The sequence below is a fragment of the Herpailurus yagouaroundi genome, unplaced genomic scaffold (assembly GCF_014898765.1).
Source record: "Herpailurus yagouaroundi ecotype Mexico unplaced genomic scaffold, PumYag 160, whole genome shotgun sequence".
Taxonomy (NCBI): domain Eukaryota; kingdom Metazoa; phylum Chordata; class Mammalia; order Carnivora; family Felidae; genus Herpailurus; species Herpailurus yagouaroundi.
Window position 1 is genome coordinate 44844381 of NW_024412401.1, and position 121367 is coordinate 44965747.

The following is a 121367-nucleotide window of genomic DNA, read 5'->3' on the forward strand; positions in this document are numbered from 1 at the left end:
AATAAATAAACGTTGAAAAAAAAAATTAAAAAAAAAAAAAAATAGATCAGGGGCACCTGGGTGGCTCAGTTGGTTAAGCATCCAACTTCGGCTCAGGTCATGATCTCGCTGTCCCTGAGTTCAAGCCCCGCATCAGGCTCTGTGCTGACAGCTCAGAGCCTGGAGCCTGCTTCAGATTCTTTGTCCCCCTCTCTTTCTGCCCCTCCCCCACTCAGACTCTGTCTCTCTCCATCTCTCAAAAATGAATAAACATTTTTAAAAAAATTTTTTAAGTAGATCAAATAACCCACATCTGCAATTGCTCAAAGGATGAAAAATATAAAATAACATTTACTCAATATTGACAAGTGTGTCAAACATTGGGTTAAGGCAATTTACATGCATTCCCTTATTTAATGTCACAAAAATTCTGCACGGTAAGTATCACTTGCCCGTTGTTACAGTTCAAGAGATTGAGGCTCAGATTCTATATTTAGTACATGGTTGGTCACACAAGTCATTAGTAGCGAGGATTTTCACTTAACTGTCTGAATCCAAAGTCCATGCTAGCTAGCTCCAGGACACACCACTTCCCTTCTAGAGAAAAAGGCACTTAAAGAGCAGGCAGTTACTATTACAATATGTCCTTGTCAAAGAATAGATTTAAAAGAGAAAGAGAATTATTGGATTTTTGCATTCAACTTCCGCTGGCTCAAAACCAGAACCCAGAATGCTACCAAAACTGAGGCTATCTACAATAGAGGGTATGCTTACATAACCTGGGAAACGGTTCTGACAATTATTGACCACAAAAACCAAAATTTTAATTTGTACTAGCTATAGAACTTGAATGTGAGCCCCTGGAATTTGTTGTCTTTTAAAGGACTATTGAAGGTGTTCGTGTGGCTTCATGAAGCTATTACATATACCATGTTGTTCAAACAACAGTGGTAGTGAATTGTGATTTTTATGGAAGGACAAGTTCAACTGGCAAAGGGAAAATTCTGGTGGACTAGGCGTTATAATGACATGTCTGTTGAAAGGAGAGCATTTGATGAAAGAGGATATAAACCGTTCTTAAATACCATGCTGTTTTTAAAAAATGGAACATAAATTGCAAGGACTATCATTGAAACAGGAAAGGGAGGTAGGATTAAACTATATAATTTTTCATTTTACACCGCACCTTCCAGAAGGAATGAGATACAGCAATTCATACAGCAGGATCACATTCCATAGAGGAGCAAGGCAACTCAGCTAGTCAAATGGCACCCAAATAGCTTCTTCTCTGTGGGCAGCAGCAAGATAGGATTTGGAAGGTACAGGCACCAAATGTTCCCCCTGCCAGGTAGGATATATTTCAGTGTGTTTTATTTTAAGTCCTATTTGCAATAGCACTCTCCTGGTTCTGAGCAACTCCGCTGTCATTTGAGAGTTATGAGTCAGACAAATGGGAGCGTTAAGAAGTGGAGAATTATAAAACACATCGGCAAGTGTGCTTTGGAAGAAGACAGACTACTATATGAACCCTGGCTCTCCCTCTTACTTACTGTGCCCGCCTCAATTTCTTCACTCAGTATCTGGGACTACCAATAATAGAATAACTACTAGTGGGGTGTATTTTAGCAAATGATTAGCAAAGAAGACAGTATAGGATTGCACACTGGCTATGAGCACAGGCCCTGGATGGCTTTGCCACTTGTTACCCGTGTGGCCTTGGGCTAGCCCTATATGAAACTCTCCCCGAGCCTCAGTTTCCTCATCTGTAATTTGGGAATGATAATAGGATCTACTTCGGAGGGTTGCTGTGAAGACTAAATAAAATAATCCATAGTAAATGTCTAATTTTTAATGAACATAAAGTGCATAGTATGATGCCTAGCATATAACAGATATTTAATAAACAGTAACTGATATTATACCTTATAAACAGGACAACATAATAAGTATACACATGCTGCAGAAAGGCTGGATAAATTTCAGAAAATAACACATGACTTGGAGTCTCTGAAACAAAGAACTCACACTGTAATAGATCTTGGGACAGGGGCTTATGCAAGGTGTTATCAACAAAGGTCCTTCCATCAAATCTCTGAGCGCCCTCGCGCACGTCAGCTAGCTGGTGTCCATGGCACCACTGTGCACGTATACACAACCTGCAGCTCCGGGGAGGGCAGCTATTCTCCTTGGTGTCTTTTCCCTAGGGTTTCTTTAATGATGGTGTCAAAACTACAAAAGAATACACAGGAGGATGGGGAGAGAGGCTCACACAATTGAAAGAGGACCATACAATTCCATAAATATTTATTGAGCACTACTGTGAGCCAGGAAAAATCCCTCTCTTTCATGTGGGCAACTTCAATAGCGACTCCATAAACCTGGTTTTGCTATTCTAAGATAAACTTTCGCCTTATCTGTAAGTTAACAGGGCCAACATTTGTGAACTTTCCTTTGAGAGGCAAATTCAACATTGTGGACATGGTTGGATTAGACCCGACCAGAGTAGATACAACTGAAAACAGAATCACCAGAGAGTTGGCGTGGTTCACCTGGGGCTGAGAGAGTGGGCAAGAGGAGCTGAGCTTATATGTGGCAAGATTCTGTGATCACATTCAGGCAGGAGCTCAAGCTTCCTGGCCTGGCCTCCGACGTCCTCCATGATCTGGCTTCTTCATCTCTCCCGCTTTCCCACGTGCTCCCTAAGCATCGTGCACACAGAATCCCACCCTGCACACAAAATCTGATCCATCCTCCCTGCCTTGTGCCTATTCTGTATGGAATGGCCATTACCCATTCAACTCCCAGACTGGACCCGCCATTGTGTGCATGTCTTTCTCTCAAGCCAGAAGCTGCTGGAGGACAAGGAGGGAATCCCACTCACATCCGTACGTGTAACTCCAACCCAGGGACTGCAGATAGAGACCCAGTAGGAAACAGTGAGAAGAGTCCAGAATGAAGGCTGGTTTCAAACGGCATCTCTGTTTCAAATGCTAGCTTACTAGCCACTAGCAAATGCCACTTACTAGCCATATGACCTTGGATAAGTTCACCTCTGTGTACTTCAATTTCCTCTTCTGTAAGATGGAGACAATGAGGCACTTAATTGGGTTGTTGGGAAAATCAAATCGCTGTAGATACATAAAGCACTTGGAAGAGTGCTTGGCACAGGGTTAAGAGTTATGTAAGGCTTCATTATAGCTGTTGACGTTCGCTATCCTGGTTGTTAAATGTGTGTGTGATTAAAAAAAAAAAAAAAAAATGAAGGGGGAAGGGAGACTGTGTCCTGTAGCCAAGCAAACGTTGAATTCACATGCTGGCTCAGTGCTGCCCTGCTAAATGGACTGTCCGGTGCCGCCCCTCACTGTGCACTTTCAAAGGAAACACTGAGCTTTCACCCTGGCTGGTGTTCATGACCTCACTTCTTACCTGGGCTCCCCGTCCACCCCAGCCAGTCGGGTACTCTCAAATCCTGCGGCAACAGCACTGCACGAAATACAAAGGACACCAAGCCTTGTGTCCCAGCCCTGGTCCTCAGACACCAATGCTGAGCATTACAGATGATCTTGTCCAACATCACTCCTGAAACATATGGGGAAACTGAGGCCTGGAGAGGTTGTGTCTGTCTACGCTTTGTTAGTGACTGCTTTTCATGCAGTCAACTTTATGGTAGGTACTAACAATACTAAAATCATAATTAAGGCTGGAAGGGACTTAAAGTTTACCTACTCCAGTACTTTTTTCAAACTCCACATTCTAGAGTGTCAAGATGAAACGTGAGCTCTGTGGCAAGTATTTCATTCATTCATCTGGTAAATATTTATGGAATACCTATGATGTACCACAAGTCAAACACCACTCCTGTCCTCAGCACCTCACAAACTCATAGGGAAGAGTGACATTAATAATCACACATCTAATAGGAAAGTCCTGTTGTGACTGAGTTTGTTTTAAAATATACCAGAAGGGGTATCTCCACTTATATGCCAATATACTTTCTGGGCGAGAGGAAGAAGGCGAGGTTGGGGCGGTGGGGGGAGTTACAGGTAATGCCTGGCAACTGCCCACTCCACTGGGTTTACCAGCACCAGGGTCTCATGTAGACTAACATGACGTGATGTCACCAGAGAGCCTGGGAACCACTGAACTAGCCCAACTCACCCCCATTGAAAGACAGGCAAACTAAGAGGCTTCAAGAGTTTAACGCACTGGTCAAACCAGCATAGTCGATAAATGGAAGAACCTTAAAATCTTGTAGTGGCTCACACAGCCTTCCAAAAAACAAGTCCACATCCCACAGCATGGCCTGTGGTCTGTCCCCCGCTCCTTTCTCCAGCCTCACCTCACCACCATCCTGCCGCCCACTCACCTCCAGCCATACTGAGCTACATGCAAAGCCCCAAATGTGCCTCTGCTGTGCCCATACTATGCCCTCTACCAGAGATTCGAACTCAATGGCCCTGAATAACTCCTACTCCCTTTCAGCACTCAGAACTCAGCTCACATCTCTCTCCTCCAGGAAGCCCTTCGTGAGATGGCCCTCTTCTTCTCCCACAGCACGTACACCTTTACATAGGGACAGGGAAACACTCATCACACAGCGTATCCATCCATTCAACAAGTATTTATTGAACACCTTCTGTGTGCCAAGCACCTGAGGATATGGCAATGAATAAAACAAAGCCCCTGCCCTCATGGGGCTTACACTCTAATGAGGGAAAAGGTAACAGAGTGTCAGGTAGAGTTTTGTGCTATTTGATAAAAGAAAGAAGAGGAACGGTTGGTGGAGGGACAGATCGTGGGGGAAGGCTTCTCTGAGGAGGAAGCATTTGCTCAGAGATGGAAAGTGACAATAAGACATGCAAGTACCTGGGGAAAGAGCATTTCAGGAAGCAGCAGCAAAGACCTTCTCATCACTGCAATGATTTCTTTGTGTTTTTTCCCTACTGAACGGTAAGGTCCTTGAGGGCAAGGGTTACATCTTAAGCATCTTTGATTTCCAGAGTCAGCACCCACAGCAAACACCCGTGGACCGAGTACCTGAACCTGGCATGCATGCCTGCTGGTTTCTGAGTCCATCTGGTTCCATCTCGCAAGATCTAGCCAGCTTCATGTCTCTCCCTCCCACAGCGCTAAGCCGAGCACAGCTCTCCTTGCCTGATTCTCAGCCTTGCCTGACTCTGTGGCCTGGTTTCAGTCCCTGGATTCTCTCTTTATTAGGACCATGGCACTGACAAGTTCTCCGATTTTATCTTGTTCTGGCCCAGACCTGGGACCCTGTCCAGAGCTGGGAGCCTCCCTCCAGGTTTCCTAGGCATGGAAGTCCTCCTCTGAATCCCAAGCCCCAAGCCTGGGGACCCTGACACCTGGAGTCAGACTTCCCCAATGGCTAACCCCTCCCTACCTGGACGTCTGCCCTGCCTGATTCTTGTCTTCCCTCCAAACCACACGTCTCCTTCCTGTTGGGACATCAACCCTCTGACCTCATCAATCCTTTCTGCGGCCATCTCTCCATATGTTCCAGCTTCATAAAACCATTCCTGAATGTCTGCCATAGCCAAAGCACAGAGCTAAGCACCTGAGTCTTTCACGTCACCTGCTGCGGATTCCTGTTACACCAGCAGACCATCTGGATCTAAGTCTCTAGACTTGACTGCCCTAATCACAATCCCAATATTCCCGAAACCCTGTTTAAAAAGCCTTAGAAGCTGAAAATAAAGTCAAATGGCTTTATCCACTCAGCCAACTGCGACAGACACTCCTGGGTGTCTTTGGTGCTTCATTCCAGCCCCCACTAGGTCTAAAATGGGCTCAGGGAGGAATAACCCATTCCTTCATCCACCCTTTCAGCCACCGCTCATTGACACATGCTATAGCCACATGCCAAGGCCTAGAATGTAAAATACGGTTCCTGCACTGATGATAATGGTGGTGGTGGTGATGGTGACGGTGATGGAGGAAGAGAGAGGAGACGGTGCTAAGATTAGTTACCATTTATTGCACACTTGTGCTATGCTACAATAAGCAATGAGTCTTCTAATACTAACAAAACTATGAGACACTTACTAGCTTCGCTTTACAGAGAAGGAAATAGGCTTAAGAGGTGAAGCGACTTGCTCAAAGTCACACAGCTAAGTGGCAGGGTGTGGTGAGAACCTAAGTCTGTCTGCCTCCAAAGTACAAACTGTTCACTGCTATACAGTTAAGTGCTGAGCAAACAGAACTTAAATGAAGAAGTGAAAGAAAGAGTCCCGGGCCCCGAGGACTCAAAGCTGGTGGAGGAGACAGACACATAAATAGGCTAAGATCTACAATGCAGGGGAGTGCTGATAGGTAGAAACCAGAGCTGTAGGGGAGCCAGGGGAAGAAGCTGTGGCTAACTTGACCTGGAGCGGGCTGAAAGCCTTCTGGAGGAAGCGACTTTGGGGCGAGGCTTTGAAGGATGAGCACTTGGAGCCTGGCGCTCGGCAGGAGCTCAGCCCTCAGCCCTGGCCTGGGCCGCGCCGGGTCCTCCGAGGTCGAACTGTCCACCCTCCCGCCGTGCCCACGCGGCCGGGCCAGGCCTCACCTCCTTCCACTTGAGCTGGCGGATGCTGATCTTCAAGGCGTCCAGGGAGGTCCTGGCCTTGGAGCTGTCCACAGTGACGGGCCGCTGGGAGTGGTACTCGTCCGCCGCGCGGCCTGAGCTCCGTCGGCCGCCCCGGCCCTTGCTCCGGGGCTTCCCGTGCGGGCAGAGGCCCGGCGCCCGCGCCGCCTGCGGCTTGGCCGGGGGCAGCGTGGGCGGCGGCCGCGGGACAACGCGGGCGTCCCCCTCCTCGGCCGCGCGGGGCTGCGCTGGGGCCGGGTCCTTGGGCTGCTCCTCTGGCGTCTTGCCTTCCGGCTCCCCGGCCGCGCCCGAGTCCACGCGGACCTGCTTCGCCGCCGCCTGCGCTTTGGTCACGGCCACCGCCTCCGCCTCCCACCGGGCCGCCAGCTCCCTCTCGGAGCTGCCCCGCTGCATGGCGCTCAGGGCCGGTGCCAGCGCCAGTGCCACCGCCGCCGCCGCCGCCGCTCCGCCGCCCCGGCCCGCGACCAAACTGCCGCCGCTGCCGCCGCTGCCACGCGCTCCCCGCCCGAGCCCGTTGCCATGATCGCTCAGGCTTAGGTTGACAAGGGCAGTCGCCGCCTCGGGACGGGGCCCGGGAAGGGACAATCGCCGCTCGAGCTCCCGCGACCTCATAGGCGGCGGCGCCCACGTGATCGGGCCTGTCACAGAAACCGCGGCGGCCATCTTGGAAGAGGGCGGAAAGCCGCCTGAGCCCGGCCGGAGGGAGGGCGCTGGCTTTCTGACGGAGCACACAACTTGGAGAAGCAGAAGGTGAGAAGGGGTGTGCTAAGGTGTTGGGCACTTGTGGGACTCCTGAGCCTGGGAGCTGCGGAAGAGAGACGAGAATCTCAAACTAAGGGCCCACTTGACCCTCCCCCCTACCCCGTACACAGTCGCTGGGATAACTCCCAGTCGGAAGGGGCAGGCAGAACCTCACCTGCTGGAGGGAACTGCACTGTCGGGAATCATCTCTATCTGATGATGGACGGGACGAGTCCAGGCCCTGGGGGATTAGCTGTCCGCTTAAAGAAACACCTGGCTGGCCCTGGGAGAGCCCCAGACTGAGAAGGGAGACACCTTTCCCTGTTCTCAGAGAGCGCCCTATGGGATGGAGAAGCCCTACTCATTCCCAGTCAACTGGAGGGCAATAACACTGCTTTTCTTATTATGTCACTTTTCTTTTTATTGTGGTAAAATAAACATAACATAAAATTTACCGTTTTTACCTTTTTAGGTGTGCAGTTCAATGGCATTAAGTGCGTTCACATTGCTGCGTGAGAACTATCACCAACAACCATTCCTGGAACTTTTTCATCTCAGACTGAAACTCTGTACTCATTTAAACCATAACTCCCCGTTCTCCCTCCCCCCAGCTCCTGGCAACCAGCATTCTGCTTTTTTCTCTATGAATTTGACTGCTCTAGGGACCTCATTACATATGAGTGGAATCATACAATATTTGTCCCTGTGTGTCTTGCTTATTTCACTCAGCGTAATGCCTTCACGGTTCACCCGTGTTGTCGCATATCTCAGAATGTCATTTCTTTTTAGGACGGAATAATGTTTTTGCTGCCTGTATCTACCACATTGTCTTTACCCATTCATCTGTCAATGGACATTTGGATTGCTTCCACCTGTCGGCTATTGAGAATAATGCTGCTATGAGCACGGGTGCACAAATCCCTTTTCAAGTCCCTGCTTTCATTTCTTTTGGGTTGCAACATATCTTTAAAGCCAATGCAAGGAGAGGATTCTCCCTTCTCACCTTAGGGAGTCACATTTATTGTTTTTTGTTTGTTTTGTTTTTTAGGGAATGCAGTTGGGAAGGTTTAACAGCATCCCAGAATCCCAGACTAAAGACCGTATCATAACTACTCACAGGTGGCCGCTCTTCCTTATTCATCTGCCCAGTCTCTTGGTTGGTTGGTTGGTTAGTTGGTTGGTTGGTTGTTTTGGCCCAGAGATTCCCCACGTAAATAAACTGCCTTGAAATACACCAGCAATAAATTCAAGAGATCAAAACGTCATTTTAGCAGCAGAGGGCGCTCTCATCTCTTTCTCTGGAGGCCATCATAGCTTTATTTCAGTGTTGTAGTTATGTGACTGCCTGTGCCTGAGTTATCTGGGGTGCTTATTTAGAATGCAGGCTCCTGAACCCCAACCCCAGAGACTTTGATGCAGAACATTTGGGTGGGACTGGGAGTATGTATGTTAAGTTAGCTCCTCTGCTGATTCTAAGGCAGCCAGGGGCAAGCACCATTGATCTGGCCTACTCAAGTCTTCTGGAGATCCTTGGAGCTGTCCGTGGTGCCAAGGAGAATGCCTCACCACTCCCCAATCTCTCTCCACCAACCTACTCCCTCTACCAAATCCAGGGGTACTGCCTTTATTCAGTCATTCATGCATGAAAGTTGGAGAGACTTAACTTATTCCTCTCCCCAGCCTCCTAAAACCATTCCATTTCCAAGTCTTATACGTTTTACACTGAAATGTCTCTCTCATCTTTCCTCTTTTATCTATCCTTATTGTCATTGTCCCAATTCAGGCCTTTAGCCTTGACCATTGCACCAGCCTCCTCATGGGTCACCCTTCATCAGACCCCACTCAGATGTCTCCATCTTGGATAAGCTTTCTTCAGTGCCCACAAGCAAGAAATAGTTACCCTCTCCACTCTTCTACTGACATACATGATAACCCTCTACCCTGGTCTGTCTGTCACACTGTAGAGAAATCTTAGCCTCCTCCGTTAGTCTGGGAAGGAACATGTCTGGTCTGATTCATCTCTGTATGCCATTTGCAGGGGCTAGAACAAAGAGGTCCTCAGAAAGTAGTGTGAATGAATATTTTTTTATTTTATTTACTTTTGAGATGGGGGTGTGTGGAAGAGAGAGAGAGGGAGAGAGAATCCCAGGCAGGCTCCATGAGATCATAACCTGAGCCAAAATCAAGAGGCAGATGCTTAACTGAGTGAGCCACCCAGGCGCCCTGGAATGCATAATTTAATAGTTGTTTTCCACTTCATTTGCCAAATCTGGAAAGGCCATTCCATGCAGAGATATTCATGTGCATTTGGCTTTGAATCTCAAAGATCTTCTGCCTAAGGGACTTTGCACATGCCCTCCCTTCTGCCTAGAACACTCTCTAGAACTCTGCCTATCTCTCCTTCAAGATTTAGTGTAAATGATACATCTACAGAGATACCTGTGATTTCTCTATCTAAATCAGATCTCTTCAGATGAAAGAACAATACAGGAGAGAAAAACAAGAAGAATCACAAGGCAGTATACAATTGAGTGCCAAATAAGGCAAGGAGTGAAAAAATTGTTTAGGAGTTCAAGGAATGGAGAAGTTACTGTGAATTAGAAGGCTAGACAAGACTTCCTATAAGAGATGGAATATAAACTTTGAGTCTTCAAGATGGTGTAAGAATGAGATAGATAGAAAGTAGGTGGGGTGGGGTGCCTGGGTGGCTCAGTCAGTTAAGCATCCAACTCTTGATTTCAGCTCAGGTTGTGATCTCACTGTTTGTGGGCTTGAGCCCCACACTTAGTCAGTTAGGTATCCAACTCAATTTTGGCTCACGTTGTGATCTCATGGTTCATGAGCTTGAGCCTCATGTCAGGTTCTGCACTGCGTGGAGCCTGCTTGGATTCTGTCTCTCTCCCTCTCTCTCTGCTCCTCCCCCGCTCACGTGAGCATGTACTCTCTCCCTCTTTCAAAATAAATAAACTGTTTTTAACAAATTAAAAAAAAAGAAAAGAAAGTAGGTAGGGTGGTCATTCCAGAGGCTGCGGGCAGGACTGCCATGTGCAGTCACGCAGGTGGCCCAGGAGGCCTCAAAAGGGCTGGAATCCAACTTGTACTCTGCCCACCAAGCTCCAGCCATTGAGGCTTTGTCCACTAGAAGGGGACACCTTCCCCAATTGGCTCAAAGGCTCCCAGGGCTAGTGGAGGTCCCGTACTGAGAGGACAGTGAGGAAAAGGCACTGTACAAGTAGACTTAAGAAGGGAATAATCATGTCTCTTTGGGGGGCAGGGAGCAGACCACACTGGTTGAAACACAAGCCTTAGAGGAAGGGAGGACAGACAATGAGGCCCATTTGAGCTCATTGTCAGGCCTTTGACCACCTTGGTAAACTCTGACTCCTCCAGAAACTGTGTTAGTGGACAGTCCAACCCCAAATGGGACTCCTCAAAGAGAAGCTTCAGTTACAGCTGCTGAGGAGCAAACAGCAGGTTAGAATTAGAGACTAGGACAACTTCCAGAAAATATAAAAATGTGTTAAGAAATAGATCCCCTCCCACCCCCCCATAGTTCTCTCCTTTTCCTTCACAGCACTCAGCACGCTTACCGTGGGGATCTTGCTTGTTTGTTTATTTGACGTGGTCTGTCTTGCTGGCCAGAGTCCAAGTGCCTGAAGTGTAAGGTGCTCACTGTTCTTGTTGACCACTATATCCCAATGCCTAGTTCAGTGCCTGGCAGAACTATTTCTTGAATGAATGAATGAATGAATGAGTGAGTGAGTGAATGAATGAATGAATGAATGAAAAAGTAAATCCAGATATTCAATAATAAGGAAATCGTTAAGCAAACCATGGCAAATGCTGTCAATGACAGCTTTAGCCGCTGAGGAAAATGTTGATGATGTAACTAACACTAAGCAAACTGGTGCAAGCATTGCAATTAGAATGCTGAAAAACCCTTCTGCGTACACAGGGCCTGGAAGAATACGGAGACAAATGAGGACAGCTGTGGTGCGGGAGGCACGAGATCTTGGTTGAAATTTGCCTCTCCATTTGGACCAACTGTATCAACCTTGGGGTCTTCATATCCTTAGACCCAGAAGTCCATCCCACTTCCAGAGGTTTCCACTGTGAATCAGAAAGGCAGACTAAACTTTCCATGGTGATATGTTACCAAGAAAAACCCTCTCTGCCCCCGGCACTGTGCTGCGTATTTTATATATGCCTTGCCATCTACATACAGCAGCCCTGGGATAGGTCCCATCAGAAATCCCATTTTACAGATCAAGAAAGAAATTGTTACTCAGAGAAGGCACTTGCCCACGTCACGCAGCTAGTAAGGGGTTCTAGCTCAGCATGGTCTGACACTGGCACCCGGCTCCCAACACCCACGCTAACTCCCACACCAGGACTTTGTGCACAAAAATATTCAACATATGGAAAGGAAGAGAAAAAAAATAGAGAAACCAAAAACCAAACCCTTAACTATAGAGAACAAGCAGATGGTTACCAGAGGGGTAGTGGGTGGGGGGTGGAGGAAAGAGGTGAAAGGGATTAAAAAGTACAATGATGATGCGCACTGAGTCATGTAGAGAATTATTGAATCACTATATTATACACCTGGAACTAATATAATGCTGTATGTTCATGATACTGGAATTAAAATTTTTTTTTAATTAATAAAAGCTAAAAAAAATACTCAACAAATGTTTACACATAACTGAACCCATATGTATGTCTATGTATTTGTATATAAATATATATACACGCTAATCCTCAGCCATGTGAAAATTGTATGCAGAGAAAAACACGAAGCAAATATGCCAATATAGTAATAGTGTTTATCCTGGGTGGCGGAATTAGGAGGACTTCGTTTCTTCTTTATTTTTTTCTATATTTTCCAAATTTTCTGCAATGAACATGCATTGTTCTGATAACTGGAAAACATATAATTTTTAAATAAAATAAACATTCTTTGATTGTTCTATCACTTTTGCAGCAAGTCCATTTCTGGGGAGACAGGAAGGAACAGTTCAGGGGAGAGGGATGCAGGCAGCTTGTCCTCCAGGTGTTAGTTTCTGTCCTGTTAGTATCAAAGACCACCGCCAGGGGGCACCTGAGGCCTGGTTTTTGCAGAGGCTGAAGCGGGATGAGGTACAGGAAAGGCCCACAGCAAGGAGCTTCTGAGTAAAACTCAAGAGTTCCTGCCTGACTCTATTTGCAGACACACTTTTGCCCCACTTGGCTTTTGCAAGTGTTGCTGTCTCTGCCTGGTGCACCCCCTCCACACCCACTGACCCCTTGTATGGTCAGCGAGCTGTTTGTCCTTAAGCCTCAGATCCCAAATCTCCTCTCCTTTTAGAAACGTGGTGATAGGGCACCCAGGAGCACCAGGGTTCACTGGAACAGGGAGTGATCAATCTCAATGAATGAGTAGGGGCACCTGGGTGGCTCAGGTGATTGAGCGTCTGACATCCGCTCAGGTCATGATCTCACGGTTCTGAGTTCAAACCCTGCATTGGGCTCTGTGCTGACAGCTCAGAGCCAGGAGCCTGCTTTGGATTCTGTGTCTCCCTGTCTCTCTCTCTGCCCTTCCCCTGCTTGTGCACACGCTCTCTCTCTCTTGCACTCTCTCAAAAATAAGTAAACCTTAATTTAAAAAAAAATGAATGCGCAGAAGGCTTCATGTGCAGTTTGGGGTTAACTATTTCTCAAATAGGTGGTTTCTTCTTGAATAACAATACTAGCCATTGTTCACTGTGCACACATGTATGAGCAGGGACATCAGTCTTCTCCTGCTCTTGGACTAGGACTTATGCCTTCAGCTCTCTTGGGGCTCCAGTTTGCCAACTGTAGCTCTTAGGACTTGTCAGCCTCCATAATCACATGAGCCAGTTCCTTAAAATCCATTGGTTCTTTTTCTCTGCATGTAAACAGTAATATGTATACAGAAAGTTCTATGGATTTTCATGAACTGACCACACGCATGTAGCAACAACCAAATCAAGAATCAGAACATCCCCAGCACCCTGGAATCTCCCTTATGTTTCCTTCAGTCATCCTCCCCCAACCCCAGGGGAGCCACTTTCCTGACCTCTAATGATATAGATGGATTTGTTTAAAATATAACAAATTTTAACTGACTTCAAGTTTTTAATGAATCCAAGCCATACATGCACTTGGTGCAGAGAGGATCAGAATGGGGAATTGTCTTCAAATACAAGGGACAGTGGGGTCCACAGTGGGCAAAGTCCACAGAGACTGGGGCTCTGCTTCATGGCAGGGCCTCGAAAACTTCACGTGATGTCTATCAGATGAGCATGTCTTCCCCCCCCCCCACCCCCCGACCACCTCATGTCCAATGCTGTGAGCAGGAGTGGGGTGGGGGTGGGGGTCCTGGAGGACAAGAGGAGGGAGCCTGGCAGAGAGCATAGCTGGAGGAAAGGCCCCTGAGTGGTGACCTCAGAATTCAGGAGAGGGATAGGGTGCTGATGGGTGTGGTAAACACATGGGGAGGTTGGCAGATCATGTTAAAACAAGCTTCTTCCCATAATCATGGGGATCCCTGGGAGGCTTTTAAGCAGAGGAAAGACACAGATCTGTGTTTCAGAATGAAGACTCTGAGCAGTGAGAAGTAGAAGTAACTAGCATAGACTGAGCTAGACACTGCTCTAAGCCCTTGACATGGGTTGTCTATTTCATGCTCACAGCAACCTAGTAAGCAGATAGTGTTGGTATCCCCCATTTACATAGCAGCAATCAGCCCAAGAAGAGCGAGCTAGTGCCTGACCTCATACAGCTGGAAGGGGCAGAGCCAACTGTGGCCCAGAGCCTGACCCTTAACCTCACTTAGAAGACGGGTGGTCGGCAGGAACGGAAGTAGAGAGACCAGTGAGGTGTCTGTTGCAGTTGAGCGGCCAAGGTGACAAGATGGGGGTGGGGGGTGGTCCATGGGAAGACAGCAAGGCGTGAGGGGACTGGGGAGATTCCTGCTGTTCATACCATCGCAGGGTCCCTTTCTCTGGGCCCCAAACGCTGGGCCTGGGCTCCCTCTCACCAGCTTGATTCTGGGGGTCCTGGAGACCCCTAGCCACCTCCTCCTTAACCATCCCCAAAGACTCATCCTTTTTATGCTTTCAGTCATCCAAGGAAGATGCTGGGGAGAGGGCAGGGAGTCTGGGGTCTCACAACCCGGGTCTCTGCACTGAGGATCCTGACCCTCTGTGGGAGGATCTCCGGAAGCCCTGGGGTTCCTGCCTCCCTCTAGTTATCCTCCCAAGGATGCACAGGGCTGATCCCAGCTGTCTCCAGCCTCTTCCCCTTCTAGGTCTCTTTCTCCAAGCATCCCTCTTCTCTGCCTTCCATCCCAAGGCCAGCATCCCCTCACTTCAGGTGGGGGAGTGGCCACTAGGAGACCTCTAGAATAGCAGCACCCTCCCATGGAGCCCCTGTCCTGGGAAACCGCCTAGAAAAGCCTAGGTAAGGCAGGTGCCAGGAGGGTAGCTGCCCCTGGGGGACAAGGGGAGGGGGAGAAAATGGCTCCAGGGAGAAAATTAAGCGCAGAAGGAGGCCTGATCTTGTCTGCCCCAAGAAAAAGGAAAGGAGGGGCACCTGGATGGCTCAGTTGGGCGTCCGACTTCGGCTCAGGTCATGATCTCACAGTCCATGAGTTTGAGGCCCGCGTTGGGCTCTGTGCTGACAGCTCAGAGCCTGGAGCCTGCTTCGGATTCTGTGTCTCCCTCTCTCTCTGCTCCTCCCCTGCTCATGTTCTGTCTCTTTGTCTCAAAAATAAATAAAAACATTAAAAAAATTTTTTAAAGAAAAAGGGAAGGAGGGAGGGGACAGCGGGAGGCAGGAAGGAAACTAAAATTTGCTCAGCAGTTCCAATATTGGGACAAACCTTCATGTAAAGGTGACAATGTTCTATAGTCTAGAGCAAGGGTCAGCAAACTTCTACTGCAAAGGGCCATATGGTAAATAGTCTAGGCTTTGCAGGCCTCCATCGCTGCTCTGCCCTTCTAAGGAGAAGACCGCCCTAGACAATATGTAAATGAGAGGGCTAGCATGACTGTGCTCCAATAAAACTTTATTCACAAAAACAGGCAGAAAAGATGCTCAACAGTATTCGCCATCAGGGAAATGCAAACCAAAGTCACAATTAGATACTATTTCAGACCCACTAGGATGGCTATAATAAAAAAGACAAGTAAATATTAGTGAGGATGTGGAGAAACTAGGAGCCTCATGTATACATGGTCTCATATATATGTGGCCTCATATATACGTGGTCTCATATATACGTGGTCCAATATAAACCGGTGTGGCTGCTTTGGAAAACAGTAGGGCAGGTCCTCAAATGGTGACAAACACAGAGGTACCATGTGACCCAGCAATTCCACTTCCAGGTACATTCCCGAGAGAATTGAAAGCACATGTCCACATGAAAACATGTACATGACTGTGCACAGCAGCAGAATAGTCCTATGCAGAAAATTTCCCGATGGAAACAACCCAAGCATCCCCCGACCAATAAATGGATAAATAAAATGTGGTATCTTCCATTCAATGGAATGCCATTTGGCAATTTAAAAAAAAAGAGTGGAGAAATAAATAACACAAGAAATTTCTCAGTGTATAATGACATGACTCTCCAGGAATTACTGAGAGCATGCTTTGCCAAAATGAGGGGGTAAAGCAAAACAGAGGAAGACATGAGATTCACAGAGATTTGTAGCAAACAGAAAAATTTTAAAGGAAGTTCAGATCCATGAACCTTGAAAACATTATGCTAAGTGAGAGAATCCAGATGCATGCTGTATGTTCTCATTCACACAAAATGTCCAGAACAGACAAATCTACGAAGAGAAATCATGGCGTCTGAGGGCTGGGAAATTTGGGACACATGGCGACTGGGGGCCAAAAGATGCAGGTTTTTTTTTTTTTTTTTTCTGGTTTGTTTGTTTGTTTGTTTGTTTTAGGATGATGGAAATGGACAGTGGTGATGAATACACACATCTGAATGAAATAAAAATCAGTGAAATATACACTTTAAAAAATATGAATTGTGTGGTACATGTCACATTGCAATAAAACTTAAAAAAAAAAAAAATAGTGAGCCGGATTCTTCCCACCAGCCATAGTTTGCTGACTTCCGATGTAAAACAGAGTGGCCAGACTGGGATGGAATTTTCGCTCTTTTTTGTGACCTCAGGCACATTTTATACGTTGCCTGTCCTCTGCTGTCCTCATCTGGAAAGTGGATCAATAATAGTGCCTATATCAGAATGTTGTTGTAGAAATTAAGCGAGGTGAAATCTGTAAGGTGTCTACACATAAGTGATCTATCAATGCTGGGGATTATTCTGGATCCCGTTTAGAAGTAGAGACCAAGCCTGAGACAGAAGGAGGCTCTTATCCAATGTCACACGGTGAGTAAGTAAGAGTTCAAGTTTCAGTGTGTCCAGTGCTGAGTCTGTGATCTTTCCATTCGAAGGTTCGCTCACGCTGTCTCCTGCTGGTAAGTCTAAGCTCACTGGGGTCCCTGGCCTGGCCCTGTGCCCTCTGGCCTTCCGTTTGCCCTATGCCAAGTAGGGAGGTCGGCCCGGATGCTCCCGAAGAACTTCAAAGAGCTGAACGCATGACCTCTATTTCTGACTCCAGTCCTGCCAGGGTGGCCAAGGCTGAGCTCAGGGAGCCAGGCAGTGCCCAGGAGCCCCGCCCTCACTCTGCACCCTGCTTCTGCCCTGTCACGTTCTGCCCCGCCATATCCCACCCTCCCTTCTATGACACTTTACAGACTGGTAAAGATGGCATGGAGATGCTGGGTCTCGGTGTCCCGGTTCCGCACACCGTGCATCTCTGCACCGCCAGCATGAAGCCCAGAGACTGGATTTCCCACTGCCCTTGCTGGACTGTCATGCCAACCCCCAGAAGTGGGGACACGTGATATTCTAGCTGCAGGTGACAGATTAACAGCCAGGGGAAATCAGCTGGAAGTAATGCTAACGGCAAAGCGACACCGCCCTGAATTCCCCGAGGGCCCTGCGGAGGCAGAGAATAAACACCAAACTTCAAATGAGTTTTCCTAAAAGGTCAAGGGAAATTGAAAGTCACACACTCTTCCAAAAGCAGGTTTCTCTCTTGGAGAGCTATCAGGGTTTAAAAATATTTTGAAAGCAGTCATCTGAATGCAATCAAGAGAGATGCCTCACCCAGGTCAAGAAGTGGGGGCTGCTGGAGTGTCTCGGTGGAGTTCTCCTAGGGGAAAAAACCAACACTACTGAGAGTTCAAGTGTAGCCCAACTTTGGAAAGCAGTGTTAAAGAAAGTTGAGGGGAGGGAGGGATGAAGGGAGGGGGAGAGAGGGAATAAGAGAGAAAAGAAAGAAGGGATGGAGGAAAGGAGAGGAGAGGAGAGGGGAGGGGAGGGGAGGGGAGGGAAGGGAAGGGAAGGGAAGGGAAGGGAAGGGAAGGGAAGGGAAAGGAAAGGAAAGGAAAGGAAAGGAAAGGAAAGGAAAGGAAAGGAAAGGGGAAGGAAGGGAGGGAGGGTGGAAGGAGGGAGAAAAGGAAGGAAGAAAGAAAGAGAAAGAGAGAAAGAAAGAAAATCTCGAATGCTCCCAGGTGGCCCTATTGGAGAAGAAATCCTTTTCCTGGTTGATTTACAGGTGAATTGAGGGAGGGGATTTCCTTCCAGTTTTGGACCTCTAGCTCCTCCATTTCCCCCAACCCCTCCACAACCAATTAGCCACTGAGCCCCACATTGACTTCTCTTGGAAACTACCAAATGGGTTTTGAGACAGCTTGAAGGTTGTCTTGCCATTTCCCAGAGAAGCTGGTTGTGAGGACAAGACAGGTGACTCCAACAGCCCTGTAGCCTCTTCTGTTGAACTCAAATGTGTGCATCCATCACAATGGGCTATGTTATACTATGGTGACAAACGTCCCCAAAGTCTCAGCAATTTAACACAAAAATCTATTTCTCGCTCACACTATGTATACAGGACAGGGACTCTGCACATAGTACTCATTCAAGGTCATAAGACTAACAGACAACACATGTGTCTATGACCACCATGGGTGGGAAGAAAGGAAACAAGGTGAGATACATACTAGCCTTTAAATCTTCACTCAGGGGGCACCAGGGTGGCTCAGTCGGTTGAGCGTCTGACTTCAGCTCAGGTCATGGTCTTACGGTCTGTGGGTTCCAGCCCTGTGTCAGGCTCTGTGCTGGCAGCTCAGAGCCTGGAGCCTGCTTCTGATGCTGTGTCTCCCTCTCTCTCTGCCCCTCCCCTGCTTGCTCTCTGTCTCTGTCTGTCTGTCTGTCTCTCTCAAATAATAAACATTAAAAAAAATTTTGTTTTAAAAAGCTGCACTCAGATGCAGTGCTTGCCAGTTGTGTTTAGATAGCATTGACCAGAGCAAGTGTAACTTCAGAGTTTGAGAAGATCGCAGTCCTCCCATGTGATAGGGGGGAACCAGAAATGTTTAGTGAACTCTCTAGACAAGCACAGTGCACCCTAGAGAGGGACAGGTCAATGGGACCCAGGCCCAAGAATCAAACTTCAAAGGGCAGCAGCATGGCACCCAGGGAGCTTAGTGGCCCCCGGACCTTCTAGGGTGAGGGCAGGAGAAGTGCCCAGTGTGTGCCCAGGCACTTGGTAGGCACCCAATAAATACAGCATTGCCTGGCCCCAAAAGGATGACAACAGAAGAATTGAACTGGGATGTTAAAGGTCAGTTGGCCCAAGTTCCTGAAATGGGAAAAGAGAGGGAAACAAGGAAGGGGCAGATGGGGAGTGGGGAGATGGGAAAAATGATCTTTCTCACCTGCCCCATCCAAGCAACAAAGCCCGAGCACTCAGCAGAACCTTGCTGTTCTCTAGCTTGGTAGAAAGCAGAGGGTCACTCTCTGTTCTACCACCTGTAGTGACAGGTGTCCCATGGGAGGGGGCTGTCCTCAAAGACCCAGCTTCCGAGGGGTAAGGTTGATGCTTGACACAGGGACTATGGCTGGGTGACTCCCTGGTGGTCCCACCTGTAGACCCAGCCTCAGTTCATGGAATAGACCCCAGCTTTGGCTGGGCCTTATGCTCAATGCAAGGGGATCAGAGGCCACTTCAAACTGCCTTTGACAAACTCAGTTTGCCTTGGCATGACAGGTGGAAAGTATTCTCAGTTGTATTTGGACCCATGTCTAAAGAAGGAAACATAACTATGGCAGACAGTTACACTGATAAACCCAGTGAACCACAGTCCAGCCCCAGTCAGGGCCATGTGACTTGCTTTGGCCAATGGAACGTTAGCAAGTATGACACAAGCAAAGGTCTAAGGTCTTCTGCACTAGGACTTGCTGTCCTGGAATGTTGCCTGATGGAAGCTAGTGCCATGCTTAAAGATGCTCAGGCAGGACTGCAGGAGATAAGAGGCCCATGGGGAGACCCTCCCCCGCCCAGGATGAGGAACTCTCCAGCCCCAGCTGAGCTCCCAGCTAAGAGCAGCCACAGCGTGACCTCAGCTATAGTGCATGGAGCACAACTTCCCTGCAGATCCCAGTCAACCCTCAGAACCAGGGGAAAAAATGCATTGCCACTATTTTAAGCAACTCCATCTCAGGGTCATTTATTAAGCATCGATAAGTAGATGAAAGAGTGACTTTCTTTGGGTCAAATAAATGGGCAAGATGCACGCTCGATACCGGACATGGCTGCCTTCGTGCTTCCGATTTAAGTGACACTGAGAAACCTCCTTCACTCCTTTCCGCACGGAGATGACTATGACCAAGCCCCTGGGCCTGGGGATGCTTCCTGCCCACTGAGAGGACAGACACACCCATAAATGGCAGCAGAACTTGAAATGCTATAAGAAGGCACGCAAAGGAGTCAGGTGGGCCCTCTTGGCCAGGATGACCTTTCAACTGGCTCCTGGAGCAGACAGTTCACCGGGCAGATGGGGTGACAGGGGGGCGGACTGCTAGCCAGAGGGACCAGCGTGCACAAAGACAGAGTGCGAACAGCCTGGTGCAGTTGGCCGCCTACAAGCGCTGTGTTATGGCTGGAACATCTCTATATATAGCAGAGTGTGGGGAGAGGAGGCTGGGGAGGCGGACGGGGCCAAGTTATTCAGGGTCTTGCAAGGAGAGGGAGCGTGAACGCCATCCTGAGCTCACTGAGGGTTTGCAACCAGAGCAGGACGGGTTAGACTGACATTTCCCAACATAGTCACTCTGTCTACTGAGGAGAGAAAGGGCTGGAGGGAGGGAGTCTGGAGACAGCTGGTGAGAGGCTGACCTATTCATTCCTTCATTCAAGAAACTTTCACTCAACACCTACTATGTGGCAGGCACAGTTAGAAGGGGGAGAGACCTAGTGATGTTGGGGAGGGAACCTGAAGGCAAGTGAGACAGCAAGTCTGGTGACGTCAGGCTGTCCCCAGGCTGCCTGGCTGAGAGATGAAGGGGTCGTTCCCTAAATGGTACCAGAAAGAGAATCAGGTTTGGGGGACAACAGTGAGTTTGGTGTTAGACACATTGGGTTTGAGATATCCATGGGCTAGGGGGGACAACTCCAGCCTGAATCCTCCATTTATGCCATGGGGGCAATAAGCCTGGTCCTTGGGCTTCTCCTGGTCCGCATTTCTCCTCCCAGTGGAGCCCTTTGGTGGTGGGTGTAAGAAAGAGGATGTCAGAGGGTCCCAGGGGTGCTGGGGTGCTGGGAAAACCCATGGGAATTTGTCCAGAGGAGACAGGATGGGAGGAGAGGGGAAACTGAGGAATCTGGAGAGACGTGGGGGAACTTTAGTACCATCTGCCAACCTCCAGAAAGATGCCTGCTGAGGGGCAGGGGAACAGATGCCTCAGTTTTCTCTCTGGAAAATGGGACTGAGAAAATAGGTGAGGATTAAACCAGACAATCCAGGTAGAATTCTCATCAAGAGGCCAGCACCGTAACAACCACTCACTAAGTGACTGATACATTTGCTTTCACTAGCTTGTGAGACCCCGAAAGCAGAGTTCAGGCCCAAAGACTGAGGCTTTCGGAGGCCCCTCCGGCCCCAGGCTGGGAGGGACGAGAGAGGGAGCCAGGGTCAGGGAGAAGGCGAAGAAGCGAGGAGAAAAACCCCTTCCCCTCCCCACCCTAATCCCAGACAATGGCTGCCAGGGGCACAGCCCGATCAGTTCTGCACCACCCTACCTAGTTGGCATCCACAGTCGGGGGCTTTGCTGTCACCCCACCCCCACCCCCGAGTGGCCCCCTGCACCTGGCCGAGCCTCCTTTCTTTCCTCTCAGGAGGGACTCCCTGCTGGGCCACTCAGGACCCAGACCCAGGACCCAAATCCTCTCACTCACACTGGCCCCCAAAGATCACAGTTCAGGTCTCCTGGGCTGCCTCCACGGACGTCTGCCTGTGGGAATCCCACCTGTTTGTCAAGGCTGGGCTCAAAGGCTGCTACCTCCAGAAAGCCTACCCTGACTGCACCTCCCCTTCTCTCCCCACATCCACCTAAGTCAAAATGATGCTCCCTCCTCTGAGCTCTGTCTCTTCTCCTGTCCCTATTCTCAGGCTTCTTCATGGCAGAGCAGCCTGTTCCCGAGAGGCCAAGACCGCGAGCTCCAGACCGCAGACCCGCATCAGAGTCCTGGCAACAGGTGACATGCTGTGAGCACCTCCCACACGCCAGGTGCTGTGCTGAGAGCACGGTGTGCTCTCTCTCCCCGAATATTCGCTCAGGCCCTGCTCAGGCGGCTGGTGCCCAGGCCTCCACGGATAAACTGAGCTACGTACTTGACGACGTCTCAGGGCCAGTCACAGGAGCAGCTGAGACCTGAATGCAGGCCTGTGCGACACCACGGCAGGGACCTCACCCGCCCCCCCATCCAAAAATAAGAAGGCCGGCTGTTCCAGCTCAGCCCAGTGCCATCTGCCCGCAGCCCTGGGCGCTGACGCCAGCTCTGCCCCACCTGCTATTCCAAGCTTCGGGCTCCGTTTTCACAAGGGCCCTGGCCAGCTGTGGGCCTCCCTCCCAGGAGCAGGACACGAACGGGGCTGCCTCTGAGCCAGGGCCCTCGATGGCTGGGTTCGGGGGTCTCATCCAGGACCCAGTGGTGGCCAAGGTGGCTGGGCCAGGCTGCACTCCCACCCACGTTCATGCCCAGCTGCCCCTGCCCTGGAGCCACCACCCGCTTTTCGCCTCCAAGTGGCTTCTGAGCAAGGACCAGGCTTTGAGCCCTCCCCCTCCAACTCAACTGGCCACATCTCTGGTCCCCAGGAGCACCTCGGGGTGGTCCGCGGGCCATGAGTGATGTGGCCACCCCACTCTCTGGCCATCCTAACTCTCTGTTTCCACCCTTGCTCCAGGCCCCAGCTCCTCCCCCATGCTGGGCTCGCTCTCTCTCTCTCTCTCTCTCTCTCTCTCTCTCACCTCAAGGCCATGACACACGCAGAGAACACACAGTGTGCCTGTGGGGCTCACAGGCTGGTGGAGGAGACGGAGAGCACTGGCAGAGGGCTGGGCTATGACAGGGAGGCACTGGGTGCTCAACCAGTGTGGCCAGGCCCCGATCCAGCCTTTTCCCTGGCCCGGTGGGGACCGGATCCAGCACTCGCCAAGTGTCCTTCTGCCCTTTTCTTGTTTCCTCAGCAGCTGTAACTTGGGGCTCAGTCTGGAGTTTTGGAGTGTGGGGGGACAGATGTCACAGGCCACCAAGTCTGGCGTTGGGGGTTGTGCCTCCAGCCCGAATCTACTGGCCCTTGAGCCCCTCCACATCCTACCCCACCCCCATTCGCAAGCGGCCTGCTCCTCTGAGGAGCCCTGCAGGTGCTCTGCCAGCAGGAATCCCGTGAGAACAGTCCTGGGGGGATTGGGTTCCCTTCAGTAAACATTTACAGTCGTAGTGAGAGCACCAGTACTGAGAGTCGGCAAAGAGCCCACATGGGTCTTAGCCAATGCTCAGAGTGGCCCTGGGAGGGCAGAACTACTACTGTCCCCATTTGACAGACTAGAAACCCAAGGTGCTCTTCGTTCATTCATCCATTCATTCATTCATCACTCCCTGAGTGCCGGGGTTGCAGTGGTGGCCATGCAGCTGGGACTGCTGCCCTGTAGGAACCCATTCCTAGTGGGACCAGGGGAGGAAAGGGAGCCTCCCCGCCCACCTGGATGGGGGAAGGGGTCAGAGAAGGCTAGCCAAGGAAGGACGGAGAAGCTGAGACCTGGAGGAGGAGGGTGGGAGGCAGCCAGAGAAAGGCAGGTCAGCCTGACCACAAGTCAGAGCCATGACTGGACCCACTGGACTCCGTGTCCAGTGCCCTTCCCACCACACTATGCCGCCACACTGACTGCCTGTCCCAAGCACTAGATAGAGAGGGGCTGTGCCCTGAATACCACAGCGTGGGCACTGCTATGGGATCCCAGAGGGGTGGAGAGGTCTAGGTGGGCTTCACAGAGGGGGTGGCAGGTAAGCTGGGCCTTAGAAGATGCATAGGAGTCTGCCAGCTGGGGTAGGGCCGGCCCATGGGGAAGGACGAGGCTGTGCAAAGGCTCAGAGATAAAATACGCTTCGCATTATGGAGGTGTCGCACGGGAGGTGAGTGAAGGGGGTGTTTCAGGGAAAGGGTCTCTCAACGCCTGTGGCTTGATCAGGTCGAGGAAGAAACCTGAAGAGGCCCGAGAAAATAGGGCAGAGGGAGGAAAAGCTGGAATTGAGAAGGGAGCTAGGAGCCAGCCAGAGCTGGGGCTGGCACTTGGGGAGGGGACCAGCTGCCAGCAATCGGGCGAGTTGTTGGCTTCTCCATTCATTCCCAGACTCTCTCGGAAGCTGATTAGCTATTGTTCCTCCAGCTTCTTAAGAGGCCAGGGGATTGCAGGGAGGGAGGGAGGTGTGCCTGGAGAAGCTGCCAGGCTTCCGTGGAAGGATCCAGACGCAATTTGGGAGGCAGAGGAGTCCCCTCTGACACCCACCTCTGCCCTCTCCAGGTTCCCTCCTCTTCCAATCAGACTCGGGAGATGGGGGGGGGGGGGGGCGGGGTTGCAGAGAAAAGTCCTAAAAATACTGAGACAAACTCAAACACATTCTGAGATGGAGGCATTTAAAACCATGGAGTTGGAGCCTGGATGGCTCCACCTGGGTGGCTCAGTCGAGTAAATGACACTTGATTTTGGCTCAGGTCACGATCTTGTGGTTCATGGGTTCGAGTCCCAAGTCAGGCTCTGCCCCGACAGTGTGGAGCCTGCTTGGGATGTTCCCTTGCTCCCTCCCTGTCCCTCTCCCACTCCCATATACACACACACCCTCTCTCTCAAAACAAATAAACTAAAAAAAAAAAAAAAAAAAAAAAAAAATGCATGGAGTTGGAGGGTGAACAGGGCAACGGAAAAACAATCCTTGACTCATCAGACTGACTGGAGCTTGAATTTTATCTCAGGGCATACTTACTGTGTGACCTTGGGCCAGCAGCCTAACCTCTCTGAGCCTCGGGCTCTCAGTAATTTGCTGAGAGGGTTGTAGGAGGCAATGAAGGCACAGTGGTGGCAAACAGTAGATGCCCAGTGGACGTGCAGTGCAGGAGGCTGGGAGAACTGGATGGCTAGCTCCATGTTCAGCTCTCAGAGGGGCTATCCCGGAGCAGAGTCCCAAAGGGGAGGTCGGGCCGAGGGGCTCAGCACCACCCAGGGAGGAGAGGGCAGCCAGCGTGGGTGAGCACCCACAACGCAGCTGGGTGGGACCCAAGAGCGGCCAGCTCCCCTGGGCCTCTCCTTGGGGGCTCCGCTTCCCTCCTCGGGTCCGCCTCTGTCCCTCCCTGTTGCCTCCTGTCCCTCTACAGTCACTCCGTGCCTTTGTGTGTCTCGTGCTGTCTCCGTGTGCTTTGCGGCGCTTCTTTCTACTCCTACCGCGTGTCTGTGTGTCTGTACCTGTCCTATCACTGCCTCGGACTCTGTTTCTCTCTCCTTCTTTCCTTTTCATTTCCATCACCTCCTGCTCCTCTGAAAACAGAGAGCGCCTGAGTCTAAGAATGGGGCAATCACGCCTTTCTCCATAATGCCCACCCCCCAACACCCTGTTCTGGCCCCGGTGGTGCCTCTGAGGACCCTCTGCCCCGGAGATCTGGCTTTGGTAAGAACAGAGAGCATGCCCTTCTCGAAGGGGTCATTTCCTGCGTGCTGCCATGTGCCTGACAGGGAGGCGTCCTCCCTCACAGTGGCACTGGGTTAGGAAGTCCTGTGAACACGAGTTCAGTTCCTGCCCTTGCCCTGCGTCTCGCCTCATCCTCCAGCCTGATGCGTGACGTCAACCTTCTCACTGCCCTGCCAGCCTGAGGCTGGTGCCCCCCACCCAGCCACCCTCCCCTCCCCCCGTGGCAGAGTGACCTCCCGACCTGCTTCTCCCTGCTCAAGGACCTCCTGCGGCCCCCACCCCCCTCGAAGACAAGCCCAGACCTGCTCACGAGAACCAGGTGGCCTCTGCAGGGTCTGCCTCCCCAGCTGCCTCCCCAGCTCTTTGCAGCCATAGCATAAGGCTTCCTCCTTGCCCCAGACACGCTTTCCCCTCTCCTGACTCTTGCCGGCATTTTCTGTTTCTCCCAGTTGACATTCCTGCTTTACCGGCACTTCTAGCCCCTCAAAGCCCCTCACCAATGGCTTCCACTCAGCAAAACGTGGGTGACTCTCACCTCCCCAAACCCGGCCATCCTTCCACAGAACCCTCGGCCCTCTGGCTTATTTCTTGGCCTGTCTCCCTTGAGCAACTCGTTTCTCGGGCTGCCTGGGCAGATGGGCCCCCGGACCCTGCAGGGGCCAGCGAGCCCAGGATGAAGGCTTCAGGCCAGCTCCCGCAGGGACGAAGACATCTTCTTCCTGGCGCCACGCAGCCAGTGCCCCGGGGTTGCTCCTCGGCCAGAGCAATCCCAGCCTCTTCAGAGCCACCCCTGAGCCCCTGCAGAGGCCCCTGGGTCAGTGAGCCTGGAGGAGGAGCACCACTCTTGCTGTGCAAAGCATATCCCTCTAAATGATTGGGTTTGTGGTGCAGGGTGGAGTGAGTGGGTTTACTGAGGGGGGTGGTGTACACGTGAGCCTCTGCTCCTTGGTAGGGCGCCTGGATGCTGGCCATCGCAGAGGAGGGGAAAGGCTGGGGTGGGGACGCCCCAAAGCTGGGAACCACTCCGGGCTCTGCTCCCAGCCTTCGGCTGTGTGACCTTCTTTCAGAACCCCTTTTCTCCATTGTCCTAGGAGGGCTAGGTACAATGTCCTCTCTGACCCTCACAGCTCTGAGATACAGGGCTGCTGAAATAAGGGCCCCCCCAAAATCTGTCCTGTGGTTAACATCAACCCTAAATGCCCACCTTCCACTTCACCAAAGTTCCTACAATGCGTAGGAGCAAGGTGTGGGCGAGGAGCTTCTGCTGTGGATATGTAACTTTACTCCACTCCTGGCTTTCCAGAAGCTAGCGCTCAGTGTGGGCAGTAGTGTTCTCACTCGAGGCTCACCTTGAGGACACCCAAAGAGGCAAGAGAGCACAGTAGTGGTGGTCACTGCCTTGGAGTCCCCAGCTTGGGCTTAGACCCCGATTCTGTCACTTTACAGCTGAGTTACCTTCGACAAGATTTCTCAGCCTTAACACCACTGGCATCCTGGGTTGGCTAATTCTGCGTTTATAAGGGACTGTCCCACGTGTCACAGGGTGTTTATGGGCAACCCTCCGGCACCCCCCCCCCCAAGAGGCGACAACCACTAATGCGTCCAAACATTGGCAAATATCTCCTGGGAATAAGATGACCCCTAGTTGAGAACCACTGCCTTAGACAAGTCACTTGGGTTTTTTTTGTCCTCAGTTTTCCCATCAGTAAAATGACAATTAATAGTGATAAGGGGGAAAGCTCATGTGTGGTAAATGCTTAGTGAATGGGAAGCCATATTCTAAGCACTTTGCACGTTTCAGGATTTAATCCGTTGAAACCTCACCGCAGACCTATGGATGGGCACTATTCTCCCCATCTTACAGGGAAGGAAACAGAGACCTCCAGAAGTTGAGTTACTCCGCAAGGCCACACCACTAGGAAGGGGCCGATTCAAGCAAGGCTGCCTGGCTCGAAACCCCAGGCCCGTAGCCAACAAGGTGATGTCAGGATTGAATGCGGCGATGCGTGTAAAGTGTGTCTGGAATTGTCCGAGTGCTCCATAAATGCTATGATGGCCTCGATGAGCCTCTCCAACCCAAATGCTGGTCTGTCGTCTCTCCCATCGATTCGGAGTCAGCCAACAGTGATTCAGCCGCTACTCCGTGCCACAGTTACTGCACTTAATCCTGCGAGAAAGTTCTCCCCCCTGGTTGCAGAGAAAGAGAAAAGGCCTGACCCATAGTCACTCTGCCAGGCGCTGGGACCCACGTGGGTCCCCAGGTGGTAACAGGTTCTGCCAGAACTTTCAGGAGGCAGGACGTGGACCGAGTGGCGTTGATGCTGACGAAGAAACTAAAGGTGGGTGTCCCCTCCCTTTGTGTTGGACCAAACATTTCAGGCTTGGAGCCCGCAGCCTGAAGAGTGTTGCAAGCAATTGTGATTAGTTGCCAACGTTTAGAAACATTTTAAATTATGATATTTCGTGTTAAATTCTGTATTACTGCCTTCCCCTGAAATTTTGGAAGAGGTAGAACACTTGTAGAGGTGGATAAGAGCAGGGAGTCCAAAGTCAGACCATGTGGGTTCCAGTCCCAGCTCTGCCACTACCTTGCTGGGTGTCATTGGCTGTGTGACTCAACCTCTCTGTGCTCTGGTGTCTTCATCTGTAAAATGGGGATAATATCAGTACTTGCCTCAGGTTTGTCTTGAAGATTAAATGAGAAAGCGCCTTCAGAACACTTCTTTAGCATAGCACTGAACACAAAAGAAGCAGCCAAAATGTTAGCTATTATTATTTTTGCCATTATTTACCAGTATCAGCATCAGGCAATGCCGACCCTACATTCTCCCTCACCCATGGCAAACACCAGTCGGAGCTGAGAATGGCCGTCCACCTGAGTGGCCACCAAGAGCGGCGTGGCCGCCAAGAGTGGCCACCAAGAGCTCTTCTGTTGTCCACAGGTCCCCACCAGCACAGACCCCAAGCTGAGGCCCCTAGAAGGGCAGCCCCAGGGGCCTGACTCCTGGTTGCCGTGTGACTTTGGACTGGTGTCACTCCATCTATCTGGCCCAGTGTCACCATTTACAAAATGGAAGCACAGAATTTTAAAAGCTGAAAGAGAAGCCAGACCCAGGAGGCCACATATGATACGGTTCCATTTGTATAAACCATCCCGACTAGACAAATCTATAGAGACAGTTAGATCGGTGATTGCCAAGGGCTGGGGGATGGGAAGCGACTGCTAACAGGATTTCTTTCAGAGTGATGAAAGTGTTCTGGAACTAGACAGTCGTGATGGTTGCACAACCTTGTGAATCTACGAAAAGCCACTGAATCCTGCACTGTGAAATGGTGAATTGTATGGTAAGCGAATTATGTCTCAGTTTTTTAAATTCTGAAATGGAAGGGTCAGCGCCTACCTGGCAGGGTGTTTGATGAGGATCGAATGAGAAATGGGTTACAAAGCACCAGGCCCAACACGAGTACCGGGAGAAGGTGAATTCCAAGCACCCTGGCCGTAGCTAGCTCAGCCCCCTCCTTAGAATTGGAGGGGCTTCCCGACTGGGTTCCTGCCGTCCCGGCACCCTCTGTGGCCAGGATTGGGTTGGGAGCCCTTGTACCCTCGGAGGCCAAGGCCACCGCCAGTTTGGCTCTGGTCAAGGACTCTCTGCAGGGCTGGGTTGGGGTGGCTTCCCTGCTGGTCACAGCTGCCCTGGGGTCTGAGAAGGCCCCAGCCCCACAGAGAATTCAGGAATCCCCTAATTGCTCCCATCCGTGCTGTGCCTGGCCGAGGTCCATCGGTTTCCTGCCTGAGAGGCCAGGACCCCATAACCCTTACCCGGAGCAGGGCCTGGCCTTTCTCATCTCCACTGTCTCTCTTCAGGGACTAGAGCTGCCAAGAGATGGGGGCTCAGTCCTAGGACTGCATGACCCTGTCCATAAATCTGGAGGCTCCTAGGCTCAGCCTCAGCCCCTGGGGGCTCCTCAGGCCCAGCTCCCGTGGGGCCTGGTAGCTGCCAACTGTAGGTCATACCTTGTACCTCCCTCTCCTCCAGAATCTTCTGTGTTGCCACAATTCCCTAGGCCTGAAGATGTTTGGCTACATCAACCAAAATGGCGCCCCAAACACCTTCCACTGCCATATCTTCTGGTCCAAGAAAAAGGTGAAGTCCCCTCCCCAAGCCCTTCCCAACCTGCTGGGGAGTGGGGCATAGATCTCATGTGCTCCAAGCCAGGGTCTGCTCCGGACCCCCGGGGGGCCCAACAGAAGGTTGTGTGCGCAGAGGAAGGCACATTCCCCGAGGACCTGCCTGTCCCTTGAGTGCCCCCAGGAGCATGTGTCCGGGTGCACCCAGCCTGCATGTACATGTACGTGTATGTAACACACGCTGTTGACGCAGGATCTGTGCACATTTGTAGGCCTAGTGCTTCTCCCCGTGCCTGTGTGCCTGACTGTGCACAGAGAGGCCTTTACAGACCTACTGGGGGGTGTCCACACAGCTGTGCTCACCTCTCCAGGCATGTACGTGTGCCTACACGTGTGGCCAAGCTTTTCACACCTGCCGGATCCTGAGAAGCTGAGCTTACGTGGCCCTGCCCCCACATCCGTATACACGTGGCCGTACTGTGAGTACAGAACCCATAGCACAGCAGTGAGGACCGGGGCCTGGCCTTTGATATTTACCATGAGTTCAGCCTCCAGTGCCCACTGCACATGGCAGACCAGGTGAGTGACCCACCATGGATGGCACAGATGCCCGAAGGCACAGCCCAGCATCACCGTCACCAACAAGAGTGGTGACGGCACCACCCCTGAGCTTCAGGGACCCCAGATCCTGGAGGGCCCAGATAAGCCATCGGTTCCACCTCCCTCAAGGTACTTAAGACGGCCCCTGCTGGCATGCAAGTACAGGGGTGAGGCTGCACACAGCTGGGCTAGGGATCAGAATAGGGATGAGGAGGTATTTCCTGTCCGAAGAGTCTCTAGCTTACCCTCCCCCCCGCATACACCTGCTGGAGCCTATCCCCAGCACCTCCCTCTCTCCTCTTCTTGGGACCCCAGGCCATGGCCCTAGACCCTCAGGTCCTGCTCCAGCAGCAGCAGATCCGGGAGGTTGAGGCACAGGTGACAGTGGCTAATGGGCAGGTGAGCTGGGTGAGTGGGAACCAGACCACCCCTTCCCATCCCACTGGCCCAGGCCTGATAGATGCCCAGGTGCAGGTGCTTGGGGCCTGGCTAAGCGCTGCCTCGGTGGCGCACAGGGAGGCCCAGGCCCATGCCACTGGCCCCTGTGCGCCCCCCATGCATCTGGCGCTGCAGGTCCTACACAGCCACGCCTGAGGCCCACCCAAGGAAGAGAGGGCCCCAAGAACCAACTCAGCTCACCACCCGGGAGGCCGTGCGCCCAGTGGGAGTTGGGGACTCCCGCTCTGGGCAGAACTCAGAAAGACAAGGAAATGGCAGCTGCAAGACGGGAGGGGACTTGCACAGGGTCACCTGTCCAGGCAGGGGCCAAGCCCATGTGACCGCAGGGCCGCTTGATTACCCTTTTCTGCCTCCTAAGCCAAAATTTAGGGACCAGGATCTAATCAAGTCAGATCCCCAATTCCCCTAGAGCCCCAGTGGTCTCCGAGGCCATCCTCCCAGGGAGTAGGCCCCTACGGACAGGTGGGTGGCCCAGGGTTGCCTGCCCTTCTTCACCCTGATCCTAGGGCTACTCTGGGCCTGCGAGATGCTGTCTGGAATCCTGCATAAGTCCCCCTGCCAAAGCCCAGAGAGGGTTGGCCACTTGCTCAAGGTCACACAGCAGGAGAGTTGGCCCCTGGCCCAACTGGTTCCTGAGTGCTCTCCTGCGCCACTCCCCACAGGCTGCCCTGGTCTGGCTGAGGCTCTGTGGGGAAGCAGACCCTCCAGATAGGCACTGTCTCCCTGGGCAGACATTCCTGCTCATGGCCGGCTCTGGCCAACCTGCCATGCCTCCAGAAGTGGTCAACTGAGGCCACACTCAGTCAGATCTGGCAGTGAGACCCCAGGCCTGACTCCTCACGCCAGCTTCTCTGAAGATCAGACCAGAGCACCAGGGCCAGGAACCAGCTGTCCTGACCCTCGAGATTGCCACTCGGCCTGGGGCAGCTCTCAGAAGTGTCCACGCCTAGGGCAGGCCTGCCTCAGAGGCATGGTGAGGCTGGGGAGATGCTGAGGAAGGTCTCGTGCCCTCTTCCATTGTCCAGAGGGCCCCGAGGCCTGGAACGGGCAGCATACGGACAAGGTCACACAGGGGGTCAGCGGTGGGCATGACAAGAACTCAGGCCCTGGCCTCCCAGCTGGACTGTGTCTACAGTGCAGACAGAAGGGGCAGAGAGCAGGCATTCCCCGAAGAGGAAGCAGAGCATTTCAGACAGGTTTAACCCAAGTTCGTGGGATTATTCACTCTCCATTCTGCCGACCTCGCGTGTGCCCACGGGCTTCGTTGAGGCCAGCATTCTGCGTTCCCACGCACATTCCGTGTCTGTACCTGACACACTCACACTCGTGGGCCATCAGCTGGGAGGCTGTGTACCCTTGTCCTCTGTCAAGGGCCCGGTCTCAGCAAAGCTGGAGGTCCAGGTGGGTGATGGGTGGGACGATATGAAATGAAGGAAATCTCCTAAGGGTCCCAAGAAATTATGGTGTCCAACTGACCCACTTTGCAGGAAAAGCAACTGAGACGCAGGTTGTTCAAGGACCCACCCAAGGATCTGGAAATAACAGTTCTAAAATACAAAATGCTGGGCCAAGGCATGACCTGTTCTTATGCTGCCCCCTTGTGGTTGGAAGAAGGACTGCCTCCAGCTGCCCAGCAGATCCCCCCGCCCCAGCAGATCCGCAGATCTATTGGTCTACTTTTCTCCTTCCCAAGACAGCTCCTCTCCACCCCTGTCCAGGGGTATCATCCCCTTCCTGTTTCTCAGTTTGGAGGAGGCTTAAGGTCCAGGGGCACCCGAGTTTCCCCACCAGCTCCATGTTGCTGAGCGTGTGGTTTTCACTAAGGCCCACCGGGCAGCCCCATGGACACATTTTCAGTCCTCACCTTCTTACCTTCTCTGGTTTTCTATATAATTGATCACACCCTCTTTCTTGAAATTCTCTACTTCCTTGGCCCCCATGAAGAGACATTCTCCTGGGGTTCCCCCTACCTCCCTAACTATTCCTTCTCAGACTTTGTGGGCCTCTTGCTCCCTCCTGTCTCTGAATGTTGACATTTCCTGGGCCTCTGACATCACTGCTCTTGCCTGGATTTGGGGCTGGATCACCCGGCAGGAAGGCAGGTAGACAATTAGACCAGGAGTGCCAAAAAAGGGAGACAGGTAGGAAAACGTTAGTTCCTATCAACCCATCCATTTGGGGATGATGACATTTTTGTAACACACTTAAGTGTCATGTTTTACAACTTAGTGTCCTTTCTTTAGACCAACAGAAGTAGGGCGAGTACCACCATCTTTTCAGTGCTTAGGGCTGATGAGTGACCTCATCTATTCATTCATATTTAACTACCTGCCAAGAACCTTCCAACTCCCACGTGGATGTCACCAGACCTGGTTTCAGCTGCCCCCTGGAAACCTCCCACCAATGTCCCCCTGACTCTCAGGCTCAACGGATCCAAATCGTTCTTGCCATCTCTCCTCTGGCTCCCACATCCAGCACTGATGTCACCCGGGGTAACTTCATCATCATGCTCACCTCCTCTGGCTCCTTCTGACCACAGCCAGTCCTTCACCAAACCTGCCGAGGCAATTCCTTAATAGCTCTGGAATCCACCTGCTTCTCACCACCCCGCTCCTCCCCTTACCCTGGTCCGGGCCACGCCTGTGTCATCCAGCTGGCCCTCCTGCCCCCACTCTCTTCTCATTATTTGGCTCTCACATGCCTATCTGACCATGTTGCTTCCCTGTCTGAGCCTGTCCCCAGATCCCTACCTCCAAATACAGTCCATGCTCCTAACACTGGCCTTGAAAGTTCCCAAGATACGTCCTTACCACGCTCGGCAACCTGATTTCCCACCATCCATGATCTCACACTGATGCTCCAAGTACTGAGAGGGTCTCAAAGTTTGATGGCTAGTGAATACACTGAACAGAAGGGCATCCCGGCTGGGTGGCGGTAGGATAAGGCTGGACGTATGGTCTCAAGCTGGTGATGACTTCCAAATTTGTCCACTCTGCCACTAAAGGCCACCAACCTGCAGGTGGCTCCTGATCAGCTTGTACATCTCCCATGATAGGGAATTTCTTCCCTCTCGCCATCCCTGGACAGGCCCTACTGTTGGCAAATTTGGCCCCTGGAGTACATGGGGATAAGGGCACGGAACAGGAACTCTAGAGACCTTCATCCTGAGGGACACTTAAATACCTTTTCCTCCCTGGGAGTCTCAGTTCCCTGGGTCTGGGTGCCCCCCATTACGGCTCAGCTGTGGCTCTAGGAAGCCAGCCTGGGCCAGACGGAGAGATTGCTAGAACAGCCGCCAGAGGGCAGTGCCGCCCCATACACGGGCCTTGGGACGGGCATGTCTTTGTGTCTCAGACTGTGTGGATCTTTCAGATTGAATCTCTGTGTGTGTTGGTGTGTATAACAACTGTGTGAGCGTATTACTTTGTGTGTTTCTGGATGGAGGATTTGGCCACGCCAGTTGGTGTATGTGGTTGTCCATTTTGGGGCACATCTGGGTCCTCCAATTCCCACCCCAGGAAAGAGTGTCTCTGTCACTGGGAGGGTTCCAGGGAAGGACAGGGAGGAGCACAGCCTCACTCTGTGCATGATCCTCACCCTCTAAAAAGTCCTCGCCACCATCACCATCACCACCAGCCTCAATGGCCATACCTGGGCCTCAGGCACCTGTCAAGTACAGCAATGACCCCAGTGAGAAGGGGCAGCGGGGCTTATATTGCTGGCTGGAGGCCTAGGGCTCAGAGGGGCCTTTGAGGCCCTTGTGGGCTGGGAGCCATCCAGGCCCTCCCTCCCAGCCTCATATCCTCTCCTGCCCACCTACACTCTATAGCAGGATGGGGTGAATATATCCCCATATCACAGAGGAAGTGTGGTAGTTTGGTCAGCCCTGAACTGGACACCAGGGCAACAGGGTGACTCAGCCCCTCTTCCCAGGCTTCCCAGTTGGGGGCCCTGAAGAAGGATGTGCACATAGCCCTGCTCACGGCTACAACAGAAGGGCATGTCTGGAAATGCGGGTGCTCAGGGGAGGGGAGCTGTCCGGTTGCCTGGCCTGGTGATGAGAATGGAAGGCATCTTAGGACGTACTTGGGGAGGGTCCTGGGGGACGGAGGAGGTGCCAGCCAAAGAACAGCATGTGCAAAGGCACCTGAGTGTGAGGGAGCACAGCTCCGCCAGGCTAGGTGCCGTGCGGGGACTGCAGGATGTGGGCCCGGCGGCGGGAGGCAGGAGACGTGCCAACACGAAGGAATCTTCCCCCCAAGCAGCCTGGTTAGGGGGACGGCCAAGCCACCCCATCCTCAAAGCCAAGCCCCAAGTGGGATCCACCTCAAATCTCCATGGCTTCCACATAACGACAGATCCCCATTACTGTCCCTATTGTCCCCAAGGACCCAGAAGCCCGGAGGATTTCTACAGCAGGAACCGGGAGAGGGGAAGGGGCTGAAGAGTCCAATGTGCTTCCTGCTCTGGGCCGGGAGCCTCGCACCTGGAGTTAAGAGACCCAGAAAGAGAGTCCCAAAGTGTGTGAGACACTCGGAGAAAGAAGAGGGAGAGAGACACGGGGGAGAGACCAACGGGGTGGGGGGTGGGGGGGCCCCGAGCGAGGAGGCCGAGGACACGGAGGGAAGCGGCTCAAGGAGGGGGCAGGGCGGACCCCGGGGCCGGCAATCAGGCCGGCAGGAGGCAGGTGGTCCGGGGCAGACAATGGCGCGGAGGAGTGCGGAACCTGGGACTAAATTTGGCGTTGCCTTTGCAGGGCGCGGGGCCGCCGTTCATCTCGATGCAAAGGAGAGACGAAATGAATATGCAGCGCGGGCTGTAATTGGGCCGCCGCGGCCGCCGCCGCCGCCGCCGCACTATAATTTTCCAAACAGGATCTTGCAATCAGGGCCTTATTCATTAGCGCATAAACAATTTTGTTTCTCGGCACTCGAGCCTGTCAATCACGCCGAGAGGGAACATCTTGGCCGGAGGCGCGGGCCCCCGCGCGCGCTCCCACGCGCGCCCCCTCGAGCGCCGCCAAGTGGCTTTGTGCCCCGGAAGCCGGAGGCCGTCGGGGGCTGGGGTGGAGGGGCACCGGAGCACGCTACGCGTCCGCGGTCCAGCCTGGAAGATGGGGAGTGCGCGTGCGGGGAGTGTGCGAGTGGTGCGAGTTTGGGGGACCCGGCCTCCAGTTCAAGCCCTGCCTCTGGCATCTGGCTCCGACCTCGGGCAACCCCCCCTCCTCCTTCCCACCTTCTGTTCGCCCCCTGGGAGATGTACTAAGTGCACTCATTTAGTGAGTAAGTGCTTAGTACTAAGTGCTTAGGGTGCTAAGGCTGGGGGGAACAGGGGGTGCTGGAACATAGGTGGGGCACAGGGGAGGGGCCCATCTGGTTCCTTTTATTAAAGGGGGGGTCCACGGAAATCTCCTCATTGTCCCAGGTCCCAACCAGAACAGGCTCCTGCGACACTGGGTGCATCTGTGAGGTTCTCCAAAAGAGTTGGGCACAGCCCTGGGCTCACCCATAAAGGGGCACGCATGCACGTGTGAACTTGCATGTTTGCTGGGAGCAGGCTCTGTGTGCCCCAGGGCGCCTAGGATTCTGCATCAGCACCTGACTGTAGAGGGGCTTTGTGCCTGTGTGGTTGTGTCCGTGTGTGTCCTGTGATTCTCTGTGTGTATGTGTGTGTACCAGTCCATCTGTAGACACGCCTGTGTGAGTGGGCTGGGCTGGGGCTGTAGGTGCGGTTTCTTGGCTCCCTCTGAGACCATGGTGCTGAGTGTGGCTGCCCAGTGACAGCTGGGTGACAGATACTGAGTGTTTGAGGGAAGGCTGTGAGAGTAGGCCTATGTGACACTGTGTGTGTGTGTCCATCTGTCCGTCTGTCTGTCTGTGGATGTGGGGCTTTGAGGGCCATGGGACCTGGCAGGACCATGTATTTGGGTGGTCCAAGCACTGGGGAGCTGTTTCTTTCAGAACAGATGACAGCTTCTGTTCTCTCCACTTCCTCCCTGCCACCCCTCCATCAGCTCACTTTCCCTGCAGTCAGCCAGGATGCCAATGCCCAGGCTGGGGAGAGGAGCAGCTTTTGCCCTATTGACGTCCTGTGCATTTGGTGGGGATTGCGGGGGGGGGGGGGGGTCAGTCACCCACCCAGCCCCCTACAGTGCTTCCTTCAGACAGTTCTGAGACCCAGCCCCTGTTGCCTCCTCCATCAGGAGACCCTCCAAGGCCTCCAGAATTTTGGATCCAAACGTTCTAATCAGCTGAGCTTTACATAGACAGGCCCATTGTACTGATGGGGAGCCAGAGGTCTAGAACGCTAAACAGGAAAGAGACCTCTCTGGGGTCCCCCAGCAAGTGGGGAGCAGAGCCAGGATTTGAACTCCTGTCTGTCTGGCCCCAAAGTAAGGGACAGGGTCCTGACTTCTTCAGATACAAACACAAATACACACATACGTGCCTGCACACACATGCACACCCATGCCGCCCAGACCAAGCCTCGGGCTGGCCAAGAGCAGAGGCATCAGGCCATGGAGATGTCCCACTTCCTGCCACTCACCACCCCCACCCCCTCCTCCTCCCCTTCTTCAGGGCCCCACCCCCACCTCCTATACAATCCCTGCTCCGCACAGAGACAAAGAATTTGAGGATGTGCCGGCAGCCAAGTGACAGGCCATCAGTCTCTGCCCAGACACCCTCTTCACAGCTCTAGACCCAGCCCGGATGCCACCCCACCCGCTGGTCACCCCCAGCACCAAGCCAGGAAGGGAGGTGGCCGGGGAAAGGGCCGTAGGGGAAGGCACGGAGTCCGGAAGGCTGGAGGAACAGTCTTCAACCTGTGAATCCGGCCGTGCCTGGCCCTGAAGCCTCCCTGCTCCTGTGTGTCTTGCTGCATGGCTGGCAGGCTGGCCCCAGCCCACAAGGGACCCAGGCTCTCTGTGGGGCAGCCACCCTGGGCGACTCCTGGAGGACAGCTATGGCACCTGGGCGTGCTGGGCAGAGGCCAGAGGCAATGGCTTTGGAGGAGGAGGCCAAGATTTAAAGCCCAGCTCTGACACCTCCTGGATGACCTCGGGTAACTGGCCAAACCTTCCTGTGCCTCAGTTTCCTCAGCTGTAAAGAAGAGATATTTAACTTACTTGGCACTTGGTGCTTAGTAAAGTATAGGAGGACAGAAAGCTCAAAGGAAGAGACCACTTGGACCAGATTTATTCCTGGAGCTCAGACCCCAGACACTGTTGGGAGATTTCACTCATGAGCCAGACTCCCAGCTGCTGGAGGCTACAGGGTCAGCGTTTCTAAGCATAAGCCACACGAGTATGTCTTTCTTGAAAAATTGTCCCTTTCCAAGCCCTGTGTGACCCTTCTTATGAACAATGTGCTTTCAGAGCCAACGTGGGGCCTCAGCCTGAGCGGGCATTGGCTACTCTGCTCATGTATAGAGGCAGAACCCAAAGCCTTGAGGGTCACAGTCCCTTCCCCAAGGTCACCAGCTGGTAAAAAAGTTGTCAGGACTTGATCCCAAGCCTTTGAGCACCAAGAACAGTGCTGTGCTATCCCTGCTCCCACCCTGCTGCTGCCTTGGTAAGAGATGGGCCTTTAGGTTGGGGACATCCAGGCTGGCCCCAGTCCAGCTTCTGGAGCTGGACTGCCCTGGTCAGCCCTGGTCACCAATCACTGTCCCTTTTGCAAGATCACTGGACTCCATGTGATCCAGGAAGAAGATGGCCTAAATGCAGGTTCATCAGGAAATACTGGTTCCAAGGTCCTGAGCATCAAAGCTCAGGCAGCTGGGGGAAAGGAGGTTGAGGAAGAGGAGAGGAAGCTTGTCTCCAGGGAGGTGTAGAGTCCAGAGGCATGGATTTCCTTGAGCGAGGCCCTCTGTAGACCCCTCCTGTACCCCACTCTTCCCTCCTGCGGGCTTTATTTACATCTGGGTGACCTGTGCAACATGAGGCAGGGGAAAGTGCTCAGAGGATTACCAAGCCGAGTGACCTCCAGAAAGGCACTCAACTTCTCTGAGCATCAGCTTCCTCATCTAGGAGATGGGAGGACTGGAGAATTTTCACGTAATGAGAATTACTACTCCAGGGGCGCCTGGGTGGCTCAGTCGGTTGAGCATCTGACTTCAGCTCAGGTTGCAATGTCATGGTTTGTGAGTTCGAGCCCTGCATCAGGCTTGCTGCTGTCAGCCTGTAAGCACAGAGCCTGCTTTGGATCCTCGCCTCCCCACCACCCCCCCACCCCACCTCTCTGTCCCGTCCCAGCTCATGCTCTCTTTCTCAAAAAAAAAAAAAAAAAAAAATTACTACTCCATGTTCAATTGCTTTATTCTAGCTCTAGCCCCTACCACAGTGCCTTACACATAGTAAGTGCTCAACAAAAAGTCTGTCATGTGACTTAGTAAGTGACAAGGGCTGAACCCAAAGAAAGCAGCAGAAAAGGCTGAGGCTGATCCCTGTGTTCCCCTCCCCCACTCTAGCGCCAGTCCACTGGTGTCCCGCTGCGGACTCAGTGCCACCCAGGACCTCATTACCAGTGAGTGGGCTCCAGAGCCTAAACAGCTGTGCTGTCCAATGTAGAGGCCGCTGGCCACATGTGGTGACCGAGCACTTGACACCTGGCTAGTCCCCACTGAGGTGTGGTGTAAGTGTGGAATACACACCCGTTTTCAGACTTTGGACCAGAAAAAAGAATGTCAAATATCTCATGCATCCATTTTTCTATTGAAATGATACACATTGTGGACATACTGGGCTAAGTAAAATGTACTCTCAAACTAACTTCACCTCTTTTTACTTTTGTAATGTGTTACTAGAACGTTAAAAACGACATGTGTGGCTTACATTTGTGGCCTGTTATGTTTTTATGGCAAAGTAGTGGTCTAGAAGATTCTGCAGGCCCCAACCCCAAAGGAGTCAGGGGAAGACCCTAGACATTCAATTACAGTGACCCAGGCCTAGTGCCCAGGTCGTGGGGTCTACCTCAGTTTCCCCACCTTATGTGGCCCTCTAGTCCTCCATGGTCCTAACATCCTGCATCCCACCTAAAATCACCCCACAGCCTCATCTGTGAGCTAGAACAGCACCTGTATGGGGCCGCACCCACCAACTCAGAGGGGACCTCAGGCATATTTCCACCAACTGACCAACTCAACCTTAAGCCAGCCAATCACTGTCCCCTTTACACGTCTCTAAGTCCCTACACCTCTCTCCATCCCTTCTGCCACTCCTCTTATCCAGGACTCATTCATTCATTCATTCACTCAGCAAGTATTTATTGAGCACCTATATACCAGACCCTCTTTTGGGTACTTGATGTACATCAGTGAACAAAGCAAACGAAACCCTCTGCTCTTGTGGGCAGACATCCTAGTGGAGAAGACGGATAATAAGGAATAAATATTATAAATAAGCAGTTATGTGCTGGAAAGGATAAATGTTAATTTAAAAAAAATAGAGCCGGGTAAGGAAGATTGGCCTCCACATGGGGCCCCCTGCCTTCATTCTCCCCGCTTTGATGAACCCCCCATGGGCTGCCGGCAGGAGCTCAGGTCCTACCATGCTACGTCCCTGCTTGCAAGCCCTCTCTGGCTCCCCAGTGCCTCCAGGTGAAGATCCAGGCTCCTCAGCCGGCCGTGCAGAGCCCCACGTGATCTGACCCTGCCCAGCCGCACCCTAGCTGTTCTCTAGCACTCCCTGTTGCTCCCTCTGTCAGGAACACCTTCTCAGATTCCTCTGTTCCTTCAGGGGTTCCCATCCCTAGAGGATCTGCTCACTGTCAGGAAGGTCTGCACCCAGTCCCAGATGGATCTCTGCATCACAGGCCCGTGTGCAACGCCTGCTGCTGCATCACTCACTCACGTGCATGTGGATTCTGTGTGAGCTGGCTTGCCACAGACCCGTGTGGCCTCCCCCTCAGAGACGCAGAGCCAGCTCAGGGGCTGCCCAGGTATGTCTCGACTTCCCCAAGCCTCAGCGGGAACAGCGCTGCATTCAGGAAGTCGCCATGGCAACCGCCTGGCCCCAGTGCCATCTCCTGCAATCAGCGCTGGGACCTGGCCACCCGCTGGGCTTCCTGGAGATTTGTTCCCTGTGATGGGAGGCTGGGGGGGACTCCTAACCCTCCCCCTCCTCTCTCCATACTCCCCTCCCTGCCCCCAGCATAGCATGGCAAGTCTGCCAGGCTGGGACGGCACAGTATTTGGGAGAGGGTTCCCCTGGACTGGACGCAGGGACTGGAGCTCTGGTCTCAAGTCGCTGGCACCTTATGTGGCCTTGGATACATGCTTCCTTTCTCTGCACCTGTTTCCTTATCTGTGAGATGCCTTCCTCACAGGGTTGCTGTGGGGTCTGGGGCAACGGTATGGCACCAATTAGGTGCTCAACTAATGCTGTTATCAAAATTAAGGGCTATAGCAACCCCTCGCCTTTACGGGGCTTCAAAGCACTTCCTGTCTGTTGCTTCACAGCAGCCCTTGAGAAGGATATTTAATGTCAATGTGACAGAAGAGGAGCCTGAGGTCCAGGAGGTGGAGAGAAGGCCCAAAGTCAGCAGCCCCAGCTGGACGGGGCAGGTCAGGAATGCTGGGGAGCCCCGGGAGAAAAGCTCTTTGGGAGGGATAGGGCTTGGGACCGTCCTTCCTCTGCTGGCACGAAATCAGGTGGCCCTGCCTCCCTTCTACTCCCTGACAAGATTCCGGCTCTCCTCTCCTGGGTTGAAGCTGGGGAGTAAAGCAGGGCTTCTCAGATCCCAGGGCCCCCCTCAGTACAAAGGGCCTCGGACAGGAAGGAAGGAGGCCCGGGTTCCAGTCCCGACTGGTGCTGTGACCTCAGGACAGGGAATCACTTGCCATCTATCTCTTGGCTCCACTGAACTGGTGCTCCAGACCAGCAGGTGACCCCCAAGGGCACGTGCCACTCACACAGCCTGCGGTTCCCATTCTGTGTCCAGACAAGTTCGCAGTACATGGAGCCCTGGGCAACAGTGACCTTGAGTTTGTGAAATGCCAGGCACAGACCTCACCTACCAACTGCTGGGCCTTGCTTCCCACTCTCTTGGAGGGTCAGGAAACAGAACAGCGTCTTTGTTCTCCCAGCTCCACCAGAGCCTTGAGTTTCTTACTTCGGGGGCCGCAGTGTCTGTTTCTCTATCTCCAATTCCCGCCAGAAACGTCACCCGAGTGAGGGGAAAGGCGCCATGTGCTTGCCACGTGCCTCTTGATCCTTTTGTTCCCATGACCCTATTTAATTCCCACAACAACGTTGCAAGTTAGGTCTTCCTGTGTGCATTTCATGGGTGTGGAAACAAAGGCTCAGAGAGGTGCAGTCACTTGCCCAAGGTCACACAGCCAGTTAGTGGCAGAATGGGTATTTGAACCCAGGCTGACTCCAGAGCCAAGGAGAAAGACCACTCTCAATTTCTGCTTCACCCAGTCACCTTGTCCCACCCTCAATGACAGCCCTGCCCCTTGAACTCCCCTCCTTCCTCTTTCTGAGGCCCCAGGTGCTGCCCATGGTACCCCTACCCCCCACCCCCCCCATCCAGGCAGAAAGATGCTTAGATTCAGAATTCCAGAGCATCAGAGGTGAAAGAGCCCTTTGAGTTGACCCAGACCAGCTCTACCTGACCGGTTCTGCCTCCATACAGATAAGGAAACTGAGGCCCTGTGAGGCAGAGCCAGTCCTGGAGAATTAAAGGTATAGCTTCCCATCCGGGATGGGGCATGGTGAGAGGGGAGTCCCCATCCCACAGGACTCAAGGGGCTGCAGGCCTCAGAAAAAGGGGCTTCGGTGGAGCTCTGGGGATGCCTCCTAAGGCAGGCAAGTCTGCTGGTCAGGCCTCGCAGGGTTTGGTTTGGACTGACAGAGAGAAGAGGGAGCGGGTCAGACACCAGGGTGGGGGGTGGGGTGGCCCAGCTGAGCAGAGGGGTCAGGCAGCCTTGGCCCGACTCCCATCTGCAGCCGCAGGGCCAGCGCGTGAGGTGGAGCTGAAACATTCAAGCAGCTTCCTCTCCTTGGTTGGGAGTGATGTCGCCCATTTCCTGGATGTCCAAGAACCGGCTTCAAACAATAGCGCTGTCAGGAAGCCAGGAAGGGGCTGCTGCCCTGGGCCTGGGCCTGCCCCATCCCTCCCCACCTCCTGAGACCTGGCCAGGCTGTCCTTTATGCTTATCTCTTTGAGTCTGATGTCTCACTCTGTCCCCAGCCGGCTGTGTTTCTGCAGGCAGGCCACCTGCCTTCTCTGGGCCTCAGCTCCCCATCTAAAACCCGGGGAACATATCCTTAGTGTTAGCTGTTGTCATGACCGTTTCCACGATGGGCCTCCACAGCCTCCCTTTTATCCCTTTGCTCACACTGTTCCCTGTCTGCGCCCCCTCCCCCTCTGTTGCCCACACATCCAGCTTGCGCAGCCTTTGCCTATCTGGCTGCGGCCCCACAGGTAGCCCTGGGTGGGCGAGTCACAAGTCTCGGCTCAGTTCTCAATTTGCTACTATCTGAGCCCTTCCCATCGGTGGGCCTCAGTTTCCCCATTTGTAAAGAGAATTTATTGGTCCCTAAGGTCTCGCCAGTGCTGGTGCTCCACGAGGGAGTCCAGTCCCCAGCCAGATGCCCGGCACTGGACTTGGCAATGAGTGGGAGCCCGGACCTGGCACGAGAGGGCGTCTGCGTCCCCAGTACACCAGCAGGCGAGACTCCTCCCCAGAAGATGAGAGCCGCTCAACTGGTTCAAGCTGCCTCCAGGCTTGGGAGCTGGGTGGGTGCTTTTGTAGAGGAACATGGCCTTTTCATTAGCGCCATTGTCCACCAATTAGCCCAAGGCTGACTCACGGGAACACGGCGCTGGGGGCCGCGGGTATCCTGTCCTACTTCTCTGAGAAACCTAGGCTCCGCTGCCTGGCCCGCTTGTCTCACAACCCCGCTGTGGGTGCACCTGTCGCCTTGAGAGGGTGACGTTTATCGCACGTCTACCTACGTGGTGCCACGCGACGCACAGCCATCTTGTCACCGAGTCCACAAAACCGCCCCGGAAGGGAAGCACTGTCGTCGTCCTCACTTCTCAGAGGAGGAAGCCGCACCTCAGAGACGTGAGGTGTATGTCTCCGGTCCCGCAGAGGAGCGAACCACTTCGTCACTCACCAGCCAGAGCAGCCACTCGGGTCCCGTTTGCCAAGGAAGCGAAGCGCTAGGTGGTCTTGGGCAAGCCACGTCCCTCCCCCTCTCCCCTGCTGTCTGTCCATCTCCAGTCGCCCAGCTCACCAACTCCTAACCCACAGCTCTGCGTGGAGCAATGACTCCAGGTTTTGGAGCCAGTCAGGCCCGCTTTTTGATTTTGCTTCTCCCAGAGATAAAATACACATCGCTCCTGTTTTTAAGAAGCGCAAGCCAAGAAAGGGAGGTAGACCAGTAGACAGATCATCACTATGTAATTTGGCATGTAATGGAGCCAGATCGCCCAGCAATCTTTCTGTGTCCACACGGAGAGCCCCCTCAGGCCTCTTTCCGGCTTCCCAGGATCGCATTGCATGGCTCTGTTGCAAGTCATGTAACTACCCTGACACTACTGATGGGCACTTGGGTTGTTTCTCTCTCTCTCTCTCTCTCTCTCTCTCTCTCTCTCTGTCCATTTTTACAAATAATGCTGCAGTGTATCTCCCTGTACACATCTTAAAACACTTGAATCCGCACTTGCATTGTTCACATTTTTACAGATGAGGAAGGCCACACGCACGCACCTCGTACTTCGGTGGATGCAGCAAATTGTCCTCTCAACATAATGCATCAATGTATGAGTGTGTTCCCCTCCCCGCGGGCTAGGAGCGCACCCATTTCCCCCAACCGGGGCCAACACTCGATGTTATCCACCTTTCACAGCTTGGCTGAACTAATCAAATGGCATCTCACTGGGGCTTTGATCTACATTGTTCTGACTACTCGTGAGATAAATCATCTTTTCATATGTTTGTTGGCCATTCTGATTTTCTCTTCTGCAGACTGCCTGCCCACAGCTTTTGCAAGGTGACTCTGTTAGGGTGTTTCCTTCCCAGCCACTCTGACTCAGTTCTGTCCCAGTTTATCTTACTCCTGGCCTTTTGGCTTCTGATGTTCTGGTCTCCTCTCATATTCTAGACATTGCCTCCGGCTCCCACTGGTGAACCGCTCCCCCTCGCCCGTTCCCACCCTCCACGCTGCACCAACCTCTAGTGTCAGCCAGCCTGAACCCATGAGGACAGAGTGCTTCAGACTGGACTTGGCCCAATCAGAAGGCAGTCCAAGCAGGGGATGATCTCCAAAGGGTTCCTCCTTTAACTCTTAAGATCAAAGCCTTCATGGGGCACCTGGGTGGCTCAGTTGGTTGGGTGACCAACTTTGGTTCAGGTCATGATCTCACGGTTTATGAGTTCAAGACTCACATCGGGCTCTGTGCTGACAGCTCAGAGCCTGGAGCCTATTTCAGATTCTGTGTCTCCCCCTCTCTCTACCCCTCCCCTGCTCATGCTCTGTGTCTCTCTCTCTCTCAATAATAAATAAACGTTAAAAAAATTTTTAAAAAAAAGATCAAAGCCTTCATAATAATCCTCTGAAGAAACTCAGTCTCAAATAACAAGAAAATTATTGGAAATAATTCCTAAATGGATGACAAACTCCCTGAACCTCTTCCATATCATGTCCTTTAAATGCCACTGTGGGTTTTTATTTAAAACAAAGCCTGGTGGGGCACCTGGGGGGCTCAGTCAGTTGAGCATCTGACTTCAGCTCAGGTCGTGATCTCACAGTCTGTGGGTTCAGGCCCCGCGTCGGGCTCTGTGCTGACAGCTTGAATCCTGGAGCCTGCTTTGGCTTCTGTCTCCCTCTCTCTGCCCCTTCCCTACTCTCTCTCTCTCTCTCAAAAATAAATAAACCTTAAAAAAACAAAAACAAAAAACAGAAAAAAAACAAAGCCTGAAATGCCCTTTTCATTTTAATTTTTTTTTTCTCAACGTTTTTATTTATTTTTGGCACAGAGAGAGACAGAGCATGAACGGGGGAGGGGCAGAGAGAGAGGGAGACACAGAATCGGAAACAGGCTCCAGGCTCCAAGCCATCAGCCCAGAGCCTGACGCAGGGCTCGAACTCCCGGACCGCGAGATCGTGACCCGACTGAAGTCGGACGCTTAACCGACTGCGCCACCCAGGCGCCCCAATGCCCTTTTCATTTTAGTGAACTTTCCAGAATGAATTGCTCAGGTGATTAGATCTAATCATCAAAACTCCACCATCTCCCCCAACAGGTTGGCTAGCAGAGAAACAATGTTTCACATAACTCTGGACATGGAAAAGAGCCTCCATGTCGTCTTAGTCAAATACTTCATTTTACAGCTAAAGAAACTGGCCGAGAAGGGAAGGTGGCTTGCCAAAGTCACACAAGTCAGAGATGGAGCGGGGAACAGGACCCCAACTGTGAATGCTGCCCGTCACCCTAACGGGGAAGAAAAGATGCCGATGGCTTTACTGGAAAGTTCTTAGGCCTGAGTTCACCACTGGGAACCTCAGTTCCTTGGAACCCAGCAACACAGTGGTGCTCTGTGGTCAACAGACAATCAAAATGAATGAATGAATGAATGAATCCTGTACATCAAACTACTGTCACATCACCTAATACTGTAGTTTCAGATGGCAAGTGAAAGAAACATTATTACCATCCTTTTTAGTTTCAACTCTTCCACCAGAGCAGCAGAATTGATTAAAACAAGTCTTCCAGAAAGGGCATGCCTGCTTAATTTGCATTCAACCCTCAAATTAAAGGAACACCAGCATGCAATTATATTTTTTCTTACCATAGCCTAATCTGACCTTCTATGCATTCTCAGTTCACAGACAGCATTTTTACTGAGACTGTGACAGAGGTTTCTGTGCTTTTTGAAAAACACAAAAAACAAAAAAAAAACTGAGGGTTTCCTTCATTCTCCATTGGTGCTAAATCATTACAGTAGAAACCAGAAACTGTCCTTGAACAGAAAACACCACTCATGTCTATTCTACATGCAAGATGACACATTTATGATTAACTAAGCTACCCCCTTTTGAAGAGGCCAATAGCTGTGTAACATTCACCCAACAAAGAGTTATCAAGCACTGACTATCCACCAGCCACCATGACAGATGTAGATGTAGTGGAAAATGGGATGCGATTCTTGTGTACAAAGAATAAGACAGCTGTAATGGACAAGATGCTCCTGAATACGGAGGAAGTGAAGGTGTGGTTCACTCTGGGAGGAACTGAGGGATTATTTCACAAAGGTGACAAATTCTAGCTGCATCCTGAAGGAGAGTTTAGCAAGAGGTGGGGGAGAACTGAGGGGCAGAGGTCGTGCACAGGGAAAGGTGCAGGGGTCTGGAGTGGTGGAGAGTCCAGTGTGGATGGAGTTGGGGAACAGTGGCGACAGAGGAAGCTGGAAGGGTCTCGGTCAGACTCTGGAGCGAGTGACTATCATACTGAGGAGTTTGGACTTTACCCAGCAGTTTGTGGAGTCACCTATGACAGAAAATGTCCCTGTCAGGTCAAAGGCAGAGATAAGCAACTGCATGGGGCTTGTACCCACAAAGCCACACCCCAGCCAGCCTGTTCCGGAAGCACGCTGAGTCCTGTCCTGCCTCGGGTTTGCTCCTGCTGTTCCCTCACACTGGACAGTCTTCCATCAGCTCTCTAACTGGCAGGCTCCTTCTCATCCAGGGGGAGGAAGCTCAGATACCACTGAGACCTCCCATGGCCTCCCTTCCTCAACATATCCCCACTCCCTAGCTATTGGCTTTCATATCAACCCTGTTTGGTTCCTTCACAGGACTCACCACAACGTAAGACCATCCCGTTCATCTTGTTTGTGTATTGACCTGTTGATTGCCTCCACCCCTGGAATAGAAGCCCCATGAGAGCAGGGCCCCATCTGTCTTGATCATCTCCCATGCTTAGAATGATAACTAGCACACAGCAGGCTGTAAAATACTTGCTGAATGAATTAAGGAATGTGTTAATGTATTTCCAGGATGCTAGCTGCAACTATACTCTTTTCTCTCACGGAAGAAAGTATATTTGAGTGGTATTATTCATCATAAAATCTGTATGCCCAGGCCACACAACAGGGCAACCAGAATATCTGAAGTATGGGATCCAGACAGACCTCGCTATTTCAATGTCTCCTGGTGATTCCAATGTGCATCTGAGGCTGAGATTCAGTGGCTTTGAAGGACAAGAGTGTGGCCGTTGGAATCCGACAACCTCCATTTGCTTCCTAGATTTACCACTCACAGATCTGCTTCTCACACATAAAGCCTGGGGCTTCTTACTTAATCTAATCTCTTGAATCTGTTTTGTCTTTTAAAGTAAATACATTTGTAAATTTCAATATCTTATTTAAACAAATTCCTGGCGACACGTATTACAAATGAGCAAGATACAAAAACATGTCCCAACCCCAAGCTGAGACTTCCTATGTGGTAGAAGCAACTGACACATTTTAACGCCCAAGTATGTCATGATCCAGGGCATAAGATTTCAGGGCATAAGAATGCATCTTTTATTACACCCAAAGCAACCCAGCTAGGATTTGATCCCTACTATGATGGCAATTTAACCTCAAAGATCGACTCCTATCTCTACATTTGTTTGTTGTTTCGTAGCAAGGAGGGGATTTGGAAGTTCTTTGGAAAAATAAACATGGTGTACAGTTAATCATTTCCTGGATGTCTGTCATGTGCAGGGCATGAGAATATAGAAATATAAATAAGATAGAAGTCCAGATCTTACAGTACTTAGGCCAGAGGAGATACGACACACCCAGTGCCATGACAGGTGTTACGCAAATAGAGTGTTTAACGATCTCTATCATTTATCAACACTGTATGAAGCATCTGATGCCTGTAACTCGTGCGGTCCTCAGAATCATCCCAGGAGGTAGGTACTATTATTATCCCCCTCATTTTATAGGTGAAGAAAATAAAGTACAGAAAAGTTAAGTGACTTGCCTAGGGTCACACAGCTATTAACTGACAGAGCCTGGATTCAGATCCAGACAGCCCAGCTCCAGAGCCCTTGTGCTCAACCCGCATGTTATATTGTGTCATGGGAACAAAGGGGCAGGAAAGACCACTTCTGGCTCTAGGAAGGGGACACTTCCTGGGGAAGACAGCATTAGAGGTTGCCTTGAGAAGTGGGTAGACTTTCAAGAGGCAGGGGTGGGAGAAGGGTTGTCTCCCAGTGAGTGGATGGCAGCATCAGTGAAGATTTGGAAATCAGAGAACACTCTTGAGGAATGGCATTTGGGAGACTGTAGGGCACATGATAAGGAGAAGATAATGGTGGGGAAATGGGCTAGGCTAAGGCCAGATAATGAGTGTCAGAATGCCAGTAAGGATTCGGGCTCTAGTTAATAGCCCTTCGGGAGCCACTGAAGGTTTCTGAGCAGCACAGGCACACACAGCAAGTCGAATGGACCGGGGGGCGAGGCGATGGCAGGAGACAGATTTGGAAGTAGTGTTAGCAATCCAAGCAAGGGGAACAAAAACAAACCCGGACAGTGACAGTGAGATAAAAGCGGAAGTAACAAATGTGAGAGATTATGGAAGGAACTCAGCCGGGCTGGGTGTTGGATTAGAACACAGAGAGGCGTGAGAAGTCAAAGGTGCGTCTCATGTTTGACTCTGGAAGGATGGAGACACCATTCACTCAGATAGGGAAGACAGGAACAGGCTGGGCAGAGGAAAAGGGGCAGATAAATTTCCTTCGGAAATGTGAGGAATCCGTCTCCTTATTCTCAAGCCAAACCAGCCAGGAGATTTTATTATTGGAAGCTCTCTCTGCTCAGAGATCCTTCGCACTGCTTTCAAATTGTTCCATGACCTTTTACCTACTGAAATTGAGAGACACGTTTGTTCTGAGAGATTTGGGGAATTCTACCTTTACTTAGACTCTTTGGTCCTAGAAGGCTGTGATGTGGTGTCATTCCATCAAGAATACAGGAAAGCCAAACGTGAGTTTCTTTGTTCAAGGAATTCAAAGCAAGGTGGGGGGTGGGGGGGGGGGGGGGAAGGCGAGAACTTCTGTCCAACTTGGGCAAAAGTTAAAACATCCTACAATTGAATTTGCAGCCATTAACGGTTCAGGACTTGCTGCTCTGATTCTAAAAAGGTGAATTAACATTCAAGGGAGGGCCTGGTGCTAGACACTGCAGCAGGATAGATTAATCGTATACAGATCCTCCACCCAAAGATAGTGTGGTTTATTCCCTTGTTAACCAAAGTGTGGTCCATGAACCGGCAGCATCAGCACCAACAAGAAGCTCACTAGACATCTCAGGACCTACTCCAGACCTATTGAACCAGAATCCTCATTTTAATAAGATCTCATGTGATTTATATACAGAGGTATATACTAAGAGTATATATAGACTTTGGAATCAGATGTACCTGGGTTTAAATCTTAGTTTAGCCACTTCCAACTTATCAGCACTTATCCTGGCCTATCCTGGCCACTTATCAGTGGCCTATATCCTGGTTGGACCTTAAAATAACTTTGACTGCTTTCAAAAACTCCAGCCCCTGAAAAAAAAAAAAAAAATGGGTCGCCTGGGTGGCTCAGTCGGTTGAGCATCTGAGGTTGAGCGTCTGACTTCGGCTCAGGTCATGATCTCACAGTTTGTGAGTTCAAGCCCCACATCGGGCTCTGTGCTGACAGCTCGGAGGCTGGAGCCTGCTTTGGATTCTGTGTCTCCTTCTCTCTCTGCCCCTCCCCCACTTGTGCTGTTTCTTTCAAAAAAATAAATGTAAAAAAAATTTTTCAAAAAAAACAAAAAAAAACCAAAAAAAATCCAGGCCCTGTCCATACTGCAGACCAATTAAATCAGAATCTCTGGGGGTAGGAACCAGACATTGGTGTTTAAAGGTCTCCAGGTGATTCACACGTGCATCCAAGGCTGAAAACCACAGACTTTGGAGAACAAGTGTGGCCATTGAAGCCAGTCTTCATTTGCATTCCACATCTACTATTTCTGAGGCAGACTGGGGCTTCTTAACCTTTCCTTAAGGTATAGTTCCTTGATGGAATGGACACGACAAATAGAATCTCTTTCAAAGGCTGAGCATTGGAAGAGTTGATACGTGCGAAGCACTTGGCATAATGCACAGAACTCAATGAATATTTATTATCATTTATGCAGGTCCCAGTTTCTTTTGCAGAAAAATCTAAGAAGCAACACAGAGCTTGAGGTATCGTAGAAATGCCAATCTGTGACCACGCTCATACTTTCCCCACCAGGGGTGACTTCTGATTACCTGGCCATGAAGAGGCTAATAGATACTGTCTTAGCTGTTTTTAGAATTTAAGAATCTATTCTTTTTCATTAAATTTGAGAATGAGATAAAGGCAGGTGGCAAGATCTTTTGCAGAACAGGTGAGAGTGAGATTCACCCCAAGTGCTCCCAACTGTGGAGCGGGGGAATAAGGTGGGGAGGGGCAGGGCCAATCACTCAGAGCTTTGTCTTTGACCTGTTTGGACCCTCCGGGCAGTGACAGGCCCTGCACCTCCTCTAATGCCTCCTAGCACTCTCCCTGCCTGGAGGCTCTACAGTGGGAGTTGGAAAGGCCTTTGGAAAGACTTACACGACTGCTTTCTGGAGCTCCACAAATGGAAACCAAGGCCCAGGGAGTTGTAACAACATATGCAGGGCCATCTGCAATTTAAGGCCACAAGCAGAAGGGTGTAAAGTGACCCAGTCAGCTGTAGAGGAAATAGCCTGGTAGTGAAAAAGGAAGTGAATGAAAGGGAAAATAAAGACATAATAGTGCTTTGAACCAAAGCTTTATAAATACTTGTGGCTTTAACCTGCCCAGGAGGTAGATAAGCATGTTGCCTTTAGCTTGTCCTCAAATTCAACCTCTCCCAAGAGGTTAAGGAACACACCCAAGGTTGGAACTGACACTCAGACCTCCCGACTTCCTGGCTTTGGAGCTGGGAGCTCAGCCTCCACCTCCCTGGTCTATCAGGAAAAACATCTGGGTCATAATGCTTGAGGATGGGATATCAAGGGGAAGTGGTGGAAGTTTGGTTCTTTAAGAAACTTTGAGCAAGACTCTGCCTAAACCACAGCCAGGAGGCCCCTCCCAGGGCCTGAGTCACAAGGCTCAAATGTTTCTTCACTTCTATCTTGGACGCTTCCCTTGCATGACCTTTAGGGAAAGCTACTTGTCTGTGCTGCTGGATGGGGAGAGAGGGAAGACTTCAAAATGTGTGAACACAGACTGGCAAGAGAGCCTGTCCTTTACATAGTCATTTCTGCCTGGTCTAACGCGGCTCCCCGCCACACTGGTGATCGCCAACTTAAAGCGAAGAGAGAGGAACAGGCAGGACCACAAGAAGAACAAGCAAAGGGAAGTCCTCTCTAAAGGCCAAAAGGTTATATAAAACATAATAAAATACAACTGTTTCCTTTAAAATTTTTAATGGCCAGGAAATGGTATAGAATAACTGCCAAGTCACATAAATTAACTTTTTTGTTAAGTTTCTGATCCCGGAAAGAACTCTATCAGTCGATGCAAACTGCACGGGAGTTTCATCAGCAGTCGTCCAGGCGTGTGACTGAGTGTGGGCCAAGGACCCATCTTTACATGGTCCAGAAAAAAAGGCGGCTGCCATGTTTGGCAGGCTTCAGGTCTCCTTCTACCTCAGGGTTGGGCTCTGGTCTTGCTCTCGAGTGATAGGGATTCTCCGGTAAAGGTCGATCTGTTTTCACTTTAGTGACCTGTGAGGAGCGAAGAGGACAGAAGCAAGAGGCAAGGCTGAAGGTCAGGTGGAGCAGTCTGTGACCAAGAACGCACCTCCCAGCGTTTCCTCTCTGCTCCCGCTGCCCCAACTACCCCTCTTTTCTCAAGCCCCAGCAAACCACATTTAAACTCATTTAAGAAAGCCTTCTTGAACAAACATTTAAGAAAGCCTTTTTTGGGTCATTTCATGTGGCAGAAGTTAGGGATATAGCAGGAAACAAGATACACACTGTCTTCGAGGGCTCACAGTCTGAGGGAGCCAGACAAGAAAATCAACCAAGACTCCCGACCGAATTATCATAACTGAGGCATGAACTAAGTGCTGGGGAGCAAGGACTCTGTACACGTAACCCATCCTGAAGGACAGGGGCCTGAACTATTTCATGGGAGGTAACGTTTAGCTTAAAAGGATAACCATGAGCCAACAGAAGATTAGCAAGGGAAAGACATTCTAAGTAAACAGTACATGGGAAGACAGAGAGGCATGTCCTTAGAATGGCCAAAGGTTGCTTGGATAATGGAGGGAGATGAAGCACCTAACCACACACTTGTTAGAAACGATGCTGGGCCCCCGATTACGTTTCATTTTCACACTCCTCTGAGGCCTTTTTCCAGAGGTTCCTGGGGCCACCTGGCTAATAGTGGAAAAACTAGTGCTCAAAGCCAGATCTGCCTACTCCAAAGCCTGTGCTTTTACGTAACATACTACACTGGTAGACAGGGCCGGACGATGAAGGGTACTGAATGATGTGCACAAGTGGTTGAATTTTAACTCAAGGGTGACAGACGTCACTGAAGCAGGGAAGCCACTCAAGCACATCTGCAGACTGGAAGGTGCAGAAGCTAGACTGGAGAGGGGCAAGACCAGAATTGGGAGAGTTGAGCCAACAGGCCTAGCAAGATGGTGGAGCACTGCACAATGGCAACAGGGAGACAGGTAGAAGGTGGTCACGTCCACATTATCCCCGATGGTCACAAAAATCTCCATCAGAAGCCAGCAGAAATTGTTCTCACTTTTTATTAATTAATTAATTAATTAATTTAGAGAGCGCATGAAATGTAGAGAGATTCTTAGGCAGGCTCCATGCCCAGCATGGACCCTGAGATCATGACCTGAGCCGAAATCAAGAGTCCGATGCTTAGCCAACTGAGTCAACCAAGCTCCCCAATGTCCTTTATTTATTTATTTATTTATTTATTTATTTATTTATTTATTTATGAGAGAGGGAAAGACAGAGTATAAGCAGGAGAGGGGCAGAGAGAGAGGGAGACACAGAATCCGAAGCAGGCTCCAGGCTCTGAGCTGTCAGCACAGAGCCTGATGCAGGGCTTGAACTCATGAATCATGAGATCATGACCTGAGCCAAAGTCGGATGCTTAACTGACTGAACCACCCAGGCGCCCCCGTCCTCTCTTTAAAGATGAGGAAACACGCAGAGAAATGGAAACACAAGGCCATAATTATTAATAGTCTTGTTATCTAGTGGTCCGATCTTCGAGCCACTCCATGTTATAAGACTGATGAGTCTTCCCATGTGCACAAATCCAAAAACGATTCAATGTGAATGGAGCTTTCAGGAAGACAACAGCATAATTATTACTATAACTGCCCTGTGAGGCATTATTATCTGTAGTCCACAGATGAGAACAAGGAAGCCAACTTGCCTATGAAAAGACACATGCTACAAGTCAGAGCCGGAGCTGGGACCCAAGTCTTCTGACTACAGATCCAGAGTCTTTTTTGGTTTGTTTTTAGAACAGTGTTCTCATCTCTCTGCCAGAGATCACTAATGCTTCCTTACTGCTTGACAGAGTAACTCCAAAGGCCTCCAGCTGGCACGTGAAGCTCCCTTCAGGAAGTTACAATATTTATGAAATCAATCTAGAAAAATGTTTCTCAAACTTAAAGTAGTGAACAGACCCCTTAAAAGGACAAATTATTGTGGAAAGAACAAAACAACTTCCTCTTCTGTACCATATCAAGAGAAAAGGAGAAGAGGCACGTGGTCAAACTAACTGCTAGGTACACAACTTTGAGCAGCCTACTCGACCTTCAATTTCCCATCTCTAAAATGGGACTATTAGCTTACACCGCTATTAGGATAATACACAGTCTGGAGCCTGATGCATAGCAGGTTATGGTTAAGTGCCAAAAGTTATTTTCAATATTAACATTATCAGGATGCCTAGGAAGGCTGGAAACCTCAAAGGACATTGGCATCTAAGCTGAGGGCAGAGGAGTGAGTGGAAACTGGTCAGAGCAAAGGAGAGGAGGGCAACTTGGAGGAAGCAGAAGGCAGAAGTAAATGAAGGTAAAATGTGGGCTTTATCCAGCTGGTCATTACCTTTCTAAGAGACTGGATTCTGATTCTAAGTAGGACTAAAACTGATAATCCTCTTAAAGAAACAAACTTTTGAAAAGAGGACACCAATACTTCATAGGTTTTTAAAATGGCTGACACAAAGATTCAGGAATCAGTATGCTTTCTCATCAGCATGATTTGCTGATTCTCCTTTCTTGAGAGACAGAAATGAGAAAAGGTTGTTTTCATTATTAAATCTGTAGGTCCCGCCGCTTTCCAACTCTGAATTATCAACAGTTTAAAGTAATTCGTTCAGGGATGAGCACTGGATGTTGTATAGAAACCAATTTGACAATAAATTACTTTTAATATTAAAAAAAATTATTGATTGCGATGAACATAAAAAGAGCAAAAAAACTTACAGACTAAATAATAAATAAATAAATAAATAAATAAATAAATAAATAAATAAATAAAGCAATTTGTTCAGGACAGCAAAAGAAGCCATCTGAAGAGATCAGGCTGGATACAAAAAACAAAACAAAACTGCTAAGTCATTTGTCTACTTGTGACCCCAAGCTTGAGATCCAACCATCCATAGATGCTATACAGAAAGGCAAGGGAATAAAGATTAATTGTGGGCCCACATGCCAGGCACTAGGCCAGAGATTCACAAGCGCTCTCAAGCTTAATCCTCACAGAAAACTGGGTATGAATACTGGTCCTATTTTGTAGATGTGGTAGGACGAGAAACAGTTGGCAATTTGTGCAGGATCCCATAGTGATTGGTAGTACTATCTGCCTCCATTCAAACCTGAGTTTTCCCCCACCTTGCCACCTATCTGTCCCAGAGGGAAGGGACAATGATGAGGCTCAAGAAGCAGGGATAGGTCAGATCACAAAGGGCCTTGTAAGCCAGGACACTGCAAGCAAGAGTAAGCCCTGAAGTTTTAAAAAGAAAAGTGGTGTTTGGACTTCCTGGTTGGCTCGATCAGAAGAACATGCAATTCTTGATCTTGGGGTCTTGAGTTCGAGACCCATGTTGGGTTCAGAGATTACTAAAAATAATTTAAAAATAAACTTAAGGGGCGCCTGAGTGGCTCAGTCGGTTAAGCATCCAACTTTGATTCAGGTCATGTTCGTGCAGTTCCTGAGTTTAAACCCCACGTCAGGCTCTGTAGTGACAGCTCGGAGCCTGGAGCCTGCTTTGGATTCTGTGTCTCCCTCTCTCTCTGCCCCTCCCCTGCTCACACTATGTCTCTGTCTCTCAAAAATGAATAAATGTTAAAAAAAAATTTTTTTTTAATAAATAAATAAATAAACTTAAAAAAATTTTTTTTAAGTGGTCTTTATTTTCCATACAGATCATGCCTATAGTGGAGACATAATTATATCCTCAATTCTTCAATTTCAGGTGATACAGTGTCTTCTAAAATCTGAATTGAACCACCCTCCCCTCCCAGAAGTTCACGTAGCCCAAGTTAAGAACTCCTGTCCAAGATGTGGGGACAGTGAGAGGATTCAAAAACTAATCTAGGAGATGTTCCCCTACGGGAACTGACGACTGTATAAAGGAAGAAAGAGTGGGACGTGAAGAAAAGACACTCAGGTTTCTGAGGTTTCCACAGATGGTGGTGGCATGACCGAGACAAGAAATACAGAAAAAAGAGTAGGAAAACATGCTTTTTATGTTTTTTAGATGTTTGTTTATTTTGAGAGAGAGGGAGAGGGAATCCCAAGCAGGCTCTTTGCTGCCAGTGCAGACCAGGACACGGGGCTCAAACTCACAACCGTGAGATCATGACCAAAGTCAAAATTGAGAGTTGGACACTTAAACAATGAAGCCAACCAGGTGCCCCAGAAAACGTACATTTTAAACTACAGGGGAATACTTCTAAAAATCCTAGGTCCTGATAAATGTGGCCTGAAGAACCTGGCATAACCTCGATCCTATTTGTTCTCTGAATTCTGTAATAACCTCAATGCTTTCAATTGACGGTGCCCCAACATTGTGTTTATCCTCATCTACTCCCTTCTGTTCTTCAATTAGCTAATTAAACAAACAATCTGCACATGCCAGAAGATCTATTTAAAGGAATATTTGTATTAAATAAATTCCCTTCTGGGTTGTGTATAAGCCCTCTCATCAACCTGTTTGGTAAACACAGATTTCTCCCATCATATCTTTACTCACAGAGGCCCCTCTCTGACCACCTCCTGCCCTCCCCCACCCCTCAGTGAGACGTGAGACAGGGAAACCCCCAGCAGGAGACCTTTTTACCTTGGACAGCTCTCCGAGGTCAGGTCGCACCCAGCCCAGTTTGTCCAGCACACACTCGTCAAACTTGGCCTGCTGTTTGCGACAGCGACGAAGTAACTGCAGGCTGGAGTAATCAATGCAGGTCCAATATTCGGTAAAAGGCTCCGCACAGTGAAGCTTTATCTGCCTGGAAAAGAGGGCTAGGTCAGGGGTAGCTCTTTGCAAAATAATGAGAAACAGAAAAGTGGGGGGAAATAGGTACAGACCTCAAATGCATAACCTTCCTTTTTGAAAGGTATGAGAACAGATGCTCTCACTTCACTTACAAGACAACTTAAGATCCTCAGGATGAGAAGCAACATGTAAAAAAAGATTTGTAAGGAATAAGACCTAATTTCTTTATGTACCAAAAATAAATGAACTGAAATGCCAAAAAAATTTGGTCTAAGCACATAGATTTTACTCAGAGCACTCCTCACTTAGGGCCTACCTATTCTTTTCTTTATATCCAATTCTAAAGATTATCAGTCTACCAAATTTAGAAGAGGAGGCGTAATCCGAGATGCGCATGAGGGACAATGGCAAAGGAAGAGACAGAACTATACAAGGCAAATACACATACTAACAAGCAGAAGATCCCAGGGTCATTCAGTGTCAAGGCAAACTACCCCACACTCCCCAGAGCTCAAAGTCCTCATTCTATTAACGGACTGAACAAAAACAGATTCATCCTTGTCATTAAGAAAGTTAAATTACATTTGGTGCTCTCTGCTAAGAAGGAGGTAGCACATTCACAAAAATAAACTCAAGATGGATGAAGGACCTGAATGTGAGACAGGAAACCATCAAAACCCTAGAGGAGAAAGCAGGGAAAAACCTCTCTGACCTCAGCCACAGCAATTTCTTACTTGACACATCCCCAAAGGCAAGGGAATTAAAAAGAAAAATAAACTATTGGGACCTCATCAAGATAAAAAGCTTCTGCACTGCAAAGGAAACAATCAACAAAACTAAAAGGCAACCGACAGAATGGGAAAAGATATTTGCAAATGACATATGGGATAAAGGGCTAGTATCCAAAATCTATAAAGAACTCACCAAACTCCACACCCGAAAAACAAATAATCCAGTGAAAAAATGGGCAGAAAACATGAATAGACACCTCTCTAAAGAAGACATCCAGATGGCCAACAGGCATATGAAAAGATGCTCAGCGTTGCTCCTCATCAGGGAAATACAAATCAAAACCACACTCAGATATCACCTCACGCCAGTCAGAGTGGCTAAAATGAACAAAACAAGAGACTATAGATGCTGGAGAGGATGCGGAGAAACAGGAACCCTCTTGCACTGTTGGTGGGAATGCAAACTGGTGCAGCTGCTCTGGAAAGCAGTGTGGAGGTTCCCCCCAAAATTAAAAATAGTATCTACCCTATGACCCACCAATAGCACTGCTAGGAATTTACCCAAGGATACAGGAATGATGATACGTAGGGGCACTTGTACCCCAATGTTTATAGCAGCACTTTAAACAGTAGCCAAATTATGGAAAGAGCCTAAGTGTCCATCAACTGACGAACGGATAAAGAAGTTGTGGTTTATATATACAATGGAATATTACTTGCCAATGAGAAAGAATGAAATCTGGCCATTTGTAGCAATGTGGATGGAACTGGAGAGTGTTATGCTAAGTGAAATAAGTCAGGCACAGAAAGGTACCATATGTTTTCACTCATATGTGGATCCTGAGAAACTTAACAGAAGACCAGGGGGGATGGGAATGGGGGGAAAAAAGTAACAGAGAGGGAAGGACGCAAACCATAAGAGACTCTTAAATGCTGAGAACAAACTGAGTGTTGATGGGGGAGAGGGAAAAGTGGGTGATGGGCATTGAGGGGGGCACCTGTTGGGATGAGCACTGGGAGTTGTATGGAAACCAATTTGACAATAAATTATATATAAAAAAATAAAAAATAAAAATCAATAAATCAATCAATAAATAAAAGGAGGTAGCATATAATTCATTAATTCTGTGACCACCAAAACATGGTTGAAGAAAAAGTAACTTTTGTGTACAAGCCTCAATTATTTTACAAAATTCCCCTTCTCTTACTATTCAGCCTTGCTAGTAATCCAATAAATGCCAATCCAAGGAAAAATAAAATACCATTATTTTATGTAAAAGCCATACATGAGGCAGTGGAAGATATGCATAGCACCTCCTTCCCCCAATGGAATCGTAATTTGGAAGTGCTTACTTGTCATACTCTAAGAATCTAGCTACGCTCAACACAGGAATCTTATTTAACATGGCTCGGGAAGAACCCCAGACATGGGTTGGAGGAAATGCACAGTAAACAATCTGCTTTCCATTCCTGCTGGGTTTCCCTGCTAGGAAGCAACCAATGTCACCAATTTCCTTCTTTCTTTTCTTTTAGTGCTTCTTTATTTGTTTTGACAGAGAGCAAGAGAGAGACAGTGCACATGTGGGGGTGGGGGCAGAGAGAGAAAAAGAGAGAGAGAAAGAGAGAGAGAATCCTAAGCAGGCTCCATGCTGACAGCACAGAGCTGACCTGGGGCTCGATCTCACCTGAGCCAAAATCAAGAGTCAGACGCTTAACTAATTGAGCCACCTAGGTGCCCCATGACCAGTAGGGATTCTGGTGTAACCTGTGGGTGGCAGGGTGTGCAACAGGAAGGAAGGAAGAATATCAAAGCCCTAGGGAGCTTTTCTGAATTGCCTCTAGCCTCACCGACCACAACAACATCCACGGTACGTAAAATTGCACCCACCTCACTTGACAATCACTTTGGTAGTGGCCTACTGTTTCCAGTACAAGTGGTTTATTCCTCCAGCATGGGGGCAGCGGAAGAGCTACTAGCACTATTACAGTACTTAGTCTCAGTTCTGGACCCTGTTACCCTGGTATCCACACCCAACAAACAATTGCCTACAAACACCTGCAAAGAGCAACATCAGCAGTGAAAAATTCCTCTCACAGAGGCGGCTGGGCACCTCAGGAGCTTGTGAAATCCCAACATGTCACATTTAAATATACTACCTCTGGGCCAAAGCAGAAATGTTTTTCCAAAGTTCTCTTAGCAAAATTTAAATAATAAACACACATTCAACCTTGTTAGCAATCAAACCAATGCAAATTCCAAAGCAAGAATAAAACACCATTTTGTACCTATCAAATATTTAAATAATATGCAATGCTGGTGAGGTACAACAAGATACAGTGCTGAGGGCAGCATAAACTGACCCAATTTTTTTTTTAAATGGCAACTATAGTTCAAAAGCCATAAATTACACTCAAAGCCTTTTTACAGAATAATCTCACCTCTGGGAAATTTATGCCAAGGAATTACTTAAAAAGAGAAAAAGATCTGCACACAAAGGTAACCACTGAGGATTTATCTAAAACAAGCAAAATCTGGAATTAGGGGCACCTGGTGGCTCAGTCGGTTAAGCTTCCGACTCTTGATTTTGGCCCAGGTCATGATCCCAGGATCACGGGATCGAGCCCTGCGTTGGGCTCTGCGCACGACGCAGAGCCTGCTTGGGATCCTCTCTCTCCCTCTCTCTCTCTCTTTGCCCTCCCCCACTCGTGTGTGCATGCTCTCTCTCAAAATAAACATTTTTAAAAAAACAGAATTAAAAATGACTTTGTAACAGGTAAATTATGGTTGGTTTACCTACTGGTGGAATATTAAATAGCCATTAAAAATGGTCGCAAAGACAATCTAGCAACTTGAAAGAATGTTCCCCATGGTTTCAGAAAAATTCAGAAAAATGGATTTTAAACGACACACTGTGACTTTAACCACAAAAATATCTTTGCATGTGGACAAAGACACCAAGCAAAAGAGGAGAGGAGCTATTATGTGAAGGAATTTGATTTTTCCCTCTAACGTCATTGTAGTGGACATCTGTGGGTTTTGCCTAGCCAGCAGTCAGTCCCCATTCTTCTGTAACATCCTTGTAATTTTTCTTTGGGGAACAATCTGTCTCTCTCTCTCAGCAATGCAGTTTAGATGAATTTAAGTCACTTCCCACTTTAGGCCTGACAAATCACAGCATTTTATCTCCTGAAACACACCTGATTCAAAGAGAGGCATACGAAATCAACCAGCCAGGCCAATGAGACTCAGGTCAGGGACCTATGCTCACACCACTGGACAAGGACACTCTTGGGCCAGGTCTAGGCAAGCAGCACAGCAGTGTGGGATGGCTGCCGGCCACTTCTGCCACAGCAAGAAAGAGTCTCTCTGAAAATGAGTTTGACAGACAAAACAGAACTAAGAGATCGGGGAAGGAGAAGAGAGGCAACAAGATACCAAGTAGTTATGAAATTATGTAAGCCCTTTGATTCCAGCCCCGCCTGATGCCAGCCCCATTTCTGGACTTGACAGCTACATAAGCCAATTCCCTTCGAGTGGAGTTTCTGTCCCTTTTAATAGAGTCTGTCAAAACATTTTTCTACAATTGCAATATGGATTGTTTTACTTATGGTATTAAGCATAATGGCCTACTTAATACCTTGACTCTGTACACACTTTTCTTTCCATAATAACTGAGTGTTCCATAGTAGCATCAATCTAGTGAACACCTGTTAGCAAGCACTGTGCTGAGTTGGTTTTACGTACTTTTACAAATTTTTCATTACAATCCTGTATGATTTAGAAATTAAGATTCGTGGATATTAAAGGACATGCCAAATAATAAAAACAAATAACAAAGCTAACTGCATCATTTACTGCATGCTTACCTTGGTCTATCCGACTTCAAGGTCTTACACTTCCTACTAAAATTATCCTTCTACTTAATTAGCTAGATGTTCACCGAGATACATATACCTAGATGTTTCAGCCCACAGGCACTGATGTCAAGTCAAAGACTCTCACCTGAAGAAGTCCAGAGCACACTTGTTGACGAGCCTGCCTTCCTCTAAACACCGCCTGGGGTCTTTCTCTTCCCAGCGACAGAGCATGAACTCCTTGTTGGGCTTATCACACTGAACTCCATAGTGGTGGGCGGCAGCTTTCAGCACCGAAGAACTGACTTTCACCTGGGGAACGGAACAGGAGGAGACAAACCACAGATCTGTGACCAGGATCTCAACTTCCTCAACTTCATCTCCTGCTGCTGAAGGCCGAGGGAACACAAAGGGAGCACTTGTTCCGACTCCAAGAAAATTAAAGATATGGGGCTACCATAATAAACCTTTATGATCTCTGCTGCTTTAGAGATCACAAAGCTTTTTCACATGCATGATTTTCTACACCTTCATAATAATCTCATTAGGTTGACATTACTCTCCCCATTTTAGACATAAGGAAATGGCAGTCCTAACAGAACACTTAGCTCTCTATGACAGAGAAAGTAGACCTCTGAAAGATGATGGAAGCTTCTGTGATGGAAGGAGAGGAACCAACTCTGGGGAGTTGATGAGTCTCCTTTCCAGGAATAAAACTGATGGGGCAGGGGGGCGCCTGGGTGGCTCAGCTGGGTAAGCATCCAAGTTCAGCTCAAGTCATGATCTCAAGGTTCCTGAGTTCAAGTGAGTTCAAGCCCCTAGGTGGGCTCTCTGCTGTCAGCAGGGAGCCCTCTCTCTCTGCCCCTCCCCAGCTTGCATGTGCGAGCTCTCTCTCTCAAAAATAAACACTAAAAAAAAAAAGTGATAGGATACATAAAATTCCCAGAAGACCACAGAGTCACAGAAAATGAGACTGGAAAGGATCAGTAAAAACATCTAGTCCAGAAAGTTATTACTAATGATAAAGTACTAAAATTTTCTATTTTTTCCTATCACACACTATATCCAAGGTAGCCACCAGTCCATAACTCTCACTTGCCTTCCGGTTGGTTCATGTTCTTGAGAAACAGTTAGTTACAGCTCACTCACAGAGGGCTGCACATAGTCCAGGGCCCATCTAATTGCTGTGCAACAAGGGTTCTGCTGGCCTCTTTTCGGTACTACCTTTTCCTGGGCCAATTCCACAACGTTTGCGTTACTGGAACTTAAATAGAACATGTGTTGTCTGGGAGGACCACCCTCTTCATTATTCTTCCTTTTCGAAATCGCTTTGGCTATTCTTTCAGATGAACCCCCTCATCCAATAATTTGCACTGGAACTGCACAAAGTTTAGTTATGTGTTAAATTAGAAGGGAATGAGCATGTTTACAACACTAGGTCTCTGCTGAAATTTTTTATCTCCCCAGAGGATCTTTCTCTAAGCACCATACAAAAGCTCTCATCTGTTGAGCCACTCACTCTGTGCCAAATACTGACGATACGACAGTCACAGTAGAGGCGAGACTACATGAATTATGCCTTCTCACCAAGACATATTACGTCCCTCCTCTTACTCAGGTCATTCTTATGTTCTTTGGTTAAAATGATAGTTTCCCTCATATAGGAACCTTGCATATTTGTTGTTTATTCCTCAGTATTTTAACCTTTTTGATACTACCAAAATAGCTTGTTTGTACACTGCATCTTCTCTCTAGCCATATCTTACTGATACAAAATCAAGAGGATTAAGGGGTGCCTGGGTGGCTCGGTGGGTTGAGCGTCCAACTCTTGGTTTCTGCTTGGGTCATGATCTCACAGTCATGGGATCAAGCCCAGTGCTGGGCTCCACGTTAAGCATGGAGCCGGCTTGGGACTCTCTCTCCCTCTCTGTCCCTCCCCTGCTCACACTCTCTCAAAAATAAATAAATAAACTTAAAAAAAAACAACAAGAGGATTAAGAGGAAAAACTTCCACTTACGAGTAAAAACTACCTTCTTTTCTGATAGTTATATCCTTTTTTTTCTCCTTCTCTTTTCCTATCTTACTGCTTGGACTAAAACCTCTAGGACAATACAAATGAACAGCAATGGCAGTAGGCATCCTTGCCTTTTTCTAGACTTTAAAGCACAATTTGGTTCAATATTTGCTATTGGTGTCTGGGATATAGTTGTTTGGATAGTCCTCATTAAGGAAGTTTCTTTCTGATGATTCTGTTTTACTGTTGTTTCCAGAAAGACTGAAAAATTCAGGTTTCTTTTATCCATAAATGTAGAGAATTAACAGATCTTCCAAAAACCTCTCGCTATAGCTACAATAAAATCTAGTCTGTGACAGTGCATTATGCTTTAAGATATCACTGGATTTGATTTATAAGCATTCTATTAAGGATTTTTATTTAAGAATAATGTTGTAATTATTATTTTTATAATGATAAAAATTTTATAATTTTATTTTTTATGACTTTCACACAGCTTAGGTTAAATTACTAATAAGATAAAAGGCAAGGGAATATGAAGAGAGTAACTCATCTACACACTATGGGAAGAGAATAGTTAGGACGATGTCTACTAACATTACAACTGCTGTAATTATCAAAGCAAAGATGAACGTATGATACAAGTGAAACCTGCCATGACAATTCTAATAAATTTGTTTAAAAATCTGTAAAATTTTATGACAGCTGTTTTTTTAAAGTTTACTTACTTATTTTGAGAAAGAGCGCACGTGTGAGCAGGAAAGGGGCAGACAGAGAGGGAGAGAATCTCAAGCAGTCTCCACACAGTGAGCACAGAGCCCCTGACAGAGCCCCACGGGGTGCCTGAACTCATGAACTGTGAGATCATGACCTGAGCTGAAATCAAGAGTCAGATGCTTAACCAACTGAGCCACCCAGGTGCCCCATAGAGTTGTGTTTTTTCTAAGTTTACTTATTGATTGATTTGGGGGGAGGGAGGGGCAGAGAGCTCCAGAAACAAGAGAATCCCAAGTAGGTTCAACGTTGTCAGTGCAGAGCCTGAAAGTGGGGCTCAATCTCAGGAGCCGTGAGATCACGACCGAGCCAAAATCAAGAGTCAGTCGCTTCATCTACTGAGCCACCCAGACACCCCTACAGTTTTTTATAAGAGTGTATTAGGTTAATTGAGGGGTATACATTAACTTGCTATATTACCTGTACAAAGCCAAGAGAATAAAAATCAAAATTCAAACTTTTTAAAGCTTAATATATTTAAAAAATTAAGCTGTACTTACCTCCTTGACCAATGCCTTAAAAGATCTTTAAATGGCTGATTCACTCGAATGCCTTCACAGCCACTGTGCTCAAAAAGGTCATGACATTCTTTGCCTTACTTTCCTACAAATGTAGAAGTCTTACCAAAATCTAGGGGCACCCATGTCGTTGAGTGTGTAAAATATGCTCTGTCACAGGGAAATAAAGGATAAGAACCACTCACTGAATCTCTTTCCTGGGGACAGAGATGTGCCCAAGATGACACAGCAGGCCAGTGGCAACCGCAGAGCTGGAATCCAGAGACTGTGACCTTCAATCAAGCCTCTTTGCATTACACAGCCTTCGCTGAGGTGGCAAAGGACTTCAGATGTCCCCTCACCTGCTTCTTCACAAAGACGGATGAGTTCCACCAGAAACAACATCCCTTCCCAGCTGCTTACTGTGAATACCCTCTCAAATTCATTCAGCTCCCTTTGTCTCAAAGAACACAGAATTCCAGCATCTTCCTCATTTACCCTCATGACAGCCTCCCTGCACAGCGGGTTTATACAGTCTGCAGGTGTGGAAAGGGAGGCAGGAAAAGTCTTACAATCTACAACCAATCTTCCAGTCCTGTTCTCTCTTCCTTAAACCACGTCTGCACCTCTTTCTATAGTAATTTATGCTGTGACTTCTATGTGACTTAATTTATGGAAAATGGGGGGATCACTGTACTCCTTTGATAGTACTGTTGAGGATTAAATGAGTTCACACGTGTAAAAATATCAAGAACAGTGGCTAGCACATAGAAAGCACATCAAAAATATCAGCTATTATTTCTGCTCAAAATTGTCCGTTTGTACAAGGAGGTTCCAGCCCTAAGCTTCTGACTACTTCTTTCACAGGGATGTGTCAACAAGGTCCGAAATGTGTTTAACTTGCCTCTCAAAGCTGCTCCTTCTGGTTTCCCCAGTCCCACTGTCAGGTTGCAGATCTGACAGGCTCCCCGACCCTTCCTGCCTGTGATATCTAAGTCACTGCTAAGTCTGATCAATTCCAGATAAATCTGTTCTTTCCCCTCTGTGAGGACAGTCACCAATTATGTTGGGGTCATTAATATCCTCCTCGTTATTTCAACAGCTGCCAAGACTAGTCCCCCTTTCCTTTTCCTCTCTTCAATCCATTCTTCACAGGGCTGCCAGAGTGATCATCCTAGAAGACAATTCTTATTGTACTCTACTGAAACAAATTAGCGACAAAACCCTGGAAGGATTCAGGCTTAACAGCAGAATAAAGCCCAAACTTTTTACAGGGTATTCAAAGCCTTCTGGATCCAGCCTTCTCACCCAAGACACTTCCAAAAAGGGACCTGCTGCTGTCTCAGAGCACTGAACTCACTGTCCCCAGAACCCATCTGTGGCCTCCCATCTCTTCACCTTCGCTCTCAGATCTAACCCTCGCTTAAGAAAGCCCGTCTGTCCGTCTTGGCCTATAAATGCTATTCTTCAAATGCCATTTCACCAAGTCCCACATTACGCCCGAGAAGTGCTTTCTCTGTTCCCTTTATAGCCTCAGAGAATTATACAGCTGGAATCACTTCATCTTACAAATAAAATAACTGTGTCTGCAGATGCTACAAGTGACTAATCAAGGTAACTGAGCAGTTAGGCCTAGAATTTAGATCCAACTTCAAATCCTACTCTCTGCTCTGAAACCATGTCTGCCCCTCTTCCATAGATTTAATCATACTTTGTCTTGCATTGTAGTTATTTATGTAATTATCTGTATTTCAGTTCAAAGGTATGAACACTAAAGGCAAATTATTCCAGATACAGAATACTTGCAGGAAGTAGAACCTCAGGTTAAATTAAACTTTCAATGAAAAATACAGCACTTTCAGGCTAACCCAGCCTCAAGGTGGGACGAAAAAAACAAAAGACTGAACACCGGCAACCTCCCCTCTCGTAAATGTACTTGACCAGAGTCCCTGAACACAGCTAAAAAGTTATGCCTCTGTGGGAAATAATAGTTGCCATTCTCACAGGCATCTGAGAAGATTAACTGAAGTCATGAAGATAAAACCCTTAACAGAGTGCCTGGGATATAATTTCTGGCACACAATTTTTAGTTTTGCCCTCCTTGTCCTCTTATGTAGCCTGGTCTATCTACTATCCAGTCCTGCCACGACACTCCTCTGCCTTAAAAGCTTCAACCTCTCCCTCCCACGTCACCTTAAAATAAGTCTGGCCTTGTGGAAGCTGCTTCCCAGTCCTTCCAGTCCAAGGTACCTCTCTCTGGGCTCAGCAACAGCTGATTCCCACCAACACTAGAGTCACATCAAACAGCACTGGTCTCCCTAGACTCAAAAGGTCTTGCGAAGTCTTCTCACTCTTTTGAGCTTTTACCCATAATACAATAGTTTAAAAGCACGGGTTTGAAACTCAGACCTAGAGTCATAGTCCAGCTCCACCACTCACTAGCTATATGACTTTGGGAAAATCACTTCTACTCTTGGGACCTGTTTTCTTACCTTTCACATGAAGAGGCCAATAATATCCTACCTCATAGTGTTGCTGGCAGGATTTGATGAATTAATGTACGTGAAGGAACCAGCACCTTACCTGACTTCTAAAAAAGGCTCGGTCATACTTGCTATGATTAGTTTATACTGTCTTCACTTCTCATAGCACAAACTTCACTATACTGTAACTGCCTCTTTATGTCTGTCTCCCTATTAGATTATAAGCTCTATGAGGGCAGGGACGCTCTTATTCTCCAGTGTGCGTGTATATGGCAATTATTCAAATGGTATCTCCTGAATAAATGAATGCTCTAAATGTCCTATTACCAAACACCCTCCCAGGGTTGTTAGCAACTCCACTCTCCAGTTTCATCTCCTTTTGCTTTGGCTTCCTAGCTCCACTCCAACACTGTACCGATTGATTAGGCTACCTAGAAGCGACGGTCTCTCTCGCTCGGCGGTGAACACCCGGGGTTGCATATTCACTTCGCAGGGAGGTCTGAGTATTAAGTGACTTTAAAGGAAGTAAAGTGGCCCTGGCTCGTGCTTAATAAAAAGTACCACTATTATTCACGTAAAGGGCAAGCAGATGGCAGGAGGTCGGGGTGGGGGAGGCGAGGAGACTTCTACAGAGCCCCTGCATGATGGGATGGGGGTGAGGCGATTCCCGGAGCTGAGCCGGGGGCGTCCGGGAATCCACCTGTGTCTGTGTCGGGGGGCATTAGGTGGGGGGACCCACGGCCCACAGTCCAGTGAGACCAAGCGGAGCTGGGCCCAGGCCCGAAAAGCTGCAGCCCTATGCCCTGCTTGCCTGGCTTCCGGACGAGCCTCACCTCCTGCACTTTCAGATCCTCCACAGTGGGCAGCTCCACTATCCCCGGCATGACGGCGGTAGCCCGGACCCAGAGGAGGCGCCCGCAGCCGCGTCGCCCCCGTCTCCTTGAAATCCCCTTTCGACCGCCAAGGGCCACCTCGGGCCTGCGCATGCGCGGGCGGCCACGCAGGCGCACTGCTCTGCCCAACCGCGAGCCATAGAGCGTGCGCAGTGCCTGGAAGGCCTGTGGGGTCTGTGGGCGGGGCTCCGAGCCGGCCCCGCCCATCTTGGTTGTCATAGTGAGGCGGGACGCACTGAGACTCCAGGATCCCAACAGCTGGAAGCTAGAGGCTGGTGTCATGGAGTACACGGGGAGCCAATATATTGGGGAATATGTAGACGGGAGGTAAGGGCCTCATCTGACTCATGTCTTAAATCTGTGACTGGTTAAAGACGGCTGCCTTTGCAAAGCACTTTGTGCCAGGCACTTTCACAAACTTTATTCCTTTTATCCTTCGGGACAACGCTTTCAGATATGATTGTTTATTTCCATTTTACAGTTAAGAAAAACGAGACCCAGTGAAGTAAAGTGACTTGCTCAAGGACACATATAATAAGCAGCATAGCTGAGATATATTCATTCCATATATACGTGTGTGTTTGCTATCTGCAGTTTTAGATTTGGGGATAAAAAAATACTAAAAAATGTCAAGATCCTTGCTCTCATAGAGTTTACAGTCTAGTTGGTGTATGGCCAATAAACAAAGAAATGGGAAGATAATTTCAGATAGTGGCTTTGCCTGAATCCTCTCCTTCCCACAGCAACCCTATGAGATAGATACAATCCTCATTTTACAGATGGAAAAAGTGAGGCTTGGAGTAATTATGTAACTTGCTCAAAGTCACCTCATTGGCATTTGGCAGGTCAGAGATCAAAACCCAGGTCTGACTCCAAAGCTCATGAGCTTTCTATGGAGCCCTGCTGCTGGGCTTCTACAGAGGACACGGCCAGTTGGGGCTGTCCTTGAAGGCTCTCTGGAGGAGGAAATATTGAAGATGGGCCCTGAGGATTGGGTAGGATTTAGGTGGGTAGAGATGCAAGGTGAAGAATGTTTCCGGGCAGAGGAAGCAGCATGAGCAATAGTTCAGAGGACTTATAGGGGGAAGAGCAGGCAGTTCAGTTGGGCCGGAGTGTAAAGAGAGTGGGGGCCAGAGCTGGAAGGGTGGGTCTGTGCTCTGGCATACAGAGATCTGAGTACTGTGCACAGTTCTGTGAGTGGGAGGAGCCACTGATGGATAGATCCTTTGTAGGGCTGGGCACTAGGAAATCTAATTTACTTTGCACTGTATCTCTCCTCATAATGCATATGTCACTTAGTAAATGTTGGCTGAAAGAATTCATAAAAGAATGAAAGTAAGAAAAGAAAGAAAAAAAGGAAGGAAAAGGAAAGAAAGGAGGAAAGAAAGAAGAAAGAAAGAAAGAAAGAAAGAAAGAAAGAAAGAAAGAAAGAAAGAAAGAAACTTGTGATATGGTAATCATGTCCTCACTATGGATTGAGGTCTTTATCTCTTCTTTTTAAAAAAAATAAATGTAATGTTTATTTATTTTTGAGAGGGGGGGGAGAGAGATGGAGTGTGAGCAGGGGCAGAGAGGGGGGAAGACACAGAATCCGAAGCAGGCTCCAGGCTCTGAGCTGTCAGCACAGAGCCCGACATGGGGCTCAAACTCATGAACCACAGTGTAATGACCTGAGCCAAAGTCAGGGGGTCGTTTAACTGACTAAGCCACCCAGGCACCCCCGTTTGTTCTTTTTAACTTACTTTGAATTTATAATGAAGGCTTTTTGCCTTGAATGAATAAAAGAAAAATGGGAGGGAAGGAAAGAGAGGAAGAGAAGGGAAAGAATGAGGGAGGGAGGCGGGGTGGAAATAGATCAAGTCAGAGCCCATAGTTGTCCCAGGAAGAGGTAGCAGGACCCTGAACCAAAGCAAAGGCACTGGGGCTGCAGGAAAGAGAGAGATGCAGAAGTTTGGGAATTTACATTGTCAGGACTTGGCAACTGATTGGCTCCCAGTCCCACTCAGAGACTGCCTCCAGTCCCAACTCAGTGCCTGGCTCTAGGCTTTGAACCTGGAGGATTCTGGTACCATTCGTGGAAATTGAGAACTCTGAGAAGGGGCTGCTCTGGAGGAGCAGAGTATGAGTTTCATTTGGGGGGAGCTGGAGATGCCTATAGAAGGTCTGAACAATGAATGTCCAGTTTGCCATTTAAAAAAAGGGAGCAGGGTTCTAATCTCAGAGAAGGGTTTTGATGGAAACGGAAATGGTAGATGTGATTTCAAGCAAAGAGATAAAGGAGAAAAGGCATTCTCTCTCCTCTCACATCTCGCAGTAGAATAAAAGCAAAATCATTTTTGAGTTCTTAGTCTATATTGGGCATTCTGCTGTTGTTTCATAGCTATTATTTCATCCAATTATCTCAACTTTGGGGAGGAGTATTGTCATTATCCCCATTTTACAGAGGAGAAACTCAGGCTCATCAGAGAGGTGAAGGGGCTTGCCCAAGGTCACACAGGCTCAGAGGTGGAGCCAGGCCTGGATCGGGCCTGGTGACCCCAGGTCTGCATGGCTCAGGAACTGTGCTTCAAGCACAGTGGCATCTTCTGTCTTCTGTCATCTGCTCAGTCACTGCACCCTTCTGTTTCCATTCCTTATGCAGCGGATGTTTGCAGAGCACCTGTGTGAACAGAATCATGATTCCAAGAACTAAGGATACCAAGGTCTTCATTAAGAAGCTTCAGTGAAATAGGGGATACAAGGAATACAATTACAATGCAAGGCAGAAAGTGCTGAGCATCCAATGGAAGTACACACAAAAGCCTAAAGAAGTTCAGAGTTAGAAGAGGTGACTTCCAGCTAGCAGGGAGGAATAGAGAAGGAATACAGGAACGAAGAAATGAAGGAAAGTGTCTTTCTTCAGCACTCGCTGCGTGGAAGGCCCTTCACTAGGAAAATCATTATACATTATCTGAGTTGATCTTGGGCATTAATCTCAGTCACTTTCACACATGAAATGAGTGGTCAGCTGGTCAAGCTGGGCATCCCTGCCCTGTGCTCCTGTTAAGCGCCTGTCTTTCCCCTACATGACAATTACCACACATTATGTATTTACTTCATTGTGTCCCCCACTAGACTGTGAGCCCCCTCGAGGGGCGGGGGGTTACTTCGTATGCCTTGATCATTGTTGTGACCAGGTTGTACCCTGCAGACCAGACTCACCACGTATGGTAGGTGTTGATAGATAGTGGATGCTCTGGAAATATCTGTTGGAAAAAAGGGAAGGAAGGAAGGAAGGAAAACAAAAAGGTTTAGGGAAGTCTCCAAGATGATACAGCCAGGAAATGGTGAGATAAGATTCAAGCCTATGTCTCCTAAGTTTCATCCTTTTCCAAATTCTCCACAAGTGGTATAGAGGGCAGGGGTAGGCTGATCATGGGGGACAGGGAAGACCCAGAACGAGCTGCCAGGAAACCTGGCCCTAGTCTCTGCTTCACAGTGCTGTGTGGCTTTGGGCACATCCCTCCCCTCTCTGGGCCTACCAACGGGTGTGTCGGGGGAAGTGTGAACTCCAGGACAGCCTGTAGGTAAGGTGGAAGACCGACAAAACTGCACCTGCCCCCACCTTCAACAACACAGACCCTCTCATTTTTTTAATTTTTGAGGGAACCGAAGAAAAAGTTTGGTTTTGAACAAAATATTACTGGGACGGTAACATCAGAGGACCCTGAGGACGAGGTTCCCACTTGCTTGCCTGTGCCTGTCAGCTCTGATCCTCCAGCCGCCATGCACGGTTCAATCATTTCCCTTTGTCCTTGCAGGATGGAGGGCGAAGCCGAATACCTCCTCCCTACCGAAACAAAGTATGTTGGGGAAATGAAGGACGGCATGTTTCATGGCCAAGGAACCCTGTACTTCCCCAACGGGAGCCGCTATGATGCCATTTGGGAAAAGGGACTGGCCGTGAAGGTGATCAGCCTGAGGAGGGGAGGTTGCAGAGAGCAAAGCCTTGGACAGGAAAATCCCCCACTATGGAGCACCCTGACCTCTCCATCCAGTGCCCACCTCCTTCCATTCCCTCTTCTCCCTTCCTACTGATCTCCCAGGGTTCTGGAATCCTCTCCTCTGGATCCAGAAGGGCCCCTGGAGAGGCCATGATGAGTTTGAATCCTACTGTGCCACTAACTGTGTGACCTTGGGCCCACGACTTCCCCTATAAACTGGGGACAATAGTTGTACATCATATTGCTACTATAACAAATTACTACAAACCCAGTGCCTTAAAACAACAGAGATGTATTACCTTACAGTTCTGGAAGTCAGAAGTCTGAAATAGGTCAGCAATGCTGCATTCCTTCCAGAGGCTGAACGGGAGAATCCATTTCCTTACCTTTTCCATCTTCTAGAAGCTTCCTGCCTTCCTGCATCACTCTGACTTCCGCCTCCATCATCACCTCTCCTTCTCTCTGCGTTTTCCATCATTTCATCTTCTATCTCTCTGGCCCCCTCGCTTCCCTCTTATAAAGACCTTCGCAATTATACTGGGCCCACCCAGATAATCCAGGAAAATCTCCCCATTTCAAGATCCTTAACTTAATCACACCTGCAAAGTACCATTTGCCACATAGGGTTAACATTTTTACAGGTTCCAGCATTTATGTGTGGGTATCCTTGGGGAATCATTATTAGCCTGCCGGAATAGTACTAGCCACTTCCTAGGGTGGTTGTGAATGCAAATGAGGTGATATCTGTAAGCCCTTTGCTCAGTCCCTGGCATAGAGCTGGCACTCAGTGTTAGGTCATAGAACTGCTGCTGTCACCTCTACTGGTATCATGACAAACATCTGACCCATCTAATCCCACCTAGTATTTGTGGGCCATGAATACAGTTCAGGGAGCCAGTGCAATGTCCTGATTTATATGGGAGAACAGTTTTCTCTGAGGAAAGGTCTATTGCTGTCATTGGTTTTACTAATAGCCACCTTAAGAAGGTTAAGAAACATTCCTCTTTTACAGCTTGGAGACTCTAAGCCCCAGGAAGGGGATATGACTTATCCAAGGTCACACAGTGAATTAATAGTATCGGAATTTCCATCTACGTTTCCTGATGCCCAGGCCAATGCGACCCCTACATCCTGGGGATTCCTTCAGCGCTAAGGCAGCAAAAGCAGAACGTACATGTTTGGACAAAGGGCTATGACTGATGGCCATGACCTTTTCAGCTACGACTGAATGCTTACTCTATGCCAGGCACTGTGCTAGATGCTTTGCCAGTACTATCTCATTGAATCGGCCCTATGACATATATATTCTTATCATGCGGTTTCTGCCCAGCATTGCGCAGTGAGTTGCCACATTTTGAGTGCCAGTCACAGAGAGCCCAGCACTGTAGCCATTCCTTCTAATCATTACAGCCATAATGGCTGTGATAGTTATCACTTCTCTTCTGCGGCAATAAGAAAGCCACCTTTCCCCTTGACGTCCGTCCTTCTGGGCAGAAGGGCAGCCTCATGCCTGCGCGCATGCTCCTTGTCTTCCAGGGCACGTACACCTTCTCGGACGGGCTGCAGTACGATGCCGAGCACTGGCATTACTGCGACGGCTATGACCGGAGGTTTTACACCGAGATCTGCTATGGCTTGAAGCCTGCAGGTACCTGGGCACCCGCCCTTTTCTTCACACCCAGACCGAGAGGGGAGGGGAACGAAGGGCCGTGGCCTATTGAAGGAACCCAAAAGAGAGGAGGCATTGAGCAGAGGCCGCAGGACACAAAAGAGCCAGGTTGTAGAGCCAGAAAGACCAGCTGGGGACCACAGGCAGGGCGTTCACAGCTCTGTGCCTCAGTTTCTCTCCTGCGAAATGGGACGATAGCATCATCCACCCCACAAGTGTGTTGAAAGTAAGATAAGGCATGTATAGGGTTTATAGCAACGTCTTGCTCACGGTGGGCGCACGGTCCATCTCAGCCACGTTATTCCTAGAACCAGCTGTAGCACAGAAATTGAGCAGCACCGAAGGAGCATGAGCTCCGTGTATCAAGTGCTAGCTGGGGCTCTCCAGAATCTCCAGATGACCCTGCCGTGCCTGCCGCTCTGGTCCCATGTTGTATTGGAGGAAGCCGAGGCCCAGGGGTCCAGACATGCTTCCCAGGAGTGGAGTTCCCAGGGGGCCCAAGTCTTCCTCTCTGCGTTCCCCGTATCATCAGAAACCGTGCTCCGTCACGGAGGGTTACGTTTGGGCCTAGACTCTGGACTCAGAGAGCAGCCACTTAAGGGGCTCCTCTGTGTCTCAGGGGCTTGTGCGAGGTCCGCTGCACCTCAAGAGCATAGTTTCTGACACGGCTGAGACACTGCATCCAGAATGACACGTGGGACAGTGACTTTTCAAATTATAAGAATAAATCCTGGGGCGCCTGGGTGGCGCAGTCGGTTAAGCGTCCGACTTCAGCCAGGTCACGATCTCACGGTCCGTGAGTTCGAGCCCCGCGTCGGGCTCTGGGCTGATGGCTCGGAGCCTGGAGCCTGTTTCCGATTCTGTGTCTCCCTCTCTCTCTGCCCCTCCCCCGTTCATGCTCTGTCTCTGTCTGTCCCATAAATAAATAAAAACGTTGAAAAAAAAATTAAAAAAAAAAAAAGAATAAATCCTAACTTAGGAGATGATGGGGTGTAGTTGACTGAGCCTGGAGCTGGAAGGTCTGGGTTTGAGTCCTAAATTCCCTGTCAATAGCTGGATGAGCCTGGGCAAGTCAGCCTCCATGAGGGCAGAAACCTCCAGAAAGCACCCAGGGTGGAATCAAACCCGGCTCAAACCGTGGCTATGTCACCTTGAATCAGTTAGTTGATCAGGTGCGCCTTCTCTCCCTTTGTCTCCTTTGTCAGCTCCTCCCCCCACCCCAGTTATTAATTTGGGGGTTCCCAGGGCTCTCCGTCCTTAAGCCCTATTCTGTTATCCTTCTGTACCCTATCCCTAAACAAGCTGATTCGCTTCTAAGCCTTCATTTATACCATCAGCTTCCAATGGAAATCAAAATCCCTGAGCCCTGGGTTCCTGCAGCCAACTTCCCCAACACCTGTGTTTGTCATCCCTCACTTTGTCTACACTGAACTCGTTACCTTCCCCACCAGCCCCTTCTCCCCCGGTGATTGCTCCCTCAGAGACTGTCGCTCCAGCCCACCTAGATGGGCTGAGTCCTGCCTTCTTTCCCCATGTACAAGCAACTACCTGGTCCTGTGGATTCTACCTCTTAAATATATTCATCCATGTGTTCATCACATAATCCCTTACCTGAGATCTAGGTTTGACTCACTCTGGGCCATTCTACACTCTGCAGTCACTCTACCCTCATCTTTGAGGAACATGACTGGGATTGACACTCCCCGCCCCCCCCCCACCACCACATACTCTTCAGTGCCTCCTCACTACCCTCAAGATAAGGTTCCAAATTCTTAAAATGACCTGCATTCTCTCGCTCCTGCTGCTGTCCCCAACCTCATCCCACGCTATCTGCCTTTCTTGGATAGTCTCTCCTCCTTCACCATACTGGCTATACCTCTATTCCTTGAAAAGACCATGATCTTTCCTACTGTTCCCTCTGCTGGGAAGCTCTAACCCCTCACTTCACCCCGAGAACTCCTTCCCATCCTTCAGGTTTCAGCCTAATGCCCCTTAGCCTGGGGTTCCTTCCCTGAATTCCCAGACGAGGCAGGGTCTCCCTGTGGCATACTGCAGAGCAGCCGTGGCTGTGCCCAGAGCTCTAACATGAGTGCACAGAGTCTCTCTTCCCAAGTCGACTGAGTTCTACGAGGGCGGGGGGTCAGTCTTATTCACTGATGTGTCCCCAGTGCCTGGCACGTTGCTGAGCACACAGTAGGCATCAGAAAAGAGTTACACAGGGAGGATAATACTGACTTCACAGCAGGGAGAGATGGGGGTGTGGGAATTAAGGCAATGACATTGAATTTCCTGAGTACCTACTCTGGGACAGACACTGGCTGGACCGCCGGGGGCCTGAGAGCAGAGGGCACAGTCTCTTCCTACCAGGAGCTGCCAGGCTGGATGCCACTTAAGAACCTCGTAAATGGCTCCTCCTGGGCTAGTTATGACAGGGCCTGGACTTTGTCATGGGCTCATCACCCTGACTGAAGCCTGTAGGCAGAGAGCGAGCCCCTGGCCACAGACACTCAGCTGTCACATGGAGACACTCAGCTGGTTTTGTCAGAGGTGGGGCTCGTGGGCAGTGCAGTGACCTTCCTGGCATCCTTCCTTCTCCTCCAGCAATTCCCAACACAGCAGCTTTATCCTAAGTACCCACTGCCTGCCCACGTCACTGGGAACTTGGCAGAGCTCTGCGACAGCCGCCTCTTCGCCTCAAGGGCGGGGGTGGGGGGGGTGGGGGAAGCTTAAGGCTGCCCCTCCTCCTCGCTGAGTATCTGTGAGACGGCACTGGCATGAGGCTCCGGGGAGAGAACGGCTGGAGAGCGTTCGGCACGGAATAAGTGCTCCGTAACCGTTAGCCAATAATACACAGGGGGGTTATCATTAACCAACATAGGAGCAGCTGTGCGCAGGACTGAACCCACCCCCCCATCCCCACCCCCTGCCACGAGCCGTGAACATGGTGCTCTGCTCGGTGGGCATCCAGCCCTCGGTCCAGAGGACAGGGAATTACAGGAAACACATTAGAAAGATCCCTAGAAGTTATTTATTCCAACCTTGCACCCATTACTCGGGCCTCAGCCTTCCAAGATACACCACACGCAGGGCAGTGTGACCTACAAGGTGCACCAGCTCCTCTTGAGCTCCTGGTGGTTTGGACGCCCCTGGTCCTGTCAGCGGTGCCCGGGACATCAGCGGATTAACCTGTAGGTTTCACGGCCGGGTGTCTAGCTGCTTCCTAGCTGGAGAGTCTTGGGCAAGTTACTTGACCTCTTTGAGACTCAGTTTCTTTATCTGAAATGGGGCCACTGGATGCTGTGAGAATTAAATGACACTGGCAGGAGTTAATGAATTTCCAGGCACAAGGTAGTCACTCACTAAATGGCAGCTGTTGTGGTCATTTTGGTAAGAGTCAAAATTCTCCATTCCTGGATGCTTGCCCACCCGACGCATTTCTTCCTATTCTCCTTACATACGCCCTGCTCCACACGGTTTCCTGAGTGAGGCCTGATGACTCATGCCTCCATCCTTCTGCCAGACATGCCTTTCTGTCCACATGGCTGACTGTGATGCACCCTCACGGTCTCTCTGCCTCCACAACCTATGCCCTTTGGCCTGGTGTCCCTAGAAATGGAGGATGGGGTCAAGGAAAGAAGTTGCGGCTCTAGTCCCCAAGACCCTGCTCACAGAGCCGTTTTCAGGAAGCTGCTCTCGGGCACTGCTCCTGCTGCTCTGAATCGGGAGTGTTCAGCCCAAGGGCGGTAGCAGATACTCATGTGAGCAACCAGCCAAAAGTGGACGTTAGGGAGACCAGGTTTAGATTTGGCCTTGGTAGTGAGCTGATTATCCACTGTATCTTTTCAAGGGATCTCTCAAGTCACCAATATGGACCTGCCTAGAAAGATCCCTGAAGGCTGTTACGATTGTGGAGATGGCTTCTATGACCCGGTCACAAGGATAATCAAAGACTATAGGAACCGCTTTTTGAGAAATGCAGGTATGTTCATTCTGACACCCTGTGGCACATGTTTTGTCTCCTCTCATTTACCCATAGGTTTGTGCATATGTGTGCACACACCTGTGTGCATTTGGTGAGAAAGAAACTTTTGCTGATAAAAGCCAAAAATTATTATCTCTTTCACAATTGGGAGTTCTTACGGCTGACAAGTCTGTACGATACAGTCACAGAATGAGGCAAAGGACACTTGTGGTTAACTGTGACTGCAGAGAAGTATAGCATGAAAAGGATTAAAGTACATATTTTTGCATGCTTCCCTTTGACTCGTATTTAATGAGCACTTACTAAACGCTAGACACTACAGGCACCAAAGCTGGACACCAACCCCCTTCCTCATGGAGCTTATGTTTTGACAGGTAGCAGACAAGCACCAGAAAGGGTTGATCGTATCATGGAATAAGCCCAGTAAAAGGGGAAAACGTGGCCCCAGATTGGGGCAGGGGGAGAGGTGAAGGCAGGGAGTCCCAGGGAGGTGGGAGGGATGCTGTGGGAGCACAGAGAAGGGATACCTCGTCCAGAATTGGAAATTCAGAGGGTCTCAAGAAGGAAGTGACAGCTAAAATGAGACCTAACGAGTAACTGGGAGTTGGCCACAGGGCATGGGGAGAGGTTTTCCAGAGAGGAAATAGCACAGGTAAATGTCGAGAAGGTGAATGATACCATGTGGTACCAGAATGCTGGCTGGCGCCCTCAGCCATGGGAGTATGTTGGAGGATCCAGGACCTCAGCTGGTGAGCGGACACAAGCTGATCAGGCTTATGGTGACCAAACTCAGAGGAGGCCAGTGTACAAGTAAGGACACTTTCCTTTAACATGGTGATTTGGAAACTTTCACTTTCCTAGAGACACAGTCCCACTAGGAATAACAAGAACAATGGACCCTCTTCCTAGAAAAATGTGTGTGCACACACATAAACATGCATATGCACACACACACGCGCGTGTGCACATTTTGCATATAGTCTTAAGGAGTACTTCTTAAGACCCGGGTCAAGAAACCCTGCTCTAAAATCAGAACGAAACTTCCAGGGAGACCGGGAAGCCTGGGCTGGCTGATGAGAGCCTCCTCTCCCTACAGGGGCATTTACTCAGGGAGTCAGTGGTCATCAGAAAGTTGCCTTGTGGTGCTGAAGAGTAAAGGGAATGGTCAGCTGGTCTTCTGGCTGAATCCTGGAGCGGAAATAGCGCTACCCCAGGGGGGGGGGGGCTACTGCGGGGAGGGTGGCAAATGTTCACATTCCACGTCTCCTGACAGTTTGCTTTAATGACTTCCCATTTGCCATTGACAGGGTAGATTCTGTAGAACACTAATTCTCCTGGATGTTAATAGGCTCTCTATGAAGTTTCTTGATTGAGTAAGCTAAAGAGATACTGAGTGAAACAATGCTCAACAATTTCATTTATTGAAGGGCTTCTCAGGGCCATTAATATGCTAATATACTTTGTACTTTTCCTTCCCAGCACTTATTTCAACTGTAATTAAAGCCTCATTTGTGTGATTAATTGCTTGAACGTCTGTCTGTTCCACTAGACTGTAAGATCCATGTGAGCAGGAACTCTGTCTCTGTATCAGGCAGGGTCCAGACAGGAGGACAGAGTGAACTTCGTATCAGGAAATTAGTTAAATAGATATTGGAGTACTGAAAAAGCATCGAGGTGACAGAATAAATAAATAACTGCAGGGAGCGACTACTACCTCAAGAACTGGGGGAGGAGCCGGAGACTGGGCTATTAGAACCTAGAGGGTCAAGAGAGGGCCCCCCAGAAGCAGCAACCCAGACCTGCGGGGAGGGGCCGCTGCCCAGCGGGGCTTCTGGAGAGAGAGCCATAAAGCGGATGGTAGGATCCCGGGGAGAACTGTAAACTGGAAGTGAGTTGGGCCGCATTGCTGACATTGACACTGACGCGAGCAACCAGCAACAGAGAAAAGAGCGTGTTCCCCTCTGCCTCCACGTGCCTGGCGGCATCTAACTGGGGGCCAGCCGGCAGAGCAGAGATGTGTCCCACAGCTCGGTCCCGACTGCAAAGTGAGAATAGAATGGTAGGTTTGGAGCTGAGAGTTAGCAGCTCGGTCACTGGCACAGTCCCGCCGCCCTTTGGTTGTTGTTTGGCGTCCATACTTACTCTTCTGTCCTACAGACGGTGCCCTTCTGTGTGACTCCTTGCGAGGAGGCTTCATACAAATGCAAAGATGCTCTCGCCTTTCTTCCTAAGGGGGGAGTTCCTCCCCCCTCCCTCTGGGGCAAGTCCTGGGGATGAAGGGCGATTGAGCAGGGGTGAGGGGGACTGACCACCTGGCTGGGATACAGGGTGTCAGTCAGGAAAAAGGCATCATAAGTGATAGGTCTTAAAGAATGAGCAGGGATTTTGTTAGCAAGGATGTTGGGGAAGAGCATTCCATGTAGAGGGAACAGCATATGCAAAGACACAGAGGCATAAAAAAAAAAAAAAAAGGCATGGCATGACTAGGGAATCAGAAATTGTGGTTCCCAGAATCCTACCAAGCCATGCTTGGTGATAAAATTGAAAATGCATCATGGCACAAACAGATAGAGCACTGAGGATTTTTAGGGCAATGAAGTTACTCTGTATGACATGACAGGGATGGCTCCATGTTGTTACACGTTTTTCCGGCCCCGTTGAACGTACGCACCAGAGTGAACCCGAATGTAAACTTTGGACTATGAGGTGTCGGTGTAGCATCCCCAGAGGCACCCACTCTAGTGGAGAATGCTGACAATGGGAAGGCCACACATATGTGGGGGCAGGGGGTATACACAAAATTTCTGTGCCTTCCTCTCAATTTTGTTGTGCATCTAAAACTGCTCTGGAAAAAACAATAGCCTTTAAAAATGCATCATGAGAAGGGAAGGCCATTCTTAGGAGTTTTGGAGAAGGATGGACACCGATGACTGGTCCACAAACACTTAGTGGTTAGTTGCCGTGGCTCTGACTCTGGGTTAGACAGCATCATAGAGTCTTCTCTCAGGGAGCAGGAGAAACCGACAGTAAATCAGGGTTGCCACAAGAGAGCCTAGGAGGGATACTTAACCCTGGAGGTCAGGGTCAGTGGGCCAGCAAGGTTTCCCGGAAAGAGCAAGATCTAACGGGAAGCCTAAACAAGAGCAGACACGTGCAGCAGGGTTGGGAAGAGTGTTAGAGGCAGAGGGAACAGCACGCGCTAAGGATAAGATGTGGGAGATCGCTGCCTGTTGAGGGGCTACAAGTGGTTTGGGAGCATGTGACAACAGTATGTCGAGGGAAGAAATGCACGAGAGGAAGCCCCAGGGGTGGGAAGGGGAAGAGCAGTAGGGGGAGTGTAGTAACTGATTCATCACTTGGAGAGATTTCTCTGGTTGCATATAGGGAAGGGGCCAAAGGGGGTAAAACTAGATCGGAAAGATGGCGAGATGGCGAGAGAGGAGCACCTGAAGGGTTTCGGGCCCCAGTGCTCTGTGCCAGAGGCCCAGCTTCCGAGTCCGGGCCCAGCTCTCGGGCTGCCTGCTGGCTGACCCTGGGCCAGTGCCTTCCCTCTCTGGGCCCCTGGCTCTTCATCTGTAAAATGAGGGGGTCAGGCTGGATAATTCCTAGGGTCCTTCCAACCTTAAGAGTCTGCGATGGAGGAGAAAGGTGGCCAAGGGGTATTTTGGTCCTGATATTATAGGACAGATGGAGCTTGGAGCGTCCTGAAAACCACTAAAAGGAGTCTCTGTGTATGGCCACCCAGTCATTACCTTTGACTCACCTCACCCTGCCAGGGACTGATCCGGACTTCTGTCCATCTCCTGTTTTCTCCGGGGCCCTTTCTCCCCTGCATTCTGGTCTGCCCCCATAAACAGTGCTTCCTGTTGGCCTCCTGAAGGTACAGGGCTGCCGGCCGTGCGGGCCTAAGGTGGTGCCTGAGGCCATCCCAGAATAAACAGAGTGGCCCAAGCCACTGCTATTACGAAGTACATGCCACCTTGGCTGGGTCAGGGCCGGGGACGCTCTTTTTATAGGAGGTCACAGGCTAGGGCACCAGCAGAAGTGTCGCCTTTGGTTCACCCTCGGGCCTCTCTGGAAGGCCCCGGCTCCTTCCCTGCCTCGCACTGGCTTCACCCCCCAGACCTGATGGGAAAGCCCTAGCCCACTGAACTGCGAACCACGCCTGACAAGCCCGCGTTTGCTAGACTTGGGTTTTGAGAATGCCTTTCTTACCTGGGGAGGATGTACCTGCTCGCTGGAATCGGATGGGAATTTAAATCTATCCTTCCACTCACCAAAAAGCCTTTGAGTGTCCACCGTGTGCCGGGCTTTGGGGATCTGAGCAGGCAAGAGTTCTCTCAGACTGTGGCTCTCAAACCTTTGGACCCAGGCCCACAGTAAGCAGCAACGTACATCACAACCCAGTACACACAAACACACACACATTTGTACGTATTCTTTGTACACATGATGTACTAGGATATTTTCTATTTTAAGTTTTTAAGTTTATTTATTTATTTGGAGAGAGACAGAGGGCAGGAGAGGGGCAGAGAGGGAGACAGAGACTCCCAAGGAAGCTCTGCACACTCAGCGCAGAGCCTGATGCGGGGCTCGAAGTCACTAACCGTGAGATCATGACCTGAGCAGAAATCGAGAGTCGGACGCTTAACCGACTGAGCCACCTAGGTGTCCCTATTTAATTTTTAAAAATCCTGGTTGCTAGGCACTGAGTGGATTTCCCAACCCTCGTGAAGTTTGGGACCAACCATTGATAGATCGTTGTCCTAAGCAGCCTTCCCTGACCAACCTCCTCCCGTCCCCTCTGTCTCCTGCTCCGCTGGGTTAGGTGTCTCTCCTCCATGCCTCACTAGCCTCCCTAACAGCACTTAGCCCATAACTGCGGAAGCATCTTTATTTGACTAGCTCCCCCGCTAGACCAGCAGCTTCTTGAGGGCAAGGACCAGGTGACTATGTATGATTTATCACCGGGTCCCCCAGCACCTCACACAGGTCCCCAGACTTGGAGCTGATTAAATGTTTATGGAAGAAAAGCAGGTGGGAAGGCAGAGGACCTGCCTACAAGCCCCTCATATTCTTCAACAAATTATACAATATTCAGTGCCCGGCACGTAACAGACAACTTATTATTGTGAATAGTAAAAACAATCCATTGTATTTCTCCACGCCTCCCAAGTTTTCAAAGCTGCTTAAGCTTTGAAAAGCTTAAAAGCTTACGCATCAAAGGTCTCAAAGCAGCAACCCTCTGGCCCAATCTGGTCTGCATGGTCTGTGCTTGGCTGGCCTGTGTACCTACTTGGGGCATGTACCGCCCAGGTCCCCACCACTCCCTGCTGTCCGAGCCCCAGTGGCGTCAGTCATTTCTGGTGCCCACCTTAAAGCTTTTGGGCTCAGGAGCACTGCATCTCAGGTGGACTTCCCACGCATCCAGTGAGCTGGGAATGCGGGTGGCCTGGCGTTAGGGAACTAGGTCTCCAGTAGTGAATGGCAGACGACAGACTGCTGGAGGTGAGGCTGGATGCAAACCCGCTCCCATCTCACTGCAGGTCCGGGGGTCTTCCTACTGCACTTTGCTGCTGCCTTTGTTGGGACCATAGAACCATAAGAGGTAGCAACTCAATGCAGGCAGTATTTCCAATCAATACAGCAGACACAAAGCAAAATAGAGACGGAGCTAGGACTTGCCTCCCATGGGAAACTGGGAGAGGTCAGAGAGAGAGCCTGGTGTGGTGGTTAAAAGCCCAGGATCTGGAATCCACACCTCTGGCCACCCTCTGGTCCTGGACCCACCACTGGCTAGCTTATTCCTTGTCTCCTTTTGGAGGCTCAGTTTCCTCATCTGTAAAATGGGCCTTCTAGTAGTACTTAATCTGGAGGTTAGGGAAAATGAGATTAAGTGTGTAAGACACCTGGCCCAGTGCTCGTGTCCTGTGGTTGGCGGTTGTGACTGGTATCATAGTGATTACTCACTCAGGCTGGAGGAGAGGGAGGCCCTGGGATTTGCTGAGGTTTCTCTGGGTGCTGGGGGGACAAGGAGGCTGCCAGGAGAAACGAGCCTGGATGTGCCACATCTGTCTGCTTCCTTGGGGGTTTTGCTTGGGAAACGAAATACTGCCGAAACACTGGGCCCTGCAGGCCCTTGATTGTGGCCTTTAGAGCCTCCCGGCTCATCTTTCACCGTCCTGTCTCTTCCACCCCATGTTCCAGCTCAGCCAGACGAGCTGCTTCCACCGATAAACACACCTGTGTTCTTACCTCGTGTCCTCCCCCAGCCCAGGATGCCCTTCCCCCTCCTCTCCACCTGCCACGGTCCTCCACACCTCTCTGTGGTTGGCACGTGACAGGAGGCCACGGAAGAATGGCATGGGACGCTCCCGGAACATCCACAGCTCAGGGAATGTAGGGGACCCTTGCCAGCCCCTTGCTAAGCACCGTACCTGCTTATCTCCTCTGCTCTTTCCTGCCATCCCAAGTGGGTCATTCTTAGGAGCCTCGGTTTGCAATGAGGACACCTGGTCTTAGATAGGTTGATACGTTGCCCCCGGTCAGACAGCCAGCCGGTGACAGAGTCGGAGACGAACCTAACTCTTGCCCACATTCTGTTCTTCTTGGCTTTGTGTCCTGGTTTATTCTTTACTCAGTCATCTCCCTTCCTTGACGGAGCCATGGCTCATTCATAGTTGTTCCTGCAGGAAGCCCAGGCCCCGCCCCCCCCCGCTGGAGCTCTGCAATGTTCCTAAATGAACGAAAAGGTCCATTGTAGAGTCTTAAGACAAAAACACCACCGTCCCCAAAGTGAGATGCTACGTTATTTGATAAAGGGTCCTTTACACACTGTGGGCCAATAAGGAAGCATTCGAAGATACTGGGGATAATTACCCTTAATATGGTGGGAAATTGGGAGATTAACCCTTACCCTCCTCCCCGTCCCTGTCATTCTGCTCAGGAAGGATAAGCCAGGGCCACGTTAGCGGTTTGTACGTGTGTCTCTTCGTGTGGCTGTGGCTTGCCTCCACGTTACTGGTAGGAATCATTTGCAAAATAACTGCACCACTAATCCTTACTCCCTCCCCGCAATTAATGACACCCCATGCGAGTGTCTCAGATGAAAGGCACATTATTAATATTCAAAGGAAAAAACCCTCGTAACCATTTTAACATATACAACTAACAATGAACTAAATTTGCTTTGTGGAAGACAGAGAGTGAGCATCCCAAATTAGTTTATGTAAAAGCTGAAATTCTTCCCCGAAAGGTCTCAGTACCATCCTCAAAGAATATCCTGATCATCAGAAATGCCGTCAAGATTCCCGCCAACATTATCCCCTTTGTTGTCTGAAATGTCGAATCAAGCACATCTGGCAAATGTCCTAGAGCTCACAAATCTTTCAAACAGCGTATAATTCCCAATGGTTAAAGAGATAACGCCACCGCTTAATCGTTCTGCTCTTCAAAATAGCACCAACTTTCCTTCAATCAGAAACAATGGCCTTGGCTTCTTAAAAATATCACATACCAGTGATTATTTGCAGAGAGGGCCCCTTTGCATTTGAACCTGTGGGTTCCAGACAGAATTCAAAATCAGGATCACAAGCCTCATTTGAATGTGTGCTCAGTTAAATGGACAACAGGGGGAGGAGTATGAATTGGGGTCCAAAAAAGAGACCTGGTCTGTGTGATCTGGAGTCTTGGGGAGGTGACGGCTGGCTTCCCCCTCACGCTATGGTGATGCGGTGAGCTGTGACATTGACTGAGCATTTACCGTGCCCCAGACACCCAGCCAAGAGAGCGGGGAGTGTTGCCGTGATCCCTGCTTGACAAGTGCGGAAACGGAGGCTCGGAACTGAGACTAGAGAATTTCCCCCAGGAAATGGCAGGAACCAGGATTCACATTCGGGCTCATCTGCCTCCAGAGGTTTTCCTTTTCTCCCCACTTTACGAGGCCAGCTCCCAGGTCATCTGTCCAAAGAGGCATCGGTGAAGAGCTCCCAAACATTGTTTATCTACTTCCCACCCACCTTTAGAAGGGTTGCAGAGCAAACACTTGGTCTTCCAACATTCCTCTGGCATTATTTTTTTTAACTTTTACTTATTTTTGAGAGACAGAGAGAGAGAGACGGAGCATGAATGAGGGAGGAGCAGAGAGAGGGGGAGGCAGGAATCCAAAGCAGGCTCTGAGCTGTCAGCACAGAGCCCGACTGTCAGCACAGAGCCCGACGTGGGGCTTAAACCTACAAACTGTGAGATCATGACCTGAGCCGAAGTCAGATGCTTAACCAACTGAGCCACCCAGGTGCTCCTCCTCTGGCGTTATTAAACAGTTGAAAATTGGAAGCATCCCAGATGTCTAAGAGGAGGGAACTGAGTAAATAACACAAGGTGTATTCTTATAATATACACAGTGCAGTCACTAAAATGGCAGTCAAGTAATGGATCCGCTGAGATACGAAGGTACCTTATTTTATTTCTGGAGGAAAAGCAGGACAATAAAAACAAGCAGCATTTCCTGAGTGCTTCCTATGTTCCAGGCACCGGTTTGAGCATGTCGCGCCATTTATTTTATTTTGTTTCATCTAATCCACACGGTAACCCTGTGAAATGGTCGTCTCCATGACTCCCACTTTGCGGATGGAGAAGGCGAGGTGAAATGCTTTGCCTGAAGTTACACAGGCCTGGAACTTGACTCCAGGTCTAGCTGACTCAAAGCTAAAGATGGCAACTAAGTGGGTTCTGGAGTTTCCTAGTGAAAGAAAGAAAGGAAGGAAGGAAGGAAGGAAGGAAGGAAGGAAGGAAGGAAGGAAGGAAGGAAGGAAGGAAGAGAGGGAGGGAGAGAGAGAGAAATAAAGAGAAAGAAAGAAAGAAAGAAAGAAAGAAAGAAAGAAAGAAAGAAAGAAAAGAAAGAAAGAAACGGGAACCTTCCTTGTGACTTGGCAGTACCGGTGGTCTTTTCCCCCTTAAGATCGTTCTCCGCCCACTTCTTTGCTCCAAAACTGGCCAAAGAGCAAGACTTTCAGGGCCACGGACAAACCAAGACTAATTTCGAGGCCACTGTCTTCCCCACCTGACAGGTGAGAAACCTAGGACCTGCGGAGGGTAAGTCACCTGCGGGGCCTGCTCAGCCCACGCGTGGTAGTGTCCTGCCAGGGCCCCGCTCCCACCGGCAGCCAGGCCTCCTTCCACAGCAGACCGCGGCTGCCTGTCCACAATGCTTCTCCTGTGGTCTCGGCAAAATGGCCCAGTGAGTCTCCAGCACAGGCCCTCCCGCCGTCATCTCTCCGCGACACAAAAGGCAATTTGCCCAAATGTTATAATCACCTGGAGGCTGGCACGCAGGGGCATCCCTGCCTTATCTGTGGTATTGTTAGCAGCGCCATAATGACAGCTTTGTGGGGGGATAATATCACACTTGTAACTGCCAAATAAAATGCCTGCACAGATCACACATCCCTGCCAGCAGACTCGGGCATCTACTTTAAGCAGAAAGGGGAGGAAGGGAAGTGATGAGCATTGAAAGCCTCTCCTGGGCCAGGGACTTGCCACATCCTGATCCTTTGAGGAATATATCGTCACCTCTATTTGGCAGCTGGGGAAACTGAGGCTCACTGACGGATGCAGCTAGTAAAGGAAGGACTCAGAATTTGAACCCAGGCCTCTCTGACACCAGAGGCCATACTCTGGGCTAGGATAGTCTGTGGCCTTTTCTGAATCTTGAACCCGTCTGAGAGCCAGTCAAAGGTATAGAACTCCCCGGAGACATACACGTGAACCCACCCACAGAATTTTGCCTACAGAGGGCGGAGTCAGCTCCTGGGAGGTCTCGGCTCCAGGACTAACAGCCTGCCCGGATTACTGCCTCTCCCTGAGCTTCGAGAATTGCCCATTGCCCCCTCTGTCCCCACCCCAATTCCAAGGGCCCTGGAAATTCCCCTTCCAGCCCTCGTGCCCATCAGATTCTGGTAACAATAAGTCCCCCACCCCCACGGCAACCTCCTGGAGGCATCCAAAGGACACAGCTTCCCCTTCCGTGGCTGGAGTCATCCCCAGGGTTGGCCAGCGTAATGGTTTGTTTTGTCTCCTTTAATAGAAGTGAGAGCAAGGCCAGAGCCCAGGGGGCAGGACCTTCGTGTACCTTCCTCAGCCCAAGCTCTGGAACTTGAGGCAGTTGGCTGAAAATCCTGCTTGACCTCCTGGAAAAGGATGCAGGTTTCCAAGCAGGGCTTTAGAATTGGACCGTCAGACCCGTGCTCTGCCATCTGTGTGATCTAGAGCTCGTCTCTTCTCTGAACACTGGTTTCCTCCTCTGAAAAGTCTGGGGAGAATAGGACCTTCCTTACAGGGTTGTGGTGAGCATTACTGAGATGACACGGGGGACACAGCAAAAGCTGTGCCTGGCCCATGAGGAGCTTAAATTACTGCAGGGTGATTACTCACACCCTGGTGGGGGGGAATGTTTACGGGGGCGGGGGGGGGGGGTCGTTCCTAACTCCACGCCCAAAGGGAGGAGCTGGCATCTCAGAGGCTAACTGTCCTCTAGCCTCCTCCCACCTGCTTTTGATGTAGATTTCAAGACCGGGCTGGAGGCCTGCAGGTCCCAGGATCTCTCTATCCAGCCCTTGGCATCATTCCTCATCCTCATCATTTCTTATCCACCTGGAGCCCAACACTTCTACGATTCCCCCCAGGCATGGGTCTTCACCGACCCTCTGCTGATACCAGGGTCTCGCTGGGGGGCCAGACTCTGCGTCTGCCCCTCCGAACCAGCATGGGGCGGGGGAGGAAGCCGAGGCATGCACAGTCACAAGATCTGGATGGGTGCTGTCTGGACAGAAGCCCAGGGCCTTTAAGGAGCCTAAGTGTACAAGAGACTGTAGCAGACCTCCTACCCCTCAAAATATAGTTCAGAAATCAGAATCACATAAACCATAAAATAAGTGGAAAGAAGTCCAGCAAAATTCTGTATTCCTATGGGGTTTATGTTCATGTTTAATTCAAAATGTCACATACGAGGTTCTTTCTCCCAAACACTGGGAGCGCCCCTGTTTCACTGCTTCCAGGAGCCAGAAGCAGTGTGCCTGAGGAGCTGATCACCAGCGTGCCCCAAGTGTAGTTGAGATGCTGTCCTGAAAAAGGGGGTGTTTGGCTAGGCCTTAAAGGATGGGAGATGGATTTTGCTGATGGAAGGGAAGGAACAAAGCGCAGAGATGCAGGGACACCGGGTGCTCCAGATGGAGCACCTGAGACTGGCTCTTGCGTTGGGCGACGGAGGAGGAGTCAAGGGAGGACTCCCTCAAGTGGTGATGGACAGACTGGGCTTTGACAGGTATGTAGGAATACATCCTTGCTGGGCATTCAAGGCGCAGGGACCCAGTGCAGGGTGGAGAGAGCCTTGAATGCCATCCTTCAGACGGTGAGGGCTAAAGGCATGGCAGTTACACAGACGTTTGTCAGGGAAGTTTGTAGTGGCCGAGGGCTGCAGGTCTGGTGATAAGACTTGGGTATGCCCCTGTGCCCACCCAGTGGCTGAGGGAGCATGGGCAGATGACATCACCTCTCTGAGCCTCAGATCCTCACCCGTCAAACAGGGATAACAGTGACTTTGCAAGATTCCTGTGAGGATTGAGCTCTAGTCTGCTACTGAGTCCTGCAGATAACCTTGACACCCTGCTGGCTGCCCCCACTGGCAAAGCCTTAATTCAGCCCTTAGCATCTGCCAGCTGGAGGACAGAAGTCCCAACCGCCAGGCCTGTCCCCTGCACACAGCTGGAGAGCAGGAGTCAAAGACTACGGGCCCCAGGCTAACTGAGTGACCTTGGCCTTGGCACGTTGTTTCCCTGAGCGGCCTGTGTACAGTGGCTGGGCGTCATGAACACAAATCACAAATTTGATTACGGGTGCTTGAAAAGTGGGGCAGCAAGAGGAATGGAAATACAAGCTGTGGTGGTGGCTCGGCACCCTCCCTCCACTCGCTCACTGGGGATGTGGGGAGACGTGAATCTGCGGGTCTCTGGCCCCGTGTGCCTCCAGCCACCGTGTGATCACCTTGCCACACACAGGATGATTCTAGTATTCAGGGATATGTATTTTTTAACCAGCTGTCTGTGCTTTTGGGCCTCGACAGCAGAAAGGACTAGGACTCTCTCTTCCAACAGTGTCAGAATGCTAACTTCTCGGTGCTTACTGCGATGTCCTTCCCCAGCATGGGGCCTATCTAAGGGATTCCCAAGGGTTGTTATAGCTCAGGGCACTTTTCCCTTCAGCGACCGAATGGAGCACCTAAAACTCCTACCTGAGACAGCACCAGCTGTGCCTACGACAGATGTTTACGAGGACTGCGTGCGATCAGGCACGCGAGGTGCAGGACTCAGCATGTAGCTAGCACGTGGAAATGCTCCCTAACTCCAGGTGGCCGTACTCCTGGGACTCCCCTCTCCCAGGCACAGCCCTAATCCAGCCCTAAGCCTGACTTTGGAGGCGTCACCCCCCTCATCTGAACATATTAAGACAAAATGTATCCACACCCCCACATTGAATATGTATTTTTTGCTGTTAAAACTTTGAAAGGACTTTTAAAACTTTGCTTGGCAAATTTTTGGACTATTAGCCCGGCTGTGACTTCTAGAGAGCCGTGTGCATACTGGAGAATTCTTGCAAAATGAGGACAGCAAGCCTACAAACTGATTTCAAGTGTAATAAAATTGTTTTGATTTCTAAATTTAATAATTAAGCCTGAATGGATTAATCATAACATTAATTTCAGTTTTGCATCTTCTCTTTATTTTAGAGTCAGTTGTTCTCTCCAAACCTCTCACATTTGAATAGGCCTTGAAAAGCTGTGGGTGCTGGGCCCTGTGTCTCTAGTTCCCCAGGGGGTGAAGCAGGCTGGTTTAATCCACCCCCCGCCCTTGACCCCTCCACCCACCCAGCCCAGAATATGCTCTTTTCCAGAGAAAACCAAGAGCGGCCCCAAGGTCTCCCCTCCTGCCCCTTGGCGGGCTCTGCCTGGGCAATGACCCCTTAGTCAATATTGGCCATACCATGGCCTTGGCCTCTGGCCACCAGCCCTGCCAAGCAAAGTTCAAAGCCTCTTTCTTGTCAGGAGTTGTGCCGAGGAGGAGGTGCGGGTGTTGCCGCCCTCACTGCGGGCCCTGGCTTTGCTCATCAGGGCCTTGGCCCTGCCCCACAGGCTCTCACAGCCCTGCATTTGCACAGAGGGTGGGGCCGAGCTTTGAGGGCGGCACTGCCCACTGGCTGGGGCGCCAGGGTTACCAGGCACCTCCCACCCCCGCCTGGAACCACAGTTCACCCAGGGGCCAAGTGAGAGTGGGTGATGACCCCAGGAAAAGAGGGTAACCCTCATGACAGAGCCCGACACTGGACGAGCACTGGGCTGTCACCGAGGGATGGATGTGCCCCCTCCCTTAGCACCTGATCAAGCACACACTGACTTCAGGTAGTCACACGCTATCACTCACCCAGCCAGACACCGAGCACCTCAGGCACAGCCACGTGCACACTCACAGCACACACCTATTCACGCTTGCGCATGCCCATTTGTGGCTGTGCACACACAGCTCGAGTGGCTTTTGCACCAGCACAGTGAACCCTTCCCCTCTGCCCTGGCAGATGAAGTGGGGCGATTTATTTCCCCTTCGAATCTCAGTTTCTTGTCTTCAATGGGGACGCCCTGTGTCACTCACTGTGGAGGGGACAGACATGACCCTCTTCCCACAGAACCAGGCACCTCCTAGGTGCTCTGCCAGTGTGAGCCTCCTCCCCTCTCCTGAGGCTAAGGTGCCTGGTTTCATCTTGGTCCCCTCCCTTTCCCAGCGGGAGGGAGCTGTATAGCCACTGACCGCAGGTGTGCTAAACCCAAAGGCACGCCAAGAGGTAGCAGAATCCGGCTTGTGGGCGCCCGATAGCCTGCATCCACCCATTTGCCCTCCCTGGGCTCACCTGCCTCAGCCTGCCCGCCTCACTTTGAACAAAAATCATTAGCTGAGCTGTGCTTCTTGATCCTTATGATGCTGATCCTTGTGTAAAGACCTCCTCCGCCTCTCCCCCCAGGTCCTCCCTTCATCCCCGCTGGGAACCAGAAATCCCAGGGTGTTCTGAGAGAGTCACTTAAGAACACTCTCTTGAAGGCATGCAGTTAGGGAATAAAGGCCCATCAAATGGTGATCATGGCTCCTACTCCCTGGGTGCCAACCTGCTGCCTTTCATCCTGGCTCTGCAGGAGGTCTGATTAAACCCCCTGTACAGACAAGGAGCCCAGCTCAGAGAGGGAGAGTGGCTCGTCCAGGTCACCCAGCAAGTTGGCGACGGGGCTCAGCAGTGGACCCAGAACTCCTTCCGGCCTATGCTGTGCTGTCACGTGCACCCTGAAGTCTCACCTCGCAAAGACAACTCGTGGCTCTCTTTTGGTTTTTGGCATTTCCTGCGTACCAGGCACCGTGCTCAGCGCTTTGCAGGAACGAGCCCCAGTAAACCTCACAGGAAGTCTTCCAGCAGGCACTTTGTAGAGAAGGAAATGAGGCCCAGAGAGGTGTGAGGCCACCTGCCCGAGGTCACAGGGCTAGTGGCAGCCAAGCTCCAGTGCCCGGGCCCTTAACGGCCATGCTGCCTCCTCCCCGCCAGCCATCTGGGGGCTCCTATTGCCCTCATCTGTTGGGACATCTTCAGGATCTCTTCTCTCCCTGCACCGCGCTGACCAACGGATTGCACTGATGACACCCTCAGTGACCTGGGCCCTGCCTGTGGCCTGTGCGGGCCTGTGCCTCCCCGCCCTCACTGGGAGGCAGGCCCCAGGCCAGCCAGGGCTTTGAGCTTCCTCAGTGTGGTTGGTGCCCCGATATGAGCCCAGGCAACCCATCCTTCCTGTGCGGTGGAGCCGCTCCATCTGTGGCCTCAAGACAGGAAAGGAATCAGCGGCCTTGGCCTTGCACTTTGGCATATCTGCTTTGCCCACTCGGGAGCTCCATTTGCTGAGGGTGGAGAAGAAATTCTTCCCCCTTTGTCCAAATCCCGCAGGGTAAGCCTACCGCTTTTATGTCCCCAACTTTACATTTCTTTATTCATTCGTTCGCCATATATTTATTAAGCACTTCTAAAGTGCCCGGCCCACCCCGGGCTCTGAGGACCAGGAGTGCCTGGGTCACAACTGCCCCAGGCTGGCGTGGGCGACCATGAACCTCAGCCAGGGTCAGGGGAGGTGACATCCAGGCAGGGCCCGGAGGGGTGGACGACAGCCAGGAGGGCGCTGGGCCCAGCCACACACATTCACGAGCGGCCTTAAGTCTGGAGTGTGGTGGCACTGAGAGAAAGCTGTGTTCACCAGGCAACTCCAACTTCACAGCCCCGTCCTGCACACATGGCCTTTAGTGTGCTGAGGCACTTCTTTGAAAGAAATCCTGGAGTCGACATTTATATTGTGTTTGTTTGTGTCACAAGCATTAATTTGTTCAATATACATGTTTAAACCACGCTGCAATTTTTATTCTCACATCTAGGCCTTTCTTTTATATACACTAAGGTCCCCAAATGGAGGGAGTGCTTTGAGAGGCCCTGCCCCTGCACCAGGTCCTGTGAGGAAGGGCGTCCCCAGCCCCGAGCAGCAGGTACACCGGCACAGAGGCCCTGCTGTGCACGCACACATGGCCGACTGCAGCACAACAGGGTGGCTGCATTTTGCAGGGTGAGGCAGGCCTGGGAGGGAGGCTGTCTGGAGAGCATGAAGACCCGGATGGGGGGCCTTGAAGTCCAGGTGAAGGAGTGCGGAGCCTTTCCAGGCAAGGCTTCTCAGCAAGGGCGTTCAGGGTCAGATTTGGGATCTCTCTTGCCAAATGTTCCTTTTCTTCTCTATAAGAAGCCCAGTTCTCCTAAGGATTGGTGAGATTCCTCAGGGGGTGGTGGTAGGTGGGAGGGGGTCACAGGTGGCAGTGAGGTCACTTCTAAAGCTTCAGACCAGAATAAAGAAATCTTGCTGCCCCAAAGGCAGACAGACCTGAACCTGAAGAGTGTCTGAGACAAGCCTTTGGACAACACCCCCTGCTGGGTCTCAGTCCCCTGTCCCCCTAGCACTGGGCACATGGCAGCCACAGGATTGGCTCGTCCATCCATCCATCCATCGAACAGATATGGACTAAGCACCTCCAATACTGCACACTCGTAATCTAAGCACTGGCAATGCCACCAAACAAGGAGAGGAGGCTCCTGGTTTCATGGGAGCCCGCAGTTTGGATGGGGGACACCGACAACATATGAATAAACAAGAAAGAGGGGCGTTGCTATAAAGAAAAGAAAGCGAAGAGGGGACACAGGCGGTTACACTGAGATCACGGAGGAAGTGACATTCGAGCTGAGACCTGGGTGCCAAGAAATAGATGCTCAGGGAAAGTTTGCAAGTCAAAGCTACTCTTCTGTTGTTTTTTTGCTCTCTTCCCGTACTGTCCTGTAGGGAGGAGGTCACTCTGCAGCCCACACCTGAGGAGTGGGGAATTACGCGCCACCTCCTTGAGGGCAGAGTTTTCACGTAAATTATTTGGAACTCTGCTCAGGAAATGTATCTACTCTTCAATTTTTATGCATTTTTACCAGTGTTTTAATGCTTACGCTTGCACTTTGGAGAAATTCAAGAGCCCCACTGGCATTTCTAGGAACCTAGAAATAGTTTATTTCAGTTACCAAAATGTAGGAAATTAGCACGTCATTAAATTGGAGGGTAGGAAAAGAGACTGTCTGTTTTTATCTTTTCTATTGTCAATACACATTAAGAAGATTTGAGAAATACCCCTAACAGAAGAGCCTCTCCCATCACCCTCTTCAGAGATGCCTGTTAGTCACATTCAGTGTATTATTTTTAATTTGTCTCTTGTGCACAGTTTTTACAGATTATACTGTCTATGTAATTTTGTTTCCTGCTTCTTCCCACCTTTTTTCTTTTGCTTTCTATCATATCAAAAACATTTCTATGTTGCTATACAGACTTCATAACTCTCCTTTTTCTTTTTTTTTTTTTATTCAACGTTTTTTTTTATTTATTTTTGGGACAGAGAGAGACAGAGCATGAACGGGGGAGGGGCAGAGAGAGAGAGAGAGACACAGAATCGGAAACAGGCTCCAGGCTCCGAGCCATCAGCCCAGAGCCTGACACGGGGCTCGAACTCACGGACCGTGAGATCGTGACCTGGCTGAAGTCGGACGCTTAACCGACTGCGCCACCCAGGCACCCCATAACTCTCCTTTTTCAATAGCTGCTAAATCACCGTGCCCTCTCCTCCCCCACCCTGCTACCAAACTTAGCATGATTACCTGGCCCATAGTCTGCGTTTAGAAATTAGTTGTTAAAGAATATACAACAAAATAATCATTCTTTTGTTTTAGAAACATAGGTTATTTCAGTTTTCTTGATTCCAAATAATACTGAGACAAACAGATTATTCCCTTAGGATAGCATCCCGCAGTGGAATTAATGGGCCAACAAGGCCAAAACTTTTCAAGATAAATGCACCAAACCAGAAATCTCCCTCCCCTTCCCCACTGAACCACCGGCAATTGTGCCCAGGGTAACAATTTACAATTGATTAAAGAGTTTGCGGGGTGTGTTTTTTTTCCCCCATCCTCCCCCCCCCACCCCGCTCTGCCGCCCTCTCCCCCTCCCCTCCTGCCAAAAAGGGGGGAAATTATCTGAGAAGGTGAAGATGTTCTCAGACAATCATATTAACATATTCCAACAATTGCAATTTGCAAAATAGTAATCACAACTCCCGGGATCTGGGAGGCATTAATCAAAGCTGCAGGTTTAATTCCATTTTAAATATTGATGAAATGTGCTTCGGCAGCCTCACCCTGGCGTGGCGGGGCCAGGGGAGCCTCGCGCAGCGCGAAGGAGGTGGAGGGAGGGTTGGTGAGCAGCTGCCTGGAGGGGAGGCATCTGTGATTCAAATTGGTGGCTGTGCCGCCAGGTAGAGAGCGAGAGGGGTAGTGAAGAGGCTGTTAAGTCCATTGCTGTCAATTTGTAACGATCAGGGAGGGGCCTGAGGGCTGGTTTAGCACAATAAACCCAGTTTGTCTGGTTTCAGGGGTTAGCACTGAAGAGCTTGCAGCTGCACTGATTCGAATAGCCCAGAGACTTCAGAACTGTAATTATCAACCAGGCTGCTCGCGGTGTGGCAAAAGTGGGCTTCACCAGCGCTTAACTCCTTGTGTGCCGCCGCTGTCCCCGCCCCCCCGCCCTGGGGTGGGGGTGGGGGGTGTTGACAGCCACACGCGGAGTCCCAGGCAGCCTCTCCAGGGGAAACTGAGGCCCACTGGCTGCTTAGGGAGGGCCTCAAAGGCCAGAGCGTGCCAGGCAGCAAGGCTCTTTCCTTAGGTCACATACAGAGAAATGGTGGGGAGGGGGCAGAGGAGGCTAGCTCTGCGGGGGCAGCCTCGCCTACCCTTATCACATCAGCCCTGGGGTGGGCAGGCTGGCTCCGGAGTCTGATGAGCCTTGGTTTGAATTCCACTGGCTGTGGACGTGGAGCAAGGCTCGTCACCTCTGTAAAATGGGGGTAACCTTCCCTATCCTGACGGGCTATCACAAAGACTCAATGAGATGGGTGTTTGTAAAGCATGGAGCGCACAGTAGGCTGTCAGTAAGCCCCCATTTCCTGGATCCTGGGCCTGGTGCTTTTGCAGAAGAGGAAGGGGGCAGGGGAGGGCAAGGTTTGGGCCGGCCCTCCAGGTTTGAGCTCTCAGGGAGTGTCCTTGTTCCCTGGCTACTGCCATTTGTCACTGAGGAGGATGGGTAGTCCCAGGTTCCCATCCCTTAGGTGGGAGGCAGGTAAGGAGAGGAGACAAGGCTGTTCCAGTGTTATAGCCCTGAGGAGAACTGCTTGAGGGCAGGGTTTTGGGCCAATTCTCTTTGTCCCCAGGACAAGACACCGAGGGGTGAGGGTGGGACAGCAGGTGGGCTGTGCGGTGCTGTGAAAAGAACCCAGGCTTAGCAGGGAGTCTTGGTGAATGAAGTGTGTGCACGGATCCACGACCCACCACCCAGGTCCTAGACGTTCTCCCACAATCTGTGAAGGGGCGTGCCCAAGGGCGTTTGTCCCAGAGGCATTTCTGGTAACGGGAGGTGGAGGGGGGGGAAACCCTTGGATGTCCACCACCAGAAGGGTGGATAGTAAAACATCACAGAAGCCACCACAGAGTATTAGGCAGCAAGAGGAAGCAAAGAGCTAGATGTACATTTAGCAACAAGAATAGATCTTGAAAACGTAGTGTTGAGTGAAAAAAACTAAGACACAATGAAACTCACAGCACAATGCCGTTTATGGTGGTAAATTAAAGCCACATTGGTACAGAAAACAACAGCACACACTTTACAGAGCGGCATGCGTTTTTAGGGACGTATATCCCAACGTTAAAGTGGGTCTCTGTCGTGGTTGGGGGAGGGGTTGGGCGTGGGCTTGAGGGATAATGGGGGAAGATCAGTCCCCAAAGGGCCTTCCCCGGCCCAGAGAGAGGGCTGTGGTGTGCTGGGGAATAAAGACTGGACTTCACTCTAAGGTTTAAAAAACAGCACAGCCTTTGCAGTCAGACAAACCGAGGCTCCCATTCTGGGTTCTCCCACGCACCAACCCGTGGCTGCAGACAAGTGACCTGACCTCTCCGAGCCTGCTTATTCACCTGTAGAATGGCAGGGTTACTGCTGTCAGGGGATCACGAGGGTTAAAGTAAGGGACACCAATGAGTGTAGGGCCCACAGGAACATCGGTTCCTCCTCTCTATTGCCCACCGAAAGGACATGAGACACTAGAGGTGTCAGGTTTTCCTGGGGAACCCAGGGTTCCCTTCTCTGGGTCCTGGAATAACCAGAAAGGAAACAAAGCTCTGAAGGCTCGGGCTGCTGGCACTACCGGCAAGGCCTGGACTGGATGTTCTGGGGGTGCCCTCTGTGGGTGTCAGACTGGTCACATTCCCAAGCAGGCTGCTGTCTGGGTGCCTGTCAGGGTTGCCCAGCTCAGAGTGGCCAGAAGACCTCATGCCTGCCTCTACCAGCACCATCCACCATCTGCAAACCCCTTTGTGTTCAATTTCCCCAAGACCAGGCATTTGTAGGCAACCGGAGGACTGTTTTAATGAAAGATCTGTTCCTTCCTAGCACAAAGCTAAAGAGACTGACCACCAAGGCCACCCACCCCATGCTGGAATGCACCGCAGTCCCGAGACCCTGTCTGCGGGTCTCCCAGGGCAGAGAAGGCCCAGCAGACACCAGGCATGACCAGCTCTTCCTCTTTCCTTGCAGATGATGATGAGCACGAGTGGATCATCAAGACGTGTCCCAAGGGTTGGGACGAAATCGTGGGTCACCGACCCAAGCTGTGAGCTCTGCAGCTGCCCCCATGAGAGGTCTCCTCTACACCGCTGGCAGTGGCTGGCCCTGCGGGCAGCCTGCGGTTACAGACCCTGACTTTCGACCCAGGAATAAAGCCTTTCTGCACTCAGTGGCCCCAAGCATACTTTCTCGAGACCGTTTCTTAGAGAGGGGATCCTCATTTTACCAGCACCAAAATCACCTGGGCGGAAGTGCAAATTAGCTATTTCCGGGCCCCACCGTAGACATGCTGGTCAGAGTCTCTGGGAATAGGGTCTAGCGATCTGCACTCCCAGCTGCATTCCCTGATGCGCTCTTATTTCCCAGGTATTCCTCAACATCACCCCGAAGATCACATGTCAGCTGAAAACCAGAAGAGGAAGGGGTGGCACATTCCAGGGCCACACTTGGGCCACAGCATCCTGGATCTTTGCATAACTGTCCCTCCTTAGAGGCTGCTGCATTCAGCAGCCCACCCCACCCCCACTTTGTCCCTGGCTCACCAAGAGCTGCTAGAAGAAGGCAAGCCTGTGAAGGCTCTGACAAGGTCTGCAGGGGCAGGAAACTGACCCTCAAACCAGGGACCCAGAGTTGGCATGCTAGGCAGAGTTAGAAGTCAGAGGGCGGCCTGGGCACACTCAGCTGCACCATGGAGGGGTCCTGGGGGATTACCTCTCCCCTCTGGGGCAACAGTCACCTCTGTAGAATGATAGGGTTGAGCTCCACAGAGGTCTCTGAACTGTGTTTTGAAAACAGAAGGGACATTCATGGAAAGAAGCGCACACGCGCGCGCGTGCGCACACACACACACACACACACACACAACTTTTTTCAAAGAAACACACATATCTAAATCAACATTTGATAAATGGATTGGAAGAAGGGTGGAGAGGGGTGCGTCCGACTTCAGCTCAGGTCATGAACTCGCGGTTTGTGGGTTCGAGCCCCACATCAGGCTCTGTGCTGACAGCTCAGAGCCTGGAGCCTCCTTTGGATTCTGTGTCTCCCTCTCTCCCTGCCTCTCCCCTGCTCATGGTCTGTCTCTCTCTGTCTCTCAAAAATGAATAAATGTTAAGAAAAAAAAAAAAACCTGTATCACATTAAAAAAAAGGGGGGGTGGAGAGGGGCAGAGATGGGGTCTGGGATACTGAATAAAACAATAAAGACGGGTCCTGGGGCGCCTGGGTGGCTCAGTCGGTTAAGCATCCGACTTCCGCTGAGGTCACGATCTCACGGTCCATGAGTTCGAGCCCCGTGTCGGGCTCTGTGCTGACAGCTCAGAGCCTGGAGCCTGCTTGGGATTCTGTGTCTCCCTCTCTCTCTGCCCCTCCCCTGCTCCTGCTCTCTCTCTCTCAGTCTCAAAAATAAATAAACATTAAAAAAAAAAATAAAGACAGGTCCTGCAGGGGTGATGACCATGTACATCTTGAGCTGAGGTTTATGAACAACTCTCTGCAGGGCCGGGGGCGGGGGGGCTTGGGAAGCCTCTGCACTAGACAGGGCCACTCCACCCCCTTCCTCGAGAGCTTTGGTTTGAACCAACAGTTTGTTGCTAAAAGACAAGCTGGCAACGAGCAGAAAGATGCTCTCTCTCACTCCCCAGATTGTGTTGGCTCTAGAACCCAATAGGCCAGTGTGAGACCCAGACTTGTATCAAAGCTAGAGCCTTGTCTCCCTGCCTCCCATCCCCTATTCCCTTCAATTCACCAGACCAAATTCTCCTGCAGCTTCCAAACAGGCGCTTCTGCGCTTCTTTCCCCGGCCCCCAACATCCCCTCTTTTGCACCTATTCCGTGAATCTCTCAGCGGATATATCTGGCCCAAACGTCCCCCAACCTGGCCCCCACAGCATGTCGGAGGGATCCGTCTGCTATAGCACTGACCAGACTGACAGCTCCTCTGTGGCTAGTGGGCCAGGCCCTTCCCTGAGCCTGCAGACAGCGGGTGTTCAGGAGTGACACCGAGGACAGCAGCCAGCCTGGCCGCCTACAAAGCTTAGACTGGAGACGGAGCTCACTGTCATGCCTTTGCAATGCACAGGTGGCTGACTGGTTAATAGCACCGATTGTCCAGGAAGGGGGACTGCATTGTCTGACAGCCCAGACACTTGGGTGGGCCCCTGGCAGTGGCTCGGACATGGGCTTCCGGAGGCTGCGGGGCAGTTGTGGGGAGCCCTTAGCCAGACAGCAGGAAAGAAATGGAATCCCATCATGTTCTGGATTTAAGTGCCAGCACTTCTACTTGCATTAACTTTATTTATTACACAAATAGGACATTTACAAAGCACAACATGAAAGGTATGTAACAAAACAGACATTGGTTTTACAAAAAAAGTGCTTACATTTTTTTTTTTTCCGTGTGTGTGTTTTCTCCCTCTGTTTTGTATTTAAATAAATAGTCTTGGTGGCCTGTGTGTTCCCAGGCTTCCCAGGCTGCTCTAACAGGCTAGTGGAGACCTGTCTGAATGGCAACATGCTACAACCACATGATCCACGCAAGGAACAGACCCTGGGGTGGGGGGAGGCTCAAGGCAGAGTGGGTACGAGGTGACCCACTTGGGCAGGGCTTGGCTGGCCACTTACCACATGGTTGTGCTCAGGGCTTCGACATCAGGAGCAAAAATCAAAGGAAACAGAGCTCCCCAATCACCAGGGATCAGGCCCCAGCTCCTTTTGTTAACATCAGCACCCTGTGCATGGCCAGGTACGAGCTATTCAGTGGATGAGCTCTGAACTGAGCTGCACTGACCGCATTCTGGTGCTACCTTCTCTTGGCCCCGAGTCACCTGGAACGGTCTTCAGAAGGGAAAGGAAGCGGGTTCCCGACTTGGGCTATACCTGGGCCTGGCCCTCCTCCAGGTCCCAGGGCGAGAAAGGCAAATAGGTTTTTGTTTTAAGTGCCAGCTTCAAGCATTTGGATATCGAAACCTTATCCAGACTCAGAGAGACAGAGACATGCAATCAATTAGCGACGCCTACCACCTTTGACAACAGGGACAGCCGGTACATACGTGCCATGAACTTGCTTTCCCTGTCCTGGGGTCTCCTTCCAAGAGCAGCAGGTCAGGCTAACCAAAGCAGGAGGGAGGATTCGGGCTAGCACATGCCTACCAGCAGCCTCTAGTGGGAAATGCATCAGGACACCAAGTAATTCTGAAATTACAGGAGAAGTCTGGGACAAATGGGCGTCCCCTGAAAACATAAATCATGGTCTTGTGCAGCCGAAGCCCTTTTGTTTGGGGCGAAGAGTTGCGGCACAGCGGGGTGGATGTGAGCACAGCTGTGTCTGGCCTGCGTTCTCGGGAGTGGGTGGGGCTGGCTCTGGGCAGGGGTGGTGGGGAGTGCCCGCTGGGATCCTAGGCTTGGCACACTCACCTCCGCAGCAGGTCCCTTCTCTCTACTCAGAGCCGGGTTCAGAATCCGCATTCTGCCATTTCCCAGGGCTCTGTTTCTCCAGCTCCGCCCCGCCTCCACTGAACGGCCCCTCCAAGGAAGACATGACCCAAACGCCCCTATCAGGAGTCAACAAGTAGCCAGTGAGGGCTCCCGATTCTAACCCCGAAACGTTCAGAAATGCCGGCGTGCGTTTCATACACCAGCTCCGTGTATATGGCTGGGTGACTAGGTAGGAACAGTCTTCCCCCTAAACACCCCGAGTTTTCTCTTCCCTCTCCTTAAAAGAGCTCGTGCCTCCCCCAGCCCACTATGCCACATGCTTCTCCAATGGGAGCCTCTGCCGCCCCCTCCCCCCGGTCCCTGCCGATCCCCTGCCTCTTGGTCTGGGCAGGGCTCCATCTCTGCCCTGCTGGGCCTCTCAGGGTTGGTCAGTGTCTCTTCTCTCTCTGAATTAACTTGACATAACCAGACAGATGGAAATGATAAAATTAGAACATAGCTTTCCTTTGGGGACATCCCACAAACACTGTAGAGTTTTCCAGACAAAAGCAACAGAGTGGATAACATTGGGGGGGGTTGTCGGCTATTCAGAATTCAGAGATGGTTGCAAGGAAGTAGTAAATAAAGGCCAATATGGGAGGAAAGAAAACCTGTAAATTAGAAGGCTGTTGGCGTTGCACGGTTCAATTTGGCCTTTTGCTATTGTAATCAGCTTAAGTTGAAGATGACTCCTGTCTAAGTGGAAACACAGGCCGTTGTTTTCGCCCTGATTCCAAATTTCAGGGAGCTCTGCCTTGGGAGAGGAGGACTCCGCAGTGCTCTTGGCAGGTTCTGGTTCTCAGCAGGAGAAGGGAAGGCCAGGCCCGGGGGCCCGGCTGGCGGCGGGCGGGACGGTGGGCGAGGGGCGGGTGCGGAGCGGGTGGGCCCCTGGCAGTGGCTCGGGCACCGGCTTCCGGCGGCTGCGGGGCAGTTGTGGGGCGCCCGCGGACGGATGCGGAAGTGCCAACGGCGCTAGTACTGGAAAAGAATGACCTGCGAGAGGAGGAGGGGGAGGGGGCTGAGCTGGGGCCAGATACCCCCGCCCTGGCCCCCTGCAGCCCCGCTCCCCCCAGAGGTCCTCTGAAGGCATGGAGAATGAGGGTGGCTCGGGGCCCAGATCTGGGTTCCAATCCTAGCTCTGTCACTCGCGGCGAGACCCTGGGCAACTCACTGCCCGTTTCCTCATCTGCATAACGGGGATGACAAAACCTCTCTCTCAGAATGGGGAGGGTTCAGTGAGACACAAGGGCAGCAGCACATGTCTACTGGGCACTGTGCCCTGCTCCTGGTGCCGTGTAACGTGCCTTCCTGACGTTATGTAACAGAAGACTCAACCCCATGGGCGCATCCCGCCATTGTCTCCATTTGACGGGAGGGCACTGAGGGGGGCAAGAGAGGGGCAGGTCAGGAAGCTCACGATCACACAGCTAGGCAGAGGTGGCCCTGGGTCCCGCAACACAGTACTGGCCCCAGACCAAGCTCTCTTTGTTGTAACGTGTCGCTTCTGCGAGGCCATGGGGACAGTAGTCATCGACGCTCACTACACATCAGGCAGCGGGCCAAGCCCTTCACGCACTTCATCATCACCAAGCCAAAAGGCGGCCAGGTGCCTGACACACAGCGGGTGATCAGGAACTGTCTGCCCCTTTCCCTCTCCCTCTTCCACCTAAAGCACCTGGCTGACTTCTCATTGCCACCAACAAGGCCAGTTCCCCTGAAGTTCAGATCGAGGATTGCTGGCTGGCTAGTCAATGGGAGGTGCCTTTTCATAGTAACGTGTCAGGAGGCGCTTTCAAGGGGTCCAGGGACATCCAGTAGGCATGGCCATATGGCCGTTCCATTTTCTGATCAAGAACGTTCCAGATCAGTCACTATGAGGAGGAGCTGGAGGAAAGCAATGGTGATGATCTCCGTAGGCATAATGGAAATAACCAACATCTATGGGGCACTTTCCGTGTACCATGCACTGTGCCAAAGCCTTCACCTACATTATTGCATCTACTCTCAGCAACAACCTTAGGTGGCGGCAACGATAATTCTCCCCATTTTGTGGGTGTGGGAATGGAGGCTGAGAGAAGCTAATTGTGTTCCCAGGTCTCACAGTGAGAGGGCGGCAGAGCTGGGATTCAGAGGCTGGCTGACTCCAGAGCTCACACCACACTGGCTCACCCCAGTGAGCTCTTCTCTGACCTCTGGGATGCCTGGCTTTGGGCTCTTATTAAGAGAAGCTGTCTCAAGAGGGATAACTCTGGTAAGACCCTACCTTCTGTGGGCCTCAGTCTCTCCGTCTGATCAATGACAGCATGGCTCTGATTTCTAAGAGCTTTCCAAGCTCCGAAATTGTGGAATTGGGGGACATGACCAAGAAGAAGTGCGGTCCTGGAAACTTTCAGGAGTGTGTGGCCAAATGACGATGCGGCGGAGGCAGGGGATGCGCCAGGCAAATGCTCAGAACACTGTCCTCCTCGCTGGGCCAGCGCTGGTCTTGAGTGGGTTCAGGGGCCTGCCCCAGGGCCTACTGAGTCTCCTCACAGCTGGGCCAGTCAGGCCTGGAGGCATTCGGGAGAAAGTCCATGCAGTCTTGCCCTGATCACACATAACCAGGTCTTGTGGGTTTGGCAAGAGATGGACAGAAAAGGTCCCCGGGAGCTGGCAGGAAGGACTGATAGGGAGAGGGTGGGAGGTCACGAAGGAGGGAGAGACATTTTTTTTCCAGAGCTGCTGGATGTGAAGTTGGGGACGAGGCCCAGCAGGAGAAAACTCTGGCTCAGCAGCCAAACCCAGGGGCCAGAAACCTTGTACAGCAAGAGCTGCCAGACCCGAGACTGGCTCATCCTTCAGACTGAACCAGACATAACCACAAGCTTAGCTGAGTAACCAGGAGACAAGGGCTTGGCTCCAAGTGCTGAGCCCAACCCTAAACATTTCCAAGGCTCCCCTCTCCGCTCCCCTCTGGGCCTGGTCCAGGCCCTTCATTATGTGACCCCTGTCACCTCCTTGGGCTTCCACCACAGTAAACATCCCTCAGTCCCTCAGACCCAGGCTCTTCCATGCCTCTGTACCTTTGCACATGCTCTTTTCTTGACATGGAATACCCTTCTTCCCATTCCCTGCTTCTCCCTTACAGCTCATCACTTCTTCTGGGTCCTCAAGGGCCATGTTCATCCGTCACCTCAACTGCCCTGCCACCCTGCTCACCTCCTGCTCTAAGCCACATCCTTCTTGAGGACAGGGACTGTGCCAGCTTGCCTCTACAGTCCCTGTGCCAGGGCTGATGGGACAAGTGCCCTCTCGCAGGAGAGTGGCAGCTTTGAGGTCGGTAGTCCTAGGATCGAGGCCAGCTCTACCCACACTCACTGTGTGATGCTGGTGAGCTCCTGCCCCGAGCCCAGGTTTCTGCAGGCGTAAAACGGAATCAGTCAGAATCATCCCCCCAGCGAGGCTGTGATGGGTGAGGTCAGAGAGAGCACTGTGTAAAGTGCTGCACAAGAGGAAGTGATGACTGACCTGTACGGACTTCAGAGTCCAACGGACTCGAGGCATCCCTGCACGCCACCCTTCTGAGCCTCAGTTTCCTTATTTTCACCACAAGGATGGCCATCCCCACACCCACAAAGTGCTTGGAAGGCATCAATCAGACAAGGTCCGTGACGCACCTGCCGTGAATGGAGTCGCTGAAGCAACAGCAGCTCTTGCTGTGAGCAGGACAATCTTGGCGGGTGTTCACGGGGCGCGCTCACCCACCACCAGTTCTGTGGGATTTTGTATTACACGCTACCATTTATTTATAAATCCATCTGGCCAGCTAGGCTGTCTGCACTACAGACCTGCCCCATGGTGCCCAGCACAGAGCCTGGCACACAGCAGATGCTCAGTCAGGAGGCAGAGTAAGTGGAGGTGTCCTGGAGGAGCGCCCCCCACCCTCTGCCTCCCCAGCAGACTCTCTAGGGGTGTGGCTGGGGAACCTGCTTCTTTATAAGCTTCCCAGGTGATTCTGAGGCACGCCGAGACGGTGCTCTGCTGGCCTGGAAGGTGTCTGGAGATCCTTCCAGCTGGAAGGCATGGGCTCAGTGTTCCTGGCCCACCACACCTGCTGACTCCTGGGGCTCCCTGCCTCCCTGAGCACTGCTACTACGATGTTTCTAAAAGAGGCCTCCATTCAATAGAACCAGAAAAATAAAATAAAATACAATAGGGGCGCCTGGCTGGCTCAGTCAGTGGAGCATGCAACTCTTGACCTTGGGGTTGTGAGTTCGAGCCCCATGTTGGGTACAGATATTACTTAAAAAAATAAAATCTTGGGGCACCTGGGTGGCTCAGTCAGTTAAGCAATGGACTTTGGCTCAGGTCATGATCTCACGGTTTGTGGGTTCGAGCCCCACACCTGTGCTGTCAGCAAAGAGCCTGGAGCCTGCTTCGGATTCTGTGTCTCCCTCTCTCTCTGCCCCTCCCCCCCCTCAAAAATAAATATTTTTTTTAATTAGAAAAATAAAATCTTCAGGGGCGCCTGAGTGGCTCAGTCAGTTGAGCATCCGACTTGGGCTCAGGTCATGATCTTACGGTTCGTGGGTTCGAGCCCCACATCAGGCTCTGCACTGACAGCACAGAGCCTGCTTTACATTCTCTGTCTCCCTCTCTCTCTGCCCCTTCCCCACTCATGTGCGCGTTCTCTCTCTCAAAAATAAATAAAATAAAATAAACTTAATAAAAATAAAAATAAAATCTTTAAAACTAAATCAATAAAACAAGAGGCCTCCAGGGCCTCCCCCCCTGCCCCAGGACAGAATCCAGACTCCCCCACTGACAGCCCTGAGCTCCCCACCTCTCACTGTCCCTCCCAAGCCTGGGTGCCAGCAATGTTGAACTGCTCAGGGTTCCCCGAGAGCCATGGTGGCTCATGCTTTCTCTGATGAACTCTGATTCAGTCTTCGGGCCTGGGGGCAGATAGTGCCTCCCTCCGGAAAGTCCTCCTTGTGTTTCTCCTGGGCTGTGCCCCCGCTCTCCAGCTCCCTGGCCTCCCCCATCAGTTTGATTACACTGTGTGTGCTTCCCTTCCAGGCTGTGACCGCCTCGGAGCAAGAACCATGCTTTTTCCTCATCTCTATGCTCCTGGCAACTGACTCGGGGCTACTGGGCAAAGTCAGTGCACAGCAAATGTCAGCTGAATAAATGAGGAAGTGTATAGGTTCCCATCCGGGCTCTGGGACCTGGAGCAAGCTGGGCCTCAATTTCTCCAGTCCTAAAACGAGGGGTTGTCCTAGGACAGAGGCTTGCAAGGCTCACTGACAGGTGTCTTGCCACTGAGAGGGAGATGGGGTTTCTACCCACTCTGTGGTTTCACCCAGAGCAGCTCTATCCACTTTTATCTGTGTTATAGGTTATGGAAAAAAATTTCTTTTTAAGTGTGAGGTGCTTAAAAACAAAGCTTTCAAACCACTGGCTGGGGCATACCTAAGCACCCTTCTGGATATTCAGTCCTGATGCTTGAGATAACCAGAGATCCCAATTACACAAAGAAGGCCCTGCCAGTTGACCAAGGTCACCCCCGGCCTGCTATTCCAGGCCTCCCCCAAGATAAGGGTATCCACTCCTAACAGACAGGGACAAAAAGGAGGAAGGAGGAAGAACGGGTATCAGGTGGGATGCAGGGTGGTGTGTGACACAAGCCTTTCCTGAAACCACAAGATTTGAGCCAAGTAACTAAATTCACAAATCTGAAAAAAAGAAGGCCACTTATTGGTGGGGGGCTACGAGGAGGCCTCTGGAGGGGCTGTGCACATAGAATGTGCCGCTCAAGTGACCACCTCGGGGGCCTGGTGGGGGCTGGAGTACGCTAGGCAGAGAGGATCTCCCACAGAGCAGCATGGGGCCTACCTGAGACCCATCCCTGGCAGGAAGGCTCTCACCCACCACACCCAACCTGGCTCCATTTACCTTCTCACCCCGGTTGGAGAGCGGCCCATCCATATCGGCTTTGAGGTGGACGGGGGGTGCGGTGTAAGGCAGCCGGCAGTGCACCTGCCCGCACTGTACCTGACCTGTGGACGAAAGGATGCCTTGGAACCCATCCTGCAGCCTCTATGCAGGATACCCGTGTGCCCTGTGCTCAGCAGGATGGAGTCCTGGGGCCAGTTTCACTTTGGCCACTTACCAGCTGTGTTGGCCCTGGGCAGAACTTCAACAGAGGGTTACGAAAATCCCTATAATCTATAAAGTGCTATGGGATAACTGCCCAGCTCACTGATAAACAAACGCTCCTATGTATTTAACATCTATATGCAAGGCTGTACCCTGTTATTAAGGTCCTCCCTTGGTGCCTTATACCTTCTTACCTGCCAGGTGTCACTCAGGCTTTACCTGTGTCCCTCCCAGAGGACCCTGCACTTGTACATCACCTTCTTAATGATGCTGTCCCTGATCACCCTGTTTATAACTGTACTCACCTCTACCCTCCCTGTCCTCCTTCCCAGCTTTGTTTCTCCTCCTTAGCACTTACCATCACCTGACTTACTGTAGATATCTATTGTTTACTTGGCATTATCTGTCTTTGCCAACTAGAATGCAAGGCCTAATAAGGGCAGGAATTTTTGTCTGACTCGAGAATTTTCCAGACTCTAGATCCTGATAGATGTCCAGTACCTAGAATGAGGCATGACACCTAGTAGGTCCTACACCTAGTAGGTACTCTTTGAATATTTCTGGCATGAATCTCTGTACCTTATTCCAACACCTAAAACTGTGGGGGGAAAGTCCATCCTCAGATCTGACCCGAATCTCTCATGTTTCAGTGCTTTACCACTACAGTGGAGAAGTCCATGGCCTCTCTCTTCCCTACACTTCTTCCCCTTTGGTCATAGGGGGGAAAAGCCCTGTACAGAGACTTAACAATCAATATGTAACTTAGGACAAGTCACCGTGCCTTTCTGAGTCACAGTTCCCTCATCTGTAGAATAAGGCAGTTGTATGAGATTGGGGATTCTTAACCTGGGGTATTCTAGGAGTCCTGCGATCACATGGAAAACGACATGTGTACGTGCATCTTTCTGGGGTCCGATTCCAAAGCTTTTTATCAGATTCCAAGCTCTAAGACCCCAGGAGACTCAGAATTGTGTAACTTTAGTTAACAGCAGAGCAAACTGCTGAGGTTGTCCTTCAGCCATGCAAGAGGGAGCAGGTCCAAACACTCTCAACACTTCCTGCCCCAAGCTGGGTTCCACCTCAAGGGGAAGAGGAAAGGGGACCTCAGCCCTTTCTCTGAGCGTCAAAGACACATCTAGGCTTGATTGGCAAAGTATGTGGGGAGTTCTAGCAGGACTCTGAAGGCCACGGCCCCACTCCCAAGAGGGTCACCTAGGTCCATTACCAACCCCATGGCAAGGGCTAGCTGGTAGCCCAGACTCCTGGTATCTAGAGAGTCCTGGGTCCTTGGCACCTTTAACAGATGAACTAGATGTTCAATGGGCTCTGTGCAGCTTGAACATAAGTCATTGTTTAGAAAAGAAAGGAAGAAAAGTCCCTCCTACAGAGCAGGTGGCTCAGAAATGGAACAGCGCAAACGGACATGGTTTCCAGCAGGCTGCCTGGTGCGGTAGGCAGGAATCTGCACTTCCAGCTGTGCCAGCCAGAGCCACCACCACCATTACAAGAGCGGTTAATAGTTACCCAGCATCTACTGAATGCTGGAGACTTGAAGTCAGTGATCTCATCTGATGCTCACACACTGCTCTGAGATATGGATTCTTATTGACCTCGTTTTTACAGATGAGGACATTGATATTCAGGGAAGCTACCAAGCTTGCCTGATGTCACACAGCTAGTAAGTGGCAAGGATGGCATTAGAAGCCTGACAGTCTCACCCCAAAGCCCACAATCAACCATTAAGGAACACTGCTCCTGTTCACTTACGTGGACCCTTGGTGTTCTCGTCTGCACAATGAGACAGTGATGTCTGATGTTTACAAACACGCTTAGTAGAGTGTCTGGCACATGGCCGGGGCTCAGTAAACAGCAGGGCTCTCTCTGACCCCTCCTTCCCTTTCCATTTTACTTGGAGCCAGAGAAGGGAGGATTCATGTTTGTGGGTATGTTGTGGCCACTTCTATTTTTCTGGTCACACCCAGCTTTGAGGAAACAAACAAGCTCAACGGGAATGGAAATCTGTAATAAGCACCTGCTCCCTAGCAGATTCACTGAATGTTCATCCCCCAGAAATCCACAAGGCTACTCCCTCTCTCCTTCAGGTCCCTGCTCAAAGGTCACTCCACCTTGGCCCACTCCATCATTCCCATGGCATCCAGTCCCACTGACATGCCAGCCCTCCCTCCTTTATTAGTTGATTGTCTCTCTACCCATGTTCCACTCCAGAACGTGAGCCCCCGGAGCACAGAGTTGGTTTGTTATGTTCTCCGCGGTATCCCCGTGCTTAGCATGGAAAAGTATTTACTGAACACATCAATGGATTCTCACAACCCTGTGAGGTAGGCATTGTTAATGTCCCAGCTTACAGATGAGGATTCTAAGGTTCAATGAGGGTAGGTAGGTGGGGATACTCCCACCACATGGGCCTTCTTCTGCAACCCCAAACACACCCATGCCACAATGCTTTCCCGGCTAAGGCCTGCTTGCATTCATCTCCTCTGCTGCCCTGCACTCCTGCCTCCCCTCTCCTGGTGCCTCACTAATTCCTATCCATCCTTCCACTCTCAGCTTGCTGAGAGGCGTCATCTCCACACATTCCTATATTCCTATATTCCAGCACTTTTCCTATAGCAATCATCACAATTAAAACCATGCCCTCATCTGTCTGGTTATCGTGCCGTGTTATCTCTCCCACGACAGCGCAGGTCCCACCAGAGCAAGCACTTTACCCGTCTTGTTCTCTCCCTAGCCCCTGGGCCCTCGCACACAGTGGGTACTTGGAAGGTGTGTTTTGAATGGCGGAATGGGTTTTCTCTATGAAGGGTCCTGTCTCACTAAGGCGGAGACTGGGAACTTAGCCCCTCTCCCCAAACCCTAGGTCTGAGGGACCACAGAGCCCACGTCTTCACCCACCAGGCTCCGAAAGGCCTTCACCCACCACGCCTCCACCTCCCGCGCGCGCTCCTCCGTGACCCCTCGCCCTCAGGCTAGGCGGTCTAGCTGTGGCGGTCACTTACTCTCAATGTAGCCGTGCAGGGTGACCATGCGCGCCCGCTCGGGGCTGCTGAACGGGGAGTAGTGGATGTCTTCGGACAGGGCGGAAGGGAGGCGGGACGGCGGCGCCCCGGAGGGCGGCACGGGATGCTGCGGTGTGTGCTTTTTATGACGCGCCCGGCAGTTTTGAAACCACACCTGGAACGACAGCCTCAGCAGCCTCAGCCTCGCGGAAAAGGGTCGGACACACCGCCGGGAGACCCCAGGCGGGACTGCCTCGTTGCCTCCTGGGTAAGGGCGGCCACGTGCGCCCGGGCCTGCGGCTCAGCTGGAGACCAGCAACGCGCTGGAGAGCCCGCCCCCGGCCCCCTAGGCCCCGCCCCAGACCCGAAGGCCCCGCCCTCCCTCGGCCCCACCTGGATGACCCTCCTGCTGAGGCCCGTCATGTCCGCAAGCTTCTGCAGCGTCTGTGCGTCGGGGTTGTTGTCCTGCGCGAACTGCGCTTGCATAACCTGACGGGAGCAAAAGGGACAGTGAGACAGGGACGCGCGGAGGTCTCCCAGACTGCGGCCCAATCAGAGGCTCCGGCCCGGAGGCCACGCCCCAGACAGCTACGGCCCCTCCCCGTCACCCGCGGGTCCGGGCAGAGGGGGCGGAGCCAGAGGTCCTCTAGGCCCCGCCCACGTCTACGCCCCACCCACAGCCCCGGCCACTCGCGGCGGGCGCGGGTACCTGCAACTGCTCAGCGGTGAAGGATGTCCGCGCGCGCTTGGCCGGCTTGGGCTGACTGTCCTGTTCCGAGGGCACTGCCCCCTCCAGCGTGAGGCCGTTCCCTGGGGGTGACAGAAGTGGCTGACCACGCGTCCCCATCTCTTCTAGTGGCATCCTGGAAAGGACGGGGGTGGGGGCAGCTGGTCCCTGGAAGGGTCAGGAGCGGAGTTGGCTGGGAGCGGGGATCCCAGAGTCCTAGTCCCTGAGCTCTGTCTTTAGGTAAGGGGCTTTCATTTCTGAGCGTCTACTCAGTACCAGACACTGCTCCTTCGGTGTGCCTTTTGGGTCTGTCTCACAGCCCCATTTTACAGCAGAGGAAAGAAACTCAAAGCTCAAAGAGAAGAAAACCCCTGACCAAGACCTTTCGCCTAGTGGTTGACCCTAGCGCCCCAAGGGGACTCCCTCTTAGCTAAACTGGGGAAACCAAAGGCCAGTGGAGGTTAAGATGCAAGCAGGTTACAGAACTGCGGTTCTAATTTTGTAAAAATGTATGGAAGCAGAAAAGTTGAAAGGATATACGCCAAGGTGCTAGCAGTGGTTACTTCTGAAGAGTGCAATTATGGCTCTAGTTTCAATATTTCTGTAAGTTTTGAGGTTGTAACAACAATCACATGTCCCTTTATTTCTCCAAGGTTTAATTTCGTTAACTGGAGCATATGTTAGCCATTCTCTTTCCACTTCTATTACTTTTACAATCACACTAAACATAGTCCCCCATTTTATTTTTAATACCTGATTATTTCTAGGTAATACATGCTCCTTCTCAAAAACTCAGAAAATTCAGGTAAGCACAAAGAAGAAAATAAAAATCACCAGTAATTCCAGCACTATTCACACAACTAGCTGTAATTTTTTTTAATTAGGAAGAAGACTATGTTGGGGGGAAAAAACAAACAAACATGCCACCATAAATACATGGGGGGAAATCTGGGAAGATATATACTAAAGATATGAGAGGTGGTGACATTTAGAGTGATCTTTATTTTCTTCTTTTTGCTTAACCATCTTTTCTAAATTTTCTATGATGGACGGGTGTGTTTAAAAGAAAACCAGTAACCAAAACTGAGGGTTGCTCAGTAAAGGAGATCTGAGGCCCCAAGCCTTCATGGTAGGAGTCTGGGGTCAGCCTAGATGTGAGAGTTAGCGTTGTAACTGGCCAGGCTGTGGGAAAGGGTGGCCCTGATAGGTCCAGATGTGGAAGAAGCCTGGGGTCACTGATGGGCCATGGTATGGGGGGGAGCCCTGATTCCTGAGATTCCATCCCAGCGCCACTGCTGACTTGCCCACCACTGCGGGTAATTTCATACAACCCCAGCCTCATTTGCTTCCCACCTAGGCCCACTTAGTCCTGATCCTGGCAGGAGAAAGTGATAGCCTTGGTGTGGCCATGGTTTGGAACATTCTGGGGATTCCTGACTAGTCCCCAGGCTAGAAATTGAGGCAGGGTGGTCCACACACCTCCCAAGAGGCCCTGAGGCTGGGACAGACACTTTGTGGTATTAATGTCCCTTAGGAGAACAAGGCAGGACAAGGATTGCTGTGCCATCTTTTAGATGGGAAAGTGAAACTTACAGGGGCAGCCACCTCCCAGCAGTCTCCCTTGCTTAATGAGGCCTGATTAAGCGGTCCCTGGAGCTCAGGAATGGGGTAGTATGGGATGGTGGTTAAAAGCCTGGGCTTTGGAGTTAAAACAGACCTTCTAGGATGCAACCTTTGGCAAATCACATACTGAAGATAACCTCTGCCTATTTCCTCATCTGTAAAATGGGGACACATCAGCTACTTCCTAAGGTTTTTTGTAAGGATCACACAAAATAGTCCACATTACAGAGAAGCTAGCAGCTTCCAAAGACCCAGACAGGAAAGTCATGGAAAGGGTCCCTGACTCCGCCTTCAGCCCAGCCTCCATTCCGCCCCCCCCCCACCCCTTTCTAACCATTTGTGACTCGGTCCTCACAATTCCTGGAAGATGTGAACCCTGTCTGCAGGCCTATGTGTCTTGAGGAGACACAGTATTGGAGCCAGAAGAGATTTAGGGATCTTTCTAGTTGACCCATCTCTCTTGCACAGATGGGGAGACTGAGGCCGAGATAAGAAAGGAAACTTCACATATCAGTACAGCATGCCAGCAGCCAAACTGGTGTCAGGTCTCCAGACTCAAAGGCCTTCTCCCTCACAGTGTAGACTGAACCCCGCCCCCCAAACCTCTGGCTTGGAGCTGCTGGCATGGGAGTTGGGAGAACAGAGTTGCATCATCTCTCTAGGACTGGCCCATGCCCAGTTCCAGACAGCCTGAAGGGATTAGCCCTCAGGCCAACCAGAACTGTCTAAAGGTGGAGTAGGCTGCCCCATTGTGAGAATCAGCTCTAGGGTTCATTGGGTGCTTCCTGCCTTTACAACACATGGGCTCATCTATCTTTGAGGAGGTGTCTTATCATTGGCTCCATTTTACAGATGAGGAAACAGTTGCAGAGACAGACTACCACTGCAGGCTCTCAAGCAATGGTGGGCCAAGAGCGCATGCGCCGTGCACGGCCCCACGCCCACTCAGTCTCCAGGCAATAAAGGAAGCGCCTGCTCCCAGAGGAGTGTGGTCAGTTCCTGGGGAGCTGGGCTGAGGTGGGAGAGGGCGGGGCACAGAGGTGTGGCAGGGTGCTGGGTGGGGCGGGTTGGGTACCGTTCTCGGCGGCCCTCTTGAGGTTCTCGATCATGGTGTCGTAGTGGATGCGGCACAGCACCTTCTCTTCGACCAGACCAAACTCCTCGCCCGTGGACAGCTGGCGCTTGCACGAAAAGCAAGCGAAGCAGGCCAGATGGTAGGCGTTGCCGCGTGCCCGCCGCACCCAGTCGCTGGCATAGATCTGTCGGCCGCACCGTGCACACTTGGTCCCAAATCGGCTGCGGGACACCGGGGCAGGAAAGGGGGTGGCGAAGCTCAGACAGGCTACCCCTTCCACCTCCCAGTGGCCCGCCGGCACCCTGCCTCCTGGCCTCCCTCACTCACAAATTTCCCTTTGCCTGGATCTGCCCCCTACCCCACCCCCCTGCAGACACCAGCTTACTCTGAAGGTGAGCTGGTGGGTGGTTTTATTTTCTTCTTAGTGCTTTTCTGAGTTTTCCAAACTTTCTACAATGACTCCTTATGTTTATATATAACTAATCTGTTATTCAAATATATCATGAGTGTTAGGGAAAATGTAATAATATAATAACGGGCAAAATTTTGAGCACTAACCACGTGCCCAGCAAGATTCTAAGTGTTTTATGTTGCGTATCCCAACTAATCTTCATTTTGCTGATGAGGAAACTGGGGACCAGAGAGGTAAAGTAAGTTGCATAAGGTCACACAGCTTGCAAGGCTAGAAACCCACGATGAATAAACCATACCCCAGCTGTAGAGATGCTCAGGGTTTCTTGGAAGCATAGACAGATATGCACTTACGGGCTTTGTGCCCTTGGGAAAATTATTTAACCTCTCTGAGTGCTCACTTTCCTTGCCCTGAGCTGAACTAGGTGACAACAGCAATGACTACCACTTAGTACTTAGTACTTTGAGTCTAAGTACTATTTGAGTCTAAGTCTATTAAGTACCCAGCCAGTCCCAGGCTCTGGAGCCCCATGGCATTCTAACAGTAAATGTTAAAAAGACAAAAAAAAAAAAGTGGGGGGGGGGAGGGGCAGATCGAATGCTTCCTCCCCCTTAAGCCTTCCTTGTTGGGCCTTTTCCCCATCTTCTCCCACCTCGCGGTGCAGCTATTTGGGTATGACTCCCTTCACCACCAGACTGCGAGCCCCTCCAAGAAGAAGCAGGAGTCTGGTTTATCCTGTCCCAGAAGTCAGCCCAAGGCCTGACCCCTGAGCACCTGGGAAGGTTTGTTCCTTAAGTGGATGACTCATCCTTTGACCCTGTCCCAGCCCTTTAAGTCTCGGTTTCCTCTGCTGCACACTCTTTCAGGGGATGATGTTACCACTCATCCAGCCCCCCAAGCTTAGAAACCTAAATCATTGACTCCTCCCTTTCCTCAACACTACATCTAACGGATCATCAGGCATTGTTGGTTCTTTTTCCTAAGTATCTTTGGGATCCATTTCGTCTCCAGTCCCACAGCTGCCCTCCTAGGCCAGTATCTGCCCTGATCTCCCTGCTTCCAGCACCACCCCTGCCAACCATTCCTCCACCCAGTGGCCACAGAGAAGTTTCCAGCACGCACGGTGCATCCTACCCTGCCCTGCTTAAAATCCTTTGCTGATTCCACTCTACCTCAGTATCTGGTCCAAGAGCCTTGGCATTTACAAAGCCCAGAAGACCATAACCTCTTAGACTCATCTCCTCCCTGACTTTCCCCACCCCACACCCAAACAGGAGTCCCAGGTAGCCACAATGGAAGGTCAGTGCCAGGTCTCTATGGCCCCCTCTGAAGCACTTTCCCGGCCCAGGTCTTTGCACAGACTTTGTGCTCTTCACACACCCCCTCCCTGCAGAGCCCTCCAGTCCCAGCACCGGGCTCTCAACATTGGTCAGGCAGGTTTGTAAATGTCAGATTCTTCGGTTCTCCCTCCCACCCCCTGCAATCCTAGGAGAGAACCAAGAAGATTTGCCCTGTGTCCCCAGGGCCCGCACACTTGCACCCGGAGGAGCATTGGGAAATGCTTGTGACTGTGGGGAGAAAACAGCCCGGCAAATGCACTCTGGTTACAGCCTCGCCTGTGTTGCCGAATGCAAGCAACTGTCAATTGAATAAACGATCTTGGGTTGAACTGAAAGAGGGAGCGCGGAGGCCTCCGCCAGCCCGGCTCCCAGACGTAACTCTAACGCCACTGTCTCTGACCAGGATCGCAGGAGGACCCTGTCCCTGGCAGCGCGGTTTGCTCAGCTAAGGCTGCACTGTGCGCCTTTGCTGGGTCATCCGCCCCTAAACTGAGGCGGCTCCCGACCTTGGAAACTCGGCTTCCCCAGGGACAGCCTAGTACAGCCCGCGGTTTCTTTCCCAATCCCTCAGTAAAGGGGAGAGGAAACCACTTAGCCCACCCCTGCCTACTCTCGCCGCGGGGCGGACTGGGGGTTCCGCTGCCTGACTCGTTGTACACGGATTAGGAGCACTTTCCGGCCCTGGAGAGGAGGGAGAAGCCAGCAGCGTGCAGAGCCATGAAAGCGATTCAGGGACCCAGGGCGCAAGGTCTTCATTGCACACCCTCGACTTGGTGCAACCGCGTGAGGTGGAGACTCTAGCACCCGCTTTGCACACGTGGAATGGGAGGTTCAGAGCGGACAAGTGACTTGCCCAAGACCACAAAGAGCGTGGGGCGAGGGTCGAGGTCCGCTCTGAGGTGCAAAAGGAACCTAGACCGTGCTGAAGCAGCAGGGCGGGAGATGGTAGGGACTGGATCCCAGTTGTATTAACTGGAAAGGGACCTGGTCTTACCCCCGTCGCGTCCCTACTCCCAGCCACCGGTCCCAGAAAGTCCCGCGCGTAGGGCCTGAGGCCCAGCGGGCTAGGGAAGGCAGAGTGCGTTCCCAGGGAGAGGGGAGAGCCGGGGAAGGGAAGGTCCCCGGCCTTCAGACTCCAGGTGAGAGCGGTTGCGTTTCCAGCCTGTGGTTTCCGTGCGCCCCCGCCCCGTGAGCTGCGCCAGAGTCTCCGACCCCGGGTCCCCGCGCTAGGCTGTACGGGATTCCTCGTCCTCCGCCAGAGAGGAGTCCACGACACCCCGCACACCCCTGATCTCGCGGCTCCCCAAGTCCGCAACGCCGGGGCGCGGTCAGCGCCTACACTGTGCACTGCTTACTCCGAGGAGGACGCCGCGAGTGATCTCTCAGCAACTTTCTCACCCTCCACATGTTACCCCAAACGACAAGAGCTGTCCCCAGCCCTAGGATCTGCCCGCGCTCGCCGTGGCTCCGCCCAGTCAACGAAATCACCTTTGCGAAGGATCCTTGGGTGGGGGTGGGGGTGGGGTCATTATGCAGTTTTGGGTGCGTTGCGGGCCGCTCCTGAAACGTATCCTCCACCCAGGGCAGGGGTCAGTGGCACAAACAAGGGGGCACGAGGAGGCTTACGGATCGAGGCTCTGACAAACCGATTGACTCCTTCCCAGGCGGGCAGCGAGGCCCGAGCCGCGGGATTCCGGAAGCAGCGAAATTGGCGGCGAGACAACGAAACTTCAAGAATGGGGTGCTCGGGAGCTGCGAAGGGAGCGCCAAAGGGATTAGGGGGCGCGGCTACCGCCCCTCCACCCCCAGCCTTGTGCGCGCGCCTCCCTGGGTCCCGGCGCGCACCGCGGGGTAAAGGCTCCAAGGACTGAGGCGCTCGGGGCATGGACGCTTCGCATCCTGGCAACTGCCGAAAGGAGTGGGGTGGGCATCGCGCGTCTCCTTGCCCTCTCTCCCCTGAGGAGGGACCAGAGCCGTCTGGGTACTCGCGGTTGTGCAGAGGGAGCTGTGCGCCCTTGGCCAGGGCAAACTCGCTCTTCTGGCCTACTTTCTCTGGATACCGAGAGGTGCTCAGTCATTATTTGCTGGGTGAATGAGCCTCAAACGAAAGAGCCTTTCCTCCGTGTTAAGCTACCCGAAGCTGAACCGAAGCTCGAGTGGGAAGGCCAATGTTAGTGATAAAGCTGGTGAGCCGGTGGGGAAACCCAAACCAGAATTCCATTATTTTACGTTCAGGACACTCACTTGCTGGCCGTGGGGAGATTCTAAGAGTCCAACAAGGTGGATTGGAGGTGGAGCCCTTCCTATCCCCTCTGCTCCTTCCCTTCTAGGCAAACTCTTAGGAGAAGAAGCTCAGAAAAAATAGAACCAGCAATTACGAGGTTAAAACGCCCCGCGCCTCGGAGGTCCCGGCCCTAGGCCCCTCCCCAGAACTCCTCTCTCCGCTCCCCCAACATCTGTCCCCCAACAGCTGGCGGCCGCTGGGCCGCTCTTTGCCGCGGTGGGGGGCCGCTTCCCAGCTATAAGCCTCCCTGGGGACCCTCGCTCTGGGGGAGGGGGTGGGTTTCTCCCGCAGGAGCCCGCGGTTGGAGCTTGGGCTCTAGGAGGAAGGCCAGAGAAAGCTGAGGGCTTGCCCTAAGTCACATGGGCCAAGCCAGGGACAGGAACTTCAGCCGGCTGCCCGCGCCCAGCCCAGGACACTCTCTGAACCCCACCCGTATCAACGCCAAGAGCCGTAGTTAACCCTTTATTCCCCACGCAAATGGGCAGGAGGCAAGGGGGCCGGGAACCATGGTGACCTGATCCTGACAAAATTGATCTAGTCACAGCCCCTGAGGAAGTCACTCTTGTCCTAGTCCTCCCAGGGCCCATCCAGGGAGAGTCACACACCAGAGCTGGTGCTCCCTGTGGAAGCCAACGGAACTGGGCTTAGGGCTTAGGGCCAGGAGAGAGGGGTCTTTGCCACTCCACCGGCCACATGTTGTAGGGAGAGCTACTGCTGACACATCTCCCCTATAAAAGACCAGTACAGAATGTTTAGACACAGGGATGGTGGTGTCCACAGCCATGGGGCTTACCCAGGCTCTGCCACTTACTAGCTGCATGGCCTCACCTCTCAGACCCTCAGTTTCCCCTCCTCTAAGGTGGGGATGATGAGAATATGGTAATTACCGGGTGGATTTGAGGATTCACTGGGATAAAGCATGCAATGAGTTAACAATTCCTGGCTGGAGCAGAGTTCTATACATTCTGGTGAGCAGTATCCTCACCCCTGCCCAGCCCCTCTTACCCCCTCTCACTGTGTGACCCTGGGCTCCACTTTCCTCTCTCCCCAGGACGTCAGTCTCCCCAGCCATGCAATGGGCATGATGCTTCAGGAAGCTGAAGGGGGAGGCACTGTAGATCAGTCCATGCCCTGGACTGCTGCAGGCAGCAGCGGCAGGTGTGTGTGTGTGGGGGGGGGGGGGCCCGGAGGTAGAGACAGCTGTCTGAGGTTGTGGTTGCTGAGGGCAGTGGAGATATGAATGGCCCAGGAAGGAATGCTATTTTTCCCTCAGGCCTTTTCTTCACTTCTTGGAAGGAAATAGAAAGAAAACGGTCTTAACCAAAAAAGTGAAGAAATTAAAAGCAATATCATATTTCCCTGGTGGTAATTTCTTTTTTTCTGCTAGGGCTCAGGGAGCAAGGGTTACTGGGAATCTGATTGAGGCCACAAGGGCTGCTGAGGTCCCTCTTTAGAGAGAGAGTTGGAGAAACTGAGGCAGGAGGGCTAGCAGTCTTGCTAAGGGCATCCTCTGTGCTCTGCAGTCTCCTTCCCCGGTGAGTTTGGAGAGCTTTCCTAACTTCTGACTTCCTGAGCCACCAACACCAGGCTCTGCCAAGGGAGACTATTGGGGGGGGGGGTGAAAAGAAGGGGCAAGATGAGGGAGAGAAAAGCGGAGAAACCTTCCCCTAAGGGATAAGACCAGAGATTAGAGGACCATGGAAGCCCCCTTGTGCCCCCTCCATGAGGTCTTGGCCACTTCCTCCCTCCCTCTGTCCCATTGAGAGATCTGGTCTCTCTTTGGGCAGAATGCTCCAGACCCTATCCCACCAGACCCTTGACCTTGGGTTTCAGGAGGCAGAGGGCTAGGGAAACTCAGTGCATGGCCTCTCCCTGAGCCCCAGCTCTTGAGGAAGAGGTCTGCCTCCCACGCCACCCCAGGAAAAACTCCCTTGCAGCAGCCACCCTGAGCCTGGGCTGCTGCTGAGAGCAGGCAATAGTCCATGCCTGGCGCTCCACGGCTTTTTCTTTCCTTTTTTGTGGGTTTTGTTATTTTTGTTACAGGTGGCACTGTCGGGGATGGGTTACGCCTGCCGGGAGACTTGGCTGGGATAGAAATGATCAGGAGAGCCCCAATTCTTCCCGCATCCCAAGGAATGTGAGCTTTTATCCCGTCCATTCTCTTACCTCAAAATCTGTTTTAGTTTTGCTTTGGGAGGCTCTTGTCACTGGAAAAGGATTAACGCTCAGAACCTGCAACCTAGAAAAGGCCTGGCCCCATCCTTCCAGACAAGCCCTGCTCCCCCAACCACCAGAGGAAATGCTATCAGGGGACTGTGCCCAGCACCCACTCTGCCAGTGGTGTCAATGGTGACAATCCAGGCATCCGTAGCACCTGCCATTTAGGGAGGCGCTACGGAGCCTTTCTCCCTGCACTGGCCTCCTTGGCAGTTCAGACAGACAATCCTGGAAGTTGGACACTGAGGGCAGAGAGATGTAGTTACTTGACCAAGGTCACACAGTGATTGTTGACCTAGCAGACCCCACTTACTGCCCATACTCGCAATAGCTACACATCCCACCACTGCAGTGGGAAGGAGGACTCCGGAGCCAGTGGAGGCTCTGAACAGCAGGGTCAGGACCTGAATTTTGACTCTTCCTTGAAGGCCTAGTAAAGCACAGTGTCCCAGAAGACTTGGTCCATCCTGGGCACGAGCTGAGGCTGGAGAAACAGTGAGGAAGTGTGGACAAGTGGTTCATGAAGCTGCCAGGTCCACCATCACCGGGAGGGCCCGGAGAGGAACCTAGCCCTGCCTTACTCTGCAGGAGGAGGCTGAGATACCATCCTGCTGGGTGCCCCGGGCGGGAGCCCTGTCCCTGGCCAGCTGAGGAGCCCCATGAGCCCTGAAACAGCAACTGGCTTGGCTTTTGGTTTCTTATTTGTTTTTTTGGGTTTTT

The 121367-nt window shown here is 51.0% G+C and overlaps 4 protein-coding genes and 1 long non-coding RNA gene across 16 annotated transcripts in view; 2 read left to right on the forward strand and 3 right to left on the reverse strand.

Moving 5' to 3' along the window:
- Positions 1-7175, reverse strand: part of TTLL11 (tubulin tyrosine ligase like 11) — a 245870-nt gene extending 238695 nt beyond the window's left edge. For 2 of the 11 annotated variants that reach the window (XM_040482192.1, XM_040482193.1), the window contains exon 1: positions 6545-7126. In XM_040482192.1, coding sequence (XP_040338126.1) covers positions 6545-6976 — 432 coding nt within the window. In that variant the 5' untranslated portion in view covers positions 6977-7126. Of the gene's footprint in view, positions 1-6544 lie in introns of all 11 variants that reach the window. The other 9 variants (XM_040482194.1, XM_040482198.1, XM_040482200.1 and 6 more) reach the window with 8 other exon arrangements.
- LOC121034937 (uncharacterized) lies at positions 7094-12296 on the forward strand. Of its 2 annotated transcripts, none has more exons than XR_005792683.1 (3): positions 7094-7333; positions 8373-8534; positions 11280-12296. It is a non-coding gene; the product is annotated as an uncharacterized LOC121034937 (long non-coding RNA). The 2 variants fall into 2 exon arrangements; XR_005792682.1 differs by having other exon boundaries at positions 7100-7333; positions 8373-8443.
- A 39770-nt stretch (positions 12297-52066) lies between these two features.
- On the reverse strand, positions 52067-68494 carry NDUFA8 (NADH:ubiquinone oxidoreductase subunit A8). The gene is made up of 4 exons (XM_040482207.1): positions 68331-68494; positions 61877-62040; positions 56990-57155; positions 52067-52383 (listed from the first exon to the last, which is right to left on the reverse strand). The coding sequence occupies exons 1-4, from the start codon at positions 68481-68483 to the stop codon at positions 52246-52248; spliced, it is 621 nt and encodes a 206-aa protein (XP_040338141.1). The 5' UTR covers positions 68484-68494; the 3' UTR covers positions 52067-52245.
- A 58-nt stretch (positions 68495-68552) lies between these two features.
- MORN5 (MORN repeat containing 5) lies at positions 68553-98515 on the forward strand. Its single transcript, XM_040482208.1, has 5 exons — positions 68553-68717; positions 72191-72338; positions 73910-74021; positions 77890-78021; positions 98312-98515. The coding sequence occupies exons 1-5, from the start codon at positions 68671-68673 to the stop codon at positions 98389-98391; spliced, it is 519 nt and encodes a 172-aa protein (XP_040338142.1). The 5' UTR covers positions 68553-68670; the 3' UTR covers positions 98392-98515.
- A 4150-nt stretch (positions 98516-102665) lies between these two features.
- Positions 102666-117876, reverse strand: LHX6 (LIM homeobox 6; the record flags this gene model as incomplete). Its single annotated transcript, XM_040481179.1, has 7 exons — positions 102666-102807; positions 107749-107852; positions 110970-111144; positions 111363-111458; positions 111679-111779; positions 114395-114615; positions 117773-117876. Coding segments are annotated over 7 exons (822 nt in total), but the record flags the coding sequence as incomplete, so codon positions are not given.
- Between the last annotated feature and the right edge of the window lie 3491 nt (positions 117877-121367).

Coding starts and splice junctions, on each gene's coding strand:
- MORN5 (XM_040482208.1), top strand. CDS start 68,671: ATGGAGTACACGGGGAGCCAATATATTGGGGAATATGTAGACGGGAG. Junction 74,022..77,889: donor CTATGGCTTGAAGCCTGCAG/GTACCTGGGCAC, acceptor TATCTTTTCAAG/GGATCTCTCAAGTCACCAAT. Junction 78,022..98,311: donor CCGCTTTTTGAGAAATGCAG/GTATGTTCATTC, acceptor CTTTCCTTGCAG/ATGATGATGAGCACGAGTGG.
- NDUFA8 (XM_040482207.1), bottom strand. CDS start 68,483: ATGCGCAGGCCCGAGGTGGCCCTTGGCGGTCGAAAGGGGATTTCAAGG. Junction 62,041..68,330: donor AGGATCTGAAAGTGCAGGAG/GTGAGGCTCGTC, acceptor TCCGTTCCCCAG/GTGAAAGTCAGTTCTTCGGT. Junction 57,156..61,876: donor TGTGCTCTGGACTTCTTCAG/GTGAGAGTCTTT, acceptor CCTCTTTTCCAG/GCAGATAAAGCTTCACTGTG.